This window comes from Rutilus rutilus, assembly GCF_951802725.1.
Source record: "Rutilus rutilus genome assembly, chromosome: 12".
Classification (NCBI taxonomy): domain Eukaryota; kingdom Metazoa; phylum Chordata; class Actinopteri; order Cypriniformes; family Leuciscidae; genus Rutilus; species Rutilus rutilus.
In genome coordinates, this window is record NC_140217.1 from 10,336,252 (window position 1) to 10,479,573 (window position 143,322).

A 143,322-nucleotide genomic window follows, 5' to 3' on the forward strand; every position below is an offset into this window, starting at 1 on the left:
GGTAGGTGTGTAACAGGTTTTTCAGCAAAGTTTTGCAAACATGTTGATAATTTAGAAGCCATACAAAGTTACGTATCAAATATAAGGCAGGCTTTATAAGGGTTAATATTGGGTATAATCAAGAATACAATTTTCTGTAAAAAATAAAAAAAGAAGGTTGCAACAAGCTCTGACTATTAAGTAGGGGAGTAACGGATTGTACTTGATCCGTGATCCGTACGGAAAAGGCCCCACGGTTCAGATGGCATGCGATTTGCAAATTAATTGCAAAGTTTAACCATCATAGAGTAGTGAAAGTTTATCATTTGCAGAGGTTTTGTCTTGCCAGTTTACAATTTCAAGCAATTTTAAAACATTCCAGCACAAGAAGAAGCGAAAGAGAACTCAATTCGGTACTTGCGCGTTTTTATCTGTGTGCACAGATGCACAATTGATTCCTCTTTCGCCCTGATCTCCTTGCGCTTAAACGGACATACACACAAAATGATGTCAAAATACCCGTCTCGGCAAGTATCCTCGTAAACACAGTCGGTTATGTCTGAAGAGAACTAACAGTTGAGAAATAAATGTAGTGTGTATCAGTATATTGTAGGGCTGTTGGAAGGAATTCCGAAATTCGAATATAATTCGAATATTAAAAAAATTAATACTATTCGAATGCTGAAGTTCCTATTCGAATATTGCTTTTTTATGTATATATATATTTTTTTAATGCAATCTTGCCTTTCTCGCCGCCTTGGCACACACATGTGAAAATTAAATGCTTTTGTTTCGTATAATAAACAATAAAGTTTTTGAATCGTAACACAATTGTGCACGTTATCCACGGTGTATCATCATAACAACTGTCAAAAGTCGCGGAGAGGAATGTCTCCACGGTAACGGAGATCAACAATTTGATTCTCAGTCCACGTTACAACGTGAAAACGGCGTCTTCAAATATATCCACTTTGGAGTGCGTTTTCATTAATAAAAACGCTGTCTCATTGTGGACGGAAGGCCAAAACGGAGAGGAAAATATACGTTATTTTTTTTTATGACAAGCTAGGCGATCTGTCCGAGGAACCTGCCTCTCTCTCTCTCTCCTCATCACGGGGCTCAACTGCTACCAGCTGTCCGCCAAAAGGCAATAACAGACAAACTGACGGTTTATCTGTGAAGATATGAGACCGATCAACATCACGCATTGGCGATCCATAAGACTGTGTAATGTCGTAAATATTAATAATAGGATGAATTTGAGCATTTAATATTCGAATATTATTCGAATATTAAATAAAATAAGGAATGGAATTCGAATAGTATTATAGAGGAAGATTGACAGCCCTAGTATATTGGATCCGTGCATTCAGTCTTAAAGTGACAGCAGCCTATAAATACATGCTGCTGTCTGTCTTTAAGGTTAATCACACAAAAAAACAGCTAAACAAATATTTATCTATATTTAATTTACACAGTGAACACTATAGTGTTATTTTACATTTAATTATTACATTCCTGAACCTGAATACTACTGTTAGATCCTTTATTTGTAACTTAGTTATATTGTATCTATCTATCTATGCTTGTAATTAGTGTAGTGTTTTTACTGACTGTTCACTTGTCTTTAGTAATGTTTGAACTTTAGTTAATCTGTTAGTTTTGGCTGTGGTATCGAAGTACTTGAAGTGTGCTTGAATGAAAAGCAAAGTTACATTGCCCCCCGACCCCCATTTCATTTTTTCCTGATCCGAAAAATTATCCGATTTGTAACTCAAAAACTGTAACGATCCGAAATATGTGTTTTGTGATCCGTTACTACTATTAAGATGTGGTTATATAACAGTTCTATATAAAATTGCTTTCTGGCTTTTTAGAGGCTCATTATGCAGAATGCATGGAAGCAGACTCTCTCACCTGATCACATATCAGCTCCCATTTTTTTTCATTGTCATACTGTCTAAGAAGCCTCACTTTATCCGGAGGAAGGTTCATAGAGTTCTGAGGAAGAAAGAGAGAAGAGTTAACATTCTTCTTTATCATGCATGGAAAGTTATTCTTCGCATACCATGTTCATCAAAAACACAAGTGATGAAAAGCTAACAGCTAGTTTTGAAATTCCTGAGACATCATGGATTGTTCTTTACAATTTTGTCCAATCAGTCTAAACAGTTAATATCTCCAGAACAGCAACATTCTTCCCTGCAACTTCATACAGAATATCATGAGCATAAAAAAGGAAAGAATTTAATCAAAAAGCCAGTGCCTCCTTCAGACATGTAGATTTTTGAAAAGGACACCCAGTATGAGAGGGTCTTTCACACTAGGTAGTCATAGGAGCTCAGTTATAGAAACTAGCCACTAGGTCAGTCCCCCGAGAACTAAATTTTCCCGGTTGCATTTGCACCGCCAGTAGAATCTCTGAAGTGATGTAAACCGCCAGACAGCGACGTTATTTAAGCGCGGCATTCAACAACGTCAACATCTGGTGGACAGTGGACTCCATGATCAGTTGAGATGTGCCTGGACTTTGGGGTTGGTTCAACTATCGCCGATTTCCATGTTTGTGGAGTAAGCATATGTAAACTAAGTGTTTACGCGGCTTTTAAAATTGTATGGCACGCGTTTGGACCATAAACGTACACTTACATCACTGGCAGTTCCTATTGTGCTGGGTTATACTCTCGAGTAGGAGCTAATTTAGTCTCCCTAAAAGACATTCCTATAACTAAAATCGTTCCCAGTTCCTGCTAAACACTCCAATGGCTGGTACATCTGCAATAGTTATGGGAACTATAAACATCCCTATATTTTCTATCCACCATAACATTTTGAGAAAAATGTCTCTTTAGTGGTTTATACACGCATGTTACACACTTGGTCCATACACTTATTTTTTACAAATATTAAGTAATATAATGGATAGATAGCATCAGTTTAATTAATTGGATGAACTTAAATTACATTTAAATTAATTGAATTGAGTCCATCAAAGATAACCAACTGAAACATACTGTAAGTCCATTGTGCCTTTTTTTTTCTTTTTACATTCTGTTCTTCTATTTGGGGAAAAATGGACAAAGTTCGATTTATCGATTATGAGAGAATAGCTCTGATTCCAGTGGAAATCAAAGAGTCTGAGCATCAAATGAAAACACAAGAGCAATGGATGAGGGTGAAGAGACTTGGGCGGCAAAAGTCAACTCTATTGGGACAGAATTTGTGATGCAAATCTGTGAAAACGAGGCAGCATTAACCGATTTGCATTCACTCCCCCCGCTCCATTTCTCCTCTCACAGACACGCCTACACACATGCACGATGCACACATTGCAAGAAGCAGTTATGCTGATTTGCAGACTTTTGACTTGATTAGATCTGGACTGTTCTGAGGGAAGGTCTCTAATGTAAGTAAATGACATGTGTCTGTTTGGAAGACAATGAGTAAATCAAATCAGGGAGAAAAGTAACAGATGACCAATTCTAAGTGCATTGATTAAAGACCCTTGAGAACCTCACATGTAAAGCTTGTCAAAAGAATGTGGTTTTGAGTAGTCACATTAATCAGATCACTGTAGTTAAAGACATGAACTGGACCAGCTAATATTAATGGGAAAACAGGTATGATCAAAGTCAAGGTACACTTTATTGATCTCAGAGGGGAAATGTAGGGGTCTCTGAGGGGAAATTTGTACCACTCCAAATGTTATTTTAATAGACTGCATGCTGGATTCTGATGAGAGAATTATATCACATAATAGATCGCGTAGGCTATGTCCCTGGAGACATTATCTTGAAGAGCCATTCATGACAAACTGGTGTATTTCAAACCCCACCACAGACAACGATCAGACAGGTTGTGCCAATGGATAAAATACCATGAAAACACTGTAGCTCTATCTGTATGTAAATAAGTGCGAGTAGGCCACTTTTCATTCCACACGGGTTCTTGGTCCTGTTAAGTCCAGCACCTAAAAACAATCCTATTTAAAAGCAAATGCAGGGAATACGGTGGCCTACAGAGCACGCTGCGATGACTGGATTAAGGGCAGACTCCTTGAAGCATAATCACAGCAATATGAAAGAATGAGTCCAAGCTCACAATTCTGATGACGCTAAAACAGACTAAAAACCCAAAGGATTCCACAATAAAGGGCCGCGCGCGCCTGCAATTAGTAGCTATCATGCACGCGCAAACAGCATCAAAGCATTGCACACTGCCAACCGCACACAATAGAGGCGTGTGTGCTGGCGTGAGCTGCCAGCTTCCATACTAGTTGTGCACATGACACAATTACATCGATATGCCTTTTCTCAATTTCAGGATAGGAAAGAATATTACCAGTGCGATTGCAAATCTCTCCTCCAGTTCGGCCGGGTCCGGCATGGGCAGTTTAGGGGGTTTGTTGCCCCTCGCCCTGAAATCTGTGAGCTGAGCATCCATACTTTCAGCGTTCCCCATGTTTTTTTTTTTTGTTTGTTTTTTGTCTGATGCCCAGCGACGGTAAAACCGTTCGAAAAACGTATTCAGCTCCAAAATGTAATAAAGCAACCAAAAAGATAAGCAGGCTTTTATAGGTGACTAGACACACTCTCCATCGATGTAAACACGCAGAGCTCAGTATCAGATGAGAGACTTCGACAATAGCATCCCTACATTGTTAATCCGTATTTGTCGGGCCCTCTGCTCATTTTTTTTGGAGCTGTTGAGCATCGTTCACTCAACGGCAGCGGGTCTGAAGCTGGGCGCATTTATCTGTATCATGCACAATAAATGCACCGCTGGAGGTTTGCGGCATGATAACGCGCATGGCTCGGACTCGGGCAGGCCAGTTAATCCGCGCTGTGTGGATGATAACAGACGGACTTCGACAAAACGCAAACTCCCCCATTCAATCCCCGACACAATGAAGCCTTTCAGCACCAATCCCCCGCTGGGGAGTGCCAAAAAGCCATGCTGAGGAGTCGAGGGGGAGGCAATGTTTTGTTCTGTTGCATGCTGGTAGTTGTAGTTTTGGACAGCGTTTGAATTCTCATGTATGTACAGCTGTGATATTGTGGATTTGTTGTAAAGCTCTAAAATACGACTCAGAAACTACACGTGTTTTTATTATGGTATGATCCTGTGCATTTTTCCATTTATTTTCTATTTTATTCTATTGGCCAACTATTTTTAGGAAAAACTTAAAAAAAGATATATGTTTAAAGTCCCTGTTACACAAATCATGCATCATGGCAAGCAATTAACTCTAAACCAAATGCTGTTAAAGCTGTTAACTAATAAATGTTGTTAACAGAGTAATATTACAAGAGCACCTTAAAATAAATTGTGTAACCTATTTTTATTTTACATTTTAGATTCTTCAAAATAGCCTCAATTTCCCTTCATAACAAATTTTCACATCCTGTAAGTAATGGTAAAGAATGAAAAAAATATTTTATAGTATGAATTTGCCTTTTAATTATTGATATGTTTTTTAAATTTTTCTTTATTAACTACTTACAGATTAATTACTAATATGTTTTTGTTTTATAAGTATGTTTCAATATGTAAATAGTCAATATGTATGCTTTTATAAGTGCACAAAATATCACCTATATTTGTTTCAATTTTATTAAAAAAGTTAGTTTTCTATTTTTGTTATCAGTCATGTACTTATGTTAAAGTTTACACCATTATTTTAATGTGGTGTTATTTTAATCACCATATGACCTTCCATTGTATCACCTATGTGATTTTATGGTAACGAACTGATTTTAATAGCTTAAATAATTTGGTATATACTGTTTATTGAAGTAAATTGCCTCTGTCGTCATCTGTTTTTTGAAGGAATCCTGATTCCTCTCCAATAATTATGTTCATTAAAAACCAGAAGTATGGACACCCCCTCGTAATTAATGGGTTTAACATTAAAAATTCCAGTGAAGACAAATTGTGGCAACAGTTTTGGGAGGGAATTGTGGGATGTGTCATACAACGGATATTTCCTAACAAACTAACCCCCGGTTTCACAGAAAAGGCTTAAGCTATCCATCCATCCATCCATCTTCTACCGCTTATCCGGGGCCGGGTCGCGGGGGCAGCAGTCTAAGCAGGGATGCCCAGACTTCCCTCTCCCTAGACACTTCCTCCAGCTCTTCCGGGGGGACACCGAGGCGTCCCCAGGCCAGCCGGGAGACATAGTCTCTCCAGCGTGTCCTAGGTCTTCCCCGGGGTCTCCTCCCGGTGGGACATGCCCGGAACGCCTTCCCGGGAAGGCGTCCAGGAGGCATCCGGAAAAGATGCCCGAGCCACCTCAACTGACCCCTCTCGATGTGGAGGAGCAGCGGCTCTACTCTGAGCTCCTCCCGAGTGACCGAGCTTCTCACCCTATCTCTAAGGGATCGCCCAGCCACCCTGCGGAGAAAGCTCATTTCGGCCGCTTGTATCCGGCTTAAGCTAGTCAGACTAAAATGCATGTTTGAGCTGTTATCTTAAAATTATATCTTAAAATATGTCAGTGCCATTGTTTTGTCTCAAGATGCACACCAGTAATGTTTATTTTCTAAGGAACGTTTATAAAAGCTACTTAAATGCCCTTATTGAACTAAGGCCTAATCCTGGCTTAATCTAAGCCCTGTCTGTGAAACCTTTAGTTGCTCTAAAGCACAAACATATCATGTTGTAGCTAATATTAGTCTTTTAACGGTAGCCAGTTTTACATGGTTTATTGTTGGACCATGCTGATCCTTCATTTACAAGCTGATGATACAGATGACCAGGACTATGATTTGAGCCAAGATTGTCCTAGAACTTGATCAAGAAACTACTTATACAGATAATAGACCACCTTGGAAAATAAATAGCAAAACTCCAGCAAATTGCTATAAATAAATATGCCAAAAAAAAGTTCATGTGACAACCAGTGTTTAACTTTAAAGGATAATTCCGGTATTTAGCACTTTCAGTCTCTTTTCTGGTTTGTTTTGGATGAACTAGAGTGGTGGACACAGAAATTTTGACGATGGGTCCTGTCTCGACTTTTTGACTCGTTTAGAATCGCCTTTGACCGCTTCAGAGTGGCTGGCTACGGGCATGCACGAACATGCCCTTTAAACAACCCTTAACGTTCGTTTTCAAAACTGTGCAACTCACCGAGTGGTTAGTGGTGTTCGTTGATGATTAAAAACAAATATATCGGCACAATGTATGATTTCAATCCGTGTTATTTGCTATAGTGGAACTATTTTTTCAGATACCTCACAGCCGCGTATAAACTTCCGCTCGATATTTGAGTCTGAAGCGCAGTAATATCAACGAGCAATGAGTCCTCCAACAGAAATCAATGGGATTTTACAAAATGCCAAATAAAACACGAAAGAAACTGTATTTCGCTACGCTACTTGTTTTTAATCATAACGAACATCACTAACCACTCGGTGAGTTGCACAGTTTTGAAAACGAACGTTAAGGGTTGTTTTAAGGACATGTTCGTGCATGCCCGTAGCCAGCCACTCTGAAGCGGTCAAAAGGCGATTCTAAACGAGTCAAAAAGTCGAGACAGGACCCATCGTCAAAATATCTGTGTCCACCACTCTAGTTCATCCAAAACAAACCAGAAAAGAGACTCAAAGTGCTAAATACCGGAATTATCCTTTAAGGTACACTATGAAACTTTTGGCCCTCTAGCAGTTGAAAAATTAAACTGGATGCTTTTAGTGGACTGTGCGGATGAATATGACCCTTCACAATATAGATAATGCTTTACAATGAGCAATATATCTCTTCAATAAAACACCTTACCAGTTAAGTAAAAATAAAAACAGAATCTCTGCTTTGCTTTTACAACATTTCAAATCAAAGTTCACGTCATCTGTGAAAAGCCAAGCCTATGTTGATTCTTGTTTTATTACGAGCTCTGTCGCATTCTCTTTCTGCCAGCAGACTCTCCTCTGTTCGGCATTTTTTTAAAGAAAAAACAAAAGGTGATTCCCCAGATGTTGGAGATTTAGCGTGCTCCATGTCATTCTCGCACGTTGTAACAACAAACCAATGTCACTCTCACTTCATACACACGTCAAAGTAGCCAGAGCAACTTTTCTCTATTGATATGACGAGACATGCACGGGCCAGTGACGTATGTACGCAACGTCCTGCGAAAACCACCCTGACATATCTCAAATATAAACACTTATAATAGGTTTACCATAGTGAATCAGGGTAAGACAAAAATACAATTTGGAAGAAGGATTAATGATGTATTAAAATTTAGTTAATTTTGAACAAAAAAAATTGACATAGTGTACCTTCAAATATTGTGCCGTGCCTGTATAGAAATTGCAGCATTCCATGTCATTAAACCAGTATTACATAACTAATTCTGACAAACAAACAAATATGAATGTCACAAAAGCACAGAGGGGAAACACTTTATTATGACCAGTGTTCAGATAATCACTGCCAGTTATGCTGAATAAACCTAAACTAACAAACAGGGCCACTTAGATTTGTTGATTTGTTTCAAGTTATGATATGCTACTTCTGATGTGATGGGAAATTTAAAGCATTATATGTTCAGTGAAAATAGAAAAAGGAGAGTCTTAATTCTATGATTAATTCATTCTCAGAGAATAGTGCAGACACTCAAAGGCAGCAGAAGCCTGTACAGGGTCATAAATATGTAATGAAGCTTTGTATTGCAGGTTGCAGCACAAAATTCACCTCATTGTTCTGTCATGCAAGTGAATTAGCTAAAAAAATGCTAAATGAACTCAAAGTGGAAACAGCACAGTCCTTTGTATTTGAGGAGTCTAATGCTAGTCACTTCCTTCTATCAACTACAGTTTCTAAACGACTGACTACATTTAATCATTTAGAAACAATAATTATTATAACTATTAAATAAAACAAAGTAATATAATCATTAGAAAAATGGCAAAAATAAAAAAGTGAATATCTTCATACAGTAAGGTCTCCAACAGGATTTAAATTGTCTTCATATTGATATTGACACCATATAGACTAGATATGTGTTATTTTAAAAGCACAGTCGTGTTTTTGCCACTAGATTGCACTGCAGTGCAGACTTAAAATGTGCACACAGTTGTATACTGACTCACAAAAAATGACTGACTTAGATGATATCAATGTAATGTGATCAGTCTGATAAAACAAGCAGGGTTTTTTGTCCAGTTGTCCCAACATCAAAGGGTTGCTAATGGTTGTCATATCTAATTTTGCAGTCCCTTTTGGTAAAACAGTTGGGATAATTTTCTGGACAGAAAAGGCACAAGCAGGAATGTCTTTGATCTCGACAAACAGTTTTACTCAAAAACAGTTTAGCTTTTTTCAAACTATTCTAGGCAGTAAGAAGAAACATGAAGATGGTGTAAAAAAGAAGAATTGAAATTGTATAAATGTTTAAGATATTCATAGTTTCTGGGGTATTAAGCCACTCTCCTCCTCTTTCTCACACCGTCTATCATTATACACTTCTGTTTCCATGTTTATTCAATCCTCCTCTCCTTCACCGTCTCCGTCTCCTTCCTCCTCCTGCATAAACTCCACCAACAGTTCAGCGGTGCAGGTAGCTTCTCCCAGGCTGTTGACGGCTTTGCAGGTGTACTTGGCATCGTCATCGGGGCAAACCTCTGAGATCACCAGGCTACAGTGGCCGTCCTCTTCATAGTCGATCTGGAAGTGACGCGTCTCCTTAATAGGCTGGTCATCCTTGTACCACACTATCTCGGGGTCTGGGTACCCTTTGAGTTCAGAAAATACAGTAAATCAACATTAAAATCATAAAAATGCTATCAAAGCCTTTGGCCTACCAATGGCATAGGTGGCCTTTGCAATTTAAAGAAACAGTTGAAGGCCCCATATGAGAAAAAAAGACAGACAAGCATGTCATGCAGTGCAACTGCAATTACTTTATTATCTATTATTATATTCAACAATGCTATCCCATATGTGACCCTGGACCACAAAACCAGTCACATGGGTCAATTTTCCTAAATTTCCACAATTGTGATTGTGAATAAATAAGCTTTACATTGATGTATGGTTTGTTAGGATAGGACAATATTTGGCTGTGATACAACTATCTGAAAATCTGTGCAAAAACATTTAAAAAAAAACGAGAAAATCTCCTTTAAAGTTGTCAAATTATGTTCGCGATTGTGCTGCATTCACTCACAAAAATAAATGTTTTATATATTTACGGTAGGAAAAGTACAAAATATCTTCATGGAACATGATCTTTACTTAATAGCCTAATGATTTTTGGCATAAAAGAAAAACCGATAATTTTGACCCATGCAATGTATTGTTGGCTATTGCCACAAATATACCTGTGCGACATGTGACTGGTTTTGTGATCCAGCGTCACATATTTCACTCGTAATAGTCTTCTTATAAATGCATTCTGTCTACCACTATCTACGCATTCTATCTTTTTTACCATAATGAAATTAAACTTTTAAAGGGGTGGTAAAATGCCCTTTTCACAAGATGTCAAATATATCTATGATGTCCCCAGAGTGTATACCCCAAAATATCCCACAGATATTTTTATATAGCAAGCTAAAGTTGTCACTTTTTGAGGGTTTGCAAAAACGCACCGTTTTGTGCCTGGCCCTTTAAATGCAAATGAGCTGCTGCAGAGGGCGGGGTTTCAAGAGCTCGTGTGTGTTAGCAGCTGCTATTACCTCACGCAGACACACTAAAATGACAGAAACTGTTCTGCCTTTAATGTTAAAACGGAGTCAGACAAAGATGGAGAGACTCAAGAAGAAGTGGCAACATGTAGAATGCAACAGGACGTCTCTGAATGGTTAGTTGATGAATTTATGTTGCTGATGTGGAGTTAACTATCTTCAATTAAGATATTCTGTCATGATAAATCTATAAATCGCTCATATAGGAACTGTTGTGAGATGCACACAGAGTGATTTTCTATTGCATGTGAAAAGATGGATGCTAAAGTTTGAGCTGACTCACAAATGTACTCTTATACAACAACTTTTCCTCTTCTCAACATGGACTGCTGTTCCCGGGGGTGGGGTTTATGTAAATTCTAGGGTTAGTGATGTCACTAACCCGGGAGGAATGTCGTGTCCTCCCAACCAGCCATTTGTTGTAGTCCTTTTCTTTAAAAGCAAATATCTTCCTTTGCTTTGAACTTTGAGCATTTTAACTTTGCAGATGTTGTTTATGCTCAAACAGCAACATTACACACTAACTAAAGTTAGAAAAGTGAAATCATAATCAACCACCCCTTTAAAAAATATGAAACTAAACCGCCAGTAGGTGGCGGCAACTCATTGTCTTAACGAGTGAGTCATTGAATCATTCATTCAAATGATTAGTTGTAAACCACAGATTCGTTCAGTAAGGAAACACCACTGTGTTGCTCGGAGACGCTCAATGGCTCTGTTGTGGATTTGTTTGGAATTATTCTCATAGGCGAAATGGAGCAAAAACAATATTCTGAGTCTAAAATGTCATCTAATATTAGCTTCTTGTTTATTGAACTGTTGTATAGACCTTATGCGCCAGAGAAACGAGGGCGCTGCCATCTTTAGAATATTGTCTTTTAACTTCAGTTTTTGCGGTCGCTCTGTATATTTCTAGCATTGCTGTTAAGGAGTAATTAGCTTTTGTAGTGGATTTACTTAATGTAAAGTTAACGAAAGTTATCATGAGGACTGTAATGTTTAAAGCAGATGTCTTAACAAATGTCAGTCAACCGGGAATATTTTAAAACGAGCCGTTCATTAATAAACACGCAGAATCGCTGTGAAAATACAGACCAGTCGGCGCCGCTGGCCTCGTGGTCAGCGCGCCGACATATAGCGCCGTTGCGCTCGGGCGGCCCGAGTTCGAGTCCCGGCTCGTGGACCTTTCCCAATCCCATCCCCCGTCTCTCTCCCACCTCGCTTCCTCTCAACTCTATACTGTCCTGTCATAATAAAAGGCAAAAATCACCAAAAAAAAAAAAAAAAAAAAAAAAAAAAAATACAGACCGGAAGTCAAAAGACAACGAGCGCAGGCAGCGCTGAAAAGGGGCGGGGCTACATAAGGTCTATAAAATCAATATGACATTTGCAAATGTACTGATATCCGGGAAAACAGCACTCTTGCTTATATGATATTGCTGAACTAGCTATATTCTTTATAAATATTAAAAACAAGAATTTATGTACTCAAGAATGGCGTGATGGCAGGGGGCAGGGCTCTTTTTCACGCACAAGATGAGGCCCCTTCTTTTGCAAGGCCCGTTTTAAGTGAAACATAGCAAAGGCCGCTACTGCGTAATGGAGCATTTAAGTATCAATACATGGAGTGGTGTAAACACTGTGAATCATACCCAACTCTGATTTGTTCATTTTCTGACTGATGATGATCATATCTCCACCCACATCTACAGCTTTCTCATTGTTTGTTTTCTTTTGAACTTCGTCATATTAAAGGGAGAGCAGAAGGTAAAAAGAATACTGACAATATTGATGATTAGGAAGTGGTAAGGTAGAGAAAGGGATATGACTATTATATATAACTATTTTCATTTTAGAAACCCTAAAACAGATTAAAATAGGTTTATAAAAATATACAAAACCCTGCTCAAACCAAATGGTTAATATTCCTTTGGAATTTAAACGCAATAGAGACCAATGATCATAACTGATAATGTTAGCACATACAAAAAAAGTTAGCACAAAATTTAAAAAAATGCTGCAGTCCCTAAAATGTTTAGACACTGGAAAGGCATTTCTTCTTCTTCGGCATTTGACCAAAACATTAAGATTTACCTTATATGGATATCTCTAAAGGCCAAATCATAACGCATATTAGGACGATTTCAGAAGGATCATGTGACACTGAAGACTGGAGTTATGGCTGCTGAAAATTCAGCTTTGCCATCACAGGAATAAATTACATTTTAAAATATATAATAGAAAATAGTTATTTTAAATTGCAATCATATTTGGCAATATTAAGGGTGAAGGGCAAAATAATTATAACTCAGCACTAAAAGCACAATAGCATTTGAGGTCAAAGGTCATTACCCTCAATCTTGCAGTCAAAGCGGGCGGCACTGCCTTCTACCACTTCCACATCCTGAATGACAGAGGAGAAGGTGGGAGCCTCTGGTGTGCGGTTTTCATCCTCCACACTCTCAAAGAATGGTGCAGGAGGCTCTTCTAAACACACAGGTTTTTATTACATTTATATGCAAAAAATATTTGTTACATATATGACACTTAATATGCAATAGAGCGCAACAGTCGGGTTCCGGAAGTAAAAACTCCATTCAGTTTCTCCAGAGAGAAATAGATTTTTAATCATTACTTGTAAAACTTTTAAAGACAACCTTACTGTGAGCTATGAGGTTGTGAATCGATGGTATTTGCTTCTGTTTAAGATGTCAGCCCACATTATTTCTGCTTAGTTTTATAATACTGTGTTTAGCAGCAGAACTTGTGGTGAAAAACTACATTACTCATGATGCTGTAAAGAAAATTCCACCAAATAGACAGTTGAAACATCTGTATAAAGACATATATATATATATATATATATATATATATATATATATATATATATATATATATATATATATATATATATAGTGATTGAAACAAGCTAAATGTGCTGATAGATCTTGTTAGCTCCGCCCACTCCCATGAAACACCCATGCAATCAAGTCAGTCTCCCTATGCTCTCAAAATACTTAAATATTTGAATATATATACATATTTTATATATAATAAACATTTTTAAATGAGTAGTTTTATATTACTCCATTGTTTTTATGCTGTTTGCAGTGCTTCATGGGATTGTATTTCTTTCTATCACTAAAGACTTTCCGTATACAGTTATACCTTAGTTTTTTTATCTGATTTTCATATACTTTTTTGCTTCAAATCAAAGTTTAGAATGTTATGATTCACCTTGTGGCTGGTTGGCTTGGTGCATGGCTTATAACAAAGACTCTTTTGAAATCCCTATGGGAGAAATTAATGGAAAAAAATACTTCCGGAACAAGCGCTGCTGAAAAAGTGGGCGGTCACTGTTGCACTCAAGCCTATGCTGCAACAATGTGAAAATTGGTTGCTGATTCAGTACCGTCAGTCGGAGAGCTTTTCTTTGGTCCTATGCCTCCTAACATTCCCATAGAGCTGAACCTAGAGATGGCTCGCACTGCATTCCCTGTTTTCTGCACAGACACACACAAACATAATATCTAAACTCTGCCATGCACTTCCACCAAGTCTTTTCTTTGAATCTCATTATTTGCTCAACGAATAAATCAAAATAAAATGCAGTGCTCTCACCTGCCAGCGGCGTCTCAGGATGTACTTTTTCATCCTCTCTTTGGACAGCTGTTTAGCCTCCATATTTCTGGTGTCCTGTTTGAGCCAGGAGTGCTCAAAACACTGAGCGCAGGTCAGCCTGGCCCTACAGTGTGGCATTTAACGGGTCTCAGAATTCAGATCAAATGCTCAAAATGCTCTTCTCAACATTCAGCGTGTATTAATAAATTTGAGTGATAATTAACTTTGACAATTACACCAATCATTTACAACAATGTAGATTTTACTGGGTCTATGCCAAGAGCTCAAGATGTGTCATTCAAGGAATGCGCTTCCTGTGCATCTACAGAGTGCTCTAAAAAGGCATTTGATTAACTTGGAACAATGTTGGTATTTCAATAAAAGTGATCTTTCTTCAACAGTGTCTTCTGTTAAGCTTGCATCTTACCTCATGTCCTTTTTTAGGAGACTGCTGATGAAGTCTTTGGCCTGATCTGAAATCTCATCAAAGGCCTCATCCTCAAAATCCCAGGTGGCTGAGGTGACATTGGCAAGGGTTTCATTGTCATTATCTCCCATGAATGGTGAGAGACCACTGACACTGAGGGTAAACAAGAGGAAGGGTATATCAGGCAATAATCTTTGATTCTGTTACAGCATTTTAAACCAAAATGTGATATAAGGTACAAGAGGACTAAAAGCATTTTCTGAAAGATCATGTGACACTGAATGATGCAGAAATGTCAGCTTTGCCATCACAGGAAGAAATTACATTTTTAAATATATTAAAATAGAAAACAGTTCTTTTAAAACGTAATAATATTTTACTGTATTTTTGATCAGATAAATGCAGCCTTGGTGAGCATATGAGACTTATTTTAAAAACATAAAAAAAATCAGACCAAGACCAAATTGTTGAATGGTATATTCCTTTTTATGACTATGGTGTAACATATTCAATGAAGTGTGTATTTTGTAAAAAGAAATGCCAAAGTCATATAGTTTAGAGCCAATAATATAGTGATATAGTTTATAAGCAATATTTATAGATTTATAGAGACAATATTTCATAGGTGGGGACTTCTTTTCACTTTTTCAACTGTATTGAAAAGTGATTTAATCACCTTCAATAAAACTGAAAATCGACAAAAAACAAGTCCATACTATTATCTTAAAAATATTTGATAGGTTCAGGCATTCTCATTTACAACATTTAAAAAAATATATTACATTTTTAATCAAATTACTTTGAGCTACGCAATGCCTTTATGAATCAGGACAATTATTGTAGCAAAAAATAGGTATTTACGAAAGTATTGAGGTAGTTTTTTTAAAAGCACACTCTGCAAGATTTGTACCTTAATTAATATAACAGCTTAGAAATCATTTCGATGGTAAACGAACTCGTAGTAGGGCGAATCCCGGGGTTGCAAGTTTGCAAGTTTGCAATGCCAGCAATGCAAGTTTGAGAGGTGGCGCCCCGCCAAACAAAAAAAACAGCAATGCAAGTTTGAGAGGTGGCTCCCCGCCAAATCTCGCGAGAATCACGACTTGCTTTACGGCAGGACGTCACTTACATCAACAACATGTGAAGTAGCCTCTATGGAAGACACTAGCACGCATTTCAGACGTGAATCATGGCAGAGTCGACGAAGAAAACGAAGAAAGTGCGGTTGGAAGAGTGCAGAGACGGCTCTGCGTGAGTGGTATTTACAACAGTAACGTTAAATACAAGTACTCCACAGGCGACTCTAGGGGTCGCTGTTTGAGAAAAACGGAAACTGCATAGTGTGCCTTTAATTATTGCAATTTAGTGTTTTGGAATTTTTTTTTTTTATCAAAAACTGCCTTTTACGACCGGGGCCATTAGCCCCGATAAAAGTAACTGACACAAGTCAGTTTAAATATTTATACTCTAGCTCCAAAGTATTAAAATTGTGTTTATATGATCAATTGAAAAAGCAAACTTGGAAAGCGAGTTGTCCAAAAACGTATAATGGCCTTAAAAGGAAATGTTTCCAGTCTTCAGCATTGATGTGCGACGGTTGGATGAGCTGAGATTTGTCACTTACAGAATGTAACAGATGACGCCAATACTCCACATGTCTGTTGGGTAGCTGATAGCCTCATAGTTGATCACCTCAGGAGCTACAAACTCAGGAGTTCCAAACAGTACCTTCAGAGAGCCAGAATCCTCTGAAAACAACAACAAAATGTCAACTCTGTCAAACAAAAACAGACTCTGTGCTTGTATCTGCAGTTGTTTACACTTGTTTACCTAGCCTTCGAGCGAGTCCAAAGTCAATAAGTTTGATCTTGCTTCCCGTCTTGTTGATGCACATGATGTTCTCAGGTTTGAGATCCAGGTGGACAATGCCCTGCTTGTGGATAAACTGCACTCCATCAATGATCTGCAGCATGTACTTGATCACCTCTCGCTCAGTCAGCTCGAAATCCTCGTCGACGATTCGCTCAAACAACTCACCTCCAGAGATCCTGCAGCCAATGGGGGACCACAATGACAACATCGTTTAGTGACGCTATAACCAATCACTGTCGGACTGCAGACTCACTGCATTAGAACTGTTTATGCACATTCCATTTAACAACCATATGAACAGTGTCTGAGCCTGCAGTGCTAAATAGTTCTCTTACAGGGAGATTTAAATCTGGCCTATTTTCCATCATGGCTGCCAAGCTAAGAAAGAGAGCATCCATGCTTTCTCCTCCCCACCTAGCTGTTTCTCCATCTCACTATATAAGGACATATGACACACACTTCTTCAATCACGGGGTGCTGGATTTTACATTCCACCTTCTCCATAAAAAGCTAAACTGGTGGAATGAAAAAAACAACTACCAAACATCACAGCTTGTTCAAAGACACCAGGGAACACAGGTTCACCAAAGTGACCTGATGTAATCACCGGCCCCAACATGGAACATGTTTTTATTTAGTCAACCTGTGTTATGATACCCTGCTGAAAAATCCAGCATAAATCAGCTTGAATTCCATGTTGGTCCAGGCTGGTTTATGCTTGTTAGAGCTGGTATAGTGCTGCTATGACTGGTGGACAAGGTATAGTCATGCTGTTCTCAAGCAAAACTGAGCTGGTGTAGCTGGTCCACCAGCAGGGTAGCCTACCTGGATGGGAAACAATAGTTTAGGGACTCACATCTCCAAGACCATGACCAAGTCAGACTTTCCCTCAAAGGCGTCCACACACTGCACCAGTTTGGGGTGGTGGAGGCTGTTCATGACACCAATCTCCTGCCTCACGTTCTCCTTGTCCTTTTGTGAGAATGCCTTGATGAACTTCCCTGCCCATACCTTCTTGGAGGACTTCTCCACTAATTTGAAGACTTGACCAAATTTACCCCTTGTAGAGACAACATAAAGACCATTAGAATTGGAAAAGGGAGAAAAGAGAAGAAAACTCTGGTAAATCTAAAATAGATATAACAGATGCATCTCTTACGTTCCTAAGCGGTCCTCTATATCATAGAAGTCCTTAACGCTGCAGTCTTTCTTAATGACCACATCTCTGTATTCTGGTTCTTTCTCCTCATCTGTGAAATGAACAGGATATGTATCAGATTGACCATGTGGGAGTCATGTGAGTAAACTTTGGATTCAGAAGGGGTGGATAATTGCTTGAACTTCATACCATCATCAGACACAGTGGCTCCAACTTCCCCCTCTTCTTTTTTCTCTGGAGAAGAATAGGAATGTTTTAAATCTTTATAGTGTTTTAAGTAGTGCATCAGATCATCACATTTTTGGAGTTCAATAGTCTGAGACCAAACTGAATATCGTTTTTTCAATCTAAACCTTTAGACTTTGAAAAATTTTTAACAATAATATCTTACATCTTTATAATTTAAATAGACCTAATATATGCTTCAATTGACATACACAAGATGCTCTCTACATTCTCACATCATGCTAAATAATGTGATCATTGAACATGTGGAGTTCATGCTCATGCTATTGCCATTAAAGCAAGAGAAATTTTGAAATTCATGGACATTTCTCAACTTTTCATTGAAATTGTTATGATGATAATATTATTTGTCATGAAAACGTTTGTATTAAAAAGTTTAGATTGCAAAATAAAGGCATTTTCTCTAGTGGCTTCAGATTTTTGGAGCCCACTGATTCTTTCTCGATCAATAAAAACAGAACGTATCTCACGATTAAGCAGATGCTCATTCTCACCTGTTATCTCCTCCACTCCCACTTTAATGGGCTCAGATTCTGCACTGGGCTCTCCAACTCCATACACATTAACAGCTCGAACACGGAACTTATACTGACGATCGCCGTGAAGGTTCTGGACATGGTATGAGGTGCTGTTACAAGAGGTCAGGTCATTCCATGTGTTGTCCATGGAGTTCCATATCTCCAGGTTGTATGACTGGACGATGCTGCCCCCATCGTAAGTGGGGCCGTACCAGGAGAGGGTGAGTGAAGACATGCGGATGTCGGAAGCAGCAGGGATGCCGGCTGGGGGATCTGGCTTATCTGGGACACAGATTTACATCGGAGAGGTCAGCAATAGTAAGAAAGCTTTGCATAGATTTATAGGGACTATAATTACTACTAGAACTACACATCTTCAACAATATTATTGATCTGCCTGCATTGATACCATTGTATGAGAACTGAACTGAGCTGGACGATGACATCTCTGTTTTCACCAGAGCTGCTATAGATAAATGAACTAAACTTTTTTAAAGAAATGAATTAACACTGAACTTACTTGAGCTGGACTATGACAATATTTTCTTCTAGAGTTGCTGTACAGCCAAAACAAACTTTGTTATCTCTGTAAAGCTGCTTTGAAACTATCTGTACTGTAAAAAGCTCTATATAAATAAAGGTGACTTCACTTTTCCAGTAAATGTGTTTTATGTCAATATGTTTTATCAAAATGCTAATGAACTGATACTGCTGATATTGATTGGAGACAGCCACAAATGAATATTTTTTTATTTTTCCAGAGCGATTCTATAAATAAGTAAGTGACTGAACCCGAAATAACATGTACACACGCACACACACCCTTACACTACCCCTAAACCTACCCATCACAAAAAAAAATCAGCATTTTTACATTTTCAAAAAACATCCCCTAGTATGATTTATAAGCTGTTTTCCTCATGGGGACAACACATTTCCCCACAGGGACAAGGATTTGGGATATTGCCATCTTTTTGTCACAAACACATGCACGCACACACACACACACACGCGCGCGCACACACATAGTGATGTGATAGTCAATCATAATCCCATCTGCTTCCTTCCCTTCTCTCATTATGTGTTACTTCCTGTTTTTGTTTACTCCCATACCTACGATGGTGAGATTGAGTGAGGCCTGCTTGGTGCCAAATTTATTCTGCAGTTCTAGAGTGTAGCAGCCACAGTGATCCTGGTCGCTCGCTGTGATTGTCAGCTGACTGCTGTTCTCTCTGGTCTCTATGGAAATGCCCCCACTTCCTGGCTGGATCTAAACAAGAGAAGAGTAGATCATGTATCCTAGTATGTATTATAGGCCTTCATTTTCAAATTAATTTGACCGCATTTTATATTAAAATTGGTATTTGCTGCTTTGATTCTTTTACCACTTTTATATCAAACTGATGCACCATTTCAAGTCATCAATGCAAAAATGCGACTAAAAGCCATGAAATGTATTTACTTAAAAATAAACAATTCAATATATACTTTTGATATATTACTATTAATAAAATGAATAGATATTTACAACTAACCCCTGGTTTCACAGACGAGGCTTAAACTAGTCCCAGACTAAATTGCATTGGTGAGTTGTTTTAACTGAAAGCAACTTGCACTGATATATCTTACATTTTGTCAGTCACGGCCATTGTTTTGTCTTAAGATGCACACCAGATTTTTTTTTTTTTTTTTTTTTTTAAATAATTCATTACATTTATATAGCGCTTTTCTCAGCACTCAAAGCGCTTTACATAGAAGGGGGGGATCTCCTCAACCACCACCAATGTGCAGCATCCACTTGGATGATGCAACGGCAGCCATATTGCGCCAGAACGCTCACCACACACCAGCTTACTGGTGGAGAGGAGACAGTGATGAAGCCAATCAGTATATGGGGATGATTAGGAGGCCATGATGGACAGAGGCCAAGGGGCAAATTTGGCCAGGATGCCGGGGTTACACCCCTACAGTATGTTTATAAAAGCTACTTAAATGCCCTTATATAACTAAGGCCTAATCCTGGCTTAATCTTAGCCCTGTCTGCGAAACCAGGCCTAAATGTAATATTTTTAAAGTTTATTTGAATATCAATTAATCAAACTACAGTACTTTGTGTCACTACTTTACATCAGTTCAGTTAACAATGACAGTAAACCAATACCGATCCCCATAAAAAAATGGTATCGGGATCTGTATCGGTTGATCAAGGTGTTAAGAAATCAGTGATTGATTTTTGGCTTGAGTGATTTGATTCAGAGCATTGTGTTGTGCTTTTAAATGGGTATTTACAATTTGTGCAGTCATTTTTAGCTAAAAGAGATGCTCATGTGGGAATTTTTTTTATTTCGTTTTTCAGGGTTTGGGCCGGGGCGCCGTCCAAAAATCACAATAAAATGGGGACTTTGTTTCAAAATGTTGGGGAACCACGGATCTGTCATGTTACAAACTCTCTTTCCTTCTCCAACTCTTCCTACCGGCTTTTTAAATTTGAGCCAGGTGCAAGTTATTGGTGCCGACCCTCCAAAGTTGCCCAACAGCTCCACCTTTTCTCCTGCCCTGATCTTCCGATCTCCAGAGAACTGCAGAAACTGAGGCGGAGAACCTGCATGGCATCATAGGCGAACATAAATTCACTTTCAACACTCTCATGGTAAATTGTTACTCTGTATTTTCTCTCTCTGCTTGTCTACTGTCAGAATTTTGCAAGACAGTATACATGGCCTTTAAATATTTCTCAGATTAGGATGATTATGTAAGTTTTAGTGGGAATATATTCTTACCCTGTTTGGCGGGAGCTGGTTTCTTCTTTATTCTGGCTTCATCTGCAGAAGATATAGAGCATGTATTGATGTAAGATAGATAAACAGTATATACTGTATATATTTAGAGAGACATATTTACATAATTATTGAAACAAACATTTGATAGTGAAAATTCTGTAACCGTTTACTCATCCTCATGCCGGTCCAAACCTGTATGATTGTTCTGAAGAATGTCGATATAACCAAACAGTTTTGGTTACCATTGCCTACCATTGTATGGATTAAAAAAAATGCAGAGACATCTCTCCTAATATCTTCTTTTTTGGTTCCACAGAAGAAAGAAAGTCATACAGTTTTGGAATAAATGATGACAGAATTTTCATTTTTGGGCGAACTGTCCATTTAAGGGGAGGTAACTAACATACTAACTACAAGCATAAATAATGATTTGTTAAGTAACAACTTTTTGACAGAAGGGTCTGAACATGACCAACCAGTCGGTATTGCTTTTGTTATTGGTCTAATAAAAATATTAGCATATTTTGAAAAATGGGTGAAGTCACAATACATCATATTTGTTTTATGTAATACCACAAAGTTTGCAGGAAAATGTAATTTTCTATTGCTCCCCTTAAAATGGATAAATGACTTACTCTCCATTCAGTAGCATAGAACAATCCACTAATCAATCATGTTGGCATTACTGACATATTGCACCGTGCAAAAGGAAATGACTAGTCAATATTCATCTGTGTGCGCATCTGAGAATTGACAGGAGTTCTAAGGAAACTGCCACTCCTGATCAGCATCCAGGGAAAGAGTGTCTGTGTGGACACTGTCTTGCTGGAATTCCCCTTACATGGGCATGCTAAATATAGGGTCTCCAAGATCCAGGAAGCAGTGTCTCTCTCTCTCTCTCCACTATTTATTTAAGGTTTGATCGCCGTCAAGAAACAATGCAACATGTAAACCCCACTAATACTCCAGCACAGTCCAAACAGAGAGAGAGAGAGTGGGAGAGAGGGAGAACAGGGGTAAGGAAGACAGAGAGGACAGTCAGATCTTAATGTGTTTCAGCTCTACCATTTTAGGCCTTCTCTTCTGTCTCCTATCTTTCATTACCTCTCTTATGCTTGGACACACCTGAGTTTTTTCCACAAGCACTGAATATGTACTCTCAGCTGCCTGTCCTGGTATTTGCCTGTTACATGCTTTTTGTTCCCTAAATTGTAAATCACTTTGACATTGTTTGTTAAGAACATAACTGTTCATAGCTACTTATGTCTTAAAGGCTGCTATGCTTATGAAATACTAGAAGAACAAATGCAGCACTAAAACTGGTTGCCTAATGTTCCAAAACACTATCGGCTGAGTTTATTTTTTACTCCTCCATAATCACATGGATTAAAACGCAGGATCTAGTGTGACAGTTGTGTTTAAAACTACAGTACAGGCAAACTGTTTGAGTACCACAGATTCAATCTGCCATCAGATACGAAAATCCTCCAGGGATAGAGTGTGCGTGATAACCATTGTCCTGGGGTCATCTTATCAAATTACAAATATTTTTGAAAGGGGAAATCTGGACTAAGGTTCATTTCACACAGAGAACACATTTTCCGAGAATACGGTTGAGGAAATGGACTTTAATGGTGAATTATTGTGGTTTCTGGAAGGTTACTGAAATATTCACTACATATGGTCATCCTCAAGAGGGTCAAAACAAACACAAGGCCTTTAGTATGCCAAGAACGGATAATTGTTGTTAATGTTTTTTGCAAACAAAATTTTGAAAAAAAGAAAAAGAAAAAAATTCCTATGCAACTATTCAAACCATGCATGAATATTCGTCCGCAACAGCAGATATATATATATTTTTCTATTGATGATTATGTACAGAGGTGTATTACTTTACAGGGATAGTTCACCCCAAAATGATACTGTTTAATAACCCAAACCTGCATGACGTTATTTCCTCTAACATGAAAGAAGATATTTTGAAGAATGTTTGTAAGCAAACAGTTTCAGTTCGCACTGACCTCCATTAAATGGACAAAAAATAAAAAATACAGTGGAAGTCAATGGGAACCAAAACAGACTTTCGTCAAAATATCTTATGTTCTGCAAAATAAAGAAATGCATTCAGGTTTGGAACAAGATGCGGTAAATGATGAATTTTCACCCCTCCCCCTAAATGAAAAGTTTACCCAAATATGAAAATGTTATCATTGTTTACTCGCCCTCATATTGAAATATGTATAACTTTCTTCAGTGGAACACAAGAGGAGATATTGATAACTGAATGTCCAAGATGCTCCTTTTCATACACTGATGTGATTGGTGACCATGAATATCTAGAAGTATGTCAATGTGTAATGTTTGGAGCTTGACAATTACTTTTCCTCATCCACTTTAATCATATGGAAGAGGGCAGCGTGAACATTCTTCAAAACATCTGTTTTTATGTTCCACAAATGGAACACAGTTTTTAAAATGATGTAACGGATGAGCAACTTTTCATTTTTGGATGACCTATCCCTTTAAATAACTAACAGACCAAGTAAACATGCCACAGGTGTCCTTACTCACTTTCTGTTGTGGGAGTTGCAGAAGGGCTCTTCCTGTTCTTCTTATCTGCTGAAGGGTCTGAAGGATCTAGAAGAATGCAACACAACAAATTAATCCTAATTATCAGTTTTGGGAGGAATTTGTTATTGTTGCACCCTCACTCAGTACTACTGTATATGTTTCCAATGACATGGATAAAGAGAAGTCTAGGAGACAGGACACTTACCATCAACAGTGACCATACAGGAACACTCTGCTTTACCACGTGCATTCTCTGCTCTGCATGTGTATCGTCCTTCATCCTCTGGTAGAGCCTTGTCAATTGTAAGTGAACACTTTTCACCTGATGTAAAAACAAGAGGTAGAATTGAATGACAAGTGTGTTTCGTCCTTGTAAACACGTAGCTGTTTACAACTAAATAGTTTTATGACTGAAGTTTTGTTTTCAAGTCAAATTTCTGCTTTTGAATTTAGCTCGGCTGTTTTCTAATTTATTCAAAAACTTAAAATTCTAAAGTCGTTCTCCATAAACAAATATGATTCCACTAGCACAAATGATTCATATGAATACTTCATCACAAATGTCTGATAAAAATGTAAGAAGATCAGGGGTTGGTCTTCTTAACTGACATTTTCTAACTTAAAGGGATAGTTCACCCAAATATAAAAATACTGTCATCATTTACTCACTGTCAAGTTGGTCCAAATTGTGAATTTCTTTCTTCTGCTGAACACAAAAGAAGATCATTTTAAGAATGTCAGTAACCAATCAGTGGATGGACCCCACTGACTTCCATAGTATGGGGGGAAAAAAATACTATGGAAGTCAATGGGGTCCCATCAACTGTTTGGTTACCGACATTCTTCAAAATATTTTCTTCTGTGTTCAGCAGCAGCATTTTTGGGTGAACTATCCCTAAAAATAAAGTTAATAATATTTTAGGTAACACATGGTCCATTTTAGACATTAACTATAAGTAACTCATGCCAACTAACTATAATTAGAGTATTAGTAGACTGTCTGCTAACTCTTTATTGTGATGGTTCTCCAACAGACATTCTACGGACTATAAAAGTCCGTATAAGTCCCTAACTCTTAACCTAAGAGTCTACTAACATTCTAATGAGAGTTCGTTGACATGTACAGCAGTTGCAAAGTTACTTATAGTTATTAAAGTGTCTAAAGTGGACCATCAAAATAAAATGTAACCATATTTGGTATTCCCAAAGACATCTCTTAATAAAGTTCTTACCTTTTTTCTTAAGACTGTTTGACAAAACTTATGAAAATATTGTTCTTAAAAACCATTGCAAATAACCTCTTAAAGCTATGATAACCTCCAACTTATCTTAAAGTGCCAAAGGTAAGATGTTCAATGAATTTGTTGGATTGTTATTGTCAAATATAAGGCTTGTAATTTTCTTCTTAAGAAAATATTTGAAAACTTCTTAAGAATTTCTCAAGAATTGCATTAAGGAACTTTCTTAAAAAAAGTGCTTACGGCCCCTGCTTTATAAACAAATTCCACCAGAACAACAGAGAGCTTAAAGTACTGGATAATGCATTAGTGTAGGGGACACCCATCACATCCCTGTTTGATTTAGACCCGGAGGGGATCCTCTATTGCTATTTCAGAACTTTCTAATTGTGACCAGATGATCATTCTGTCTCATGTCAGTGAAATGGGATAGAGAGACCTTAAACCCTCAGATCGAATAACCTAATGTGAATGAGCTCAAAGAGCCAAGATAACACTCACTGTGTGCTCCAGTTGGCCATGAATCAGCCTCAGCTTTAAGATCAAGCCTCTCAGTATGTGATTTACAACACAGCTCAGAACACTAAACTAGGGAATTTAGGAAGAGAGGGTTTAAGCTTCTCCACATCAATAAATACACTCTTTAAAATAAAACATTGATGGTTCCATGAAAAACCTTTAACATCCACGGAACCTTTCCATTGCAGGAAAGGTTCTTTATATTGGAAAAAAAAACGTTCTTTAGATTATTCAAATGCTCTTTAGACAAAAGGATTATTTTAAGAACTGTTCAATGAAAGGTTCTTTGGGGAACCCAAAATAGTTCTTCTATGGCATCTCTGTGAAATCCCCCTTTTGGAATCTTTGTTTTTAAAAGTGTAACTCTATACAGACCCAAGGTTACCGCATTACATTGGACTATTAATCAAGACATGTAGAACTGTTCAGAAAATACAAGATCAATAGTATTTTTGCATTGTAATTTTAAAATTGTGGGCAAATGTATCAACTTTTATACCTTCCTTTGATAAGATAATGAACTTGGATGGCTTGACCATTTTCCCATCAAGTATCCAGGTTATGACAGCTTGGGGGTCAGAGGTCACCTGACACTCTAACCTCAGCTTCTCTCCATCCACCACAGTGATGTCACCGAGAGTCTGTGTGAAAACAGGCGTCTTTCCAGCATCCTTCTCTCCTCCGTTCACAACTTTTGCCTTTTTATCGTTCGTCTCTTTTATTTGTCCATCATTTGTCTTGTTCTTGGGACTGGCTTTCTCCTTGGTTTCAGTTGTCCCTACATCATTGCTGCTGTTTTTTTTCTCTGTTGTTGCGTTTTCCTTTACATTAACCTTTTTATCCGTTTCGCCACCGTTTACGCCATTGACACCACTTTGCTTTTCCTTCTGGGGTGTCTTGAGTGTTGGTTTTGATGAATTCTGTTCGTTTTCCTCAGTCTTCTCTGGTTCTGGTGCTTGCTTTTTGTTCAGGACAGACCTGAAGCCTGAAGGTGCGCTGCTTGGGGGTGGTGTGGCAGCAGGTGCTTTGGATGAACCATCTTTCTTGTTGAGCAATGATCTGAAGTCAACCTTTGTTGGGGTGCTTGTCTTGATCTCAGACCCCGGCTTAGGCCCCGACCGGGGCTTTAGAGCTGCCCTAAAGTCTGTCATCTGTCTTCCTCTGCTAACCTCTAGAAAATAAAACTAATTTAAGAAAGTTCCTTTCGTCAGTCCCTCTCTGCTCCTTTGGTAGGAGTTCCTTGCGGTTCCACAAGCTGTAAATGGATATGGGTATCCAGTCGAATAAACGTTCCTTCAGGATCCCACTGATCCAGTGACTCTGTGGAGGTCCCGCTCTGTCTGTGGCTTCCAGTCACTGTGCAACTCTCTGTTCTCCCCACTCAAACTACTCTTGGGACAACCCCTCTGGACCAGAATGAAAGAGGGAGGAGAGAACAGAGAGGGAAGGAAAGAGATATGTGAGTGTGGGGAGTGTAATCGGATTGTTTAAGAGCTTAGACTCCATTCTATAATAGGTTAATTGGAGACAGGAACACATTTCATATCTGTGTGGCATCAAAGGGGGAAACGCCATTGCCTTATTAGGGAAACACTTCCAGTGCATGGGCACCAACATAGCAGAACAGAGCTAGGAGGTAAACAGATGGCAAGATAGCATCCGAAACTGATTCATTATGTTAAGGACAAAAACACATACAAATCTTCAGTCTATCATCATTGCCTGATTTGGAATTACATTCATTAAACAGAAAAAAAACTTGTCCTTGTTGAAAGCTTAATAATGAGAAAAGGAAAAGAATCTCAGGCTCATCCATGTTTTGACGCTGTAACTTTGGTGCTTGGACAGAAACCATAAAAGAAGTATTCTGATTATTACGTGGGTGTTTCTTTGGATGTGCCTAACTTTATGACCTCTCTATAAATGAAGGCCCTCATTGGGCCATTTTGAAGATGCATTTCACCAATCAGAGTTGAGTTGCATGTCTCCAACAGTTTATATTAAAATGTTACATGGGCAGCCTTATATGGATATGAAACTCACTGTTACTCTTCTAATCGTTGTGTGTGTGTGGAAGATGGACACAACATGGGAATGTCTCCTAGATAAAATAGCTTCCTGTGCTGTTTTGCTTCAGTGGTAAGTGAACTTTCCATTGCTGCTGCAGTCAAACTCACATCTTTAAATTGATCTCCCTTATATTCTGTGGGAGACTGAGAGTCCAATCCTCAATGGCAATACAAGTCTTAGAGATAACCATAATGATGAGATTGGATGTGTTGTCATGAGTCATGATGGATAGAGCATAATCTGACCGGGTGCAACCGCTGACATCTGATTAAAAAAAAAAAAAAGTCCCCCATTAGATGTCCACCAAGAGAAACATTTTCAAATAGTAAATTTAAAAACAAAGTCTCATTTTGTGTAGGCAAAAAGCTGACACTTTACTATTGCGTGGGTTTTAAACTCTGGTCAGCAAAATCCAGACTCTATTGTTAACAACCAAACAATGGTTCAAGCATACGTCATGAAAAGACCCTCACTTCTGCTTCTTTCCAGGAGTATATCTTTGGCTTTGCCGCACAACATTATCCAGACTTATTAGGAACAAACAAAAAGAGTGAGCATCTCATTTTTAACTGCCACCCATTTACGCATTATCCTCAGTTATTTCCACAGCTTTACTCTGCTGTAAACATCTCTCTTGGCTTGGAATCTGCTCACTTATCCTTTTTTACACTTTTAATGAAGTGTGTACATGGAGAAGACAAATACAGTGTGTAATTGTTTTTAAAAACTATCAAAAGTAAAGAAAGAGAACTTCACTAACATGAACATCACTTTAATTTACCTTTAAAAAGAATACCTAATTTATCCCCATAAGAAGTGCTAAGTTTATAGTCAACTTCTCACACATCCTTTCCAGTATTTATTTGCACAGGCCACAAACTGGTCAACTGTGACCTTAGCAGTATTTATTGTAATCAGTTTGGCTAAACTTTCAAAAAAGAAGAAAAAAATCCATCAATAATAATTCAAGAGCAAAGCAAAATGTCATGACTCTTTCCTTCAAGAATGCTTAGATTACTAACACATGACTTCATTTATCAGGCTAAAGATGAATAAACAAAGTCTTTCATTTTTTTCACAACATAAAATATTTTAGTTATTTCGATGCATGTTCTGATTACAAGGCAGCTGTTGCATTGGAGGAACAACTGGATGAAAACAACCGGAGAGAATATGATGGCAGGAATATTCCAGAATGAAGAACGGGTCGATATGAGAACCAGGTACCAGAACCAGTTGGGTCGATACCTTTTAAATATAACAGCAGTTCTTGGTTACACTTTATTTTATAGTGTCTGTGTTACAGTATAATTATTCATTTAAGTGCTGAGTAATAATACATGTACTTTTAGGGTTTAGTTTAGTGTAAGTTGCATGTAATTATGTATAATGTATAGTTATTACTACAGTAACTACATAATGCGTAATGTGGAGAAATAAGTTTTACCCAGTTCTCTAAGTATAAGTAGGAATATGTTCGGTATTAAAGACATTACAAACAATTTCACAGTACACATATGACCTTAGATCGAAACAGTTTAATATATATGTAATAAAATGTAATATATATTTATTTTTTATTTTTGAAATGTGCCAAAACCTATGATCAAATCCAGAATCTTAGTCAAGGCTTCGGTTATTAGAGCCTCAAGACTATTAGTGCTTACATGTAAATAGAAACTGCATTTTCTCCCAAGTGTTAACATGATAGGTAAGCAGTGGTGCCCTGGATGACCACATACGACACAATAAACAAGCCTAAACCGGAGTAGACAAGTCATACATATCTCATAACATTAATAAGCACGTTTTTTCATCTCCTCCTTGCATTTGAATTATGACAACACGCATAACACATTCTGAAACAGTAAAACAGCAGTGGGTGTGACAGAATAGAGGGGACATCCCTTCATATCCATGCATGCCCCAGAGTGGAGTGAAAGGAACACTATTATATGCTTTGTGTCTGAGAATGGAGAGGCTCTCATTTGGGGCAGACAAGCATGGGGACACTGTTTACAGAACAGCTTGTGTGGTCTTCTTCTTTTGAGACCAGAACCTTATATGTCCATGAAGACTTGAACCTCCAGATCAATCAGCACCTCTCATACCACTCACGAAGCAGGGCTTCTGCGTAGTTCAACAATGGTTCTTTTCATAGGGTGTAGTAATATATAGTGTTTCAGACTCGTCAAGCTTGACCATTTCACTTTGAAAGATGGTTGTTAGTAATATCATCAGTTCAAGATTCGTGGCTTTTACATGTCACAGCTGTAGTATACTGACAGTGACAGTTTAACTGTAAAGCTTGACTTATGAAATAAGTCTTTTTTAATGAAACAGTTTATTGAATCTATAGACAAAATCCTAAAACAAGTTTGCAAATGTGTTTTAGGATTTTGTCTAAAGGTTCAATAATCTGTTCTTGCATTCAAACCTCACACTTGCAGCTTATTGTAGGTTTCTAGAACTCTTTTTTTTCTTCTTTTTTTTTTTGAGGGAAGATTATGTTCCCTGATTTAGATTAATATTGTTAAATAAATATGTTTTCTAAAGACTGTTTTGAAAGATTGAATATTTACTTGTAAATACTCACCTCACGCTACTTAGCCTACCTGTTTTCTGTTTATTATTGAATAAACTCCTGCACAACATGTTTGATCATGCTGATAATTTAATAGGCCTTAGAAATTGAAGTATCAAATATGTTACAATAGGATTTTTAGAGTGAAATGTTTTTTTTTTTCAACTATCATTACAATGTAGACCTTAATGTAAATGAATTATTATTTAATGATTTTTAAATTATGTATAAGATATACTCACTTGTAGTGACAAGTGACTCACTCACATGGTCCAAGGAAAGTATTTTAGTAATTTCTGCATAATGGTTACACATTGATTTTTAGAGTATAAACCTAAACACATAAATGTAAAAACCCATAATGATTACATTAAATACAAATAAATAAATAAATTATTACATTTGTAAGAACTTGGTTTGTTTTAAACTTTTATTTTTTACAAGGTTTCTTCTTTTCATTATCTCAGACATCCTTTATTGTCACGGGAGGTGGCATAGAAATACGTGAAAGTTGTAAATAAGACTAGACGAAAAAAAAAGAAAAAAAGATTAGGTCTGCCATCTTGTGGTAGATCAGTTGAACCATCTTTCCTCAGGGGAAATGGGGGTAAGAGAAACAAATAAGAATGGTATCTGTCTGTATGTGAATCATGTGGCCGGATTTGTATTCTATATTTAATTCTGTTTAATGCTTGCTTGACCTAAATATGGAACAACTGCACCAATCTGTCCATAAGTTGACCCATATCTCCTCTAAACAGTATCAACCCAAACAGACGACCAGATTGGGCAGAGCAGCAGACACGTCACAATGGGCGGGGTTACAGTCGTACACTCACTTCCGCACTACTGTATTGAATGGATTTAATAAAACTGGTTTTGGAGTCAGTTTCGTGTTGTTAGAAAAACTTGACTTAGAAGCAGTTTTTTTATTTTTTATTTCATCAAACAAAATTTGTAACCATTCATTTTCATAAAAAGATTTACATTAAGTAATCATATTAAAAAAATCGACGTGATATAACCAGCGAATTAAATCAGTATTTCGTATTGAAGAGTGGACTGCATCATAACTGAAAGATGTTAAAAGCGATTATCCTAATTGGGGGACCTCAAAAAGGTGAGACTTTAGTTATTCTTTGAATGTTATGAATGAAAGATGAACGATACTGCTACAATATCACATTACGATGACGTGGCGCAATGGACGTGTGATAGCGTCCGGTATAGGATAACTGAAATCAGTTAACGTCTTAATATATAAGTAGCAAATACTAGTAAATGCGGAGATTTAAACTTTATAGATAACGCTTTTCATTAAAATGCCCTGCGTTCATGAAGGTACCAGGTTCCGCCCCCTGTCATTCGAGGTGCCCAAACCGCTGTTCCCTGTGGCAGGAGTTCCTATGTTACAGCACCACATAGAAGCCTGTGCACAAGTAAGACACCGTTGAATGTTGATTGTGTTTTTCACATGTAAAGTCTATTAAATTGACGTTACATTACTAAAAATAAAGGTTCTTATTGACATCTATGGTCCCATGAAAAACCTTTAGCATCTATGCATGGAACCTTTCCATTGCACAAAATGTGTTTTTTATATAGTGGAAAAAGGTTATTTTAAAATGCTCTTCACACTTCTTTTAAGAAACTGTTCAATTAAAAGTTATTTGGGGAACCCCAAATTTTTTCTTCTATAGCATCACTGCAAAACCCCCATTTTGAAACCTTGATTCTTAAGAGTGTATTTACAGTAATCAATATCTGTTTTTAAATCTGCCATGTTTTATTCTTACAGGTTCCTGATATGAAAGAGATCATACTAATAGGTTTTTATCAGCCCAATGATGAGCTAAACCGGTTCATTTCTTGTGCTCAGCAGGAGTTTAAAATCCCAATAAGGTAGATACGAGTTCAAATCAGTGGACATTTGAATTATATGATTGCTACTATAGTGATATTTTGTCTCACACATCTGATAATCTTGTATTTTTTTTTTGTTATAAATCTGAAGGTACCTGCAGGAGTTTACCGCCTTGGGGACAGGTGGTGGGATCTATCACTTTCGTGACCAGATCCTGTCTGGGGGTCCGGATGCATTTTTCCTCATGAATGCTGATGTATGCTCTGAGTTCCCCTTGCAGGAAATGCTCCGGTTCCACCGTCAACATGGCGAGGGTCATTGTGGAGTCTTACTTGGAACTACAGTAGGTTTAACTTTAGTAAATGAGAGAGAGGATAATATGACTTTGGGATTTTAATCCAAACGTCTTACTATGTCTCTTAGGCCAATAGAACACAATCTCTGAACTATGGCTGCATTGTGGAAAATCATGAGACAAATGAGGTACTATGAATAAAGATACAAGATTGCTTGCTTGTACAGTAATAATTAATATGAGGTGAAGGTCAAACATTCAGTTTAATAAATGCCATTAAGAAGATTCTTGCATTCACAGTATGCTAATTATCACTCATTTTCTTTCAGATGCTCCATTTTGTGGAGAAACCCAGTACTTTTGTAAGTGACATTATCAACTGTGGTGTCTATTTGTTCACACCAGATATATTTGGCCATATTGGGAAGGTTTTCCAGAGGAACCAGCAAGAGAGGATCCAGTGAGTGCCACTGACATAATTCAGCCCCTAAACCACATTGCACAATGTATAATAATAGGTCAGTCTGACCTGTTTGCACTGAAATTAGTTTTATTTTTTCCACAGAGAAGAGCTCACTAATGGCAAGCAGATGCCAGAGGTGATTCGGCTGGAACAGGACATCTTTACAACCCTAGCAGGACAGAAAAAACTCTTCGTCTACAAAACACAGCATTTCTGGAGTCAGATAAAGTCTGCAGGGTAAACCTGTCTTTCTTTCGATTATGTTCTTTCACCCCCCCCTTCTGCCACTGTTTCTTATATACAGTACATGATGTTTTATAATATAATACAGGTCAGCAATATACGCTAGTCGTTTGTACCTCAAGCAGTATCATCAGATACATCCTGAGAGACTGGCCACAAACCAAGACGGAACTCCCAAAATAATAGGTATGATGCATGAAGTATTCTCTCTGAACAAGCTTAGCTCTATAAAGCTGTAATTTTATTTAACATAACCTACACAAAGAAACAGAATTAAAGTAGAAAACTTTAATTATGTAAAGCTACAAAGTCACTGAAAATGATTGGTTTTCCACTTTCAGGAGATGTTTATATCCACCCTACAGCAAACATCGATCCCTCTGCTGTGGTGAGTATATGGATAACAGCTTATTTAAAGATACATTTCTATATTGTACTCAATTTGTTTCTCTTTCTTCAGCTCGGTCCTAACGTTTCTATTGGCAAAGGGGTGACGATTGGAGGAGGCGTAAGAGTGAGGGAGTCCATCATTTTACATGGAGCCGTGTTACAGGTTAAGCGGGTTACTGCTCACATTTGCAACGATGGCAATCAGAAATGAAAGGGAAATGAATGATTAAATATCTGATTCTCTGTTTCAGGACCACTGTTGTGTGTTGAACAGTATTGTTGGGTGGGACAGTACAGTGGGGAAGTGGGCAAGAGTAGAAGGAACGCCAAGTGACCCCAATCCCAACGATCCTTATGCCAAGATTGACAGCGAGACTCTGTTCAGGGATGGAGGTCTAACCCCATCCATCACCATCCTTGGTATGAAAATCTTGCCTCTATTACAAATAATTCCTGTGATGGCAAAGCTGAATTTTCAGTAGCTATTACTGCAGTCTTCAGTGTCACATGATCCTCCAGAAATCATTATAATATGCTGATTTGGTGCTCAAGAAAATATCTTATTATTATCAATTTTGAAAAAGCTCAAAAGAACAGTATTTAAAAATATTTTGTAACATTGTGAATGTCTTTACTGCCACTTTTGATCGATTTAATCCATCATTGCTGAATTTTTAAATAAGAGCTCGCTGATTATGATCTGAATAGTGTTTTAAACATGTGAATGAGATGTAATGGTAGGAGCAGTCCAGAAGGTGGAGCTGTACCTTAAGAAATTATAACAATGAATCCTCTTGCTACTGCATTTATGTGGCAACAGTTTCTCAACAACAGGAAGCTTGTCTGACCATCTATACTCTCTATGTTTTCCTGGTAGGCTGCAATGTGAATATTCCATCAGAGGTCATCATTCGAAACTCTATCGTCTTGCCTCATAAAGATCTCAACAGGAGCTTCAAAAACCAGATTATTCTATAGAAGACACTTTCCTCATTTGTCTTTCTGAATAAATACAGTACATTGGGTCATGTAGAAAGTATATAGCGTAAATTTTGCACAATGTTTGATGTTCATTGTTATATGTATTAGGTAGTTACTGTTACTGACAGAGAAAATGAGTCCACTTGTGATCAAATTGTATTGCAGTATATAGTATGAATAATATGGTTCAACAATGGGATATTTTCCTGATTATTTCAGGACTGGGAATTTTGTATTTAATGACTTACTCTATGCTGATGTACCAGCCTTATCCACGTACAGTAACATAACACTAGATTTTAATTGTATTATTCCTTAATTACAAATCGCATATACCTGTGTTGCCTTTTTAGCTAATTATGCTAATTAAGCGGAGTGAGCAGTGAAGTATTTTTATAGAAACTGACAGATTTGAAGGCACATAGTTTTGGCAGGAATGGAAATGGATGGAGATAAGGTTTAGGAGTTTTTGGTAATTATTCCTGTTTTCTGTCACAACCATTTATTAAAATCATTTCAACCACAGAAACATCAGAGCATGTCAAGATTTATTATGTCAAAGTAACAAGTCCACTGTGCACAGAATGAGCCTGATGCTTTTATATTTGAAATAAAAAACAATAGAATCAATCCTAAAGATTAAAACGTTACTGAAGTTTACATCATACATCATACAGTATCAAAGGAACAGATCAAAACTGATAGGGCCATATGAGCGACCCTTCTGACTGGAGGGAAACAGTGAGAAAAGACTGACATATCTGTGGTTACGTGTTTCTTTGCCATTTTCTTTTTTTGTGGTTTTCTGTCAGCTAACGTGAAATGCAGAATTGAAGGCTTATGCAACACATTTTTGCCATTTCGTTGTTTTTATTAAATGTATTTATTTATTTATGACCAAAGTAGTAATGCTGGAAAGGTGAGATTATCTGCACTGACATTTTCAAATAAAGTATTTAAAAAACATTTCTGTGTCCCAGATAACAAAAGAAAATTAAATGGCAAATGTCTTCTTACAGCACACATTTCACACAAGTTTTTATTTTTTTATTAATTTGTCTGGCAGAATGGCACATCATTTTGAAGAAACAAAGATAACTGACAGGGTATCCTACAACATTACTATATTAATAAAGCATTACTACTACATTAACATACATTTACCACAATATCTGCATTGTCATATCATATCATAAAACTGTCTTTATTAGGACGCATCTGCAGAGTATCACTGGGAGAAACGGTATAACATTATTTTTATAGAAATAAAGTACTTACAAATAATTTGCAAACTATCAGTTTATATTTAATTCATAGGTTATATATTGTAGTCTATTGTTAATCAATATACAAATAGTGAGTTATTCATTAATTGTCACTGTAATTAACTCATTTATTATTGTTTAATTAGCTCATAGAGTTAGATCATGGTTTTTTTTATGTTTTGTTAACTTATTAACTATAGTTCTCACTTTAGATTAGGTCACGGAAAATCTGAAAATGTAATTTATTAAGTGCTTTAACCCAACCATTACTGGACATTAATTGCATTAGTATTAAGTATTCCCTAAACACTTGTTTACAAATGTTTACAAACACATTATATACTGTATATGCCCAAAAATGAAAATTCTGTCACCATTTACTCACCTTCTTGTCATTCCAAACCCGTAAGACATTTGTTGATCTTCAACGGTAACACTTTATTTTACCCTGTTTACCCTGTTAAACATCTTACATGTACTTACTACAGCAATAGAAGTAGATAATGCATAATTACGAGCAACTAATCCTAAACCAAACCCTAATTGTAATTTTATAAAGTATATGTTGTTAATTATTATTTCTATTATTAATTTTCTTATTATTATTACAGTACTTATTTGTATGATTACACTGTAACAAGGGCACCTTAAAATAAAGTGAGTTCCAGTTCAAAAAGTAGAGAATTTCTGCCTTTTATCCACATAATAGCCTCCAAATTCTATGCAAATTTAAAGTTGCTCTGCCTCTAAGCGATGTTGGGTGAAGTCACTTCTTGTTGACGTTCGAAGAATTGTCAAACAAAACAGAGGCTAGCTCGACCCTCCCTCCTCCTCATCCCGTCCCCTCCCCCTCCCTTCCGTGCTTCCTGAAACAGTCATGAACCATTTAGAAAAACCAAACTGGATTTGCCCACCTGTCCAGCAAAGACAGAGCCAACTGAATGTCGGATTGGAAGCCCTTCTGCCGGCGGAGTTCTCGCCACCTTTTGAACGCTTTTCCGATGTAAATTCGGGACTTCGCGCGTTCCTTCTCCTTTTCCCTATTCTTTGTTCATCGGAACGTTGACTCTTTGGTCGTGTGTCGGCCATATCAAAATTCTCAAGAATATACGATTTTAACGTTAGTCGTTGTTAGGACATCTCTCCTCTAGCTAACTTCCCTCTTCATGCTTCTCTCTCCTCCACTCCCCACTCCCCCCTTCATGTGCACGCGAACTAACTTCCCATCCCCCACCCCCAAATCATTATTGTCGGTTATTGGCTGGAACACTGTTTGTTATGTTTCGTGGCCCAGGCTGGGCCAGTTTGTTTTTCCAGTTTGTGGAGCCTGGGCTGTCAGACCGTGTTTTTTTTACAGTGTGTTCAGGGGACAGGCAGCTAACGGATAGTGAGGAGATGTTTGCTGTATGTGACAAAAACATTTTTGGCCTAAAAAACGTGTGACATCGCTTAGAGCACCTTTAATAGTTAAATATAGTGGGATTTTCTATGGTTTAAAAATATTACATTTGCCCCCAACTAGGGTCTCCTATTGAATCCCAGCCATTTCCACCACTGGTTGTGGCAGTTCATATTATTGACCATTAGGCTAAGCCTGGATCCAAGGCTGATTTTTTGAGTAGTTCTGCACCAGAATTATGTTCAGTCAGGATATATGGAAATAATAACCAAGTATCAGAAGACCAATTCTTTTTACATAGGCTTGTTAGCTCTGACAGAAGACTGGATTCTGCAGTTTTTTCATCCTTTAGAATAAACCACAGAGTACCTTCTAAATTTGAAATAATGCTTCTTTGCTATACAGATAATATGTAATTCAGAAAGGTGACAACCTCCTCCTTCCTCCGTAAACATGTTGATTATTCACAGAGTGGATCGGGTCAGAGAAGGTTTAATGGCTCCTTTGTGAATGGATTCTTGCAGCTTTATCTTTACACTGACTCTCCTCAGACACAGTGCATAATTCCAGTTTAGAAATAGAGTTCTGTGTTCTTGTTCAAAGCCTTTTCATGTCAGATTATATATATAATAATAATAGCTTAGTGGTGGTGGTTATGTGTGCATGTTTGTTAAGAAAAAAAAAAAAAAGAGTAAAAAGAGTGGCTTTAAATGCATAACATCTCAGAGTTAAGTAGCCTATGTTGCAGAGCCAATGAATACCAGGGCGTATGTGTGCAGAGAGTAAATAAACAAATCAAAAACAAATCTATACTTCGACCAGAAGCACTTCTTATAACTTATATAAAAATATAATTTTGAGTCAAAACAGAAGATAACACTAATTGGTGTAAACTCAACTGTACAGGTATGTGTGATGCGACAATTGACATCATTACAGGTATATTAAATTATCTATAGTCAAAATGTATTTTCAGATGTAAATGATCCATCTCACTACTCAGATTTTAATTCTAGATATCACAAATTGTCATTCTACCACACTAGTCAAATGAAACTGTTGACAAGTGTAATTGTCTAAAATATAATTATACTGTAGTTGACTAAAGTATGCAAGCAAAGTCATTCATGTTGAAATTGCCTGCAGTGCACACACACAATACAGGCAACACACAATCTCAGAAACGTATTGTCCATGCATCAGCTGTTAACATGGTTTTGAATTTTGCAAGGTCATTTAGGTCACTTCTCTTCTACGTAGGGAAAGCTGCAATGGCCAAGTGCATAAAGAGTCTAACATTACACACTTCATTCAATGCATCATCCAGGTATTTAAAGTTCACATTTTCTTTTTTGGTATTTTCATTGTGAACACACTATTTATAATACAAAACGGCATAGAATAATGCAGATAATTCAATTGACAACCTACACAACTGCCACTTTCAAGCCCCAGAAAGGTAGTTAAGGAATTATAAAAGTAATCCATGTGTCTCCAGTATAGTTTCAGCTCAATTTTATGAAGCAAGCAAGTGCTTTGTTTGCGCAAGAAAACCCCCAAACTATTTATTTACAAAATATTAATCTTATTTTTATTTATTTTTTGGGTGCACATGGTCAATACAAAAAAGGACTCCTCGTGAAACAAAAATGCGTTAAACAGGCATATTTGAGGAAGAAACATGCATTTGAAACATTCATATTTGAAATTTTGTGATGCATGTAATGTGACAAGAGTTCTAAATTATTATACACTCTTAGAAGAAAAGGCCCTATAGAAACTTAAAGGGTTCTTCGGTCAGGCGCTTTATATAGAACCTTTTAGAGCTTCCCACAGGAATCATGGGATCATTTTATGGATTTAGCTTTACTGTTTATCTCGATTGCTCAAACACGTTTCTTGAAATGATGCATCCTTTTCTCGAAACTCTAAAAACAAATCCATAACTTCTCACGTTCCCCATACTTCCTATTTTGCAGGTCAAAATGAAGCTCTCCACTCAAAACCATTCAATCTTGCTGAAAAAAAAACGACCTTTTCCCTCAGACATGACACACAAGCCTTCAAAAACACACATAGTCTCACACACTAGTGAGATCAATTCATAACACTGTTACAAAAACCTCCTTTTGGCAATCAGGTGTCATTTTACAGTTCAATGTCTATTACAGTAAACAACATAAATAGAGGGGTGCAGATACAGTGAAATTCAACAATAATCTTTAAGAAAAGTTTATCTTCATTACACTAAAGAGATCTTTCAGTAGATGAAAAGCAGAAAAGAAAAGTTGAAATACCAAAGCGTTGAACATGAACTTGGAATTGCAATACAATACAGTATACTGTCAATTACAGTACAGTGAAAATAAATTGCAAAATTGCATTGCATTACTGAGAATGACTACATTTGCCATACTAGAGCAGTTTTTTATTCTTCTGACAAGACTTTCTCTCCCTCCCCTAGGCAGTCGTCTCTCAGTTCTGCAAAAATACATAATGTAAGAAGTACGTGGCTACAAATTGATTTGACAATTATGAGTTTGAGGGTGTACAACATGTGCTACAGTATTTACTGTACATAGAATAGTGAAAGTTATCTCATTTAATGTGCTGTTACTGTACTGTAATTATACTGTATGTGTGAGTAGTATAAAAACCATGGAGATGAGCCTGTAGACCAACTTCCCTCATGATCATTCCTGCAGAAGAACATCTGTAGTGCTTTGTATTTCATCAGGAACCCGTTCTCTTCATTTTTCTTTTCCTCTCCTTCTCCTGTGCCTCTTTCTCTTCCTCTTTGTAACCCAGCATATAGGATTCATTTTCCAGAGCACATAATCCCCCATGGCCCTATTTATATTATCCTGAGATTCTAATTGGTGTGTCATCAGTTTTGCCATTTAATATTTATAAATGTGTTCTATTTGAGTTCACAGTGTGACACTTGAGGTAATTATATTATGTGTTTGTGTTTTTTGAATTAGAACATTAAACCTGTGCAAAATGAGGGCATGTTTTGTGTGTAGAGTTTTGTAGAAAACGTTGAGAAAATTGAAATGTGTGTGAAAACCGGAAACATTTTGAGAAATGTGTCTTTGTTTCTAGAAATGAATGAATGATTTGGAAAATTGGGCCAACTGAACCAGTAATAGTGTGTTAGCAATTGAGAAAAACAGCAATTAATTAATTAATTAATTATGAATTAAACATACTTTAGTAAAAAAAAAAAAAAAAAAGTAAAAAATGAAAGTATCATTTAAGACATTTCTTCATATCCTGTAACCTTTATGGCATAAAGGGTTCTTTAAATTTGAGTCAAGAATCCTATTCTATATAGTACCCCACTGAACCTTTTTTTTCTAAGAGTGTTTCATGTCATATAAGGCAGATGTTAAAAAAATCGACCTTTTAAATGTTACGCTCATATGAGAATCAAGGTAATAAATCAATGTCATAATGCATTATACATAAGATCTTATAAGGTTAAATCTTAAAATGACTGCATGAATCTTGGGAGCTTGGTATGCACATTAAGTATCTCTGCGCTACTGTACGTAACATTAGCATTCTTCCCTTAGTTTCCCCTTGGAACCAAAAAAGATCTGCAACCCAAGTTTTGAGGTATCAGCACTCTTCATCATCCTTTTATTTTTATTTTTTTATATAAACTAAGTTCACACGAGCTAACATCCTAAGCCTGTGAACTTATTAGCATTTGGCTTAGTATAGTGGTCCTCATTTGGGTTCACTGTCCTCTTTTGATGAGATAGCTATTTCTGCCCTTCTTTTAAGCACTTTTCTTCACACTCACTTAATCTGACAGCTTCAGGGTGTGGGAAGTTGGGTGGAGAATCTTCCTTTATCAGGATATTTACAATCTCTTTCTCTTTGATTAGAGATCTGACGGTGTAAGGCGTGATTATCTTCTTTTCGGTGTAAATAACTTTAGTCTTTAGTGCTTAACTCATCCCACCCCCATCAGTGGTCCCTGTCAAAGTTCTGAGTTGTAAGGATTTTACTTTCCATGGCTCAGTCTGAATTTTAATTAGAGTCTCCCCGCTTTGTAAGTTCAATATGTTCTGATAATAGAAAGTAAATCCACCATGAGAGGAAATAAATGAAAAGAATACGGTTTGAAAGAGAATGTGGGGGGTATAACAGTATATTTATAAAGTTAAAGGTCAGTCATTTTTTATAAGAAATTGGTAACACTTTACAATAAGGTTCATTAGTAAACATTAGATAACCCGGTTAGTTAGCATGAACTAATAATGAACTGCACTTATACAGCATTTATTAATCTTTGTTAATGTTAATTTCAACATTTACTAATCTTTATTAAAATCTTGTTAACATTAGTTAATGCACTGTGAACTAACATGAACAAACAGTGAACAGCTTTATTTTTATTAACTAACATTAACACATTTACAAATACAGTAACACATGTATTGCTCATGGTTTGTTCATGTTAGTTAATACATTAGCTAATGTTAACTAATGAAGCTTATTGTAAAGTGTTACCAACAAATTAATACTTTTATTACGAAAGGATGAGTTAAATTGATCAAAGGTGACAGTAAAGTCATTTGTAATGTTGCGAAAGATTTCTATTTCTAACAAATGCTGTTCTTTTGAAATGTCTACTCATCAAAAAAAACTAAAACGTTTCTCAGTTTCCACAAGAATATTAATCAAAAACTGTTTTCATTGTAGATAATAATAAGAAATGTTTCTTGAGCACCACATTAGCATATTATAATGATTTCTTAAGGATCATGTGACACTGAAGACTGCAGTAATGGCTGCTAAAAAAGTTATTTAAAGTTGTTATTATATTTCAAAATATTTGATGCAGCCTTATATATTCTATCCCTTTTCCATTTTTATATTTTATGACGGTTCTGTGGGGTTCGATATTAACAAAATACACACGCAAAAATGTCTACTCCCTCATGTCGCTCCAAACCTTTTTTTCAGCAGAATACAAAAATAATATATTTTGAAAAATGTCTCAAGAATCTGATGTGAAAGATCTTAGACCTAGACCTGAACTGCACTGAACACCTTTGAATGATTTAGAACACTCTTTGCCCAACGCAAATGCCTGACCCTATGATCTTGCGTCTGAACATGTATTGGAAAGCCTCCCCAGAAGAAGCTGTATAGCAGCAAATGCAAGGCCAACTCTATATTAATGCCTGTGGTTGGGTGTGGTGTGTGAGTGTCCACATTTTGGCTATGTAGTGTATAATGAAACTTACAAAAATATAGTAAACAGTTTGAGCACTTGTTGAAATATCCTTATAGAGGCCTAAATATATTCAAGGGACAATATAAACATTTCTACGACAAGTAAGTGTTACCTACACAGTAAACATACAAAACACGTCACATCTCACCACTCTCATCCATTATCTTTTATATGATTTGTATTTAAAGAAAGAAAGAAAAACTGTTTTTCAAGTCAGTGCAATTGTTTTGGACATATTCCATTAATTGGAGTTTTATGTTAATAAGATGTTATCTGAGGACATTTCTGCAACGGTGAACACTTTAGTGAGGCTTTTATATTGTCCCACTGGCAGTTTGTTTATCCATCAGCTCTAATCCTGTATTCAGTGGTTCATTATGATTAGCAGAAACATAATATCCCTGCCACTGTGAGCATTTTGATTTAGGTCACAGGCATCATTTGCTTTATAAGTCACATACTCTGATAGCTACCACACATTTTTGTTACTGTGATGAGTCAGTGGGCTTTAATTGGTTAAAATACAGCTATAATTGAATCTAATGAGCCATACTATAACACCTTTGCATGGAAGCTTGCTTCTGCCACGAAATAAAACATTTTAAAAGATAATTGCGACTTTTTATCTCACAATTGCGAGTTTAAATCTCGCAATTCTGACTTTATTTCTCAGAAATGCGAGATATAAAGTCAGAATTGCATGATATAAAGTCACGATTGCGTGTTATGAAGTCAGAATTGCGAGATATAAACTCTCGAGATATAAACTATAAACTTGCTACTTAAGATTACGCAATTCTGAGATTTTTTGTGTGTTATAAAGTGTTATAAATGTGTTTTATAAAGGCAGAATTGCGAAATATAGCCTAAACATGCAGTTTTGAGAAACAAAGTCAGAATTTCGATTTTTTTTCGCAATTGCGACTTTATATCTCACAATTTTGACTTTGTAACTCGCGATTGCGACTTTCTATCACGCAATTCTGAGATAAAATTGTGAGATGTAAACTCGCATTTGCGAGAAAAAAAGTCAGAATTGTGAGATAAAAAGTCGCAATTACCTTTTTTTTTAATACTGTGGCGGACACAAGCTTCCATACCTTTGCCACTGTTTTGTCGGATTTCCCCACTATACAGCACTTGCTTTCTTTCTCTCAAACACAAACACATGCATACTTGTTGTGGCTCAATGGATGTAACAAGATAACTGACTATATGATCACATCCTTGAGACAAATCTTCAGCCATCACTTTTGTGTTTTACTTTTAATCAGAGGAATTAAAGCCTCTAATAAAGTACTTCAGCAGTAACCCTTAAGAAACTAGCAGGAGGGAAGAACAAAGGACTTGTCTTGACTGTTTCATAACACATAAGCTTTAAAAGATTTAAAATGGAGCATTAACTGTAGTTCCTGCCTCGCCCACTCACTGCCCTTCCTAATGGCTCGGTTGGAGGTAGATGGCGAAATATAAATTGTGTCAGTCTGTCTGCTGACGAGAAAATAATGTGTTTTTAAAGCGGTGACAGCACTTAAAGGGAGAGATAGAGAGAGTGAGTGAGCAGTGATGCATAAGGGCCTAACTTGCAGAGCATTGTCTGCTTTTCTACGGCAGGCAGGACAGCCTAAGGTTAAACTGGCTCATCTAATAGCTTGCATAACATAGAGATTTGCAAATTAGTGACATTCCCTCTACTTTTTGAGAACTGTGCTTATGGTTTATGAAATATTAAATAATCTCCCAATTTAAAGACTTAACCTATCAATAATACATTCATTAGCACTAAATACACACAACATGAGCATTACGTTTTTTCCATTTGAATGAGCAACGGAAGTAAAATTATATACGAAAGATTGCTGCGATGTTTCGTATTCATGCACGCATATCAACCAATTAGCCTCTAGACTTATCTTGCGTTATAGACTTATCTGACTGTTGCAGTCAGACTCAACGGCAATCCGTGTTAGTGTAAAGCCCCGAGAATCTGCACTCTCAATGCATTTTAACACCCCACTCTACAGACTTGGCATCTTCAGCATAATCTTCTACCCTAACGTTCTTTTCCACCACTCTAAAATCCTCTTAATGTACACTTAAAGCATTATTGAGAAGCAGAGAAATAATTCTTGAAATTCTGAAACATCTATTACTATTTAAAGACTGTCACTCTGCTAACATGTTATCTAACCCATCAGAAAACCTTTTAAGTCCAAAAAAAAAAGCGCATTATCTGAAATTCTTTTGGCAAGTTAAATTCTGAGTGCAGCCAGTGTTCATAAAGGTCTGCAGTCTTTAGTTTATCAGATGCTCCTCTGTTGGTGAGAGGGACGATGGGATTGGTGAAAACAGCATGTTATGTAAAATAAACAAATGTATACCCTATAATCGAATTTTTCATAAATGAGTATGCATTAAGTTTAAAGCTGGTAGAATAAGAGCAAATGTCTCTTCGTAAGATCTGAGAGAACAGGTCGGGTTGTTTAATTAATCCTCTAAGATTGAGATTCATACAATCTGTTTTTTCATGCCTCACCTGTCTTTGTACGCTCTGAGCTCTTAAACAAACCGAACGCTTTTAACAGACACAAGTCTGCCGACAGATTTGTTAAGGAAGTGCGTTTTACAACGTGCCTTGGGTGCACATATTAAAATCAGTGCAATTCTGTTCCTTACGTGTAACACAATTTCTTTCTCCTGTTCTTTGTGAAAGTAAAAGCTCTTATTCTTACAGGGGTCAAATCCTCAATAAAGCATTTCGTCTTCTTGTGGAACGATTTATATTCTATTATACCGTGGTCTAAATACTCGATTCTGATTGGCTAGAAGGTGTGCAATAAAACCGTTTAATGACGATAATCATGATAACAAATATCACGCTGCAAACATCAATAACAGCTTTGAGTTGTCAATGCTGGCAAATGACCATAGTATAAGTGGGATAATCCATGGCTACTGTGCATCAAATGATTTGAATGCGCTCCCCTTCGCGTCGTATGGTTCTTTGCCTCCTCCTCATGCATTAAAATCGTTTAATGCACAGCTAGCCGTGGATAATCCCTCACATGTCTGATATTCACACTGTGCCAAGAGCTTAGAACTTTTTTAGCCATGCTAGAACTTTAAGCCTTGTCTTTAGTTTGGAATGGGGCCAGTATCAGAGTCGTAGAGCTTTGTCCTGCCATCTTCTCATTGTTTGGCTGTTTTGCTTGCAAGTCTTGTTCCGGTGGGACTGCATCTGGCTTATCTCAGTGATGGTGTTTCCTTTTGCAATTTATCCCTTGATTATACTACCATATGTTGGTCTGGAGAAATTAATTTCCCTTATAATTACCTGACTGTGTACCAATATCTTATACAAATTGTCCTCCCTTTCAGAGCTCCAAAAACGATTACGGTAGCTCATTTACCAGACATACCGTGGCTAGCTTTGCCTTGACTGGACACAATTTACCCTGGGATCTTTCTGACCTTTCACATAATTTGCTCAGCTTCTACTACAGGCCACATGCAGATGCTCCCAAACCTGTCTTCAGCCTGTCTTCTAGTTCCTCATGAGACCTGACCTTTAACCTCAGTATTGTTTCTTGAGTGATCATGTTCACTCTGTGCATTCAATATTACTTTAATGACTTGAGTTGGATTCATCCTTTTCCCTTTGCATATGGAAGTTCTTCTATGAAAAGGAGGTCGCCTTTTTCATGGTATACTTCATTCATGGTGTGTAAAAGTCGCCAGTGCTCTGCTGATTCAATAGCTCAAATTTGCAATAAATCCAAATATATAGATACAAATTGTCTTGAGACTATGTTGGCCTTTTTCCACCTGTGTTGGTTGGGTCACACAGTGAAAAGCTGCAATTTAAATATTTCTCATTGCTGTTACTTAAATTTAGTATCAATTTTATGTATCAAGTTTTATGAAAATCCAATGAAAATTTAAATGTCTCTCTCATTCCTTTTTTTTTTGTACTCACCCTGCTTTTCTTCTCTTTTAAACTGCCATAGATACACACCAGTTAATGGAGTGTTCTGACTAAATCGACTGAAACCATTAGTCCTAACAATAAAGAATCTGCCCAAAAGACGTCCCCGCACCTCAAATGTTATTAGTACTGGAATAACATTTATTAATTATAAATATTGTTTGAAAGCTGACAGACCCAACCTGAAAAACAAAGGAAACGCATAAATTATATGATGAGGATGCTGAAAAACCACGTGATCTGATCTTAGTATTGAACTTTGACCTTTGGTGTTAGGTGACCGTTCAAAAACGACTCATGAGAATGCTCTGCAATGCATGCAAAGCATATTTTTAATGATGCATAATGAACCACCATTCAATCAGGGAGAAAAGCTATCCATTGCTAGTTCTGAATGCTGTGTTGGCTGAATATAATGCTGACAACATGCAAACTGACCCAAACTATTCAATAACATTCCCAAACCTACAGGAACTCACATGTAGGCAAAAAACTAACTGAAACATTTCTTCATTCTAAAAGAAAAAAACTGTGCACACAATGGCCAGTTCTCCCTCACAAAAAATAAATAAAAATACAACCTTACAAAATGCTGCATTTAATTCCAGTACATAATCAACACATTATTCAAAACCTTATCAAATTTAATTAACACAATTTCATTCTGATGTACATATTTTGTTGTTGTTGTTGTTATCTCTGTGTTTTTTTGTGAAACTCTCCCTTTGAGCAGTGCTGCAGGGCTCCTTGTGTTTTTCTGTAATTAGCTGCGGGTGTTTGGCCTTCTTCCCCCCTGCAATCATAATCACTAATTAAACGCCTGTGTTCATTTGTGCAATTTGCTGCTTATTGTGACATGATTAGGTTTTTTTTTTAATTGAATTGTACCAAGGTCATTTTAAGGTAGTTTCCTTTGCAAACTTCCCAAAGGCCTCCTTGAAAAAGGCCTCCGGCACTGATATATATAATAAAGTACATGGTCAGACTTTAGTTTGGGAACACATCTTCACTATTAACTATGACTGTTGCCTCAATAAACTCCTAATTTACTGCTTATTAATAGTTAGTAAGGTAGTTGTTGTAGAGGTTAAGCTTAAGTATGGGGTATGATTAAGGGATGTAGAATACGGTCATACAGAATAAGGCATTAATACTGTATATGCTTTATAATAAACAGTCAATATAATATGCAAGCCAATGAGCAACAAGTTAGTATAGTGAGAATTATATTATATATTAAATATATATTACAGGAATAATTAATATATATATATTAAGGGATGAACTATATATATATAGTCAAGTTGATTTGTCTTTTGTTTGTGGTCATGTCTTTGATTTCTGTAATTTAGTCCACTGAAGGCAAGTTGAAGAACCCAAGTGCAGTTTATTTAAATCCAAAAATGAACAGATACACAATAAACAAAGGCTTGGCTTGACTAAATTAAACTTGACCATGAACAGAAACATAAAACTCACTAAACAGTGGTTACACAAACAAAGCTAGACAAAATACAATGGAAACATGAGGGATATTTATACAAGACTAATATGACTAACAAGAAACACCTGTGAACAATCAAGATAATCAACCAATCAGCACATGACACTTCAGACAAGGGAAGCACAAGACATGATCACATGAGGGCGAGAAAGTCACATGACAAGAAACCCGGAAACATGCTATGAGCAAAACCCAAATCAAGTTTTTTTTTTTCGTTTTTTTATCTCTAATTCCTGTATATTACTTAAATAGATAGCAAACAAACAAATTCTCAGAAATTGACAGAAATTGAAGTCTTTTGTATATACATTTACACTTGCAATTTTGAAGGCATTATGACATAAGAACGAAAGGAGAAGCTGATGCATTGCTTCGCATTCTGAGAATTTCTATAGGGGGTGAACATTTCTGTAGCCTGGAATAATTCTGACATAGTAATGTACTAAATGGCTCCCTAGCCAGTGCAGTGACAACTATACTAAGGAGCTGGTTGAGACAAACCCTCAGCCTCTAAAGTATCCAGTTTTAGAGCAAAAATCAATCCCCCAAAAACCATGTAGAAGATGTTGTTAAAGCAAAACACCTGATAGTGAGCTTACTAAGTATTTGCCTTGGGTCTAGTGTACAACTTGTTATTGGATTAGGAGGATTTCCCACTAGTATCTTTACTGGCTTTTTAAATGTTTGGGAAGGTGTGGGAGAACGGCAGCCAAGCAAGGAAAGCAAAATGAAGATAAGGGATTTTTGGGTTAGCAAAAGCACTGATGTGAACAAACTTAATATAACTCTTGAGAGGACTCCTCAAAAACCTGAAATCTGACCTTTTGCATAAAGGAGTTCCATCAGTGTGATATATATATCATTTTGAAAAGGAACACACACACACGCACACACACGTCTGGTTCACTATCTTTGTGGGGACTCTCCATAGACTTAATGTTTTTTATACTGTACAAACTGTATATTCTATCTCCTTACACTTACACTAACCCTACCCCTAAACCTATCCATCACAGAAAACTTTCTGCATTTTTACATTTCCAAAAAAACTCATTCTGTATGATTTACAAGCTTGTGTACCCATGGGGACCTCAGTTTAGGTCTCCACTGTGACACGAGTCCCCATGAGTCTGTGTGCATTCAGGTTAAAGTCCCCACCGGGATAGAAAAACAGGTACACACACACACACACACACACACACACACACACACACACACACACACACACACACACACACACACACACACACACACACACACACACACACACACACACACACACACACACACACACACACACAAACACACATTGTTGCCTTTGCCCATAGGCATAATTTATGAAGGTAATTGCAAGTTATAAAGTGTTTTAACAACCTCTAATTTGCTTGTGGCTTGAAGCCCTGCATTATCATCTTGGGTGAAGATCAGTTTTATTCATGAGAAAATTAATTGAATCTACAGTTGCATTGATATGGATGGTCTGGCTGTGCCCATGTTTGCGTAACATTTCATGGCAAATGTCAATATAGATCAGTTTGCATCGCAGGCATAAAATGTCAAATTATCATATGTTTGGTGTTTCAGGAGTTTTTAGTAGACAAAAGATTCCTCCTCTAGACACAGTTTGCAGTAACAGGAGAAAATGGTAAATCAGATATCATAATAGTGTGGGTGGGGTGGGGGGGGGCAATGACTGAGAAGTTTTACACATCCATTCCTGTGTACCTTTGCGTATGCGTACATACAGGTGTATATGATTCTGCACACCAGCCTCCGGGCACTCAGAGCATCCATCAGTCATCAGGGCGTTGAGATGATGCTGTTTGTGTGTTTCTGTGACAGAAAATCAATGGCTTTCTCCCTACAGTGACTGTTTAACAGTCAGAGCAGCATGCTGTGAAAACTGGGTGTCTGTTTTAGTCAATGACCCAGCACTGAAGCCCAGCCGCTGAGAATGGAAATACACATAGAGAAGAGGTCAAACCCGTTAGATCAAGAGTTTGTGAAAAATAAGGAATAAACTAGCATGGATTCCACGTTGGTTGCAAAACTGACTTCCCACTTACTTTACCATAATGGTGACCAGCAAATGAGCATCCTATGCTGGTCCCTGCATGCAAAACATACCTTAAACTGGTGACCAGCTGGATTATTCAGCAGGGTTATCCATTAAAACATCAACATCTATTGAGAAAGTGAAGTCCATTGTGGTATAACAAGGCTTTAGCAGTTTGCTAACGGCAATGTGCTTGAATTTTTCAAAGACTCATGAAAGTTTCACATTTCAAACAAGTAGAAACAGAACAGAACAGTCTGTTCTAAAATGGAGCACAAAGTGCTTTGAGTACAAATTGACCATAAACAAGTTTAGTTGATTCTGGTCGATAAACGCAGCAGCTTAATGACATCTTCCACAGGTGTATATTTATGCTGTGCTCTCTACCTCCTTCCAACCTGTCCCTCACTCCTTCTTTTTTTTTATCTTAATAACAGGTCAAGACTATAGCTGCTTTTCTCTGAAAATGATTTAAGGGTCTAACAGAGGCATGTTTGAGAAGACGTTTAACAGTGACAGATATTGTTGTTCAAGAGCGTTTCAAAACACAGCACTCTGTGTGCTTGATTTAGCATTTGTTTGATTTTCTTGCTTCTGTAACCATTGTAGAACTAGTGGACTATACTGTTTATTGTCTTGGTTTCACAACCGCTGCGATTGGTTTGGCTTCATAGGTGTTTGACGGAGATGAAGTGCTTGCGCTTGTGTTATGCAATGTCTGCTTTGTGTCTTTGAACCCAGTGTCAAAGCCATTACCAGAGAGGACGCTGGGAGAATCTGGGGGCTTGCAGCCAGAATCTCTCCCTTAGAGGTTACAGATCTTCCTGTGCATATGCTTTCCTCATCATGACCATAGACTGACTTTATGTCAGTGAGATCAGAGCAGGCAGATGACTCACTTAATAACTTACAATTTACAGCACAAGGTGCCTGCAGAAGTGTGGATGGACTGCGAATGGGAATGGATTGTCAGAAGATGTAAGAAGCTGCACCTGGGTGCCTGTTAGTGTGCAGGTATGTGTCATTATGTTCTCCATTGCCCTCTATTGCTTGTTTTGAGTCCTGGTAGTGCTAAGAACAGCTTTGTTTGAGAAGCAGATTTACTAGGAAGCTATTTTGTATTCATGCCAAAGCCACACATATAGAGAAACCTATATTTGGTATTTAGTTATATGATCAGAAAGTTACCGGTTTAACTACACATTTTTGAACAACAGACATTTTAAGGTACCAGGGGTTGATTTTTTAATTAAAACTAACATATTTTCCCACATTATTTTTTCTTCTTATGTTTCATTTTTGTTACTTTTTTATGAAGGTCAGATTAAAATTGCCTTGGAAACTTGGTTTTTATTTTATTTACTTTTCAAGGGCATGTTACACTCTCAGAAAAAAAGGTACAAAAGCTGTCACTGTGGCGGTACCTTTTCAAAAGGTACACCTTTGTACCTAAAGAGTGCATTTAAGTCCCTCAAAGGTACATATTGGTACCAAACGTGTACATATTAGTACCTAAATGGTACATATTAGAACCCTTTTGAAGGGTACTGTCCCAGTGACAGCTTTTGTACCTTTTTTCTGAGAGTGTATATATATATATATTATTGTTTGACCCTTGACATTTAATTTTAAAATAGGAAAATCCATCATAAAAAAAATGTAAATTATTACATTTTAAAACTATATTCTAAACAAAGAGTAAAATAAGCATGAAACATTTAAATATTTAAAGAGTGAAAATGATTTTTACACAAATTATGGCTGTCCTTCAGGCCTCATTTCCATCATGGCCAACAATCATGCCACTAGTAAAGTTTTATCAGAAGTTAGTGTTGGCTATCAAGGACAAAAAGTGTCAGCAAAGAGCATGCTTGAGATGAAATGTGCTGTCAAACTCAATACATAATTTAAAATGTGGTGGAAATGTTCATGAAAGAATTCTCCGGTATAGCTATGCAATCTGAGAGTTTTGAATTTGGATCTGTATCTGTACCGATACTGAATATCGGATCGGTGCATCCATAATTGTTATTGGACGAATGTGAGACTGTGAAAGTGTTTAAAAAAAATGTATTTTCTAAAAGTCTACAAAAGTGGACATAGTTGAAACACCCCAATACATGCAAACACAGTGAGGTAAAACTGCAGAGATGTGTGTAGTAAATAGCAAAATGATATTGTCGCTTCTTGCACATTTTGCGATACTTTGAAAGTGAAATAAAAGTGTGTTCAGTTTCATCTGAAACGTGAATCTGAATCTGGCAATGTGAAATAAAATAGCATTAAAAGGTTAATGCTCTACCACAGCGGTTCCCAATTCCAGTCCTCGTGACCCACTGCTCTGCACATTTTGTATGTCTCTCTTATCTGACACACTCAGTTCAGTTCATGGAGTCTCACCTAATGAGCTGATGATCTGGTTTAGGTGTGTCAAATAAGGGAGACATACAAAATGTTCAGAGCAGTGGGTCACGAGGACTGGAATTGGGAACCACTGCTCTACCACATTTGAAAATAACCATGCCATTCCAGCTCGCTTTGAGTCTTTGAGCTCTTTTATTGAGACTTGTGTTTCATGGGACTCTGCTGCAATCCTAGGTGAGCTACTGTGCAAGTTTACATTTGAGAATTGTGATACAAATGTGAAATGTATTACTTGACAAAAATCATGCGCTATGTCAAAAGCATTTTGAAGTAATAACATATCGATTGATTATAAATAATCTCCCCCCTGTAATCATAATTTGTGTGAAAAGAAATACAAGTCATTGGTGTTTTACTGCTTCTAGTGTTCACTTAAGCTGGAAATGGCAGTGAATTGTATGTATAGGTACGTTTTTGGAGGTATTTAATTTTTTTAATGTAGGTAGAGGCACATATTTCCAATGAGCCTACGTTGCAAATAGGATAAATTTAGGGATTAATAACTTTTGAACAGTATATTTATCTAGGTCATTGTTTCCCTGAAATGCCAAATGTATTTTTTTTTTTTCACTTAATAGGTTAGTTCACCCAAAAATGAAAATGATCCCATATCCCATCCCCTCAAGCCATCCTCTGTGTACATGACTATCTTCGGGTCAGAGGTCACTCTTCAACCCGGAACTATAGACTCAAGTACAGCCGTTAACGGAGATTATAGTTTTTGAAGTTATACATATGGATATTTTTCTTACAAAACTGCATCGCTTCGCTTCAGAAGGCCTTTACTAACCCCCTGGAGCCGTATAGATTACTTTTATGATGGATGATAGGCTTTTTGGGGCTTCACAGTCTCAGGTACTATTCACTCCCATTATAAAGCTTGGAAGAGCCAGTATATTTTTTTAATATAACTCCGATTGTGTTTTGCTGAAAGAAGAATGTCATATACACCTAAGATAACTGGAAGGTGAGTAAATTATGGGATAATTTTCATTTTTGGGTAAACTAACCCTTTAAGGCTACATTTACATGACAATAATTATGGAACATTATTTAAATATCTTAAAGGTATAGTGGAGGATTTTCCCGAATTTTAGAAGAGAACCGCCCTCTCCACTTTTTGAAAAAATGCACATGCGCAACACTCTACCTTCTCCCGAGAGGGAACGCCTATTAAACGTGTGCACGAGAGAGCATGCATGAGCCTAGTTCTCCTCGTGCACGCTCTGTTTACAAGTTGCTGTCGGCATGGCTCATACAAGCCTACTTTATACAAATGTTAGTTGTTTGTTCTAACAAAGTACAAGCATAAAACATCTTTTATATTTTAGTGCACAGATATGCATCAAAGTAGATTGTTTGGAAGGGCATCCAAATTTGGCTAGTCACGTTTGGTGGCACAATTATGTTGCAAATTATAAACTAACTCAAAAACATTCATGCAAGACAAAATGTCAAATGCCCTTCCGTGTTTTATTTACTTATTATACTGATCGATTGAGTGAGGACTCAAGACATGATCTGCAATGGAGAGGTAGCTTGTTGCATTTGTGTAATAAATACTATGGTGAACACATTGGAATTATCAAAAATGAACACACAAGGTTTTAGAACATTTCAGCGTGATACCTTTTACCATTTGGTTATAAGGCTACTTTAGACAAATTGAGATTTTTACCGTGTCTGCGCGATGCGTGACTTGTGCCAGGGCTAGCATCGCTAATCATAGCTTACATTAACTTTTACTAGCAGTGATTTTAAATGGATTTCTCCAAATAGCATGCCAAACTTTACCTGTCGAGTAGAAACTTCGCGACTGAGGCATCAGTGGGAAGCCCAACCTGTGCTTTTAGCGCACGCCAGCGTGTGAAATATTCTGTGTTTCTTTCTTCAGAGGCCTTTCTCTTCTTGTCATACAATTCGTAGACACTTTGAAAAAACCCGGTGAGAACGGCGAGCTTCAATGAATGGCTGAAACCGTAGCTCACCACACATATACACCTGAAAGTGCGCATGCGCAGAAAGCGAAAATTACCTAGGGACGAGCACGTATGACGGCCTTACGTAAACATATCACCAGAATGATTGACAACTAGGAGGACCAATATTCTTGATGATCCACTTGGAAAAAGAAAATCCTCCACTATACCTTTAAAAGATTTTTTTTTAAACTTTTTAAGGTACATTATAGAAAAGAAGCAAACATTTTCTGAGAGTGCACAGAACATAAATTATGCATTGGACTGTGTATTGTTGTTATCTCTCAAAGGTCATTGGTCGGGTTAATTAAATTTTATTCACTTGTTTCGCATCAACATGAATGATACACACTCTGCTATTTTCCTAAAAAAAACCAAGATTCTCAACATTGTTAGATATGGAAGACAAACAATAAGATTGATTCAATAAGTAGAACAGCTTTTCACACAGCCCAATTCATTCAAATGATTTAAAATTCTGTAAGGCCAGAAAATATTGCAGTTCAACAGACCACTGCAAAATACCATTTCATCATCAACTTTGTCCAAAGTCAAATATCCTCTCTATGCCTGTCGTGTCCACACAAATTAACTTTGGAGAGACTATGCGCAGGTTGAAAGAGGAGATAGACAGATATGGACAGATAGATGGAGAGAGGAATACATTTTAACTGACAGTATACCCCAGGGAAAAGCTTTAGGCCAGCCCTGCACAGACTTGTATAAATCAAAATGGTTCTGTGCGGCCAAATCATCTTACTCATCTTCTTCTGTAACCTAAAAGATGATGTGATGGTCCCCCCAAGGTGCAGAAAGATGTAGGCTACAGATGCGGTTCCAAAAAAAAACCCCCCACAGAACTACAGTATTTTGATGAGTGTGAGCAAACATTGCACAATATATACTCATGGCATGTTCAGTCAACTGTCCTCCCGGGTTCTCTCTATCAGAGTATTACTATTTTCAAATGAAAACAGGCAGGAACATAAATTCTGGTTTTAACAATTCTTAATCATCTCAATTACAGAGTGAGAAAAGATGAACACTAATCACAATAGCTATTGTTCTAGAATCACAAACTTCTCATCATATTCCAGAGCGCTCTGTCACTCTGACAGGGAAAGGCTAGAAGTGTGTTTAGAGCTAAAGGATTTTTTTCTAGTTAATATATTCATGTGTTTTCAGCACCTCTTTATTTTTCCTGCATTGCGAGCATCAATAATGGCATTCATCTTCTCATTTAGACACGGTGCCTGAGGCAGTCCGATAAACAGAAATCATTTGCATAAATATGAAACACCTCAGTTTTGGAGTGGCATGGGGTGATCTAATGAACCCTCTTTCTCCTGTGTGAGGAAAGAAGGAGATTGATTCCTAAATTAGACAGACAGGTTGTTTTCTATTGCTTTGACTGAGGCGGTCGTATAGAGCGTTTCTTAAGTGTGAGAAATATATTGATTTTGCCTGAGCAGAGATGCGTCTTTATCATGAAAGCATTCCAAAACAGTGGTCAGACTAGAAAATGCCTTCTTAATCAAACATGCAGTGTATTAGTCTTGATAACAAACAAATAAAAGCTGCAAGATATTAAACACCAACACTTTAACTTACCTCAAGATGAATGAACTCTTCTTGGTGATAAATTTGTAAAGTGCTCTTGCTGTACACCCTGTACTGCAGTTCCCTACTCTAGTATTCAGGGAGACCAGCAAGCGCTAGACATCCTTCAGCTCACTGCATTTGATGTCTTCGATCTCACACCTAGACACCTGGAAATGAGCAGGGAGCAGTTACAGATCACAAGTACATATAAATCCAGTATCTTTCCCTATGGCTGCTTTGTAGTATGTCTCAGATGGAATTGTAACTGAAATTCTCTCCCAGGAGACATGAATATCTACTTTCTTAGCCTAGAATTGCACATTCCCTGATCAAAGAATTGGCCAAAGCCCCGATACATTTACTATGCGAGCCGTCTCAAGTGATCAAAGTGATTACAACGCCCCCCAAATTACCCAGATGATGCAAAAAGGAAGTCAGGTTCTTTCTTACAGCAAAGACATCTGCGTAACTGCTCTATAGCCTATTCATGTGTTTTGTAAATGACGTTTAATATATAGGGCCACAATCCACTCAAGCACTCAGCAGGACACACCATTCTGCTTTCCCCAACACTCATTCATTGCTTTCATAATCCACTCCTTTATTCCCTCTGCCACTCATCTCTTTACTGTTGCTACTTCCCTCTGAGTCATCTCGCTGTTCTTCATGACGGAAAAAGCAAAGTACCAAAAAGAGAGCAACGACTGAGATCACTTGTCATTCAGATTATCGATAATGATAGGTTGTGGGTATGATGGTTTCAGATATGCACCTCTTTAGAAAATAGCTCTGAAAATGCTCTGAATTTCTATTTGATTTAAAATTTTATTCAACAGTATCACAAGCAAGCATTGGATCCACACATGCACATACTTGTATCAATCGCATTACTATACCTACAGTACGGTCCACAAATACACAAACGGTGTATCTGTAATCTAATGCACAAACAAATTCTGAGCCGTTTCTGTTGTTATTCAAAAGTGTCTTTAACTTCTGACGACACCTGTGCAATGACCAATTCGTTATTTGCTGGGGGTGTGGTTTAGCATGGCTGGCAGCAAATGCTGTATGTATGGACTGTCAATACACAACATCCATTCATAAGGGGGAAAAGCTTAAATATATATATATATATATATATATTCATAATATTTGTTTTGACCAGAAATGTTCATTTCAGTGCATCACTACTGAGACTATGTTGAAAGCCATTATTTAACTGTATTTACTGTGTTTCACCAAAGACTATAGATATAGAAAGACAGTTCACTCCTATTACTTTTGAATGGTAGAAACTGCAACGCGCGGAATACATCCCGCCTTCTAAGTAAAAGAGCCAATCGTTGATTGGTAAACTCACGTTTAGGACTGCACATGCCCATTGGCCTGTCTTATGGCCACTTATGGCCTGCCCATTGGTATTTGAGCATAAGGAACAACATTCATGGGACAGTTCAGGTCAGATTTATATGTATGCTGATTTGAGTTCGGCAAGCAGTTTTTGAGATTTCAGGATTTGGTCTTGAATGCCCGCAGGCATTGCAAATATGGCATACTTTCCTTGAAATGGACTTTGGTTTCACTAGGCTATTATAAATACAGGCCCTATTAGAAGCGACATGAAACATAAATAAGTGTAATGTGGTTATAGAAAGTGTATGTGCATGTAGCATAAGTGCATGAATTTTTCAACCCATCAATTTTCATGGAAAGCATGCTGTGAACTAAAGCCACGTCCTAGATTCAGTTAATGCTGACAAAAATGATTCATGCAGTTCCAGCACAAATGGTTAAAATAAACTTTTTATTATTATTTTAAAATTATAAAGTGGATTACTCAATATGCAATGAAGTTGTGACAAAGTGATCAATAATACTGGTTATTATAATAAAGTAAATTGCAAATTTTCTTTGAGTGTACACTCCTAAAAGATTAAGTTTGAGCTCATCCACATGCCACAGCCATATATATATACAAAATGTAACAATCACAAGTGTAATTGTTGTTACTCGCTTGAACCCCTAATAATAATAATAATAATAATAATAATAATAATAATTATTATTATTATTATTAGGGGTTCAAGTGCGTAGGGTTTAAAACAAAAACATTTAAATTTAAATCAACACACCTACAGTATGTAAGAGCTCATTCTGTGATCGCGTTGAAAAGGATGCGGCGACTAGCCACTTGGTGGTGCTATAACAGGAAAAAAACATGAAAACGGCTACAACTACTTTACCATTAGTCCGATTGACTTTGCGTACATTAATGTATCTCATAAAACATGTCCGCCATCGGCCAATAAAGTTTGAGCAGCTATCAGACAAGGTTAACGGAGGCCGATAGGAACACAACTCGCTGGGCCGGTTTGACTCACGGCCCTAGAGGCCTGTGAGAAATTCGAAAGAAATCGGCCACCGGGGGGCGCCTTCACGTTTTTCACGTGCGTAAAGGATTGTGTATTGCACGATTTTTCGCACACGCCCACGACATTCATACCGCATGGTAGAACTCAATCTGAGCTACTTTGCCTCTAGGACCGCCACTGTCTACCGAATCGTTCGTTGAATATTGGAGATTATTTAAAAAAACAACTTTGGCGAACTGTGCCAAAAAAAACAAAAAATCTGCAGCGATTCACCACTTGGTGGTGCTATAATATGGAAAAAACAAGCTAAACTAAAAGCAGCTATGCACCTGTTAGTCTGATTGACTTGAAAATGGTCACGCAGTGTCTTTGTCCATTGACATATCCGCCATCGGCTAATAAATTACTGTTAACTGTTAAAAACTTGAAATCCATATATTTCCTATGGTAAATTTGTATTGGCTGTAAATGGTCATTTCCATCTGTATGATTGAGATGATAACAGGCTTGCTAAATAAAACATAATATCTTTTTACGCATGTGCTTAAAGGCCTTTAACCGTTTGAACCCTAATTGCTGCTCGCAGCTATATTTCTTTTGTTGTTTTCTTGTTAGGACAGGAAGTACAGGTACAGTACAAGGACAAAGATCAGACTACACTCCAGAGCTGATGTTTTTTCACTCCGTATTTACTAAATATATTTGAGAACAGCTGTTCAGGGAGAGTCATTGCAGAGTAAATCAAGTGTGAGAGTCATTTAAAACTTCTCCTCTGTCACTCTGAGTGGCTTAGAGTGGTTGATGCGTGGAAAGAAGTCAGAAGTGGGGCACTATCAGAAGGAGAAGTGAAGCAGCACTTATTTTCACCTTAAATCTTTCTCAAGCTGTGATTGTGTGTTTGTTGCGGGAGGAGGCGTGGATCACTGTCAGTGATGCTACCTGGGGGGAGATTAATAATTCATGAGACTGTTGGTGAGACTCAAAGATTCGCCTGGTGTGTCAAGACTTCATTACATGACTTTGAATGTTTCAGTACCGCAGTGCAACACGTAACATTCCCTCACATAGGGATAAATGATAGACCACTTCTCTTTTGCTCTCAGATGTCTTCATAAATATGAGATGGACTTTCTGACTTCAGGTCCTTCACCACTGAAGTTTTGGAATGTCTCGAATGATTTAGTGGCCAGAGTAGACAGGCTACTCAGTTTTTTTTTTCTTCAAAGAAAAAGTCGACAAGAGTAGTTTTATTGTTCAAACTAAACAAAATTGGGACAAGGTCAAAATGTACTCAGAAATTGACCTCCAAGACCCACCTCATTGCTTTTCTTTGAATGAAATTCTGTCAGACTAAATTACTTTATGATTCACAGTACCAATTGTGTTCAAAACGCATACCTGCTTTTGAAAGACCGGTCATCAGAGAGCAGACCCCAGCGCCCTCTATTTTTCTAATGCTTTCTCTGTTGAGATAGATAGGCAGTTCTGTTGAGTACAGAACTGTATATAATACACATTACACATTTTTCAAAGTATTTTCTTTTAGATGACGGATGACGAGGCCAACTCGTTATTACTCCTTTTTCTCTCTCTCACATGACATTTCATATTTGAGTTTAAGGGTGTGTTTTGCAGGTTTGGTTCAATTAAAACTAACTCTGGTGCGATTGCTCTTTTAGAGTGCTTTCACACTTGGTTTCTATTGTCTGGTCCGAACACGAGTATTGCTTGCTCCCCCCTCCCCCTGCGCCCGCTGGACTGTGTTCACATTATATTATTTGGTTCCTAACCGTGGTGCGTTTGCATCATCAAAGCAGCAGCTGTTTACCCTTGTTCTGGTACCGACGATGCAGGAGAAGGGGGTAAAATGCATAGCGTTGCTCACATTTATTTTGGGTTTTGAACCTTTGGTTTTGTTTTCAAAGCATCAGAACTTGCGTCTATCTGTCGTGAATGTTCTGAAAATATTCTAAATAATGCAGGAGTCCATTTCTGCTGAAAGCGAGCTGAAATTAGATATACATTCTCTCTGCCTGCAGTGCGTTAGTCACACTTGTCAGGAAAGTGAGTGAGAATCACATAGTTTTATGGAATCATACCTCATCAATAGCTGTTCACTTCTGCGCTTTAGTATGATTGTGTACCTAAGTTCACATGAATCGTACCCCAGACCACTCTTTTTATGCATACTCGGTTACGGTTTATGAGTGTGCCCCCCAAGTTCGAGAAAACAGCATTCACATCCATCCAAACAAACCGAACTCTGAATCAATCCATTGAACCCAGATGCATACCAAAATCACTAGTGTGAAAGCACCCTTTTGTGCGGTTCATTTGAAAAAGTGTGCCATACGAACATTGGTGTGCATCAAACAAGCGGACTGAGATCCCTGAAAAGGTGGTCCAAACAAACTCTGGTGTGGTTTGACTGAAATATGAACGCAACACGGACTGGAGAACACACCCTAAAAGAATATTGCAATTATCCTTGTGGTAGGGATGTTATCTAATGTGCTTCAGTTCAAAAAGTGATGAAGAACATATTACACTAACTGCTTATGAACACTTTTTCCAAAGGGACTAAGTATCTGCTGCTGAGTTTGGTTGGTGTGTGCGCATGTGTTTGTTTGTGTGTGGTCACACTACTCCTTAATCACTTGTTCTCGCATCTATCTAATCAATTCTCTGTCATTCTCTTTTCCGGCAGGGAGGGAGATTGATCTTCAGGAGTCGCCCCACACTCGTTACAGTGTTCTCAGTCTTCATTAACACCACCATTAGTCTCACATTGTTACACTTTAACACAACAACACAAACAACACTTCGGCTGCATCACGTATGGAGTGGAATAGACTATAGTATGCCACTTGGGAAGACTGACTCACATGTGCATATGCAAACAAAAATACAGATATATATATATATATATGCATATAAAAACAGATGGCGTATTTGATACGTTTATTAATTTTTTTTTTTTCATTTAGCAGACAACTTACAAATGAGGAACATCAAAAGCAATTTGTCATAAGAAGCAAAATTATTTATAGTACACAATGCAAAGTACAAATAAATTAATTAGTACACAAGCAAGAGCGGAACTGAACAAGATTGATCTTTTTTTTTTTTTTTTTTGTCTGGGATTTAAAATCTAATTTGTAAAAGTTATGACCTACAATGCTCTATTCCAGTGTGATATCATTAGTAATCATAGGTATTCACGTGTAAAGTGTGCAAATCACTTGGATTTATGGAATTAATAGGTTTTCACTACCACACCACAACAATGATGAGAATGGGTTTATTATGATAAGTACAGGTTGGATGAAATATGGGGGGGGGGGGGGAGTGAATGTTGAGGTTCTTGACCGTGGAAACTCAGAGTGAGGGCTTCGTCTGGGGAGGTAGTAAGCCGTGTGGTTTGAAACCCCCCCGATGCAGCCTGTGGAGTAAAGAGGGGATATTTCAAGATAGAAAGTGGGGGAAGGGGTTGAAGGGATGAGTTATGAGGGCAGGGTGGGTGGTTTCAAATATCTAAGACAAACAGTGTTGTGCAGGTTGGTTTAGTATAAATATGTAGTAAGCTGATTGGTTGAGGCGTGGCCTTGCTCCTGAACTTTAGTTAACTTGTTAAAGGGTTAGTTCACCCAAAAATGAAAATGATGTCATTAATGACTCACCCTCATGTCGTTCCAAGCCCGTAAGACCTTCGTTCATCTTATTCATCTCATATTTTAGATTTAGTCCGAGAGCTTTCTGTCCCTCCATTGAAAATGTATGTACGGTATACTGTCCATGTCCAGAAAAGGTAATACAGACATCATCAAAGTAGTCCAAGTGACTACAGTGGCTCAATCTTAAGTTTATAAAGCGACGAGAATACTTTTTGTGCGCAAAAAACAACAAAAATAACGACTTTATTCCACTATTCATTTCCTTCTCTCTGGGCCTGGAGTGAGTTCACGTAGTGTAATAGCGTAGCGCTTCTGGGTTGTACGTCACACGCATCACACACATGACCAGCGTCGACCAATGGTGAGCCTACGTGTGATGCACAACACAGATGCGCTACGCAGTTATACTACTTGAAAAAACTCGAGGCCCAGAGATAAGGAAATGAATAGTGGAATAAAGTCGTTATTTATTTTATTTTTTTCGCACAAAAAGTATTCTTGTCGCTTTATAAACTTAAGATCGAGCCACTGTAGTCACTTGGACTACTTTGATGATGTCTGTATTACCTTTTCTGGACACGGACAGTATACCGTACATACATTTTCAATGAAGGGACAGAAAGCTCTTGGACTAAATCTAAAATATCTTAAACTGTGTTCCGAAGATGAATGGAGGTCTTAAGGGCTTGGAACGACATGAGGGTGAGTCATTAATGACATAATTTTCATTTTTGGGTGAACTAACCCTTTAACTAACTGCATAAAATATGTATATGTATCCACAAAACTTGTGGAGTGTACAGACCAGCTGAAAAGCAATCTCAGATCCTACTTACCTACAGTATAGTCACATTTACACCTGCTGAGTAGAAGGTAAAGTAAGAACAAAGAGAGGTAGAAAGAGATTGTTGGTGGAGGAGACAGTGAGTGACCACTGTAAGTGGATGTAACAACCTGCTGCTGTGAGAGAAATAAAAGCTGGTGTGGGTTGGGACTGCTCTTCTCCACTGAAGGGGAAATAACCCCTGCCTTCTCAGCTCATGTAATATTAAATATCTCTCCTTTCACTTCTCTCTTTCCCCTCCTCTTTCTTGTAGGGCATATAGAGAGGGCAGCATTCATACAGCCTGTCTTTCATTTCAGCTCTCTCTCCGGTTCCCTCACTCTCTCCATCGCTCTCTCGCTCTCTTTCCCTGAGTGTGCGAGAGGAGTTCAGGCAGCAGCTACGTCAGCCGCCAGCGAGCAGCTGAGGAGAGCTGTGGAACTCGCATGTATGTGTGTGTGTGTGTGTCTCTCTCTCTCTCTCTCTCTCTCTCTCATACTTCTCTCATAGTCTCCAGCTCATGCCTCTACTCTCTCTGGAGTCTACGGCTGTGGCACATCCTGGGGCACTGACACGGCGAACGAAGCACCTCCTCTCACCATCTGCACTCTGATCCTCAAACAGCAGCAGACCACAGCACAACCAAGGAGAAAATAAGGAGAAAGTGGAAGCAAAGGATGGAAGAGACGAAGAGAGAGATGAGAATCTGAGGGAAAAGTGCAGAGGTAGGAGAGACTGACTGAGAGTAGATGGACAGAGTAGAAAAAGTGCGTAAAGAAACAGTATTGGAAGCAAGAAACAGAGATGAAGTGAGGAAAGCAGAGCTGATTGAGAAAAAGATCAGAGGTGAGACTGATAAGAGTAATATTTGTTATAAATAGGACGCGGAATAACAACCTTAGAGAAAGACGATTTAGGGAAAAATGTACTAACAGCCACGTTGCGGTAGAATAGCTGGCGAAACGGAAAAGAGCAAAGGCTCAGGGAAAGATCAGCAGGGGGGATCAGAGTAATTTGCAAAGGACTCTTCACACGCCGCCCTGGCCAACCACATGCCCATCGAATTTGTTTGTAAAATCAAGTTTGCTGAGGGCGACGAAGCCAAGGTGGCCTCGACAGACGGAGGCGGAACCGGCATGCTAGATGAAGGCCTACGGCGGCGAAAAGGAGGCATGGCTGACCTGTCGTCCTTTGCTAGCTCCTCTTCGCTACACGGTCTGGCTCGGGTATTGGGGACGTCAGGACGCTTGGGCTTCAGACAGACCCTCTGGGGACTGGCACTGTTGGTCTCGCTCTGCCTCTTCCTGTACCAGGCGACATGGAGCGCGGCAGCTTATCTGGAGCATCCCCACCTCGCATCACTGAGGGAAGAAACCCACCGTGAGCTCACCTTCCCGGCCATCACACTCTGTAACGTCAACCGATTCCGCTTCTCTGCCCTCACAGATGCGGATATCTACCACTTGACTAACCTCACCGGCCTGCCGCCCAAGAGCCGTAAAGGACACCGGCCAAGTGAGCTCCAGTACCCACCCCCAGACATGCTAGACATTTTCCAGCGCACTGGCCACCAGTTGGAAGACATGCTGAAGAGCTGCAATTTCAGCGGGCAGAACTGCTCAAGTGAAGACTTCAGTGTGGTGAGTAGCACAAGCTATGTATGGCTACAAGATGCAAAAAAGATATAATTGTGATGGGATAAGGACATTTGTTTGGCTTGAAAGTCTTCTCTTTGCGTGGCTTTCTTTGTTTGGTGACTTTGAGGAATTTTTCACAATGCCTCCTTTAGTCTTTTCAGTATGAGAGACAGCTAACATCACTGGTTTGTGTGGAAAGAGGAAATTAATCCCCATCAATCTGTGTCTAACCTCCATGCTGGGGCAACAGACTGTAGAACGATGCAGTTATTTGCCATCTCAATTTGAGATCTGCCACATTTCTCTCCCACTTTCTAGATCCCTTTCTTTTCCTGTTACATCATAGTCTGTCCCATCTGATGCTGAGTCTTATTTTGGCCAGAGAATGGATGAAAAATTCAGGAGAGGGACAAGCGACATGATTCCTGCATTAGTCAGCCTCGAGGAGACACACGCTCAACTCTCAAAAGAAAGTTCCCTTGCTTACTTTGACATTTTTTGTTTGTCAAGATGGCGTGATTCTTTTCAGTTTTGCTGTTGTTGCTGTAATTTCAGTCAGTAATTTCCTCTTAGGGCTTCTTTTATCATTCTACACAGGATCAGATAAGAGAGATTTTCCGTGATATAGACCATGAGACTTCTGTCAAGGATATCAGCTCTCTCTGAGTTCGAGCTCTCCTCGTATAGCTAATTTACTCCTTTTCTCTGTTAACTCCTTCACTTTTTTAGTCTTGGTTTCTTGTGCATAGTTTTGAAATATAATAATTTACTATCTGATTGTATGCCAGTTTTATTCAGTAGTGAAGGCTTAGGCAGGTGATTTACTGCATTATCCTGTTCACAAATTAGTTTGCCATGTATAATGTATAATGGTTGTGTGCATTCAAATGGCTGCATTTTTGTGCTTATTGCTGACAGACAACGTAACCTGCCCTTATAAAAATATTTTCCCATTTGCATTTAGGAGAGCTAGAAACATCCTACAAATCTAAAACAGTTTTTCAAATAAAGTGCACATTTAGCGAAACTCTAAATCTTCTAAAACCTTCTGATCTAAAAGTGTATTTTAATTTTAGATGGTTAATTTTTATTATCTTTATGTTTTAGTTTTAAAAATAGTAGTATTATAACTAGCATATTATTATAAGAAAATTATTATATATGTAGTATATTAATATTGCCACAAGGATAATGGAAAAAAAGATTTATGTCTTGAATGTGAGACAGTTACATTCCATATGTATTTCTTTGGCTTGATTTGCGCATGTAGATAAAATAATGCAATGGTCATCAGTTCCTACAGTAATGCACTTCTGAAGTCATAATTTTGAGCTTGTATTTTGAACCAGATTTGTTCTTGGGGGAAAATGATTAAAGCCAGACTGTACTGAAGATATCTGAATTAAATAATAAAATATACTTTATTGTTCCCAGTAGGGAAATTTGGTGTTGACTTAGTATTCAACATTTCTACATCACCTGTACTACAACACCCCCCTCCCCCCTCCCCCCTCTCCCCTCTCCCCTCTCTCCCCCTATTCTGTTGACATTCTATTTAGTTAAACGTTTCATGCTCTTTGATCTATAAGAAGTCACTAGCGGCTGTGATCTCTCTCTGTGATTTCTTCAGATCTTGAACCATACTTTTTAGGCTCCTTTGTTGCTCAGTTATGATTTCCTGTTTTGTCAAGGCTGTGCAGCAGTGCCAAAATACATTTAGTACAGTACCTATGAGTTTAACACATCATAGCTTTGACATAAAGCCCTTGTTATGTACTGACATTGCAACAGGATGTTATAGAAGTCTTAAAGTCTGTGGAATTTGAGGTTGCTTGAAGCAATAATGCACCTGTAGACATCTTACGTTATTTAAAAATATGTATGCATGCTAAATTAATAGTGTCTGTAAATTAGTGCTTTAAATGGAAGGAAGCAACATGTAAAATGAGAAAGATGGAACATAAGAATATTCTGTTGTCAATACAGCTTACGTTGTTGTGCCATTATTGGAATGAGTTATGCCAGCCAGTCTATTTTAAAATGTACCTGCCTGTCATGTAAAACATGAACAGTGACTTATGGTTTTGATGCAGTATTGGATCAGCCTTTTCCTGTCGAAGTGGACAGTTCTTGGTGAGAATTCTTTGTTGGTTACACTTTATTTTGATGGTCCACTTTAGACACTGCACTAATGTAACCCCTCCGATTCTACTCACACCGCTCCGAGCGGGATTCGAACCGGCTCTTTCTAGCTGTCCTCTGTTACACTTAACCCACTAAACCTCACTCTCATCCGGGTCACGGTTAAAATATAACCCCAGCCACACACAAGTTACAAGTTGATCTATCTGTTCTCCTTTCTCCAGGGATCATAATGGCCCTTTTATGGCTCTAACACAACAATTGAGCCTGTCTAGTTGTCCATCTGAAGCGATTAGAGAACCTTCAAAACATTATTTTGTTTCAGTACCAAAAATAGGCTGCTACATATATAGGCTTAAGGGCCACAGGCTGTGTTTTGACTCCCTCACCAATCAATAAAAGATTGTGTTTAATCAATCCTTCTGCAATTCATCTGGCACAGCTAAAGCACAACCATTACATCAATAGAATCAATGAAAAGCTAATAACTATGCGAGTTCAAACAGGATCAGTCTTTATCTTTTTCTTGATTCTATGATATTCATTTTAAAATGCATCTTAATCTTAAACATTACATTACAACTGAACAACCAGAAATCTACAGTACATCCCTTATTGTAGACGTGTTTACATGGACCCTAATAATCAGTTTGTAATCAGACTAGTAGCCCATTCAGAATAAAAAAGTCAAATGTAACCATGCCAGTCAGAACGAATTGGTCTAATCTGATTGAAATTTTATTTGCATTGGGAAGGGTGGTGGTTAAACCTTTTATAATACATTCGATAGGACATGCAAAAACTTGGACTGAAAACTGAAACTGGAAAGTTCTTAGCGTGTAGAAATGGCGAAATGAAATATGACATGGAACGAGCTGTTGTTGTTGTTGAACGTACACTCACCTAAAAGATTATTAGGAACACCTGTTCAATTTCTCATTAATGCAATTATCTAATCAACCAATCACATGGCAGTTGCTTCAATGCATTTAGGGGTGTGGTCCTGGTCAAGACAATCTCCTGAACTCCAAACTGAATGTCAGAATGGGAAAGAAAGGTGATTTAAGCAATTTTGAGCGTGGCATGGTTGTTGGTGCCAGACGGGCCGGTCTGAGTATTTCACAATCTGCTCAGTTACTGGGATTTTCACGCACAACCATTTCTAGGGTTTACAAAGAATGGTGTGAAAAGGGAAAAACATCCAGTATGCGGCAGTCCTGTGGGCGAAAATGCCTTGTTGATGGGCCGACTGATTCAAGCTGATAGAAGAGCAACTTTGACTGAAATAACCACTCGTTACAACCGAGGTATGCAGCAAAGCATTTGTGAAGCCACAACACGCACAACCTTGAGGCGGATGGGCTACAACAGCAGAAGACCCCACCGGGTACCACTCATCTCCACTACAAATAGGAAAAAGAGGCTACAATTTGCACGAGCTCACCAAAATTGGACAGTTGAAGACTGGAAAAATGTTGCCTGGTCTGATGAGTCTCGATTTCTGTTGAGACATTCAGATGGTAGAGTCAGAATTTGGCGTAAACAGAATGAGAACATGGATCCATCATGCCTTGTTACCACTGTGCAGGCTGGTGGTGGTGGTGTAATGGTGTGGGGGATGTTTTCTTGGCACACTTTAGGCCCCTTGGTGCCAATTGGGCATCGTTTAAATGCCACGGCCTACCTGAGCATTGTTTCTGACCATGTCCATCCCTTTATGACCACCATGTACCCATCCTCTGATGGCTACTTCCAGCAGGATAATGCACCGTGTCACAAAGCTCGAATCATTTCAAATTGGTTTCTTGAACATGACAATGAGTTCACTGTACTAAAATGGCCCCCACAGTCACCAGATCTCAACCCAATAGAGCATCTTTGGGATGTGGTGGAATGGGAGCTTCGTGCCCTGGATGTGCATCCCACAAATCTCCATCAACTGCAAGATGCTATCCTATCAATATGGGCCAACATTTCTAAAGAATGCTTTCAGCACCTTGTTGAATCAATGCCACGTAGAATTAAGGCAGTTCTGAAGGCGAAAGGGGGTCAAACACAGTATTAGTATGGTGTTCCTAATAATCCTTTAGGTGAGTGTATGTAATTATCAGAAAATCGCATACTTTATAGTAAGTACTACATTTGGTTTTAAACTTACTTTGCGACCTTGTTCTACATATAGTATGAATTTGTGTATAATCCAGATGTACTACATCCCAGCCAACATTTGTATATGGGTATGAAATTGGCTGAAAAATGGGCCCCATATAGGATTGTCCGTGGGTTCCATAATGGCCCCATGTTAATTGCCCAGATGGATTTCATGCAGGATTGCACCTGCCACTAGGTGGGACCCAAGTGGGCAATGTTACGTCCACATATAAATTTGCCATCTAGAGGTTATGGGACGTAACACACACAAAATAAAATGAGAATAAATCCAGTAGAATGTTGTTTAATGTAAGATACTTTATTGAGGAAATGTGATGTGTGAAATTAAGAAACAGGCAGAGACCAAAACTGAATTCGTACTTGCTTTTAGTAGAGGTCGACCGATATGGTTTTTTTCAGGCCGATGCCGATGCCGATCTTTTGAAATCCGGGTCGGCCGATGGCCGATAAATGCTGCCGATTTATTTTGGCCGATTATGTGCTTGTTTTTAACCTCTATTTGAAAGATAAAATGTAACACAAATAAATACTTAAGATAGACAAGATTTCTCAACAAAAACATTTATTGAACACTTTACCAATCTGCACTTGTACAAAAGACAAAAAGAACTTGAGATATGTTTGGTAATTGTACCTGAATGAATTGAAAATTAATTTGCTACATTTCAGATTTGTTTTCCTTAACATTTGAATTAACAGTACCTTAAACACTTTGCAGTTTGAATGATGTCCTGATAAACAAAATGACGGAGTATGTTTTTATGTTTCCACTGTTCGATCGCGCCCGCGCCTCACACACACACACACACGTGCGCGCGTTTGCACACAAATATAAGTAAACACTTTGCGACTTTAAACACACACGACTTTTCGATCTCGATCGCGCCCGCGCCTGCCTGCCTGCCTGCCTGCCTCTCCCTCTCCCTCTCTCTCCCCCTCTCTCTCTCTCTCTCTCTCTCTCTCTCTCTCTCTCTCTCTCTCACACACACACACAACGCATTGCAATCTTTACATCGCAGCCGGAGCTAAAGCGGAGCTACAGATTAGGTGTCCCTAAAGAACCCGCGTATCTAACAGTAGTTCCGCATTACTTTGCACGCGAGTTTTATTTATTTTTATAGCGTGTATTCTCCGTGGTAATTTATACACCGAACCGTGACGCCTGTACCGTTTCGGTTCAATACGGATACATGTACCGTTCCACCCCTAGTCTACAGTGAAATACAGTCACACATTACACTACTGTTTGGCCAGCATTTTAACCGTGTTTAATCCAGCTAACGGAATGCTAAAGTTAACTGCTGACTAGTGTCAAGTGCAGCGAAGCGATGTTTCTGTTATTCTAACGTCCGTTTTCAGAGCATCCAATAGAAGCACAGACATAACAGTAGCACTGATATGAAGCACAGAAATGCGCGTTGATATTCGGTCCGGTAAATAACGGTCGTTAAGGCACCAGTGCCGTATTAGCACTGGGTCTGTCTGTAGCTACCCAACCCTAGCAAAGCAAAGCCAGTCCTTCACTAGCATTTTTTTATTACTTACTTCTCTGCATTGAGTGACAACCCTCTCAAATATAAGACACACAAACAGAACAAATAAAAGTCTCAGATTCACTGTCTGTAAATTCTTGCTTACTTATTGTGACATGATCGCAACCCTTCTGCTGTGCTAATGCAACCTCAACTACGCTATCAAGTAGCCGAACGTCATGTCGCCTATTCATGTTTTTTCTCTAAGTTGGCAGTAACATATCAAAAGTTTTTAATTAAATATAAAGGAGTTTTCTCCAAGGAACTTAGCTCCTTCCTTAAGCACTGGATGAGGTCTGCTCACTCTGCTGGAGAATGACTCTAGGCGCAGCATGCGTCGAACGCGTGTTCCACAACAACAACACTAGGCTGCCCACAGATGCGCCTGCCTAATAATCGGCTTGATACACTTGGATATTGGCCGATGCCGATTATGTTAAAAATGCAAAAAATCGGCCGATCAATCGGCCGACCGATGAATCGGTCGACCTCTAGCTTTTAGTAAGAAAAATAGTTTGATGCAACAAAACACCCAATAATACAATAAACAGTGAACCAAATATACTTCCAAAACAATGAACATCTATTTACAAATGATATACAACATAAAAGATTAACGATTACAAAGTGAGGGACAAGAGCAGTGCTAAAGAAAATAAATAAATAAAACAAACACGTTAACTAAACCCCATAACCGTAACAGGCAACATGCACAAGACCCATCTCGGTCCCAGCTTTTCCGCCATGTTGTCACTGTTATGTGACCTATGGTGTCAACTGTGTCGCTTCACTGCTATTCTCCTGTTCTCCTGTCTCCGGAGATCATAATGGCCCTTTTATGGCTCTAACAAAAAAATTGTGCCTATCTAGTTGTCCATCTCAAAGGATGAAGCTATTAGAGAGCCTTAAAAATAATTATTTTGTTTCAGTACCAAAAACAGGCTGCTACATAAGCTTAAGGGCCACAAGCTGTGTATTGACACCCTCACCAACCAATAAAAGAGTGCGTTTGGCCTCGTGGGATTGTAAAGTGTCAAATTTGAGAATCTCGGCAGAAGTAGCATAGGTCATCTGGGTACATTTTACACTTTTTTTCGAATATGTATTCGGACATACAGTACTACTCTGATGGTGTACTGTTTTTCTTGACATATATTAAAAAATATGTCAGTGCTATTATTTTGTCTCAAGATGCACACCAGTAATGTTTTTTTTTTAAGGCATGTTTATAAAAGCTACTTAAATGTCCTAATTGACCTAAGGCCTAATCCTGGCTTAATCTAAGTCCTGTCTGTGAAACCAGGCCATTAGGCCATAAAAAAATAATAAAAAAAGAACCAGGAGGATGGCTAGTGTGCACATCTTGAAACAGTGTGAAACTCTGTATATTTGCACATCAATCTGATCTCTTTATTCAGAAATAATTCAGACTGATGAATCTGAACATAGTGTTTACATGAACAAAATGTGTCTAAATGTAGCTACTGATGCTCCTGAAATACTATATCACTAAATGTCACCATTGTGTTTTCATGTAGCTCTGTACATGGTTGTTGAGAGATGAAAACTTATTACATAATTTCCCCATACAGATACAAATCTCATTTTCATGCACTCAACAATAATTTGATGCTTTATAATGGTATAATATTATTCATCCAATAGTCAAAATGCATTATATGCAAACCATTTTGCTTATACAGTGTCACTCAGAAAACAATTCTAATTTGCATTTCCATTCTATTTCCATTCAAATCAGACTGGTTGACATTTTTAAGAAGCCAGTGGTTCAGGTGCGAAGGTTGCAACATCCCGGTTGTCAGAGATAAATGTAATTACTATTTTTAGCATACAAGAAAGTCAGCAGTAATCATTTCTGTAAATAATGACCACACAGCGACCTTGGAGGAACGGGAATAAACAAGCTCAGTGGAGGTCAATGGATCAGTTCTCACTTTCCCCTCCATCCTTTAGCTCGGTAATGATTTTGCATGCTTGATTTTCCACAATAGAGAGGCAAAGATTAGTGAAACTCACATGAAACATTCATCAGACCTCCCTGCCACTGAGATGGCAATGGATGGGTCCTTCCTGCATGCCACTCACTGGATTTGGCTAATCACTCACACACACACACCCGACACTGAAATGCTTCTGCTCACCATCAATTTAAAGCAAGATTCTCACACATTCAAGACAAATCTCAATGCATGCATGCACAAAAATGTAAACACAAAAACAAATAACTTATAGATGTGATATACCACAAACTCAAGTTATATTCTTCTCAAATATATTACTTTATCTCTAATGTAGTTTTTTTAAAAAAAAGATGAAAACAAAATCTCCCAGCAGCAGATATGTCAGCTGTAGTCTCAGACTGCGGATGACTAATGTTTACGCAGTGGGTGATGTTAACAAACTCTTTGGCTTTCACTGAGCTTTTACAGTTCAGTTAGTTCAAACATGAGACATCAAACTGAGATGTTGTTGTTTTTTTTCTTAATTTTCTCACCCAAGAAACAGATTTGACTTAAATTCAAAAACAGGTTTTACATGGAGGAGTAATTGAGGGCTTCTGGTCTAAGTCCAGGGAATGTGAATCATTTCTTCCGATTATCGTCACGAAAGTGAACTGTGTTGGACCGCTTATCTCTCGGACTTTAATTCTCTTCTCTTTATTTGTTTTTATTTGGCAGAGGAGGTTTAGCAAAATGTTCTGTGATGTTTTGATTTTGAATACTTATGAGTTTCACATAGCAAGATTACTTCTTGCTTCTTTATATGAAAAAAAAAAAGGGGCACTCTTGATATTTTTTACACCACATATGCAATTTGAGATTTAAATATCCATTGTTAACAAACTAAAATGCTACACAGCCATGGTACATTTGCCGGAAATATGTGTATAAAACAACTGATTTGATTAAGTGAAATGTAATTTTATTACATGATTCTGGATTATTGACATATGACATACTTTATTGCATTAATTTACTGTTGTTAAAGTAAATTATTTTATTTGTCATTCTAAAGTGTCACCGTCATACATTCATATACATTTCTATCTAGGCTAATTATAACACCAAAAAGTGACCATTTTAAGATGATCAGATGAAATATTTTAAGATCTTTAATTATCATATGTGTTAACAGCAACATAGCAATCTAGTGGAAAATGTGAGCCAAAGAAATGCACAAGAAACTAAAAGAAAAAGACTGATTGTCTTTACAGCTCACCATGTATAAAACAATTAATTCTGGTCCTCGAGCCTGATTGCTCCAACAGCACTGCTGTTTTACTGTTTGTATCACAAGTAATCAGGTTACGTCATTACGCCAGTAGGTGGCGGCAAGAGTGAGTCACTGAATCATACATTCAACCAATTCATTTAAAATACTGATTCGTTAAAAAATAAAACAGGTGATTGTGGAAACCCGCATCCTTCGCTGGGCGAATTTGGAAGGATGCATCAAGTGTATCCTTTGTGTCTTCCAATCACCCACAATCCTTTCCACACTTTCCAATTCATGAAAAAGAATGACTGCATTGCATTAATAGAAAGTCAGATTTGAATCTATCTATAAATTACAGAAACGTCTGTCTGTCTGTCTGTCTGTCTGTCTGTGTGTGTGTGTGTCTGTTCCTCGCATATCTCTCGAACCGTTAGTCCGATTGATTTCAAACTCGACAGGTGTCTCGCCACGGGCACGAGTAAGTGCAGTGCCAAGTTTGACATTGTTTGGATTAGTCCGATTGATTTCAAACTCGACAGGTGTCTCGCCACGGGCACGAGTAAGTGCAGTGCCAAGTTTGACATTGTTTGGATGAGAAATGCAAAAGATATCGTTAAATATATCATTTTTAAAAGGTTGTGGTTTAAAAATAAACATTCTGACACTAGAGAGTTGTATCGGTCAAAGAAGCCCCAAGAAGGTTGTGGTTTAAAAATAAACATTCTGACAATCTGTCAGCTACACTGTTTACTTCTGAATATTATAGTTTGGTTCCAAAACGTGATAAATCCATTTTGATTAATTTGAGTAAAAATGTGTTTTCTTTACCAAGAATGTGGCAAGATGAAAACCACTATTTTCTGTTTCAAACTTTCACATAGCATCTTTAGGTTATAATATCATAAAAAAATTCAAATCCAGATTTGGATTTTCAACGATTTATTATAAAAACTGATTATTTTTCCCCAAAAATGCAATAAATTCATGACACTTTTTTCTTCAAAATGCTATCATATTGAAACTGTTGAAATCAGCCGTCGCTAAGAAATATCTCCTGAACTTTTTTGACGGCGATCAGCTCACAAAAACTGATTTTGCACGGGCACTTTGCACTGCTCCCTGAATCGCGACGTGCTTATTCATTTGTGGATGTTAACTGAATCTATATGTCAGCTATGCTGTTTACTTCTGAATATTATATTTCATTCTGGTGCGCTTAACGTTATCGCTACTGTGTAATAGTAGCCTATGCTATTCACCAACTAAACATATCCTATTCAATGCGTTCACAGTCTCTTTCACGGGCATCACTTGTAGTAGCCTATTCACAAACTGTTTGCTCAAAAATAGCGTTTTCTCGGAGTTCACTGTGTGCTTTCTACCATACACAAATAAAAATGTCACTGCTCATTGTTACAATTACACAGCAAAAGTTCATTCAATCACACCAAACCAACAATTACTAAAAACACACACAAGAACTGATTTTGCACGGGTATTTTGCACTAGTATTTTTAATATCAAGGGCCCTATTTTAACGATCTGAAACGCAAGTATCAAGCGCAAAACGCAAGTAACTTTGTGGGCGGGTCTTGGCCGCTGTTGCTATTATACCGGCGGGATAAATGACTCTTGCGCCCGACGCAAATCTAAAATGGGTTGGTCTGAAGTAGCTTCATTATTCATAGGTGTGGTTTGGGCGTAACGTGAAATAAACCAATCAGAGCGTCATCTCACATTCCCTTTAAGAGCAGGCGCGCTTGTTCTATAGCGGATTCCTATTATAACGGCGGATTTGACAGGCGCGCGCCAGGAGCGGTTCACAGCCGAGGAGACCGACGTTCTCGTCAGGGACGTTGGGGATGAGAAACACACCCAAATTAACTTCGGTTAAACAGGCGTATGATAATTTGGGTAAATGTGTAAGCTAGATGTATGCTTTTATAATAAACTATCTATCGTAATAATGTATGATTTGCAAAAATTGTATGCGCGTTGTGCACATGCTACATTGATTAAGGCCAAGCATGCGCCCTTAAAATAGCATATGAATAACATGCACCACTGACTTTAAACTGTTTTTTTTCGGTCAGTGGCGGAATTGTTTTCTAAACCTGTAAAATAGCATGAGGGAACGTTTGCGCCGGAACACGCCTCCTCTTTGCGCTGAACCACCCCGGAGAGCGCAAGTGTATTTCTTAGTTAACCGACGTGCGTCTGTGGAGCAGTAGAGGGAAAAGTCCGCTGTGCGCAGGTGCAAAATAGGAATGATACATGCGTCGGTGTACAAAGTCAATTGCGCTGGGTGCAAGATAGGGCCCCAAGTATTTTTTCCAAACTAATTTTTAACAGTATTTTCATAGGCATTGCATTTGGATTTACTAGATTGTCTCATTAGCGTTTAGTACTGAGGAGCTTTCTAGCCTAGAAGCCTCGGAAGGACCGGTCTAGGAAGGACGCAGCTTCAGTGCAGCCTTCCGATTGAGAAATTACTCATAAAATCATTCATTCAAATGATCTATTCAAAAATCATTCAGGAGCAAAACAAGTGTCTTTATGAATGAGTCACTGAATCACTCACTCAAACGATTTGTTAAAAACTCTGAATGTGTTGCAACACAACAGTTCTTGACTTTGTTTGGAACTATTTTCGTTGGCGGAGAAAACCCCCCTGAAAATGGTAGGTTACTAAATTATAAATTCTTCAGTTTTGCTTGAGAACAGCATGACTATGCTGGTCCACCAGGCAGACCAGCACTATACCAGCACTTAATGGAATTCATGCTGGTTTTTGCTGGATTTTAACAGGACTGACACACCTTTGAATTTCATGTTGTTTTCAGAATCTAATCACTGATGTGGTAAATGTTTGGTGTTTTGACTCATTGTGTCTCTGATTGGTTTAGCAGGATCTATGATAGCATTAAATCCCTGAGACAGGCTTATTGAATTACAGAGTTAATTTTGCATTACACCTGTGAGGGAGACACTGATCTCCCCTGGTTTTCAGACCCACTTCTTTCCTTTCTCGATTGAGCACTGTGGCAATTTTGTGGGGTGGGGGGTGGGGGTTCTGCATGCAATGGGTTCTTCATAAAAAGTGATTTAAATTTGAGATAGAGATGATAAATATAAACTGATCTAGAGAGATAAAGCAATAAAGAGCAATAAAGCCCAAATTCTCAAGAGGTTAAATACAGGTCAGTTTTGCAAAATGCATGCCGTATGACTTTAATAATATAATTGAGATCACACAGCGGTCATTTCATCTCATGATAGTTGTGGAAATATATCATGGCAAAAAACACAAGAGTACTTATGATAATAGCATAGGGCTAAATTCACATAATGTATCTGTTTGGCTTTTTTAGTCGCTGTATGAGTCAGGGCAACAGGGCAGCAGTGAATCCCCAATCCCATCCTTTCCATCTCAGACTTAAAGGTATTATGATGATTTCTGCTAGATTTTCTTCGTTCGTGACAGCTTAAAAGGCAAACTCGGTATAGCAACAGGATTTAGAGATTACATTCTGGGCTTGCACTGAAATCAATTGCGTGTTTGAAGTTGCTTTAGTATGAATACAACATTTCCCATTACTCAGCAACATGCAAATTGCGGGGCATCAAGAGGATGAGAGAGAAAGAGATGGATAGATAGATACTAAGCGAGTGTGTGAGAGAGAGATCTGATGAACTCTACCACTGCCTTTAGATGATTTAAAACACTAATCACATCTCCATCAAAGACTGCTTGAGATAAAAGGAAATCACTTCATTTGTATTAACACAATCACTTTCAAATGGCATCTCATTAACATCTAATCATGTTCAATTATGTGAGGTGTCCAGAGATTTTATTCTGTAATGCAATGTTCAAGGCTTTTTTTGGTACATTGATATTTTTTATGGAATATTGACGAAAATGATGTGTGTTTTTTTCCAAGACTCATCAGTGGATTGTTTTTGTGTGTCATCTAAAGTGGTTTATTGACATTCTCTGTGTAAACAGTCTGAATGCGCAAACTAACTGCCTGAACAAATTTTCTGCTCCTCAATTCTGATTGCTTGTTTGATGAAGCATGTGCAAGCATTTAAACCACACACTCGAAAATAAATGTAATGACAGCAAGATGTGTCAGACTTATTAGATAAATATCACACAAACATGCTCATCTGGTTGTGCACCAAAGCTGTCAACATCACAAATATCAGAGAAGATATGTAACCACCAAGAACAAAGCAGTAAATGTAATTTGCTTAAATATTAACTTGATTTATTAGCATGCAAAACTAACATCCTATAATTTCATGAAAAGGACAATTATAGATTAACTTAAAGACTGTCCTTCAAATTCCAAAAAACAACAACATTTTAATTATATTATCGGTCTAACCATATTTGTTTAGTGTGATAAGCTTGAAAAAAACACTATATGTTTGACTTAGAATAATTAATTAGTGATAATTGATATGGCAGGTTTGCTTCAGTTTATTTTTTTGTACTCTTAGGTACATGATGATTATTAGAACTAGTAAATAATGCTAATAAAATAACTAAAGATTTATTACTGATATTCATGAAGCATGATATTACTGATATTTTTGCTTTCTTTCTTTTTTCTCTCGGTTGAACCAACAGGCATATTAGGTTAGTTGGAGTCTCTTCTGTCTTTTAAATTACCATTCAAAAGTTTGAAAGAAATTAAGACTTATTATTCAGTAAGGGTGCCTTAAATTAATCAAAAGTATCAGCAAAGACATTTATAGGCCTAATGTTACAAATTATTTTACTTAAAATAAATGCTGTTCTTTTGAACGGTTTATTCATCAAAGAATCAATAAGAAAATTGTATTAGTTTCCCCAAAAGAAATGTGTTAAGCAGCACAACTGTTTTCAACATTGAAAATAATAGTAAATGTTTCTTCGTAGCCCTCGTCAGTCGTCAACAGCACTACACACTGGCTATATCCAAAATCGCATACTTCCCTACAATATAGTAGGCGAAAAAGAGTATGCGACAAAAGTAGTATGAATTCACAGTAGCGACTCATAAAAGAGTAGACAAAAAGTACTAAGATGACCTACTGCTTTCGGCGAGATTCTGAAGTGTGCATAAGATGGACACTTTACTATCCCATGAGGCCACGGGTGAGGACTTATGAATGGCAGCGAAGCAATGTAACTGACGCTGCATAGGTCACATGATGATGACAACATGGCGAATAGTGTGAAGGATACATCTATGCCGCCTTTAAAAATCAATCAGATGAAGGTATCTCAGGAGACAGGAAGTGAAGCTAACATTGGATTCGGACGTGCCTAAAAAGCCCAAATTTTGTCCACCTGCCCAATCTGGCAACACTGGTTCCCTTGTGTGTGTGTGTGTGTGTGTGTGTGTGCTCCAACAGTTCTGTAAGCCAAAAGCGCAAATTTAACAATTCAAGTCTATCTCATCTGCTAACAATCTCAAGAATCACCACTTACCTGTTGATCCATTGTGTTCCTGTTATATCTGTTACTAAACCTACATGTTTTGGGGGGTGTTTCCCATACAACGACGTAGCCGACTGTAACTCGCTGCTTAACTACCGTAGTCGTTGAAGAAACCAACTAGCTAGTCAAGTCACGACTGTTTCCCGAAACCGTACTGTAAATTACGGACATGGCATCTGAGGACTATCTCTTATTTTTCTCAGTTATTTTGCTTTATTTCCAGATTCAATCATATGTTCTTACATAAGCCTACTACATCGAGCACGTTCGCACATGCGCACCCTTCAAAAACGGTGTTTTAAATCTCTTGACAAACTAAAAGATGTAAATTACATTAGTATGTATTCTAAATACAAGATATAGATTGTACTGAATGTTAGCTTGCTCATTTGGCTCAAAAGGATTTATGTCCACATGACATGCAAACTAGAAACTATGCTTCCAACCACAGGTCGAGAGCTGTCGTTCCACACGACTTTGCGATGCTGTTTGCGAATGTTCGTTCGAACTATGGTTTCTGGAAACACCGACTCGCTGAACTACGCTGACGGAACGACGGAACTTGCGACCATAGTTGGCTAAATGCTTTTGGGAAACGCACCCCTGGTCATTTGCGTCTCAGCCTGAGTGTCACAATTAAAATAGAAAACAGCTATTTTAAATTGTAATAATCTTTCCCAATATTACTGTTTTACTGTATTTTTGATCATCTGCACCCTTGGTGAGCATAAGAGACTTCTTTCAAAAACATTGTAATGACCCCAAACTTTTGAATGGTAGTGAGGGAATTTTTTTTTAAAATAATTAATGGTTGATGAAGTAGATAAATACAACCAAAAAGCCAGTTCAGTTAAGTTCGATGAGCATCTTATCTTTTAAAATGTGTACTTAAACAGTGTGCTTTCTTTCCCTTTACTTTGTTTTATCTGTTTTCTTCTTTCTCTGCTTCTCATCATCTTTTTTTTATCTCCCCCTCTAAGATATCAGTGTAAATAACCCATTATATCACAGATGTGACAGTTCGGGTGCAATGGTATGCTGGCACCCTCTGTCACCCAAATGGCTGTAATCAACCACAGCTGTCATAATTACACAGAAATGACCTGTCACCAAGCAGACGCATTATGCACGACACAAACACAAAAGATTCCACACTGTCATTGGATGCTTTGATCTGTTTCCTGATATGTGGTGGAAAACACTCTTGTTCAGACAGGTTTTAAATTGCCGAAGGAAATCATTTTTAGACTAAAACAAATTCAGACAGTTTTAGTGTTCAGAGCTCTGCAACACAAGACGGACGTGAGCATGTGATTCACTTCAAGGGGTCTAAGCAATACAGAGCTCTCTTTTTTGTTATCTTCTACACGTACAGCTGTAGATGTGGAGATTTTATGGTCCTATATGTAAGTCCCGATGTGATTCATGCGCTCACTCCATATCTCATTCCCTCTTCTCCCAGCAACAGGACAGAAGTGCTGACATTTCTTTTGACTCTAGGCTGATTCTCTGTGATGTCAGTGCAGTGTCCCGAATGGTTGCTCCCAACAGACAGGACAATAAAAGATTTTTTATTTTCTTTGCTGTTTCTGGTCTGCACTACAGCATGTGTGTGCAGTAAACATTGAGATGTAACTGACACAATGTTAGGTCTAACCTTTACATCAATCGATGAGGTATTATCTCTTCAATGAAAGGTTTGAGGGCTAAGACTGACAGATGAGATGATTGCTGATCTTTGTGGCCAGGAACATGACCAATAAAAAGAAGAAGAAAAAAAGAAGCAAATTCACAGACAAAAAATAGACATGGATAAATGTGTAATGGCAAGCTGTCCCAGTGAGAGGTCATTATAAGGACAGAGAGAGAGAGAGAGAGAGAGAGAGAGGGTAAAAGGAAGAGAATGAGATCCAGGTGCAGGTGGTTTCAAAGTGGGACACTGAGGTGTTTTTGTACATCTCACCATCTTTCCAACTGCAGAATTAATAAAGCCTACTGTGAATACAACAAAACAGGACAAACATGTATCCAAACCTCTGATGTTAGACAAACAATTTGGTCAGTACCTGCCTGTTTTTGAGTGGTAAAAATGAGCCAAAGACAAGCCCTCCAGCTCTGATGCAACATTTGCCTATGAGGTCCAGGATGTCTTACATTGCCCAAGGCAAGAGGAGAGCACACTTTCAAAACATTCAGCTCTAGGACAGGGGCATGCAGGGAAATTCAGACCCACCATGAGATGAAGAAACTACACACACACACACACACACACACACACACACACGCTCGCAAACTCATTAACAATCAGACAAGTATAATCACATGTTGATTATTAGGTGTTTAGACTCAGTTTGAGACATTTGTTGTTATTAAGTTGTGATAATCCATCAGTGTTTTGCATAGTCTCATTATGGTTTTTCAATGGGAGTTCATGATTGTCAATAAGCACAAAAGCACATGCTGTTTGTGTTGTCCAGATGACAAGTTGAAATTAAAGTGATATCTTTCCTTTAAGCCGGGCTACAATTGTGAAATCTCGTTGCATCACGCACAAACGGAGAATCTTCACATATTTTCTTCTTTCAAATCTCAAACTTGCATACATAAGATTTGGAAATCATGGTGCATCTACACACTACAAGATATTCTTAAAGTCCCCCTGTGGTGAAAATAAAGATTTTAATGTTGTTTATGTCTATGTGGTGTTTTTAATATGATTTAAGACAAACCATGTACAAATTCAAGTCAACACCATCGCTGAGTATTTTCTCTTTAAAATTGCAGTGAACCAAAGACGGTCTCAAAAACACGGTTTGGAATCGCTGGTGTTTCTGACGTCACAAACTACCTTGTAACCAATCACGTCAACGTTTGATCATCAACAAGTGGATCTCTGAGCTGGTGTGAGTCAGTGGAGGCGGTGCTAATTTGCATATTAATAGAACCTTGTATACTAAATGAGGCAAGGGTGTAGAGTTACATTCAAGCTATTTTAAGGCATGAAGACGTTTTTTTTTTTTTTTTTTTTTAAGGAAAAAATGTTTAAATATTATGTCATTTTGCCCCGATGCAGATCGGGATGTTTAAAGCTTGATCTGTAAACACCTCACATTACCAGATAATCTGGGCTGAACAAAATATTACTCAGCACAGCTGTTTTCAACATTGATAAAAATGCTAAATGTTATCTGAGCACCAAATCAGCATATTAGAATTATTTCGGAAGGATCATGTGACTCTGAAGACTGAAATAGTGGTTGCTGAAAATTCAGCTTTGTCATCACAGGAATGAATTTGATTTTTAAAATATATTATAATAGAAACCAATCTTACCAACCCTAAACTTTTGAATGGTAGTACAATTATAAAAATATAAAATGTCTTTGTTTTAGACAAAACAACCTCCAGCATCATTAGGAGAATTTTCTGTAGTTGTATTATAATTCATAAAGCGCATACTAAGGCAAGCAGATGCGGTGCTAAACACAGCGTGATGTGTGAGTCAGGATGGCAGAGAGACAGAGAGGTTTTAACCTCAGCAGGGGATCAATCAAGCGATCATTAAGTGTGATGTTGTGCATTGATTAACCCCAGCATGAGGTCGAGAAAGCGATGGAACAGATTCCATATAACCTTCAGCTTTAAACGTATACACACAGGTGGAAAATGAAGCAGGTCAATGTTAGCTAACCTGAAGCAATGCAAACGCACATATACATATACAGATTCTCAGGCACATACATACTTTACAGATGGTGTGTGTGATGGACAGACATGATTGACAGCTAGCCCACTCAAGAAGAATGAGGCCATGCAGAAGGCTTGTGCTGCAGTTGTGTGCTGAAATTGATTACTGGTTTGCTTTGAAGAATTGGCTTTAAAAAAAAGATCTAATGAATTGTACAAAGAAAGGAAATGTGAGTGTACACTTCCCTGAAAAAGTTGATTCCTCAACTCTGAATAGCCCTAGAGCTGGGGTCAATTCTAGCACAGGAATCGACTCTCGTTGCTGACTTTGTTGCTGTTTCCGAAATTGCTTAGGATCAGATGTAGATTGCACAGGTTAGGTGAAGATTACAGCAGAATAGCACGGAACACAGAATCAGCAAGAAGTGAACAAAATGAAGCAAAGAATTCAGACACTGACGTATTGCCATGCATCAGAGAGCATGAGATGTCGTAGAGACAACGTTGCCATGTGCGTTTAGCACCATTACAATGATTCGACCATGGCTGTTTCTTCTTTATTTTTACCTCTGTAGAATTAGGTATTGTCAACAACTAGGTAACAACGTTGATAGCTACTCATCATTTCAATGTATGTCATCACTAATTTGGACAGTCGCGCTAAAAGAATTTGGAATTTAAGGCTTTGGGCCCTATTTTAAAGATCTGAAACGCGCGAAACGCAAGTAACTTTGTGGGCGGGTCTTGGGCGCTGTTGCTATTATACTGGCGGGATAAATGACTCTTGCGCCCGACGCAAATCTAAAATGGGTTGGTCTGAAGTAGCTTCATTATTCATAGGTGTGGTTTGGGCGTAACGTGAAATAAACCAATCAGAGCGTCATCTCACATTCCCTTTAAGAGCAGGCGTGCTTGTTCTATAGCGGATTCCTATTATAACGGCGGATTTGCCAGGCGCACGACAGGAGCGGTTCACAGCCGAGGAGACCGACGTTCTCGTCAGGGCCGTAAAACACGTTGGGGATGGAGAAACACAGACAAATTAACTTCGGTTAAACAGGCGTATGATAATTTGGGTAAATGTGTAAGCTAGATGTATGCTTATATAATAAACTATCTATCTATCTATCTATCTATCTATCTATCTATCTATCTATCTATCTATCTATCTATCTATCGTAATAATGTATGCAAAAATTAAAACTGCTGCTTCTGTGTAGATGAGAAAATCAAAGTGTATGCGCGTTGTGCACACGCTATATTGATTATGGCCAAGCATGCGCCCTTAAAATAGCATATGAATAACATGCGCAACGCGCCACTGACTTTAAACTAGGTTTTTTGGGTCAGTGGCGGAATTGTTTTCTAAACCTGCAAAATAGCATGAGGGAACGTTTGCACCGGAACACGCCTCCTCTTTGCACTGAACCGCCCCGGAGAGCGCAAGTGTATTTCTTAGTTAACCGACGTGCGTCTGTGGAGGGAAAAGTCCGCTGTGCGCGGGTGCAAAATAGGAATGATACATGCGTCGGTGTACAAAGTCAATTGCGCTGGGTGCAAGATAGGGCCCATAGTGTCAAGGAGCAAATATAGCGTGTAATGTATTATTCCTGACCCTGTTCACATGTAAAGTAAATGGAGTCGAAGAAACGATTCCGTCGACTCCTACGGTGCGAGTCGGAGTAAACTCCGAAAAACCTGGAATTGAACACTCTGAGCGATATCATCGCAAGGTTGTTCACCTCCAGTCTACTGTATGTTGCTCTCCTCAGCTTTTCCATCAGAGAGACATTCAAGCTTTAAGCCTAAAGGTGTTCATTAATTAATCAGATATAAATAAATAGACATTTACTTTTACATTTACATTTACCCGACTCTGCTTACACTACAAAACTACTGCATGGCCGTGAACATTCACAAATCTAAACTTTAATTGCACATCCACATTCATTTCCATCATGGTACATTGGGTCTGTACCTTAGTGTGCATCCAATTGAGGCTGTGAATGGTGATGAATGCTTTTGTTTGGGTGCCTTCTGGCATCCTCGTGACTCGTATACGTTAGCAGGGGAAAGAGAGAAAGATAGAAGTTCTTTTAGAATCACAGGGCTTAATAACGTGTCTCTCTCCACAAATTTGTGGGCAGTCAAGCAGTTGGCGAACATATCTCTGTCTGTTGAGGGTTTCAGAGAACATGGAACGGAACTACCATTTCATTACAGTTGTTCAGATCACTGGAGCAGAAAACCTGAGGCAAGACCGCATGGCTGTGGATATGTGTACATGTGTACTTCCCTGCGGTTGTTTGTTTAACTGTTTTAGGAGGATATGTGGACCAAGGCTATTTGAAATTGGCATTTCTTCGTTTTCTAGCTTTCTTAGTTAGTTTCATGACGTGATGAATAAAGGAATGTAATATTTCTTTTATTAAACCTGAGAGATTTTTGAAAGTCCATTCCACCAAAAATTTGACTATTCAAAAAGTTTATAAAGACACTGTAAAAGCAATCCACATGAATCTAGCTGTTTAATTCAAGTCTTCTGAAGAAAAACAGTCACTTTATATGATGAACATTTAATGTAGGCTTTTATTCACATGTAAACACTGATCACTGCACATATATTGTGCACATCAAATATGGTACATGGAAGCTCAGCCATACTTGCTTGAACAAACCTTTTTTTTCCATATGGATTTCTTTTACGATATTTTATGCATCAACGGTTTGGACTTTTAATGGAGTGACAGATATTTCTCATGTTTCATTAAAAATATCTTCATTTGTGTTTTGAAGATGAACAAAAGTCTAAGGGGTTTGGAACAGAATGAGAGTGAGTCAATGATTGCTGAGAATTTTCATTTTTGGATGAACTCCTGCCCTACATCATGTCCCAAGAAAATAAAAGACTAAAATGAACTAATGATGCCTACTGGCAATGTTAGTGCCCTGTGAATCCATGTCTCCTGTGTTCCCTTTCACCTTCTTTTATTTAGCCAATTGGGTAAAACTTTAGAATACCATTCCATCATTAATGAATAACTACATAGGGACAAATGAGTGCCGCAATATTAACATTCTATGTACTATTATTAACTAACAAGAAACTCTGATCAATTAGCTAATCAATTATACGTTTTATCATACCTCCAAGAGGACTACTAAGAACTACTTCAGGTTAATAATTCATGCAAATAATGCACTTATGTATAATTAATTCTAAAGTAAACAGCATGATAACTCTCTAGTAATGACTGAAGTCATTGTAAAGCTTGAGGTTTTTGTAAGGTTTTGGATACTAGCTAATTCCTTCTGAAGGATTTGGTATCACTTCAGTCATCGGGGTTACCATGATCTTCACTTTTGAATGAATTACACACTATGCATTATTTGCATTTAATTATGAAGTGGATATAGTAGTTCTTATAATAGTTAAATAATAGTTACTGATTAGCTTATACCTTATTCAACTTATATTACTTACTAATTTATTAATCAGAGTTTTTTGTTAGTTAATAGTAGTTACTAGTTTATTTGTTTCTGTGTGGTTATTCATTGATAGCAGCACACAAGTTGTCATGAAAACAGGACAAAACTTTATTAATAAAAAATTATCTACAGTACATAACAGTAATAGATAATACAGCATAGTAAAAGGTACCAAATAAGATTATAGTTACGTTGATGTTGTGCTTTGGATTTGGATATCTTGTCTTACTTGTTTTAATTAAGTATGGCTGACAAATACTGTATGCATAACATTAAGTTTATTATAGCCTGGTGGATGGAATGGTTGGAACATGCAATTCGATTACATAAATCTTAAATTTAGATCTAGATATTTGTGTTGTTAGGACTCAAAAAACAAGGCAGACTAGGCTTGGCAGTGTGTAGTGACATGTTTGTGTTGTGATATATAGTAGTTATCGTCAACAACACCTTTACAAACACCCGAAAGGAAAATCACTCAGGAACAATAACAAGCGTTGCCACAGGCACAATTAAAGTCTACACGTAAGTATGCTGTCAGAAAGAATTAATGTAAGAACATACACACATACACACACACCCTGTCACGCTCTCTTTCTTAATCTCTCTAGTTTTATTTCTTCTTTTCTTTGAACATGAACTTTTGGCATACATGTTACCTCTATCCACTTAGCAGATTACTCATGAAATATGCATCTCACATTCATCTGTGCATAACTAAGAGAGAGAGGGGATAGCATTTATATAAGGTTTATTTTTTATTGAATTTTTTTTTTAGTACAGAGGCTCTTTTCCTGACCTTTAGAATAAACCTTAGGTTAAGTTTCTCTTTCCTGTCCTTTAAATAACCCTGAAGAAGAACTGTTTATAATGAAAATCAGCTGCAGTTTGACTGAAACAAGTTTCAGGGAAATGGGAGATGACAGCTACATATCAAAACTGATGGACAGATAAAACTGATAAAAGACATAACTTTAGATACATATCACATATTCAACTCTGTATTTTGGGCCGCAGAAAAAGCATATAATATTTCCTTGTTTGAGAAAAGGCTGATACAAGGGTACAAGATTAATGTAGCTTTAGGTTCCCAGCGAACAGGGAGCATTCTCAGAACTTTAGCTAACGTTGTGGCAAGGTTCTCTCAAAGTTATCAACATTCTTCCAGTAACGTTAATAAAACATTTGTTCAATAAAACAAGTTATCTTGTGTTAAATAATGTTCTCAGAACATTATTTATCATTAATGGACCGTTTTCACCTGAAAGGTTTATTTGGAAGTTCACCTAACGTTTTTTTTTTTATGTTACATGTTTCAGAAAGTTCAGGGAACATTCAAAAGTAACGTTCCCATTATGTTTGATAAAATATAACCAAGAAGTCTTTAAAACATTAAAAAAACTGCGACTTCCTTCAGCCTATCAGAAGCTGATGCTGTTTGGTTCAGGTGTGTTTTATAGTTTCCTGGTCGATGACGTCACATGGCATTCCGTCACGCCATTGGACTGGTTTCATACGTGTTTCATGATGCAATCATGCAGAGGCATCTTTCCTGTAGCTCAAACAGTAGAGCGTTGGTGCTTGCAGCGCCAAGGTCATGGGTTCAATTCCCAGGGAAAGCAAGAATTGATAAGAATGTAAATGTGTACCTTGAAATTCAATGCAAGTCGCTTTGGATAAAAGCGCCTGCCAAATGCATAAATGTAAATCATGTCCCAGAGGCGTTCCCATAGCGTTTCAACGCAGCGTCTCGTTCCCTCTTCAGGGAACTAGGGTTACATACTTAACCGAGATGATTTTTCTTAGCTGGGTCAATATTCTGTCTTCCTGCTTCCTGCTTTAATCCCCACTGTTTTACTCTGGATTACAACAGATGGCCATAATTATCTGCCTAGACACATGCAGGTCACACAAAAACATATGTTACTCATACACACAGGTCATTGACATACACAAACACGGGTCACCCACAAGAGACTATTAGCTATGTACAGAGAGCAAAAGTATAAATACTTTTTTGTACACATTTCACATGTACTGACCAAGGAAGTCTGTAGTGCCTGAAGAAAGCTTTACATTAACATTCCCGTTAATCTTAAAGGCAGTTGCCCAGCCAATCGCAGGGGGCCTCAGAGGTATGTGACCTGGATTCCATCTTGGCTCCTGGGCACTTAGTTCAAGGTTCCATTTGTCATGTGGCTGATTACGCGTTAAAGTTTATTTTTATTTTTTTCAGTGGTCCCCGCGTGCCCTTAATAAGTCTTAAAATGTCATCTGTGACACATTTAAGGTCATAAAAAGTCTTAATATCTTAAATGGTATAACAACAAGGGCCAGATTTACTAACAGAACTTGAACGTGGACACAATCATTTTTGTGGCTGACCTTATTGCATTTGCATTTGTAGGAGTTTCCCTTTCAGGAGCAAATTTTATGGGAGGAGAGTATTTAAATTAATCTTGCAAGGTGATTTACTAAAGTTTGCGCTCGTCAATGTACTGGTTTTTGCGCCATTATTTACCGCCCAAAAAAAGCACGTCTTAAATAGTAAGAATAGTAAGATCGCACCATAGGCCCCGTCCACTGGCATTCAGTCGCTTAATGGCTGACATTTGCCTGATGTATGTGAGCATCACGTCGTGTCAAAAGCAAATAGGTCTCATTATAATCACAGAGGGCCGGTTCACAGAATGCATTTTGACTGTTAAAACTGAGAGACGCAGGTCAGTGGAACAAAAAAAGCGCAAGGTACACAGACACATTTTTTAAAAAGTTGTACCTCTTTTAACTTGAGCACAGCATTTTTAGAATGTTGCAATAGAACTGACCAATGGAAAAGTAACACAGTGGAATGGAAAACGCGTTCTGTGTGGACATCCCAACTGTAGGCTACTACAAAAAAAAACTCATATAAATGCTATCCTCTCTCTTTCTGTGTTTAACAAAATGTTAACCTAATCACAAACTGCAAGTAAATGATTTAATAATGCTTTGTCTGTAAATTATGGTTTTATACGGATAAAGTTTTCAAAACACTTACTCACATGCAATATAGAGTGGGCGTTGATACTGTTTCATATACAAAGATGTTAGCCAGTCATAACAGTGGCTGTTTACTGACAAGCCTTAAAGGAGCCATCCCTTAAAAACGGATCATTTAAGAAGGAGGGTCAGAACGAAGGTTGTTTTAAAATTCGATGTTATCTATCTAGCTGTCTAGCTGTCTGTATTATCTAAGGGGTTCACATTTGTACTGCATTTGGTCTTACTGGTCTGTTAGTCATGTTCTCTACACAATATTTGCGTACATAATAGTGTCTCCTCGATCCACAACATCTGTTCTGTAAATAGTCTCTGGTCATATCAGACTTTTCCACCTCCATGTCTGTTATCAGGATGATTTGTGGGAAGGCTTCTGATTTGTTTTTCTGATTTATTTTCTCTAAGGGAGAGGTTTCATGCACTGAAAAAAACAACAACAACAAAAAAAAACATTAACCAGCATGGCAAAATTGCTGCAACACTAGGTAGATATAACATAATTGATGTCTTGCGAGTTTGTTTATCTGAAAATCTGTGCTTGAGTGACAATTTTGTACAACGTTAAAGCCATTTCAAGAGACTTAAGTGGTCTTTTGAAGAAGGAAAGGTGTTCTCTTACATTTACATTCAAAGCATTTAGCAGATGCTGTTTTCCAGGGCAACTAACAATATTGCTTTTACATCTCGTACAAGACCATTGTTATCAACACATGCAATGCATGGGATTTGGAATGCTATCTGTTAGAAAAGAAGTGCTTCCTATACAAATAAAAAAGAATAAAAAAAACAAGATAAAAGTTGAGTTGCAGGTCTGCATGGATTGGCTAAACGAAGGAGCTTGACCTTTGACTTGAGGTTGTGCACTGCCTTGTTTTGAACTTGATTCTAGCCGTTATAGGGAGCCAGTGAAGGAAGTCTAGCAGCGTTGTATTGTGGGAGTACTTGGAAGTTCACAATTTATTTTTGTCATCAAGAGAGAGAGAGAAAAGCGTAGGTGGAGGGTTGAGTAAAAGGCGCTGGAGAGTTTCCTTGGGGCAGCAGCATCAAGCTTGGCTTCATAGCTCTTCTTCAAGTTCAGAATATGAGGCGCAGTAATCTGGAGTTCCCTTATGTGCTATCTGAGCCCTGCTGGTTATCCGGTTTCATTTGAAATCGCATCCTTTTCTATATATTTGGCCTTCCGTTCACATTGAGATGCCGTTTTTGTCCAGCGTTTTGAAGACGCACTCCCAAGTGAATGAATGTGAAGTTTTCGCATTGTAGTGTGGACTGTGAAAACAGAGGTGACGCATGTTTGGTCATATGACACATACTGCACAGATATCTATGTTTATACCGTGTGCCTGCTGAGTGCTATTCACTTTCACAGTGTTGCTGATGTAACTTTGTAAAACCTTAATACATTCCTGCAAAGATGACAGAAAATTTACTTGCAATTGCTGCCCTGCAGCAAAACATGAGGGAAATTGCGTTTTAGACCATACATAGAATAGTGATTGAGTGCAAGCTTGACTCCACAGTAAGTGGTAAAATATTTTGCTAATAAAATGACTATGGCAAAAGAATAGCTGGTCTCTTCTCAGGGTGCTCATGCGCAGTAAGTTGATTTTAGCGTTTTTCCGACATTTCAGTGTGAATGAGGAACTTTTGGAAAACACTTGAAAATGCAAGTGTGGCTGGAGAGGGCTTTGAAATGAAAAATGCTGTTTTCAAATGTATCAGGATTAATGTAGACATACTGTATAGCCTCTGTTAGCCATTATGATGGAAATGTGGACCAGGCTTGGTGGAAACAGGACTGAGAGTCTAAACAAGAGAAAAATGCAACAGTTGATGCTGCTGCTTCGATAATGGATCCATCATTAGGTGTTGGTATGGTTAGGAAATCTGAAGAAGATTTTAGTAGCACTTTCGAATGAAGATCTTGGTGGGTGTAAAGAGGGCTAGGCTGAGGAGTGCAAGTGTTGAAATGAAATTTCAGTAGTGCAGACATGTTTAATACATGTTTGTGTTTTGTGATCTACAGGTTTATACACGGTATGGGAAATGTTACACGTTTAATGGAAACAAGACGTCACCCAAGCGGGTGAGGCAAGGCGGCACTGGAAACGGCCTGGAGCTGATGCTGGATATTCAACAGGACGAGTATCTGCCCATCTGGAGAGAAACCAGTGAGTGATTAATGCAACTGCTGCTATTTTGCGTCTCAGTTATAGATTGCAGTGTAAATGACCTTGAATGACATTAGTATTTATGCTACTGTAATATTGTTGCAAAGGAGATTGGTTTGTATGATGCATTATTCTTCTTCTTCATACAGTTTGGGGTTGGTAAGATTTGTTTCTTATGCTCAAGAAGGCTACATTTGTTTGATCAAAAATACAGTAATATTGTGAAATATTACAATTTAAACTTACTGTTTTCTATTTTAATCTTAAAATGTAATTTATTCCTGTGACGACAATGCTGAATTTTCAGCAGCCATTACTGCAGTTACATGATCCTTCAGAAATCATTCTAATATGCTGATTTGATACTCAAGAAACAGTTGTTTCATTATTCTTTAATGAATAGAAAGTTCATAAGAACAGCAATTTTTTTGTAACATAATAAATTCCTTTACTGGCACTTTTGATCAATTTAACCCTTAAATGCATGAATGTGTAAGGCCCGCTATATTGGCCCAATTGCCGGTTCGCCAATACACGAGGAAGGAATCACGTGCTCTGTCCTCACTCATGCGAAGTATTGGTTGGTTAAATGTAATATATTAATCATATGTATTTACTCGTTAATTCATCTGACTCCATAAATGAAAGGATTAATAATATCTGTGCCTCACTGAAAGTGAGCGAATGTTTGACTATTCCGTTTAACTCTTCAATGAAAATAATATCAAAGTCAGTTAGAATAATCAAATGTAACAATTTATTATGTCAGGTAAATGTATCATGCCAATTTCATAATCAATTCAAAGATAATCGATACAAAACATCAAATGCTCTGGAATAGAGAGAAGATGCAAACCCAACATTAAAAAATACGTTAGGCTGAGAGATCTATATCTCCCAGCCTAACGGACCGATCTGAAGTACAGAAAAGGCCCCGATCTCCCTGCTGCACCTCCTTAAATAGACAAACCTTTTCACCTGGAACCATGTGCTAACAATAGAAATTTGCATTCAGAGGTACACTGTAGCACCTCTTGGGGGTGTGTGACCATTTGCTTGAGAGACCAACCCCTCCTTGTATGCTAGTTATCCATAAACCTTCAAAAACCTTATTACCTTGTGTTTTACTTATTCTGGAAATAGGACATTTGTACCAGTCGCACTGTGACATTTTAAATGATACCAAACATGAAAATACTCTGTGATAATCATTCACATTAAACTATACATTTTCTTGGGTGATCTTCAGGTGATCATCTGAGAGAGAGAGGGGGTGAGGGGAGAGGGAAAGAGATGTAGATTAGATGACTCGGAGGTGAGACTTTCGTCTCGATGGTGCATGAGAGCCAGTTCAAATGCTAATCTCCAGAGAGGTCCTTTTGTCCTCTCAGGGCCTGGTCACCCCAAAACAGACTGTCTGGAATCTCCTAATTTATCAATTCTTACAAATGTTTAGCCAATCATTATTACATATTTGGGTCTTTAGCGACCCTTATCTGTACCTAACACGGATGGATCTCTACCGATCGCGATAATATAAAACTCTCCTGATATCAGAGTAACAATTACAGAAGAATAAAATAAAGCACATTTTGTTACATTTTGGAGCTTGGATTTATACCATCAACCCTGTCCTCATCAGAGCTCATTTCCCAGTACATTCAGCACCAGGCTCATATTCGCGATCTCAAACATATTCTCAAAACTATAATTTTCAACATCTTCAAAATCAATATTTTGATCACTGACAGCTTCTTCACCAGATCCACCATCAAGTGACAGTGACACTAATATTTGATTGCGTTCAGTACTTGCTCTTCAGTAAATCACTCTGAGCCATTTCAAGTTTTGCTGATGATACTTCCTATTCATTTGTTGTCTGCCTGCGGAGTGAAACGTCACTTCATCTTTGTGTATCAGACCTTGCCACCTTGAGGAATAAAGGTGAATTGCACCTATTCAGTCATTAAAAATTCAATTATTGTTGTGCAAAAAAAAAAAAAAAAAAAAAAAAATTTTAATTTAAAGGTCCCATTCCATGGATTATTTTATAATGTTTCCAGGGGTGCCCTTATAATGTTAGTATGTTTTTTAGATCAAAAATTGTTATAATTTAGAAATAAAAGGCATATTTCCTAGCCTGATTTCATTCCCTGGTTTGAACACTCTGTTTGAAGGGGCGTGTCTGCTGTGAGACTTCAGTGTAAACGCCCTCTGCTGTGATTGGCTGACATGCTTGCATATGAAATATCTGGCATTACATGTGGAACTATCTGAAAAACTTTTACTATTACAGCTATTATACGTTTTTACTATTACAGCTATCTGGATTAACGAATCGTGAGAAGTTTTTTAAGTATTTAGATCTATTACCATCACATAAAAGGTTGCAGTGATGAGCACTGAGCAGATGACAGTCTGTTGATCGCGTGAAAGATCTTATCATTGCAACGCAGTTTCTGCACTCTCACTAATGATTTCACCAATGCAAACATGAGGCATATAAATACAGTAAGAGCTTCGTTGTGCAGTGTAACAGCGTCATTGATTTCATAACGAGTTTTGGCAAGTGTCCAGATAAACTCGCGCTGTGTGATTGATAGCTTGGGCGATTGGAAAGGGATTGTTCTTTGATCGCTTTCTGTATATTAATCACAGTTTAAGTTAGATTATTTTCATCCTACTAAGAGAAACGAACGATGTGAAGAGTGATCGCTACTTCCATATTAAATCACTATACCGCTTGCTGGAATATAGTTGAAATAGTCCCCTTCGTCAGTATGAAACGCTGAGAGAAGTCTGCTTGATATTATTCCAGGTTAGAAAAACAGTCCGTGGTGAAATGGACAGAGCAAACTAACAACTTCGAATTAAACTTTTGCGGTATCCGATTATAGATAAACATCAACCACGTCTGTTGACATTTCGCCCTCAATACGCCTGTGTTCCTGTGGGCGGAGGTTACGGTTCTAGTGACATCACTAAAGCAGGATGTAGAGGGGTGTAGTCCAATCCAGCCGTTTTTTGTAGTCAACTTCTGTTAAATAAAATATCTCGCTTGGCATTGAACTTTGAGCTTTATAATTTTACAGATATTATTTATACTCTAACAACAACATTACACACTAACTAAAGTTTGAAACATGGGATCACATAGAACGGGACCTTTACATTTTTTTTTCTTGTTATATTGTTCGTAATGAATTGAAATACTAAGAAGGTTGATTTCTATCTTTAAAAAATGTATGAGGAGGAGGGTAGTGAATGACATCCCAGGTCACTTAAGACCCGAGGTATGCGTTTAAGGCTTAATGCATCGTTTAATGCTTGCTGAATAATTTCTTTAAAACCTTCAAACTTTTGAACGGTAATTTTTAAAATTAGAGGTAAAATAATTACGATTATTTGGTGAGTAGTCATGCAATAAGTGGGATAATGTCCAGCTAGCTGGTCTTTATCGCAAAATAAACCCCAACAGGGTGAACGGGACCCCAAAACAGAGCGGATTTGCATAAATTCACCTTCAAAATAACAAATAAATACAGTCTCTGTCAAATGTAATTTTTTACCCATACAATCTGTCCATCTTCAGATGAGACGACGCTGGAGGCAGGTATTCGGGTTCAGATTCATAGTCAGAACGAACCCCCTTACATCCACCAGCTGGGCTTTGGGGTCTCTCCAGGATTCCAGACATTTGTTTCCTGTCAGGAACAGAGGGTAAGTTTAACTGGAGTAAAAAAGCCACACTCCTGTTGCTTGGCACAAAAAAAATTTAAAATTAAAATTGTAATAGGTCTGAATTCAATACCAGGCTGTTCTAAACTCTTGAATTCCAGACATTTTTTAATTAGGAGCTAATTTACAAAAAGTCACAAAGATTTCAAGGCTGACTGGGATGTTTTCTATTGAGACTGCATGTGTCAAGTATTCCACAGCTATAGGGTGCACTCAAGCTGACAAAGAAGCAGAGACAGAGACCTTTTCTCGAAATGTCTGCTATTTTTCTAGCTAACGTACCTGCCACAGCCGTGGGGAAACTGCCGGGCTTCATCTGAGCCTGTGATCCCAGGATACGACACCTACAGCGTCAGTGCTTGCAGACTGCACTGTGAGAGCACGCAGGTGCAGAGAGAGTGCAACTGCAGGATGGTGCATATGCCAGGTGCGTGTTGTATTTAAGTGGGAGAGTTGTCATAAAATCTGTCTGTATCAGTAAGAACAAATGTGGCGTGTTGGTACTTATCACGCCACCACACAGTTCATCTGTATAATTCTTCTTAATGCTGCTGACAGATTGGCAGCTGCATCCCAATATTTCTAGTTTCACTGTTGAGACAGTGGCTTTTATAAAGCAGACTTATGTAAATAATAAACAAGCCCTCTTACTGATATTTTGGTTATGGAAGCTTGTTTCTTCCACTGAATAAAAAATAAAAAAGTGACATTTTTGTCTCACAATTCAGACTTTATAACTCACAATTGTGAGAAAAAAGTGAGGATTACAAATATAAAAGGTAATTTTGACTTTTTATCAAAATTGCGAATTTGTATCTCACGATTCTGACTTTATAATGCGCAATTGCGAGTTTATATCAGCTACAATTAGGACTTTTTTTCTCAGAATTGCATATCTGGAAATTTCCCTTTCGGACTTTCCTTTTCGCCTGCTCATAGAGATCAATTTATGTTATGAGGCTCGTTTTGAGGAAAATTAGGTTGTAGCTCGTTGTCTTTGTTACTATGATTGGAAATAGGTGTAATTTGTGTTATAACAACGTTTAGCTCACGAGTTATTGATTCGGGAAGTTCGAATCTGTGAATATATTGCCAGCTTTACTGAACAGTAAAGCTGGCAATATATTCACAGATTCGAACTTCCTGGATCAATAACTCGTGAGCTAACTTTGTTAAAACACAAATGACACCTATATCCAAACATCCAAACATAGTAAGACAACAAGCTACAACCCAATTTTTATCAAAACTAGCTTTATAATATGAATTGATCTCGAGCAGGCGGCTGAGAGAGACAAGTCCGAAGGGACTAAAAGTTTTGCGAGGGAAGATATTTCCGTCCTCTCGCATAACCTGTTGTGAAATATTATCTCACAATTCTGAATTGTTTTCTCACAAATTCCAAGTTTAAATATAAACTCCCTGTTGCGAGAAAAAAAAGTCAGAATTGCAAGTTTTAAAGGTGCAGTGTGTCATTTTTAGCGGCATCTAGTGGTGAGGTTTGCGAATTGCAAACAGCCAGTCACTCACGGCCTATCCCTCAAATTGCAAACTCGAAGGAGAAGCTATGGTGGCCGACGTAGGATCGGAAGATGTTGTCGTCTGAGTCTGAGTCAGCAGAGAGTAGCAAGTCAAGCAATGAGGTTTCTTTATATTATATTTTATATTAAATTATATTTACTTAATTATTCAGTAAAACCACATGTTATTGCGATTGTTATTTTTACTTGTTCATCATTGTGTTAGTCTTTTATTCACTGACTTTACCATAGCTTGATTCCATGCTAGTTAGTATAAGATAAGAGCTATGGATAAGAGCATCAAAGCAGCTAGGTAAGGGGAAATAGCTAACGTTACGATGCCCGAGGCGTCGTTCAGACAGCATGTTTTTCTCCACGTTTGCAGAGTCAGGGACAACCTGAGTATTCTGCTGCGTCTTTTTCTGCTGCTTCTCATTCAAGTTAGTGACGAAACGCGCTCTGTAGCGCTGTTTGTTCACTGTCGGCTACGGTAGAAACATGACGTCACAATATGTCGACCTTCATAGAAGGGGGGTGCCCACAGTTATGTAGATATAAATGACTCATTCTAAGGTAATAAAAACATAACGGTTCATTAAGTAAGGTCTTTATACACCACTGAAAACACAGTTATGGATCTTATATTGCATTTCTGTCAATAGATCCTCAGAAATATTACACATTGCACCTTTAAACGTCACAATTGACTGTTCGCAAAGACCCGCCCCCTATAGTTACTGTTGCTATGTCCGACAAGCCATGCCGCTCTCACGCCCCACTATGTTCTCACACAGTGAAAAATAGAGGACACTGACAACGCGCTGACAGACAGGACAGACCAGGTTACTTTTGATATGAAACAAAGTCTCAACTTTCAAATGTTGTCATTTTTTTAAGAAATTTAAACAATAAATACCGTTTTGTGGCTCTTTAATGTATCGTGACAGATCGCTGCGGCGCCTCGGTTAAAGCTTCTCGTGAACCGATCATCTTTTCCTTGTAGTTAAAGGAACACGCCAACTTTTTGGGACTTTAGCTTATTCACCGTATCCCCCAGAGTTAGATAAGTCCATACATACCATTTTCATCTCCGTGCGTGCCGTAACTCTGTCTGACGCACCCACCGCTAGCCTAGCTTAGCACAAAGACTGGAGGTAAACGGCTCCAGCTAGCATACTGCCTAGAGCCCTGCACGGGGCAAAACATCCAGCCCTAACCGAGACCTGGCCCGTGGTGTTCAAGCCCTAATCCGGCCCCAGCCCGAAAACGTCTGCAATTTTTCAGCCCGAACCCGACCGAGACCAACATCAATATCCCTTTAAAGCTCTCTCTGATGCGCGCTGTCTCTGCTAGATGCACACACATACACACACGCTACTAGGTAAATTTGTAGGCTATTATAGGCCTCAAACATAACTACCACCACCTACAATTATGCCCACAAATATTAATACAGACTGTCCATTACAGAGAAGCATAAGCAGTAGAGAATATTATATAGCCAAATGTGATCCAGCAGTAAATAAAGATTTACGGCCTACCTTTTTTTGATGTCAAGTAACTTTACTGAAGAACGTTTCAAAGAACTCTTCGCCAACTGGCTAACGTTAAACAATAATAAAAATATAATAAAAAAAATACCGTTGAACTGAGTTGGCTCATTCACTGTTTATTCGCGAGTGTTGTGAAGAAAAAGAATAGCATCCACTGTTGAAGGCGTCAGGCTCATTGTTTGTTGTGGTAATCAAATCAAAACTCTTTCAAAATGCAGCATTTCCTGAAGTATTGGGAACTTTTAGTAACTCCCCACGCTCCAACTTCTCCCTGATGCTCTGCATGGTCAACTGTCACCTAATGCATTGCACACGCGTCGTGTTACGCGCATAATCGCATATTGCGTTGCATATTTATAATATTATCAATATAACAATACTTCATACAGTAGCCTGCGCTCTGCACGTATATTATGCACAATGAAAGGAGAAAAGCTAAATGAGTCCGAGTCCGACCAAAGCCCCATCTGTAAAAATAAATAAATAAAAAATAATTACCCAACTGCTCCCAATAAGTGACAAAATAACGCCAACATTTTCCTGTTTAGAAGATGGTTGTGTCTCATGTGACCAGAGGTGGGTAGAGTACCCAAAAACTGTACTCAAGTAAAAGTACAAGTACTTATAGAAATATTTACTCAAAGTAAAAGTAATAATCTTAATAGTTACTTGAGTAAGAGTAAAAAAGTATCCAATGAAAAAACTACTCAAGTAGCGAGTAACTTACTTCGGATTTTATATATATATATATATATATATATATATATATATATACATATACATATATATGAAGAAGACTTCAGATGCAAAAGCCTCTGAGTGCCATCTGAAACTTTCTTCTAAAACAAGCATTTTTATCAAGCTTGTATATTTAAGTTCAGTAATTTCACTTTAATGACAATTAATAGGTACTTTTCATTGCCATTTAAGTGAAATAACTGAACATAAACGTACAAGCTTGATAAAAATGCTCTTTTAGAAGAAAATTTCAGATGGTACTTAGAGGCTTTTGCATTTGAAGTCGTCATATATATAAAATTATATTATTTCGATTATTTATTTTTATTTAAATGACTAGGCTATTATTTTCATAAGTAGATTGGCTCTCTTTGCAACAAAAAGCATTTTCTCCCATCTGTAGCCCGAAAAAGAAAATCATTGCCTGTCCTTTGGTTTGTATAATAGTAATATAACTTATACAACTACATTTGGATTATTAGACAATGTCGAAATAAAGTGAATCTGCAGAGTGTTGCATTCAAAGGCATGCAATTGACACAGAGAAGAAAGAGTTAAAACTCTTCACATGTGCTCGCGCTCATGACTGCTACTGAATATCTGAACACAAAAAAAAAAAAAAAAAAAAAAGTACATCGACGAATCTTCTTCTGTCGGTTCTCCAAAATATATTAATCAAATGTATATTTCTGCAAGCATGTTTAAACTGGTTAACTGTGTCTACGGCAGGCAATTAAAGGCATTCGTTTTCAAGTCGAGTTCGCACGCCACTGCGCAACAATACACACAAACTACCGCGGGATGGCGGGTGTTCATAAACGGTGGGCAATGGTAGCTTATTTAATGTATAAATTAATGTATATGTCCAAAAAACGGGTAGCCTAATGTCATACTTTCTAGTAGTGCTATCATGGCGTAATAATCTGTTTGGTTGTAAAATGTATTACCTGAGTGAAATGAAATCGAATATATCGTCCTGTGGAATCATTCATTCACAGACAGCTTACGAAGATGTTCAACTAATAAAGATCTTCATCGCTGGCAAATATATGATGCATTTGCAGATTTGCTCTCACTTGACTGTACTGTTGGTCCACGGCCACTTCATCCAACGCTCTTGATGTCCTTAAATCTTCCTGTTACGACTCAGAGTCGAGTGTGAATTGAAATCGCTTCAGACGATTCAGTGCGTGCAGGAACTGAACAGTTCATTCAAACTGATTCGCGAACCGATTTAGACAGATCTGCCAACTTGTTTGATGAAGTCTTTGAACAGAATCGACTCAAAAGAGTGATTCATTTGTGAATTGAGCATCGCTCAAGCCCAGAAAAAAGATACATCGCACTTACGCATTTAACAACACATATTGCATTAAAATAAAGTAACGAGAGGAACGTCGCCCAACGTAACGAAGTAAAAGTACAGTTTTTTCATTAGAAATGTACTCGAGTAAAAGTAATAAGTACCCACATTCAAATCTACTCTTAAAAGTACAATTTTTCCAAAAAACTACTCAAGTAAATGTAACGAAGTAAATGTACTTCGTTACTACCCACCTCTGCATGTGACCTTGTTATTCGTACACGCTGTGACTATACAAATCACAACATGTAAATAGGAAAATGTTGGCGTTATTTTGTCACTTATTGGGAGCAGTATGCTAGCTGAAGCCGTTTACCTCCAGTCTTTGTGCTAAGCTAGGCTAGCGGTGGGTGCCTCAGACAGAGTTACAGCACGCACGGAGATGAAGAAGGTATGTATGGACTTATCTAACTCTGTGGGATACAGTGAATAAGCTAAACTCCCAAAAAGTCGGCGTGTTCCTTTAATTTATAGCATCAAATAAACATGAATTAACATAAGAAGGAATGTTGTTTTAACCGCGAAAAGACGTCAGTATATTCCGTTTTTCAGGTTCAAATTCTCCAACGTTAATCTAGTAACTCTCCTGACTGATTTGTCGGACATAAATGGCGAATGGCGGATTATGATTGGTCAGATCGCCTGTCAATCAAACTCCCTGCGAAGGGTAAATTGTGAAATAAAAGGTCGCAATTACTGTTTGAATTTTTTTTTATTCCTTGGTGGAAACAAGCTTTCATACTGTTGTTGGTTACATTTTTACACATCAAATATTTCTCTACAGGTGATGCTGTTATCTGCACACCGAGTAAATTCAAGTGTGTTGACAAGGCATTAGGTAAGTTAGGTAAAATACTGATGCTAATTGATCAACTCAATTAATATGCTTTCTTTTTTATTCCCTCATTTCTTTTTTTTTTTTTTTTCTCATGGTCCTTACAAACCTGTATCATTTTCTTTCGTTTGCATAAGATATTTCGAAGAACTGTTTTTTCCAAACTATGAAAGTCGTTGAGGTCCAAAACGACACTGGACCCCATTGACCCATGGACCTTTCATTGTATGGACAAAAAAAATGATACTAAGTCAGAGACATTTTTTCAATATATCTTATGCATTACAGGCTTGAAGCGACATGAGACTGAGTGATTAATGAATGCATTCACATGCACTTTCTTTCACCGATTATCAGGGACGGATTGACAATCTGTGCGTTCTGGAAAAGTCCAGAACGGCCGTCCAACCAAGGGCCGTCGGCAGAAAAAAAAAAAAGTCTAATAAAGCAATATTAACAGCCAACAGCAGGGGCACTAATATGATCACTTATGCTACGTGTAAAAAACAACAACTGAGGAAGAAGAGTCGGCCTATTTCCACTGACATAACGTTAGTTTTATAAGGCTGCACTTTTAAATTTGCTTACATTATATTTGAATAGCAGTGGTCTCCAGCGTGGTGCCTGTGAGTTGCCTGCTAAACACATTTTATAAATAGCCCCAACTTGTCGTCGGGGTTCCAGACTTCGAATAAATGGTATAATTTTGCGACCTTTTCAACTAAACGTTTCAATTTGAATTTTTGCCAAAATTACCCAACTCTCTTTGATTATACGCTGTCATTCGCGTTTCGTATGAGAAACATCAAATGGCACACGCTTAAAAAGCGGAACAAAACTTGTTTGATCTGAGCAGTGCATTATCAGCTCGGCCTAAAAAACAGCGATCGCGGACAAAACAGCTGTGCGGGCTGATCTCGATCACGCGAACATTATTACACAGAGCTGCGCGATCCACTGAGAAGCATTTCAATTCAGCGCAGAATTCTCTCTCTATTATAAACCCACAGATGACTATGTGATTTAAGCTTGTAAAAAGCCAGATGAAACAGCGCTGATATTCTCAACATATTGACAAAAAAACAAAAAAAAAAACAGGGGAAACATTGTTCCAAGAACAAACCATTTCACACCACAACTTATGAATTAACTTTAGTAAAACAAACTTTTTTGGCAGAAATGTGCCTGTGTTCATATTAAAAATGCTGTTATATTAATATAGTCATGTATAAATGTATTAAATGTAATGCAGTAATGTTTTTGTTTAGAAGTTATGGCAGTTTATTTATTTATTTTTTCATTTATATTTATACTAAATGTTTGGGCTAATGTTTTTGATAACACATACAATAGGTTTATAGAAAATCAACAAAAAAATCTATAAATTTTCATAATTTTTGTCTGAACCAGAATATCAAGATATTTTATTATTTCCCATATGATGGTGAAAAGTAAAAAAGCTTCACCATGTTATGTATAATAAATATTGGAGTATAACAAATAAAAATTCCTTCTAGATTATTTTATCCCTTGAGGTAGCCCTCGCACACAAAAAGGTTGGAGACCCCTGGTATATAGTAACTATATGTTTTATAATTACAAGTTTGTGTAATTTGGGGTTACTGTAGCCAGTAACATTTCATTATTTGTATTTTATGGCATTGTACATTTTTTGTTTTTATTTGAAGGCTGAGGCTTCATTAATAAACACAACCCCAATTATCATCATTGGTTTTGAGATGTTACTTGCTGTGAATACCTTGTCTGATAGGCTACAGTATTGTGGCATAGTATCAGGACATCCTGGCTAGTGTCTGTCGCACACGGCTAGAGGCGAATGGCCGGATGATGGGCCTATTTGGGAGAAAGTCCAGGGCTGTTTTTTAGCCCCAGTCCGTCCCTGCCGATTATGCTAAATAAACCGGCAAGGCTGATAAAGAAAAGCGGTTTACATGACCACAATTAAGGTCAAACCCACCTTAAGAATAAACTGATCGACACAGCTCGATTTTTGCCCATTACCCCGATGTCACCTGGCATGAAAACACTCTAACTTGCATACTGCAGATTTAAGGGCATGCAACCAGAGCGAGTGTTTCGCTAGCCTATATGGGAAGAGCAAATATATAATTTACTCCGACTCTTTCTTGACCAAGAAATTATAAAAATGTGATCTCATCTCCAAAGGCGAAGTGGTATAGTCATAGAAACTGAAATTATGAGAGGAGAATATGAGTCTGTACAAGTTTCCCACTGACATTTCAGAAAACTATGGGGTTTTTAATGTTTTACTTAGCATCACAACTCGCATAATAGACTACTCTGAGTCGAATTGTAACGATCACCAGTGAGAGTGCCCGGGATAACCATGAGAGGGCACTCCAACCCAGACAATCACCACACATCCACAAACTACATTTCCCATAATCCTTTGCCCAGACTAATCAGCCATGTTCACATTCACCTGTATGTCATTATCTCGTTTAGCTCACCCCATATAAACCTGGTTTTCACATTCATTCCCTGCAAACTAAGTCTTATTTAGTATCTCTACTGTAATTCCGAGTATTCTCTCTGTTCTTCCCGTGTTCTTGGATTTCCCTTTTTGCCTGTGTCCCCTGCCTTACTTTGTGTTTATGACCTATTGCCTGTTATTTGGATTACGTTTTTGGATTACCCTTTCTGATACCCTCGGAGCAGATCGTGACAGGAATACACGGATGCTTACGTTTTAATGTCGCCACCGGGAAATAACCTGATTTTTTTTTTTTTTTTAAGTCTTATAAATGCAGTTGTCTTGTGTTGCTGGGTCATTGGTCTGCATGTAAACTGGATTCTTTTTTTTTTCAATAAACTGCTTATTGGTGTGCATGTAATCATGCTCAATGACAAGTTCTAAACAGTGATCACTGACAACTCTAATGATTTCACTTAATTGAGGATTTAAAAGCACCCTAATGCATTTAAAACTATTGAACAACACAGAGAGCTCGATTATTGATGATGACTACTGCACCATTCATTATAGTAGCCCACTTGTCCGCACCAAGTATTCATCAATGTTTCCTGTACACTTCTCCAGCTTTACTCCAGAAGAGCACGGGTGACTCATGTTCCTGTGAGACACCCTGTAATTTGACTCGGTATGGAAAAGAGCTCTCTATGGTTAAAATCCCCAGCAGGGGCTCTGCTCGCTACCTTTCTCGCAAATACCGGAAATCAGAGGAATACATTAGGTGAGTCCAATGCAATTGTCCACACACACACACAATCTCAGAGGTAGTTTTTATTCTGCTGCTGAACATATTTCTACATTAACCCTCAGACAGACCAAAGAGGAAACATACCCAGCATTTTTTGCATAGAAAACCAAATATGCTTCTGCTAGGATACCTGCTCAGCATTTTTGAAAAATGTATTTATTTGCAAAACATGCTTCTTCCACAAATTATATCAGCCTTTTCTAATAACTAGCCTATAGCAGGATTTCTATTGTCCAAACTTCAGGCTTGTTTCTGTCAGTTATATAATGGGATGAAAAATGTAATTGTGGTCCTCCATTCACTGGCTTAATAATAGAAAAAACGATTTAATAGACTGCTCTAAAATGACATTCTGTGGTTTCCACTAATTATTTTTTTAACCATTTTTGTGGCTAATCCTTTTCTTTCCATAATACAAATCATAATGGGCTAGTTTCCATTCTGTTTCCCTGCAGGGAATTAAACTTTTTTTTATTTATTTTTATTGTGCAGAGACAACTTTCTCATCTTGGATATTTTCTTTGAGGCCCTTAACTATGAGACAATAGAACAGAAGAAAGCATACGACATTGCTGGTCTGTTAGGTATGTTTGCAATCCCCACACACTACAACAATTTGTACTATAACTATTGATGATCATAATAGTCTGGCTTTTCAAAAAGTGTGTTGCTTTTTTTCTCAGTCGCTTTGGTTCATTTCTCAGATCACAACTGAAATTCTCAAAACTACAAAACTATCATTTTCCATTGCTTTGGCGCAAAATGACCTTCGATGACTACGTCTTTCAAATAGCATGAATTATATTTTTCTCTTAGATTCCACAACCAAAATGTACCTACAGGCCAATTTGTATGTTGACATACTTTCAAAACTGTTAAGCTTAATTTCAAAATCTATACAAAACTGAATAAGACGATTTCTACAGTAATACCGTATTGAAATATATTCCTAATCTAAAAAATATGAAATAAATCAAAACAATTATCAATTTCATTACCATCTATACAAAAGGAGACAACTAAGGTATAATTGTCTACTGCAATGTAAACATTGACCATGTAAACTGCAGTGAATTTTAAACAGTAGAGAGGTGTCATTTTGGTTTTGTACAGTTTATTTGGTCATTGTTTTATGAGTGAGAAACTGCATTTGTTGGGTGATTACCTCTGCTTGTGTTATAGAAGCGTGACTTGAGACATGATTGAAGTGTTTCGGTATTTTTAGTGCATTTTGGATGCAAAATTGACTGCTGTGCCAAGCTGAAAATTGGTAAGGAGAACAGTATTAAGAGTTTTGAAAATGTGACCTAAGTATTGAGAAATGGGTCCTAGCGGAAAAACAAAAAACAAAGCAAATCAATCTCTAATTTATATCATTGCTGTTTGGTTTTCATTTCCAGGAGACATTGGTGGACAAATGGGGCTCTTCATTGGAGCCAGTATTCTTACTATCCTGGAAATACTTGACTATATCTATGAGGTATGTATCTTCACTTCATTGTGAGAGGATAGGACAGTCCCCTGACATTGACATAAACACACAAACATCTCTTGTCCTTTCAGTCTGCTTTTAATCTTTATATCTATAGGTGGCCAAACACAAAATCAAGCAACTCCTGAAACCAAAGAAGAGTCAGAAACAACAGAACCAACAGAACTTAATTCAAGAGCAGATCCAGAGAACAAAGAACCTGCGAGAACAGAACCTGCAAGCTCAGCTGGCTGCCGGAACTATAGCTACAGTCAGATTTGAAGAAGTCAAAGTCAAGGTGAGTCAGAGAGATTTTTGAAATGGCTTCTAAACTTTGCACCTAATATCTGAAGAACTGCATCATGCGATACGTTTGTCAACAGGCAGCAAATGACGTGGCTCAACCGCACAGTGCACATCCAACTTCAATGTTACCAAATCATCACAACGCACAACCGGTCGTACAGCAGGACTTTGCTTTTTAAGGGACGCCTCTTCTTCTCTCTATTTATTTTTTCATATCACTGAACTTAAAATTGGGATCCTGAATGGACCCTGCACTGAATTATACATTTCGGGTTTTTTTTTTTTTTTTTTACTTATAAAAGCTACAGCCAAAGCCTAATCCAGGACCTCATCATGTGAAATCGGCTCAAACCAGTCACACTGCTCACTCTCTTTCAATGCAATATCAGATGAAGAAACCACATGTGCTTTTGTTGGTTATGTGTTTTTTTCCCCCTTCTGGATGGAACTATCATGGGCCTAAAAGGAAATATTAATTCACACATAAATATCCTATTCGACTGGACAAACAGGAACTTACTGAAAGTTATAAGGGAAACAGAGTTAAAGCAAACAAGCACCTTTTGCTAAGTGCAGAAAAAGATTTCTGCGTGGTTCTTCTTGCGGTAATGTACAGTGCTTGTGCCATTTCACCTTTTCACGTTTCTTAATAACATAATGAGACTTCTCAGTAGGAGAAAAGCTAAAATATACCACTCGTTTTTCTGTGAGTAGGTGTTATGCTGTTTTTCAGTCTTATGTAATTTTTCCACTGTGCTAGGTTTGAAACATGGAAAACACCACTAGAGCACAGTTTGTTGAGATCATCTCTAGTAAAATAACTGTAAACACTATTAAATAATCTCCTTTGTATGAAAATAGGTGATAGAGTTTTTATTTTGTATTCAAATACAAGCACATTCAAATACAATATACACATTTAAAATTGTAGTAACATTTAGCTGAATATCCATCATTTCCATCTGGTCTAAAAAGGTGTGGAAAGGACTAAAACACAATAATACTCACTGCAGCTAAAACAGAAATGTCAGAGTATAACCTTAAAACCACCATGAGCTCTTCTTTATTTTATTCCTTATATTTTTATGTCTTGAATAATGTATTGGAGACTGGTCACAAACCAGAGCCTTCTGATTAAATATGTGTAATTCTGCATTTCCACAGATTAACCTTGTACATGAGGACAGCATTTCAAGGAGAGAAAAAAACTGCTTTTACTGCCACCTAGTGGGCTTAATACTAAAACACCAACACCTATCACGTTTCATCAACACCACCTTGTATGAACTTAGTAACACCCGCTCAAGTCTGGTGGCTCCATAATGAGGGACATTCAAGGGTAGAGATGTTATATGGAATAATGCAATTCTGCAAATTACTGTGGAAATATTTGGTGAATAAAGGTTGTTTTTAACAGAATTTCATATGGATATGATGATTTGTTGTGAGCAAATGGGTTGTGATTACACAATAATAATAATAATAATGACAATTTACCCTTATTTATATTGACACACTTTCTACAAATAGAACCATTTCACACTTTCTACTTCATCCGAAACCATTTCTGTTAGCAGCAGCACAGTAAATATCTGCAGTGTGATGCATTAACTCTATAATCTCATTATAACATGTCAGTTCCACAGAGCCTGGTACTCTGCTCACAAACATCTTTTTGATAGAGGAAATATGGAAAGGAAAACAAACAAACAAACCACCAAAACATAATTCTGACATTATAAATATACTTAAATATTAGGTTCATGTGCAAAACAAAACAAAAAAAGTGTTTTTGTGTTCATTTGTTGGTTGGTTGCATAGTTGAGAAGCATTCCACTGTGAAGGAACAGATTTAAAGGCACAGATTTTCACATGGACAATATAGTTAGGTTGCCCCAGACAGCCAAAGCTAACGGGAAAAGGAAGTGTGGGTGGAATACTGGAATGCATTTCTAGCATGGGCGGATTCAGAAATCTGGAATAATACAAAATACATTGTTATACATTCGCCCTTTCAGAACTGTCCATTTTTGTTGTGAACATTTTTCATCCTCTCTTCCCTCAGCTGCAGTCACAATAAAAAATACACTATAATCACTGAAAAAATTCTATTCACATTCTCTTTCCCAGCTCCGTCACTAGCCAAAAGTATACTTAGTTTTTTTACATGTATGCTAGTTTATGCGTATGCATGATTTTATTTAAATTTTTTCTAAACCAGTTAAGCTGATTTCATTGGTCAACTCAGTCACATGGTCAATTGTAAAGAAAAATTAAAACTTCATGGATTCAGTCGAGAGGTCAGAATATCATCCAATCCTATCACAGCAAACAGTAATTAAAAAAAAGAAGCTATTTATCAGGATGTGCTACCAACGCTTTGCTAAGGTTATGTTATGTAGGGGTTAGTATTTGTTTCAGCGTTAAGGGGTGGTCACACTACACTTTTTGTTCCATAGACTTCCATATGTGCATGCGAATTATATTAAAACTACTACAGTGTCCAAACAAAAATGCAATGCACAGGTCTAGTGACCGCGGCTTTATGTAGGCAATCAGCACTGTGATTGACATGACCAATGAAAACTTTAGAATCTGCTGTGGGACAAAAAATGTAAGAACAATGCATGTGACACGTTTCATCATTAGAATAGCATGCATACACTGTACGTACAGTACACAGCCATATTTTTTAACTGCATACTCTGCATGCTTGTGCCTTGATTTTTGTTGCAGTAATTAGTTTGTCCACAAGGTGTACAAGGAAACAGGTGAAATGTACTTTGAAAGGCTATAACTGCATCCGAAATCTCATGCTTCCCTACTATATAGTAGACAAAAAACAGTACGTGACAAGAGTAGTATGTTTGAATTCACAGTACCCATAAAAGAGTAGGCAAAAAGTACACAGATGATACAATAAACGCTTTACTATCCCATGAGGCCATGGGAGAGGATTTGTGAATGGCAGTGAAGTGACGCAATTGATGCTGGTCGGTCACATGACAGTGGCAACTTGGCGAATGTACTACCTCCGGATTACATTCATACTACACACATACTATATAGAGCATGTATTTTTTAGCGGCCGCAAAGTAACTACTCAAAATAAGTACCTACTCAGAGAGTATGCGATTTCGGACGCAGCCTATGAGTTTGGCGGTATGCATATGCTAGCATTTGTGTCAAAACTAAAGTATACATTGGGTTAAACTACACCAGTCTGTAAGGTAAATAACATTTACAAATGAGGAATACAACATTAAAAACAATCCATCCTAACCAGGCAGCAACATGTGACGTGCTGCAATACAAAATTGTAAAATTGTTCAGAAAAGCACAGTGAAAGAACAGTATCATTTTTTTGTAGTGCATTAACAGTTGCGAGTCAAGTACTCGCAGAAAGATGTCTCTAAATATTTCTTGTTAAATGTCTTAAAATATTCCTTTCAGAACACTTCTCTTTGAATTCAGTAAGATAATCAAATAGCTTTTACTAGAGACAGATGTTAGGAGAAGGAGGAGTGTTGCTAGCGGTTAGCCAGTCTACAGTTACCCCACTGTTGCTTCTTTGGAAGCTCCTCAGGTGCTGTTTCCCTGCTCTTGTTCAAATATTAGCATGGCGAGCTGGGAACGTGACCCCTGGCCCTCCAGAGAGCTCTGGAGACAGCGGTGGAACACGTCCTCACTTAGCCGAGGATCGCAGGTTTGGTTGCGGAAAGCCTGGCGCAAAGCAGGCTCGACGGCACGGAACACGTGCAGTCCCGAGTACTGCACAAACATGTCATAAAGATCCAGGCTCTCCAGCAGGTCTTCACTCTCCTGCAAATCCCTGGACATCCGTGTGCGCGAGGACATGTAGTCAGAGTTGTAGAAACACGCCTCCTCGAAGGTGTTGCGGTCAAAGTGGCCTGCTTCCCGGACCAGGTCGTGTGAGGCAGGGGGAACCTGGTCTGGATAAGCCACAGTGGGGTCAAAGTCTTGGAAATGGATGGGAAAGAAAGCCTGCCAGCCACTGATGGTGTTCATGCGGCAGCGATTCAAGAACTCGGAGTTGAGTACTGTGTCAGCTGTGACCAGGAGGAAGAGTGTTTCTACCGGGTGCTTCCTAGAAACAATGTCCAGGATCCGCAGGACACCAGGATTTTCTGTCTTTATGCTGATCCAAGACACCTTGACGCTGGGATATCTGCGCTCAACTGCGGTGACCTTAGCCTTGACCTCTGAAAAGACATCATTTGTACTCACTTTTTGGGCCTCAGTGGGTTCGTAAGTGAACAGGAAATTAAGAACTGCATTCTCACCAGTCTCAAACAAATTGAATGAAATGTGATCTAAGAAGTGCAGTGCTACTTGGGACTCATAACTAGTGAGGGGCAGGAGGACGTGAACTTGTGTAGCCTCGGTGACATAAGGCATGGGGATAATCTCTACCTGGCTGAGGGGTCTCACAAGGTGTACACGGCGTGCAATAGATTTTTGGTGACCAGACTCAGTCGTGGCCTGGACCTGCAGGTCCAAGGTGTACTCCATCCCTCGTGTCTGGTCCAAGCGCCTGTAACCGTTCACCAGCCGTGGAGAGCTCAACTGTACAAAAGGGTTGTATTTTTTATTGAGCTCTTCAACAGCAACCCTGATGACGTCAGTCACGTCATCGCGATCAGCGCCATTGAGCTGGCATTTAGGGGCACCGTCCACACAGGAGAAAAGGTTATCTTCGGTAAAGTAGTCCCAACGCAGTACCTCAAAGCGGCTTTTGGGCTCAAAGGGAGGTGTGATGCCAATGGGCCATAGAGCACTCTTGTTTCCATCCGCTGCTACTTCACTGACATTCTTAATCTCAGACTGAGGGTGAAAAGTAAGGTGCATGAAAAGTTGAAAAAGCCATTACACTTAAAAAAAATACAATCAAAATACAATACACTGTATTGTGTGTCACTTTCATCTTGAAGGGTTCACATTAGCACCTTAAGGGTAGGGGAGACCGGGGACAGTTGCAACAAGTCTTATTCATACTGCACATGCACAGTTAGACCCTCCCCCCACCAAGAAGAAAGAAGACATATTCAACATCTGCTGCTGCATTTATTGAACAAAACTTGTTTTGGAGGTATGCAAGTCAATTTTTTTCATGAGATGTATTTTTGCCATACTGTCCTGACATTTTGTATGAATTAATCAAAACTTACTTAGTTTAAATTATTGTTTTGTTGACTTCTAAGTGACATGGTAAGCAAGTGTCAAAGTCAGTGTGTCTAGCAGGCATATGATGTTCCGTCATGGCTGATAGGGTTGGGGATGGTTGCAACAAGTTATAAATTGCATGTTTAATAAAAGTTTGTTGCATTACAAATTGTTCAATTCTTCCTGTCTGACACTGAAATATGGAGAGATTGAATAGCATCTGTAATTCCTGCACACTGAATCTATGTAGGCCTATGTTCTACACATAAACAGACAAAACTCAATAACTGTTATTTGATAAATATGACTAAATAAATAATAGGCTACAATAATATTATTGTATAAATAAATAAAACTACAATATTATAGTAGGCCTAAAACAGTTCATATTTTCAGAATTCTATGCTCATTGAGACAAAAAGCTAAAGTTAATTAGTGAAATTTAAGGTATTTTTAACATGTTGCAACCGTCCCTGGTTGTGTTGTAACTGTCCCCTGGGTTGGGGTCAGTTGCAACATCTGGCTTCTTCCATTCAAATAAATACTGTGAACGATATGTCATATGTAGTCATCTTTAAATGGTATGGGTAATTAGCAGACAGATGGTCTAATCCAAATAGTCTCTGAGTAACTGAGAGAAATGCAAAAAGTGTTGTAACTGTCCCCGGTCTCCCCTACATATTAATATTGTAAGGTATAGTATCCCTGCTGAAAAATACAGCATAAACCAGCATGAATTCCATGTTGGTCCAGGTAGGTTTATGCTGGTTAGAGCTGATATAGTGCTAGTATAGCTGGAGGACCAGCATTATCATGCTTTTCTCAAACAAAATTGACCTGATGTAGTTGGTCTCAGTTGGTGTAGTTGGTGCAGCACTCCAGCTTCCCATTATGGGGATCAGCAAACCAGCAACCAGCATCCCATCCCAAGCATGCAAAACATACCTTATGCTGGTGACCAGCAATTCTGGATTTTTCAGCAGTGATAGTACCTTATGCGGCGTTCAGACTGCACAATATTTTTGTCTGACATTTTTGACTAGATGTTACGTGATGCCATCGAGAAGGTGGAACTAGCGACTGACTTCCGGAAACAAGAGCGTAAACAAATAATGGCTACCGAAGCGGCACGTTAGCTTAATGCTAATTCCAGTACTCACCACTATAGTTCACCAGCATTTATCTTTTTTCACTCTGTTGTGGTAGTCCTTTGAGGAAACATCATAAAGGTAGGAGTATAGTTTCCATAGCTCCACAAACCTTCCTCCATTGCATAATTTTACCTAGCAGCACCAATACCATTGTCTCTCTTTCGTTTCGTCATGTTTGAAAGCTGTGTACGGAAGAGCTTCTGTGCTCCTATTGGTCAACATCACAAATGTGACAACCCATTGTAGAGGACAGAAAAAAATAAAAAATGCTAGTCTTTATGTCGTGACATGAAGTGTCAGACACGGCATCGGTTAAAACGGCACTTTACGAGATAAAACGGTCGATTCTTGTGTCCCGATGCCATTGTCGTTTATGACTCACCATGACACCATACGTCAAAACAAAATCGAGCTGATATGTAGTCTGAACTCAGCATTAGGGTACCTATATGCACCCTTTACGGCAGTGTTTATCAACTCCACTCCTGGCGAACCCCCATATCAGAATGTTTTGATGCTTCACTAATTAACACCTGATTAAACTTATTACCTTTTTAGTTTGTTGAATAGGGAGACATCTAAAACATTCTGGTAGGTGGGTCCTGAGGACTGGAGTTGAGAAACATTGCTTCAGGGCAAAAAAGATGAGAACCACTTATTTAGGGGTAGATTCATTAGAAAGGTGTACCTTTGAGGGTACTGCCCCATGCAGTGACAAGGTAAAGGTATAATGTAGCATGCATGCTTTCAAAAAAATTATGAATTAACAAAAAAAGTACTGATGCTGGATTTGATTGCCTTTTGTAAGCAATATTAAAGCAATGTCATGCATGATTAAAGTATACAAAATAAAGAGCTAAATAAAACACACACATATATGCATGCATTTGTTAAGTTGTAAAGAATTCAGCACAATCTAACCTGCAGTTTTTCAATCTCCTCATAGGTCCTCTGCAGTTCTATTTCTGTGAAATGTTTGTGCAGACGATACATAAGCTCTGCACTGGTCACTGGATGAACAGTAAGAGCATTCTGGAATCCATCATTCCCCACTCTGGGAAGGTCCATATGGTTTTCCATAGTAAAATATTTATAATTCAGCCCCTAAAGTAAAGCAAGATTGAAATTAGATCAGAATAATATATACAATATAAATGACATGTATTGTGGGAGTTTTTAGGCTTCAACACTTGGCACAATAACAAGAATGTGGTCATAGTTGCATAGACGGCACCTCTAGGTTAATTCTGGTCAGCTCTAGTCAGCAGACCCTTGCAATTTGCAGTAAAGCCGTTTAATGTCTTGTTGTAACCATGCTAATTAACTGCACAAATCTCAGCATGTCTGCAGCTGGCCTGCCGAGAACAGGAAGAAGTACATCATTCCATTCAAGTAATCCTAGTGTCTGGACACTCACTTATTTTATGCTGGATCCAAACAGCATGTTCAGGTCTGTGTGAATTACTGATGCTTTATGGTCAGGTCACTGCTTTTATGTCATTGTTCAAAAGGTCCAAACTTAACTAGACTGTCCTAAACCTATGATATGTTGCCCCTGCATGAGACTGATAGCTCACCTAATGAAAGCCAGTGAGTTTGTTTCTCTGTGGATCACAGGAGAAATCATTATTTCTACTATTTCCAGCAACAGAAATTATTATTTGTTTCTTTGATTTTAATGTTCATACAGTTTACAGTGATAATAATTTAGCTTTATCTGCTTCCAGCATCTATTTTTTCCCCTAAACCAGTTAAGTGCAAACCGTTCTGATTGCCTGCTGAAACAAATACTAACCCCTAACCTTGGTAGCACATCCTGATAGATACCCTTACTGCTTGTCAATGAAACAAACCTCATTTAATAATTTATGACTGCTTTTGCAGTAGAATTAAAGTATGGTCATATTTTTGTGTCCCTGTAACATACACCCTGTCTCGGTTATAGATTTATTTTGCAAGAGACATTGGGTTACTCTGACCAAAGCTGCAAAATGCAGTAAAAACAGAAAATATCATTAAATATTATTACAATTTAAAGTAGCTGTTTTCTACTTTAATATATATTAAATGCAATTTTTTCCTGTGATTGCAAAGCTGATTTTTACTCCAGTCTTGCTGTCACACAATCCTTCAGGATTCATCTTAATATGATAACTTTGGTGCTCAAGAATTTTTTTTTACTATCAATGTTGAAAACAGTAGTATTGCAACTGTGATGCAGTTTTTTTCTTCAGGATTTTTGTTATAAATCGAAAGTTCAAAAGAACAGCCTTTATTTAAAATATAAGTGCATTTGAATTATAAAAATAATACTTAACATATATTCACTGTCACTTCTGATTTAATTTAATGCATCTTTGCTAAATAAAAGCATTAATTTCTTTAAAAAAAAAAAAAACAGACAGCAAACTTTTGACCGTTAGTTTAAGTCATGCAGAAACCTGAATCTAATCAGGCTATTAAGAGTGTGAAGGTCTTCCTTCAACTCTATGCCAAATCATTGAAATGGGCATAATCCACTAAGGAGCCAGCAGCCAGCACCCATGTCCAATCCCATTTAACACACCAACTCACAAACCATTGCTTATCACACTTATGGGGCCCTATCATACACCCGGTGCAAGTGTTTTTTGCTAGTTTCAGCCCGACGCAGTTATCATTTTCACGTCCTGCAAAATAGCACATGCATTTGCACCCATTTGTGCGCCCATGCTGGTCTGAAAACGAGGTGTGTTCAGGCGCATTGTTGGCACGTTGCTATTTGGAGGCATTTGAAATAGACTGCTCCATTGACCAACTGAAAACTGGTCTAAAGTCAATGGTGCAATATATATATATTTTGCTATTTAAAGGGCGTATTAGTAATATTCGCCTATAGGCGGGTCACAACGCGCGTACACTCTGCTTATTACACAAACAGGGACGCGCAGCAGCACACAAATATGCCAAATATTAAAAATAAAAGGATTACAATGTAAAAGATTAATGTTGTGTACATAAAGATATGGTGGAATCCAGCTTGTCCCATAGATGGTCTGCTCACGCGCTTAAGCAGATCCGTTTGCGCTCTGGAGACGCGTTCAGTCTTTCTGCTTACAAATTTCCGCCATGTAAATAGCGAATCCGCCATGATGCGAGCGCAACTGGATTTTAAAGGGAATGGGAGACGAGACACGTTATTGCACGTTACACCCAAAACACTCCCAATTACTTATTAAGAGAATAGAGACAACCCTTTTAGACCATGCGCCAGGCACACCGACCATTTTTCCCGCCGTTAAACTGGAATCGGACACACCCTAAGTGAACTTGCGCCGTGCGCTTCAGACCATGTGCATAGATCGTTAAAATAGGGCCCATGACGTTTTACTAAATATATTATATATATATATATATATATATATATATATATATATATATACACTGTTCTATACTGCCTTCGGTGCTGATTACGTGAAATAAATGTTTTGAACATATGCCGAGCATTTTCACATGACTGTGAGCTTGTTTGAGTATATCAATGTACCTGCCTCAGAATTTGAAAAATACTGTGAACTATTGAATATTTGGCCTCCCTGGTGCATTGAGCCTCTCAATATATAACAGCGCACCCTCTCAATAAAGCATGGGCCCTTGGGTAATGTGGTTTCCTGTCGAAACTAGAGACCCAAGGTGGAAAATGTAGTCATTTGTGACAAGCATAAACATTGCCAACTAAGGAAACCCAGCTACATGAAAAGTCTACTTTATCAACACAGGCCTGTTTTTAGAGTTTGCCAGGATGATCTGTACATAGTTCAGGCTCTGAGCCCCCCAATCCCCCCGCCCCTTCCCTTCCTTCAGCTCATTTCGGCTCTCTCAGCCACATTTGCCCTGGGATAGATACTATTTTAGCTCGTGATTAATTGGAATCTCATGATGTGAGAAAAGTAACTGCCTTTGTGATTACAGGGGAAAAGCAGATGCTGTCATGAGATTGCATTGCAACAAAATAGAAACAAAGCTAATGAAATGGAAAGTTACTGGAATATAAACAATGAAAAGAGAATGCAATTTTGATTGTTTTGCTCTGGATACCATTTTTGTCCTCACGCTAGATTTAAAGGCATGGTTCATCCAAAAAATTAAATTCTGTCATAATTTACTCACCCTCATGTGGTCACCAGGGTTATTATAGTTAACTTAAACTAAAACCACACAAAAAAATAACATTTTGTTACTTGAAATAAAATAAACTAACTGAAATAAAATAAAATACAAAACAACTTTTTTTTCATTTTATTTGAGCTACAAGCAACATTCTTCAATTTAATTTAGTTTAACTTGATGTACTAAAATAACTAAAACTTAAATAAAAAATAATAAAAGCTATATATACATGTTTTTTACCTAATAAAAATGACAAAAACACAACAAAATTATTAAAATGTAAAGGAAAAATATAAATTAATTCAAAATATGAATATAAATTATTCAATGATGATATATCAAAATGATACAAAAATAACACTGATTGTTACAACCTTGTTTGGCTTTTTCTTCTGGGGAATGAAACTTCAATCTGGTCTTTCACAAAATGGATAAAAACAACAGAAATATTCTTTACAAATTTGCCTTTGTGTTCCGCAGAAGAAAGCAAGCCAATTCGAGCTTGGAAAGACATGATTGTGAGTAAACAATGACAGACTTTCATTTCAATGCATATATCAATCTTGCATAGAAGTCATAAAGCATATTTGAGTCCCAGTTAACTCTTACCTCATATTCTTCCACACAGTTCATGCCTACATAATCAATGATACAGCGACCGAGCCACTCATCAGGTCTGACGCTTATGATGTCAGTCCTGCATTGCTCCAAGAAAGGCTGGAGCTTCAGAAGTAGTGCACGGGATAGTAGAAATCCTGGTCCACTGTGACAGTACCTTCCCTGGGTTTCACCTCCAATGAACTCTCCTGGGTGGCCCATGTAAAGCTGAAGGTCAATGCTGAGGTGGCTTACTAAAGTCTTCAGCCTTTCGGGCTGGGTATAGGTATCATCCTGGACAAGGTAGAACCAATCATACTCAGCAATGCGATGTTCTAGAAGATATCGGACAGACTGGTACATGTTTGGGACTGGACGCTCGTCACCGTGGACGACCACAAACATTCCATTAGGGAGTTTACGACTGCGAGTGCCTGTAAAGAAGATGAGCCGGCCATCCAGGTGGTGGTTGAGGGTCCGGTTGATGGCCACGGCTAACGTGTTTATGGTGGTTTTGGAGGTAAATACTGAAACAAAGAGACGTTCACGAATTCCAAGCTCTGTGCTGGCATACTTGGATCTAAAAAGAAAAAGATGAAGGATGAATTACTAACATGAAGAGTTAAAAAATTTGAATCACAGCACAGTTACATTAGGAACTCACAAGCACAGCTGGGTTGGTCAAATAAACCAACCCAACCATTTATAACATACCACACACAGAAGTCCAAAATAGGCAGCAGTTGGGTCATTATTTACTCACCCCGGTGACAACCTAAACTTGTCTGCTGCTGTCATTTTTTCCCATGAAACACAAAATAATTTTGTGAATGATATTCATGCAACTCTTTGTATATATAAGGACAGTTAAAAGCAAAAAAAAGCTTTGTGTGAGGAAAATTTAGGCCAAAGCCCTATGGTCTCAAACCTCCTTCTTTCCACACATTTGAACAAGCATGTCACGTTCAGTTACGAGGCATATGAGAAATAAAGATGTTTTCCACACAAAATGTATTTTTTCGGACTTCTCAAACAGCAGATACCATGTCCCTGTGATGGACAGGCCATCCATCCAGGGTGTTTCCTTGCCTATGGTCCGAGATGCTGGTAAAGACTCCAGCATTTCCACGATCCTACATAGGACAAGCAGTTTGGAAAAAGGATGGATGGATGCAGATGCCATCCTATCTGATATATTCATGCTCAAACACTTTATACTGTGTATGATACTAAATATTACCTGGAAAAGGGGGAAAGTTGTGGCCTAATGGTTAGGGAGCCAGACTGGTAACCCGAAGGTTGCAGGTTCGATGGCATGAAATGACTAATGTGCCATTCAGCAAAGGCATCTTAACCCCCAATCGCTCCCTGGGTGCCACAGCAAAATAGCTGCCCACTGCTCTGGGTGTGTGTCCTCTGTTTGCAGTGTGTGTGTGTTCACTACTCCTAATGGGTGTGGATGGGTTAAATGCAGAGGACAAATTCTGTGTATAGGGTTACCATACTTGGGCTTCACACATCACTTTTGACAATCCTTAAAATGTTACTCTCGAAGTTACTAAAATAAGACTGTGGTAACTTTATTAGCAATCACTTTAAATACAAAAATAAATATTATTGAAGCTTCTTACACGATTTACTAAAAACTATTTTTAACAGTGGCCAAACAATATTTGTCATTTTAGCACAAACTATAATAAACTTATTAAAAAAAAAAAGTTTTCTACAATGTGTTGACATCATGAATGTTATGTTTATGTGTCTTTAAGAACACTGTTGAGTTGTTGAAGCTGTCATAGTAGTTCAGATTACTGAACTGCTGATCCTTGACTGACAGCACACTTTATGTGACCTGATGACATAATTAGGCCGCATCCGCTTCCAGAGGCCAAGGGGCAAGATCAGGAGCCTTTACTCTATAAATAAACAGAGTCCTAGTCCAGTTCCCCATTCACAAATGTGCACAGGCTTCTTTAGTTTAGCAGCAAACTTCTCGCAGAAAAGCTCTACAGCTACAAAGAGAAAAAAAGTGCTCTGGATGCTGTTTTATTTTAATAGTGTTTCTGTCTTAATCATAAGGTCTTGTTTCCTTTTTTAATTTTTTAATTACTACCTTTCATGCATGCATGCTCTAAATAGACCGAACAGGCTCCATTCAGGCTGGCCACTGTATAGCATCACTGGTGGAGCTACACCTACCTGAAAACCTTTTTGGGAGGACCTTCCTGAGCAGGCTTGTTATAAGGCACTATTCTGGGCTCAAAATCCTCTTCGACATTTCCGTTGTCAGTTGTGCCAGTGGATATCGAACTAGGTTTACGGGCCCCTTTCGAGCTCCCAGGCTGCCCTATGAGCATCTCTTCGGCGGGTCCCATCCAGTCAGAGTCGCAGGACTCATCCACCCAGGTGACGCTCAGAAGGCTCAGAGTGAATCCCAGAGAGATGCCCACAATAATCGGCCCGGTCGGCCTGATGAGAGAAACTAACATTGAAACTCTCATGCTTTCTGTCGTCGGCAGTAAAAAAGTGGACTGTCCGCTCCTCAGCACAACGAGGAGATGCTTTTAGGAGAACGAGGCTGAGGAACTGCGTCGCTCTCTCTTCACACCTATAAAGAGAGACGTGACTGTTGCCTTCTGACGTGTCATCGCTCCGGACTCCGCCCCTTTAGTAACCAGACGTCAGTCAATGCAAATACTGAAGCGCTTGATGACTGCCATTCGACAGAGGCATGGACGGGGGAGGAGACCGCAGCAAACCTATCATTAACTACTGCAGCTATAATTTAGGAGTAAAAGCGAATTTGGTCGTTTGCCCTGGGATAATGCGAGGAAACCGCGTTTGACCTGGAAAGTTTATGCTCTTTCTTTATTTCACTAGAGGGCGATCATTCTGTTTCAGACTATAACTGTAATCCTACATGTGGGCGCATAAAGAAAGAAGGGGCACTCACCAACAGATAATTCATCAAATAAATAAATGCTTCTTAAGTTTTATTTTAAACATTTTAATTTCTAAAATACAAAACAAGTTAAACAGCACTGAGCATATGACAAATACAGAAAACATTGGCTAATACTACTACTACAAATAATAATACACAATGCATGTAAATCACTTGTCAAATGTTGGCTTATAGGCTACAATAATTTTGTGTGATATTTGTGGGTCCAGATTATTTTTACATTTAGGGGAAAGTTTTGAGTAAATAGAAATTTTAACAGTTAAACAGTTTAAACTCAAATTAAACAGTGATGTTCCTGTTCTGTCATCTAACATGCATTAACCTGATCATGTGAATCATATTTTAACCAATTAGTGAAATAATTGGTTTCATTTTGATTTTATTTTGAGATTCATCAGATTTTATTTTGAGATTCTTTATTTTTATGCCTTGAAATTGCTATTTTTGCAACAAAATTGTATATGTGTGTGTGTGTGTGTGTGTGTGTGTGTGTGTGTGTGTGTGTGTGTGTGTGTGTGTGTGTGTGTGTGTGTGTGTGTGTGTGTGTGTGTGTGTGTGTGTGTGTGTGTGTGTGTGTGCCTGTTTTTCTATCCCGGTGGGGACTTCAACCTGAATGCACACAGACTCATGGGGACTCGTGTCACAGTGGCCTAAATAGAGGTCCCCATGGGTAAACAAACTTATTAATCATACAGAATGAGATTTTTTGGAAGTTTTCTGTGATGGGTAGGTTTAGGGGTAGGGTTAGTGTAAGGAGATCAGGGACGGACTGGGGCTAAAAAACAGCCCTGGACTTTCTCCCAAATAGGCCCATCATCCGGCCATTCGCCTCTAGCCGTGTGCGACAGACACTAGCCAGGATGTCCTGATACTATGCCACAATACTGTAGCCTATCAGACAAGGTATTCACAGCAAGTAACATCTCAAAACCAATGATGATAATTGGGGTTGTGTTTATTAATGAAGCCTCAGCCTTCAAATAAAAACAAAAAATGTACAATGCCATAAAATACAAATAATGAAATGTTACTGGCTACAGTAACCCCAAATTACACAAACTTGTAATTATAAAACATATAGTTACTATATACCAGGGGTCTCCAACCTTTTTGTGTGCGAGGGCTACCTCAAGGGATAAAATAATCTAGAAGGAATTTTTATTTGTTATACTCCAATATTTATTATACATAACATGGTGAAGCTTTTTTACTTTTCACCATCATATGGGAAATAATAAAATATCTTGATATTCTGGTTCAGACAAAAATTATGAAAATTTATAGATTTTTTTGTTGATTTTCTATAAACCTATTGTATGTGTTATCAAAAACATTAGCCCAAACATTTAGTATAAATATAAATGAAAAAATAAATAAATAAACTGCCATAACTTCTAAACAAAAACATTACTGCATTACATTTAATACATTTATACATGACTATATTAATATAACAGCATTTTTAATATGAACACAGGCACATTTCTGCCAAAAAAGTTTGTTTTACTAAAGTTAATTCATAAGTTGTGGTGTGAAATGGTTTGTTCTTGGAACAATGTTTCCCCTGTTTTTTTTTTTGTTTTTTTGTCAATATGTTGAGAATATCAGCGCTGTTTCATCTGGCTTTTTACAAGCTTAAATCACATAGTCATCTGTGGGTTTATAATAGAGAGAGAATTCTGCGCTGAATTGAAATGCTTCTCAGTGGATCGCGCAGCTCTGTGTAATAATGTTCGCGTGATCGAGATCAGCCCGCACAGCTGTTTTGTCCGCGATCGCTGTTTTTTAGGCCGAGCTGATAATGCACTGCTCAGATCAAACAAGTTTTGTTCCGCTTTTTAAGCGTGTGCCATTTGATGTTTCTCATACGAAACGCGAATGACAGCGTATAATCAAAGAGAGTTGGGTAATTTTGGCAAAAATTCAAATTGAAACGTTTAGTTGAAAAGGTCGCAAAATTATACCATTTATTCGAAGTCTGGAACCCCGACGACAAGTTGGGGCTATTTATAAAATGTGTTTAGCAGGCAACTCACAGGCACCACGCTGGAGACCACTGCTATTCAAATATAATGTAAGCAAATTTAAAAGTGCAGCCTTATAAAACTAACGTTATGTCAGTGGAAATAGGCCGACTCTTCTTCCTCAGTTGTTGTTTTTTACACGTAGCATAAGTGATCATATTAGTGCCCCTGCTGTTGGCTGTTAATATTGCTTTATTAGACTTTTTTTTTTTTCTGCCGACGGCCCTTGGTTGGACGGCCGTTCTGGACTTTTCCAGAACGCACAGATTGTCAATCCGTCCCTGAAGGAGATAGAATATACAGTTTGTACAGTATAAAAACCATTAAGTCTATGAAGAGTCCCCACAAAGATAGTAAACCAGACATGAGTGTGTGTGTGTGTGTGTGTACTTGTTTTCATGACAACTGAGGACATTTTTATGATAACACACCTGCAAATGAGGACACTTGGGAAAATACGTGATTTATGAGGACATTTTGGGGGTCCTCATTTTTCAAATGGCTTTAAAAACATACTAAGCAGTGTTTTTTTAAAAATGTAAAAATGCAGAATGTTTCCTGTGATGGGTAGGTTTAGGGATAGGGGCAGTGTAAGGGGATAGAATATACAGTTTGTACAGTATAAAAACCATTACGCCTATGGAATGTCCTCACAAATCACATAAACATGTGTGTGTGTGTGTACATGGTTTCAGGGAACCTAAATTGAGGTTCCCATGGGGAAACAAGCTTATAAATCATACAGAATTATTATTATTTTTTGAACATGTAAAAATGCACAAAGCATTTTGTGTGTGTGTGTGTGTGTGTGGGTGGGTGGGTGTATACATATTGCATTTTGTATTTTGTATTTTGTATTTGTAAGGAGCAGCTATCAATCACATTAATTCCTAATACAAGGTATCTTCTTTGGACACACACACACACACACAGACACACACACAAACACACAATCATAATCATGTTATGCCTTGCACACACACCAATTGTAACCAAAAATCAGATACATATAGGCAAATAACTGTACTCTCAGACTTAAAATGTGCACAGACATGGCAATATACACAAAAACACAACTCAGATCTTTCTTCCTCTGTCATTCTCGCCTACCCTCAAGCATTACATCTGTTCTTTATACTGCATGCCTGCAGCTACAACTGAAGAACACATTGGACTCTCTAGAGCTGTGCTGCATGTGATGTCTTTCTGTCCCACGCTTGTTGCAGAAAAAAACTTTTTCTCTCTGTATGTGGTTGTTGAAACAGACAATTGGTTTTACTTTCTGTAGATGAAGCAGAGCATGATGTGTTCTCCCAGGGGTTATCATTCCCTGGTGAAAAAAAAAAAATGCTAAGTATACTTGCAGCCAGTCTAATTTAGTATGCTTCAAGTTAATGATTAGTTAACTTGAAGAGTGCTATTTTGAAACTACTAATTTTGTTCTATTTTAGTTGTAATTAAATTGTAGTAAAGCATAACTTTTAGTGTTTTTACTGTACTTTTGTGTACTAAATTGGAATAACTTAAAGTATACTTATACTTTAAGTATATGCCTCTGTAGGGAGTAATCACATGCTTGATTAGTGATATTAAAGTAAACTTTATTTGTGTGACAGTTACATTTGAGTACATTTCAAATTCATTACAAGTGTCTTTGAAACATACAAGCAATATACCCTAAATGTATATATATATATATATATATATATATATACGAGGCACAAGGCTATCGGCACCGACCATAAGTGTACACTACAAATTGCACACTTTGTCTTCAATAACAAATGCACATTAATAGACAAATTATACTTAGCTATACTTTGTACAAAATACTATTGTATACTATAATGTGTTTTGAAAGAATACTTTCAATGCATTGTTACAATGATCATTTCCAGCACACAATTAAAATATACCAAAAATATAATATAATATAAAATATATTTTTAATAAAGTGCAAATAAATACACTTTTAAAAATGAAATTTAATTTTCACTTCAAGTATATTTTTAGAAAATATATTTTTAGAAAATATATTAAAGTACAATTATTTTAAAGTGTGTTAAAAGTTGTATTGTGAAAATAGGTAAAAGCACGATATATATTTAAAGATAGTATAATTTTTGTTATATATTGCAATGTACTATTGAAAAAGGGAATATATTTCAAATACAATAAAGTATAAAAAAAAATTTCACTAGGGTTACTTTGGGAGTATAATACTTGTTTCCCAAAGTGCCTTTACACTTTTGGAAATATTACATTTGATCTGATTCTGTGTGCGTACTTACCTGCTTTGCCTTAAATATGATAAACTAGTAAAGCTCTTACAAATCCTGCAAACTCAAGGGATACATTTGATCTACTGTAGCTGTTTAGGTGAAACTAACATCATCAGACACTATTAATTAAAAAATGGACAAGTACAATAGAACTATAAAACATTTTTTTTGAAGTATATGTAATATTTTTTTCTTCCACTGAGTGGCAGTAATTCGTTAAATTGAGTGCCTTCAAATGGCCCCAGGAATTACTCCTAGGAGATGTGCTCATGTTTTGCAACATAGTTGTTAACCGTAATATGAACACAGACACGTGCTGAAATTCAGCTAATAAAAATATATTCCATTTTAAAAATGTTGTAAAATGATAAAATGGTGAAATGTTGAAATAAATGTGAGATCTATAGATTCCACCTTGAGGTTTAGTGGACCAACTGAAAAACTATATAACTGCAAAGATACTTTATGAATCTTTTATTCAGTTTCCCCCAAATACCCACTTGTTTATCCAAAAAAAAGTACAATGAATAAAGCCATATGGGTTGATTTGAAGGTCAAAGGCCTTTCAGATTGTCCAGGCCCACAGTTGTGGTATTCACAGTAAGCCATCGTAGTGTATGGGGCCCTGAGCCAGGCATTGTTCATTCACAGATCACAGTTTTCATCTGAACACTGAGGCTGTTTACTGTCTCTGGGATAAACGCAAGGAATGTATGGCAGAGTTTACTAAATAATGTCGCTATGCCACTGCCTCCCTCGGAAAGCCCAGATCACATGATCGCAGAGGCTTCTGTCTCTTCAACGCACCCAGTGTTATATGCAGGAAAAGCCATCCTGACATAGAGCCTTTTATTATGGGTTTCCTTCCTTATATTAAGGAAGAGCGAGCTGTCCAAATAGTATAGAATTGTTATAATTAAATGGAATAAAGGTATGTTACATTTTATGTAAATGCATCATAAACAAGAAATGTACAATAAAGTTGGTTATTGCTACTGAAAATGTGCAAAAAACTTTGTATTTTGACATATTGTATAATATTTGATCAATATTTAGCAGAACATTTTTATGAGTAGGTTAAGCGGTAGGGAATGGAATATACAGTACAGTCTGTGCAGTATAAAAATGGAAAGTCTCCATAAACATGAAAACCCATGTGTGTGTGTGTGTATGTGTGTGTGTGCATGTGGGTGTGCGCGTGTGTGTGTTTGTGTGATGTATCACAGTCTGCCAATTTATGAACTCACTATGCTGTCATTTTCATCTAGCAGAAAAAAGATGCAAGACAATATCAATGGCCATAAAAGACTTCTCAGTCCATCCCAATATTGCCCTGAGAGAAAGATTAGAACTTTTCTAAGAATTTTGATATTTCAAACAAGAAGACGATAAAGCAACGAATTTTGAAATTTGATGGGAAGATTATTGGCATGGACATTTAAAATCCATTCTGTTTGGCCTGAAAATGTTCTAACAGACAAATTCTGGCTGATAACACATACTGATATAGCTGTAGGGCCAAGAAGACTGCCAAGGTCAACACAGGCGAGAGAACACTTTATGAAAAACATATCAAAAACGACAGCTGGACATCATAACACTAATTTAAATTTAAGGCCTGATGAAAACGAGAAACAAAACGAAAACATAATGAGACGAGTTTTCTGCTTGACATAAATCCATGGGAATCATTTCTGTTTCCAAAACAAATAAGGGCTGTGCGAGTTTACATCAACTCAATGAGTGTCATGTAGGGTTTCTGCGCCGTTTGTTTACAAACTCTTGAACTTTTTGACTTGACAGGGATTTTTCTGACGCTACGTCAACGGAGGTGGAATGCGCGCGTGCCAATAGATGTTAATAAGATACGATAGACGCGCTGTTCAGAAGTGAGTCGCGCGCTAGTCGGTCGGTTGCTTATGTGATGCCAGTTGTTTTGTCCCACTAAAGAGGAGGAATATTTTTTTTATTGAGTTAACAGTTATTTGTCCTCGTGCCCCTACTTTTGCGCATCACAGGGTCTAAACTTAGTTTTAATCGTGTCTCAGCGGTGCATTTAAAAGTTTTCATGCTTTTCTCGATCATTGCTGGATATGATGCCAGTTCAAAGATTCGCCGACAAACCAAGGACACGTCGTTGGGACAGTTTCAGGTAGATTTGACCCGTTTGTGGATCTAAATCCCTGGATGATGCTCTCAATGCAAAAACACGTCCTCTTGTTCATTTTTATCCTCAATACGACTCCCATACCTCTGCAACTAAGGTAAGCTGTGGCTTTATTCCTGCCTGCTAATGTTATTTTTCTGTTTGTCTCATTTAGCTGCTTGATTAAGTTCTGTGAAGACGAATGCAACAAGCAGCTTCTTGTTTTCTTGTTCGTTTAGAATCAATTTGATCAAGTTATTTACACCTGTAAACGTAAGAATCTATGACTTTGCATTCAGGTTCAACAGGCCTTTTTAAATAACAAGAGGCAATGAACGATGTGAAAAAACTGGTTTGTTAATGGCATATAACTTTGTGTGGGTCATGACAGAAAGGATGAAAGGAGGGAGGAGAGAAAAGTGTGTCAAGTGAAAGAGAAATAATGCTATTGAGTGAATAAGAATCACCTTAAAAAAAATTTGTATAAAAAAAAAACAACAACAGAAAAACATTCAAGAATTTTTCTTAATTTCTTAGTTGGGGAAGACACTCAAATACTATCAGGAGAAATTGGAAATATGTATTTTGTCTGGATGTGTGTCTGTGTGGAAATTGATATATATATATATATATTTTTGCATGTGCTCTAGCTATTCCCATTTCTTTTGCACCACAGGGTGGATGGCAACCCTTTAGTCATGGATCCCAACAGTATCTGCCGTAAGACTAGAACTTTGGGAAGCAGACATGCCGACCTGTGCCAGTCTCAGCCTGAGATCATTCAAGAAGTGGCAAAAGGTGCCCAGTTGGGCATACGAGAATGCCAACATCAGTTCCAAAATCGTCGCTGGAACTGCACCAGCCAGAGCAGAAACCTGGCCAAGATCCTGCAACAAGGTGAGGAACATAGGTGGAGCGTGTGGTTATGGCCTTCCATGGCCTTGTCACTGAACACTGAACATCACTGAACTTACTTAAGCTGGACTATGACGCTATTTTCTTCTGGAAACTTCTTCTTTTTTGCATTATTTTCCTGTTATCTCTGTAAAGCTGCTTTGAAACAATCTGTATTGTAAAAAGCGCTATATAAATAAATGTGACTTGACTTGACTTCCCCTGGCCACGGGTCAAAAATGAACAGGGGCTTTGGCCAAAATGCACCAGCACATTTAAACTAATATAGTAATAAAGTGAAAATGAAAATGAAATGAAAAGTGTTGATTGCAGCCTTAAATTTAGATCTGCTCAACGTTGCGCACTATAACCAATCACACACGACTCTGATGAGTTTATGAATGCAATGGCCAATCAGAGGCGTTAAGATTAGTAATGAATTAAGATGAGTGACAGCTTAGTGATTAAGGGAGCGCTTTTATGCACACTATCCGATTATCCATTCAGAATTAGAAGAAAACGTTTGTTTTGATGCATTAGGTATGGATAAGGCAGGCTATTTATTATTCGAACTGGCTGCCACGCCAAATCACGCATATGCTTGCCTGTTCAAATTATAATGGTTTGTGAACATAACCACTTTAATAACAAGAGCGTTTATGTTGCGATGTGTAGGTTGTTGATAGGCGACACGTAACTATTTCATGACATTCTATTTAAATGTTTTTAAGGAGGAATCACATTTAGTCTTTCCTTAGAGTTGGTTCACCATGCAATGGTGAAGAACAAAATAAAAAAAGCTTCTCATGATATATATGTATACATTAGGAACTCAAAAATGAAGATAAAATTGATGCAGCCAGCCCTCTTAACTGATTAGCAATGACCTTGTTCAACAAAACATGTTGCAGATCTAGTGCTCCAATTGGCTTCTATTTGTCATTTGCTTAATAGGAATTCCTTTTTTTTCCCCTCCTATGTTTAATTCATATGGGTCATAATTCCCCAGAACATCATTTCGATTCCCCATTGGATTGAAAATGTAGTTTTGAGCAAAAAGCACACTAATTTCCCAGTAATCAAATACTTTTTTCCCAGAAAGACAGTTGTTGTTGTTTTTTGGCTGGGACTTTTTGACATGTCAAACGATGCTTGTGCAGAGTTAGTTGATTGCTTAGTCATTGCTGAGTTCTATTTGGCATGTTTGTACATTTGAAAGGAATTTTCTGGCAATGATGGCTCTAAGCGTAAAGGAATGCTTCATTAACACATGTAGTGAGCCACATTGCCAATAGAGGGCATGATTGTATGTCAATTTGAACATGAAAATGGTTAGGCCTACTTGACGCATAACATAATTGAAGAAAAAAGCAGCAGAGCTAATGCTTTTATTAGTAGCTTGGACCTTGTAGTGCATATGTCTAAATGAGACTGAGATGAGGATTACTCTTTTTTTAATCCAAACATGACATGCCGATTGCCAAAGCTCAGCAATTTATAAGTTTGACTTGTTTACATGTAAATTTGATACCAAGAGGGAGTGTGTCTTGGAGGAATCCTTTACACTGAGGGGGAAAAGCTTAAAAAAGGAAAAACTCTTTTGGCAGTTCGTGGTGTATTGAGGCAGGTCTAGACAACGGAGATGTGTGAGGAATGTGAATCTTCTAAATGAGTTATTGTTAATGTGGCAATTCCTTAGAAGTGATCTTAGAAGTGGGATGGGCTGTTACTCTGAAACAAGAGTTTAGATAGAGATCATAATCAAACGCATAGCATGATCCACACGGCACAATGCACTTTTTCAGATGTAAGGTTTTGTATTTGGACAAACTGTAGATTTTTCCTCATTGAGTTAAGGTTCTATGAACTGTTCTCTAGATATCCGGGAAACTGCATTTTTGTATGCCATCACAGCTGCTGGGGTGATGCATGCAGTAACACAAGCCTGCAGCCAGGGGGCGCTGCCACCGTGCGGCTGTGTGACCCTTCAGAGTTCCTCTCAAACTCACCATGACTTCCAGGCAGAGGAGGTACTTATCCAGGCTTCACCTGTCCAAAATGGGCGCTGGGAATGGGGGGGCTGTGGAGATGATGTGGACTTTGGCAACGAGAAGTCTCGTCAGTTCATGGACACCAGGCAGAGAAAAGGCCAGAGTGACATCAGGACCCTTATTGACCTGCACAACAATGAGGCAGGAAGACTGGTACGTTTACATTTCTGGGTTTGGAATACGGATGGCATGGTACATAGGAGATCGTAGTAAATATAATTTTTGTATTCCCTTGCTTTAATAGAAAAAAAAAAAAAAAAAAAACACTATTGGGTGTATTACTTTCTAAAAGAGTAAAAAAAAAAAAAAAAAACTACAGGTAGATATGTGGACTACAGCAGTCAGAAGAGAGAAAGTTGTTATTTAATGTCACCATGAATTCAAAATTTAAAATTCTTTTTGATGCAATATTGCAATATTTATTGTAAATGATTTATCCTTGCACATCATTATTTTATTTTATTTATATACTTTAATCAAAGTAAACATTTCTTCTCTTCTCTGATGATGTTTACAGGCGCAAGAACGGGACGACCTGTCACTTTTTAAGATATGCATCATATACACTCACCTAAAGGATTATTAGGAACACCATACTAATACTGTGTTTGCCATTCTACGTGGCATTGATTCAACAAGGTGCTGAAAGCATTCTTTAGAAATGTTGGCCCATATTGATAGGATAGCATCTTGCAGTTGATGGAGATTTGTGGGATGCACATCCAGGGCACGAAGCTCCTGTTCCACCACATCCCAAAAATGCTCTATTGGGTTGAGATCTGGTGACTGTGGGGGCCATTTTAGTACAGTGAACTCATTGTCATGTTCAAGAAACCAATTTGAAATGATTCGAGCTTTGTGACATGGTGCATTATCCTGCTGGAAGTAGCCATCAGAGGATGGGTACATGGTGGTCATAAAGGGATGGACATGTTCAGAAACAATGCTCAGGTAGGCTGTGGCATTTAAACGATGCCCAATTGGCACTAAGGGGCCTAAAGTGTGCCAAGAAAACATCCCCCACACCATTACACCACCACCACCAGCCTGCACAGTGGTAACAAGGCATGATGGATCCATGTTCTCATTCTGTTTATGCCAAATTCTGACTCTACCATCTGAATGTCTCAACAGAAATCGAGACTCATCAGACCAGGCAACATTTTTCCAGTCTTCAACTGTCCAATTTTGGTGAGCTCGTGCAAATTGTAGCCTCTTTTTCCTATTTGTAGTGGAGATGAGTGGTACCCGGTGGGGTCTTCTGCTGTTGTAGCCCATCCGCCTCAAGGTTGTGCGTGTTGTGGCTTCACAAATGCTTTGCTGCATACCTCGGTTGTAACGAGTGGTTATTTCAGTCAAAGTTGCTCTTCTATCAGCTTGAATCAGTCGGCCCATTCTCCTCTGACCTCTAGCATCAACAAGGCATTTTCGCCCACAGGACTGCCGCATACTGGATGTTTTTCCCTTTTCACACCATTCTTTGTAAACCCTAGAAATGGTTGTGCGTGAAAATCCCAGTAACTGAGCAGATTGTGAAATACTCAGACCGGCCCGTCTGGCACCAACAACCATGCCACGCTCAAAATTGCTTAAATCACCTTTCTTTCCCATTCTGACATTCAGTTTGGAGTTCAGGAGATTGTCTTGACCAGGACCACACCCCTAAATGCATTGAAGCAACTGCCATGTGATTGGTTGATTAGATAATTGCATTAATGAGAAATTGAACAGGTGTTCCTAATAATCCTTTAGGTGAGTGTAAAACATCATATGTTTTGTACAACAAAATAATTAAACCCACAAACATTTCTGCAGCTGGTAATGTGTTCTGCACATCAACACTGTCAAGCAAAAGTACTTTTTAAACATTAAAATAAAATTTATTTCTTTTACTGTAATATTTTTCTATGGGGAGTGTTATTTGCGTTTAGATAAACTGAACGAACCAGGTTTAAAGCAGAAACCACGATTTTCGATTAGACAAATATAAAAATACATGTTTCACTTTTTCTTGAACTAAATTAAATCAGGATTAAACTCAATTCAGCTAAATAATGACACTATTGTCTTTCGTTGAGCTGCTTTACAGTTGAAATTGAATTTGTTTAATAATTGAGGAATTTTGCAACGTAAATTTTTTTCTGTTTATTACTGTGAATCTGCTTTTGAAACAATCTGTATTGTATAAAGCGCTATAACACTCTCAGAAAAAAAGGTACAAAAGCTGTCACTGGGACAGTACCCTTCAAAAGGGTTCTAATATGTACCATTTAGGTACTAATATGTACACGTTTGGTACCAATATGTACCTTTGAGGGACTAATATGCACTCTTTAGGTACAAAGGTGTACCTTTTGAAAAGGTACCGCCACAGTGACAGCTTTTGTACCTTTTTTTCTGAGAGAGTATAAATAAATGTGTCTTGAATCGACCATTAACTAAACATGTCTAATCATACTCTGGCATGAAACAGAAGTTGCCATAGTATTTTCTGATCTATTGTGATGTATATCGGCTGCTTGAACAAGAAAAACATTCAGGGCGGGACTTGATTTTGTCCATCGGGAGTTGATTGGATGGTTGTGATATGCTATTGCTGTGATGTCATGTGAGTGACAGGTTGCCCCGCCCTCACGCCAATAAACACGTCATCAGAGAAGAGAAGAGAAGAGAAGAGAAGAGAAGAGAAGAGAAGAGAAGAGAGGAGAAGAGGGAGGGGAAGTTATTTTGATTAAAGATTACAAGGGCACATGAATAAAAAAGATGTCCACGGATAAATCATTTATTATAAATACTGCAATATTCCATACAAAACAAATAATTGTCAGTTTTGATTTTATGGTGACTTTAACTTAAGAGACTGCATGAAATGCAGTACAGATGCACGTATGAAGAAAGAAATCACTTTATCACTTTTCTGTCTTGTCATGTGTGTGCACAGGCCATACAGATACAGATGCGAACAGAGTGTAAATGTCACGGCCTTTCTGGTTCCTGCACTCTTCGCAGCTGCTGGAGGAAGATGCCTCTCTTCCGTCAGGTCGGCGACTATCTCATGCAGAGCTTCCATGCGGCCGTTCGCGTGATGGGTGGGAATGACGGGAAATCACTTGTCCCCATCGATCCGGATAACCCTCCCCTAGATGCAAACGTCCTCATCTATTCAGCTGAGTCACCTGATTTCTGTCAGGCCAATCAAAGGACCGGTACAGAAGGCACACAGGGCCGTGTGTGTAACAGCACAGAGACAGGCCCGGGAGGCTGTGACAGCCTGTGCTGTGGTAAAGGATTTGCAGATTACACACTGGAACACGAGGAAAACTGTCTGTGTCGGTTTCACTGGTGCTGTGAGGTTCAGTGCCAGAGATGTTCCGTGAGACAGGACGTCAGCGTCTGCTTGTGAAGTCCACTCGAGGAGATAAAAAGCAGAATTGCATCTGCGATACTTTTACTTAGGGCACATTTGTTTTCTCTCCTATGCAGAGGAGCATCCTCAGTGCAGAAGGAAGCAGTGACGTGTTAAAACAAGTCCGCTGGTTATTGCAAAAAAGACTGAGCATTATCTAAAAGTCAGGTGGGAGTCTGGGATTGTGTGTCTGCTTTCGAAAACAAGCACGTCATGCTGCCACCTGCTGGTCCTTTATTAAGAGAAATAAGTGTATACAGAAATAATTGATTTTCTCCAGTGTTTTCAGAACAATACCTGGGAATAGACTGAGCTTGAGACTTGAGACAAAAACATCCTCTGATAAACTTTGGCCACATCAGATATCCTTGGCTTTTGGTCATTTTCTTGGTATTTGAAAATGAACCAATTTCAGCACTGTCCAAGGTGCTGAATCCCTGACTGATTTGCTGTCTGGCAAACCTAAAGATACAGTCAGTACCCAACTGATTTAGAACATTTGTTGGTTTAATTATGAATCGTTTATAATTTTACAATTTCCAGCTATTTTTCCTGTCCATGCTTTTAAATACCTGCATTTGTTTGTCGCAAGACACTGACAAAAAATAACATCTAAATTAATTAATTTTATTCCCATCAAAATGTTATTTAACATTAGTGAATCAACCTAAATATATTAGGTTACACCAACAAAACTAAATTTAAGGTTATGATCAATGAAATATCGTTCCTTGTTATAGTCGCTCTGACATGCATGTTTGTAGAGCCGTCTATAAGGATGCCAGTTGACGTAGATGTAAGAACACTTTTCCAACTTTATTTACGCCTCATATTCTCATACAGGTGACTCACACACGTACAATGTGACGTCATCACAGAATAAATGAAATGCTTATACAATCAGGTAGCTTTATATGGTAACATTTGCAGGTTTACCATATTTTATGGTAGCAACTCTAAACATAATACACACCACTAATGCTATAGACTGTGTTTTATGTTTGTCTACAAATGAATGTCCACAAGGTGGAGCATAAGAATCAGTGCTGCTCAAATGTCTGAGGCTACTGTAATGCACCTGTACCACAAGGGGTTTAAATGACCATTTATTTGTTATGGTATCTATACCTATTTAAAAAGTATGAATGATCTAAATCATTGAAATTGTTTGTTTGAAGTGACAGTCTCTAATACAATTATAAATACACAATTAAGAAAAACTTGCTACCATCTGTTTTCCCCCATTTTCTTGTTTTAGCTTTCTCTTTGGTTGGCCGTTCTACCAGCTGTGAGGTAATTTTGGGAATTGATTGTGTCTGTCAGAGAGATGTACCTTGCTAGCTGACAGGTTGAACACATGCATGTAATTATGAGGTACACTTTTTTTTCTATTGCTGGCAAAAATCCAGGAATACTCTCTGTACCCCTTGTATAAAAATAGAAATCTGAAAGAGACTGTCTAACCCACATACAGACTCATATAAGATGTGAGCAGATGTATTTCAAGCTTCTCTGGTTGGTGAAAACAGACATCAGTCGTTTCACTTCGCATTAGGATTGGCAGATGGGGGAGGCTTATCCCGGTTTACAGGTCTGTACCTTTAGTTTTTTTTTGCCCGGCTACACAAGTCCTGCCCATTGCTCCCTCTGTCTGAGGCTGCGCGCGCAGTGGGATGCAGAAGGAGTGGCGGAGCGCGCGCGTGTGACTGAGGCTAGCATCGATTATTACATAGGTATCGTAACCTGATCAACTCAACAGCTGTTTTCCCCACTGTATACCCAGTGGTCACGCGAAACGTAAATGGACGTGAACCTGTGACTCTGAATTCGCACCTCCCCGAGGCACTCAACGGGACGAAAGGCGAGACAGCGCATTCCGAAGGGCCGGTGGGTGTTGGTCGACAGTTGAAAAGATGGGCACGGTGCTCTCTATTTCTCCCACATCCAGAAAAGGAGGGATTCTGGATGAGAAGACGGATGGAGCCAGCGGTAAGACGGAGAAGAGCCTCAAGCGCCATTCGGTGCTAATATCGGCTCTGACGTGGAAGCGGTTAGTCGCTGCCTCGGCCAAGAAGAAGAGTGCCAAGAAAGTGAACCCGAACCCACCCGTTTCTCAAATCAGTAACCCCGTAGACCAGCTAAACACCGAAAATCTTAAGAAATCTCAATCAGGCTCCGAGCGCAAGACGAAATCTGGGCCACTTGCAGTGCCAGTCCCTACTGTACCGGATAAAAGCCTTCGATCCAATCAAACCCAGAATGCATCCCAGAACGGAAAGCAGCTCCTTTCGGTCCAACGGCAACCGAGCAGTCGCTCCATCATCTCCCCTAGACGAGTCATCGTGCAAGCCTCCACAGGAGAGCTCCTTCGCTGCCTGAGCGAGTTCATGTGCAGGAGGTGCTACAAACTCAAAGAGCTGAGCCAAAACGAGATCATCCTGTGGTTCCGAAACGTCGACCGATCACTGCTCATCCAAGGTTGGCAAGACCAGGGATTCATCACTCCTGCCAACTTGGTGTTCGTCTACCTGCTCTGCCGGGAGGCGGTGACCGAGGATATTTCCAGCGAGTATGAGCTGCAGGCCACCTTTCTCACCTGCCTGTACCTGGCTTACTCTTACATGGGCAACGAGATCTCGTACCCGCTCAAGCCCTTCCTGGTGGAGACCAACAAGGAGGTGTTCTGGGAGCGCTCCCTGCGGATCATTGATAAAATGAGTGCCAAAATGCTGCAGATCAACTCCGACCCGCATTTCTTCACCGAGGTCTTCCAAGACCTCAAGAACGAGGGTGGCTCGAGCGATACGAACGGAAGATGGAATAATAATCTGGACCGCTAAATTTGGCTTGTGTTAAAAGGAGAGAGAAGCTCTCTGATACCTCTCCACACCCTTCCTTCAAGGGTGAAATGAATGTAAGGCCCGACTGCTGAAGGTGCAAAGAGTGTTTCACTCTATTGCTGGTTTGTGGAAACGGACAGGGGGATTTCGCCTCACCTCCATGAGAGGGGGTTTACGTTATCACATGTGTAAAATAGGCTACAACCTTCACGACCCAGTGAATGTCACGAGCGCGATCTGGGGTTTCTTCATAGTTTACTTAATGCATGCTTAAAGAATTCTACTCGTATCATCATTGTGGTTTTTGAAGAAAAAAATAATAATAATAACGAGCTGTTGGTGCCGAGCTAAAAACGAGAGATGTAAATTATTAGCTTGTGCGTCAACGCTGGGGTCTTATTTTTCTATTAGTTTCAGAAACGATGTTGTCACCGACGCTGAGCTGTCCGGGGTGCTGGCCTGCAACAGACACTCTCCTCCTGTCTCCTGTGGCGCCTGATGCTGTCTATCTGAACGTTGAATGTACTGTTTTACAACAAAACGATTCTCTACAGTCAATGTGCCAATTGTCATAGTATAAAACGTAATGTTTTATATTGTATATTTGAAAATATATGAATACAAATACCCCCAGACTCTCTGCCGCTTCTTTATTGTTTTGATGATGAAAAGGGGACAGTTGATGCATTGGTTCGTGATTGAAGTGTCCTTTTTGAGGCGTTTTTAATGTGAGCATAAATGATCAAGGTTTTACTGACATTGACAGGCGCTGGCGTAATATCGCATGTAGATAAAGATGATTTCTCTTTGAATCAATTCTCTTAAATCAATTCATTTGATTTAATTGAAAATGATTTGCATTTCCTTTTTTTAACATTTAAAAAATTTCTCGACCATTGGTAAAAGTTGAATTTCAATCATGCACGAGAGCGAGCAACAGTGTAGGGTTTACGTCATTCCTGTGCAGGCAAATGACTGCATATGCTTGAGCAAGATAATCAGTCGGATAAGGAGCGCGTGCTGTAACAACATAAATCCATACAGTCCCTGAATTCACCGGAGGCTTTTCAGTATATATAGCTGCTAAATCGTTTTATTTTGAGTCTGGACAGCAAACACTTACATTTAATCAATTGTTCGTGACTAAGTTCTGTGTATAAATATGTATCGGGCCCTTTTTTATTTAAGAGGGGTCGCTAGCCGTGGTGCTGAAACCCGCCTTAAGTTTCCGCATTAGTTTCGTTAATAGGCCTATTGGTTATATGTTATATATGTAAACTACTTACATATCTATTAAATATGGGGCACCTTGAACTTGGTCGTTTATCTTACAAACGACTCACAGATCACGTTTCAGAAGTTACAGTAAATTAAAAATCAATATTCTATTCTACTTGGTCGTACAATTGGCTGTCACCTGAAAACACCAGACACCCAGACGTCATATGATCTGATTACCTCAGTAATAAAATAATTAGTTTAAAATTCATTCATATGCGCGCGCGTGTGTGTGTGTATGTGTGTGTGTGTGTGTGTGTGTTTTGGTCCCCATGAGGAAAACAGCTTATAAATCAGTTTTAATAAATCAAGTTATGTTTTTTGAAAATCTAAAAAGTTTTCTGTGATGGTAGGTTTATGGGTATGGTTTAAGGGGATATGATATACAGTTTGTACAGAAAAGCATTATGTCAATGGAAAGTCCACTCAAAACAGAAAATGTGTGTGTGTGTGTGTGTGTGTGTGTGTGTGTGTGTGTGTGTATTATTATGTATGTGAGTGTGTGTGTGTGTGTGTGTGTGTGTGTGTGTGTGTGTGTGTGTGTGTGTAAATATATTTATATATAATTATTATTATGTTTGTGTGTGTGTGTGTGTGTGTGTGTGTGTGTGTGTGTGGCGGCTGGACATGGTGCACTGACATTGCTCACTTTCTCCTGTACAGGTAGTCCTCAAGAGAAACGTCTTCATTGTGAAATTGGTCTCAGGGGTGCATGAGTCATGGAGAGAGTAAGAAGCAGCTGGTTTGAAACGAGAGAACCCCCAGAATTTGTGAATAAAGCACGTGGTTCGGGAGTTCGAACATTTGATTGGCTGGATTTTGGTGCAGTCTGATAGAAGTGTCATTGTGACGGAAGGCTGCAGAACCGGCCGCGTGTCGGCCATAGGAATTCTGCGGGCGCATTCCGCTCCGTCTCTATGGCAACGGCTATATTAGCAAAGGGTCTGATGATCCAGATCGAGCGTGGGATGAAAAAAGCTATATCTCGAACAATATCTGTCTGTATACAGTATGAAACCGGACGCCCAGAGTTAAATGATTAGATACAATATAGTGTCAGTAAACGTATAACACCTTATTACTAATGTGCACGGATGTGCATAAATGCCCCAATTTTCAATCAATGTTCTTGAGAGTGAAACAGGAGAGGTTGCAGAGTCAGACGTGAATGCTAATGTGCTGGAAGAGCCGTATAGCCCTTAAAGCGATATGCAATGAAGAAATGCACCAGCAAAGCATGCATTAGGCACTGTTCTTGAATGAACCTTCATTGTGAGGATCATTCTTGTTAAATAAGCCGTTTATGTAAGTGTATATTCTTGTCTGCTGGATACGGATGCAGCCGTAGGAATGAGGTTGCCGTGGAAACACCAGCAGCTGGAAGCGAGATCCAGGGACCACAGAAAGGATGAAGCAGGCAATTAATAATTTACAATATTTCTTTCGGCTTTCTATTTTTACTGGAGATGACTGTCAAACCTTTAGTGGGAATGTGGGATTAGTCCCTGGCGAATGCCATAGGCTATATCCTCTCAGTACTAAATTTAGTTATTTCTTTTGGTACTTATTGGTACTTAAACAGCCAAATACACACAAAATAATGTCAAAATGCCTCTCTTGGCGAGTATTCAAGTAAACACAGTCAGTCGTTTTAAGACAAGTGAATCGTCTTAAAGAGGCAGAAGCCTAATTTACCTGCTGCCAAATTATGGGATACTTTTAAAAATATATGGAAAATTTTCCCCATGGTATCGATATCAAAAATGGGGCCAGTGAAATGCTAAGTGGCTAGTAACTTTGGAAAACCACAAACCACAGTGGCTGGTGAGCAAAAAAGTTAATGTCAAGCTCTGCTTTCAACCATTCACGATTTCACTGAAACACAAAATAAATGGATGCAGTTCAGACTACTTACCTGTAAGTTATTATATCAAAAGTATGATACAGTTTTTGTCAGAGAGATTTTATTAAACTAAAGGTTAAAAACGCTTATTAATTTTGGGTTAAAGTTCTTCACCTCAATATTCAGCCAATAAAGCACATTAAATGGTACAATGGTATATTAGTCAAAGTATGGATTGATAACTGCTGAAGCAACTCATTTAAAATAGAAGCAACTTCAAACTGAATTTTTCTGGATTTATGATGTTGTTTTTATTTTGTAAAGAGGTCAGGACGGTCTTTCTCTTTCTGTCAAGTAAACATTTAAAATTGAGATATAAACACACTGACAAAATGTATTCATTACACATTGATCTAAGTTTCATATATACATGTCATATAACCAATATCAGTTTATTTCATAGGTAATCAACACTAGCGATAGTCTGTTTATATTTGTACTTTATCCACAAGGGGGCTTATGTCTTTCAGGTTATATTGGTATGGGCTAATCTTGGTTATGAGATTATTTTATTCTCCCTGTGCATGCAGTTATGGCCCCTCTGAGAAACTCAGCTGAATTCAGAAGACATAATCCACAGCTAGTATGAAAATAACAAAGGGGCCAAGACATAAACAGTCACAAAAAAGAAAACAAAACAAAAAAAGAACAGAACAAATGCCATCAAATTGTATGTGAAATTGTACACTTTATTTTGATGGTCCCTTCAACGCATTCTGTTGACTCTAAGCAATGTTGCACCATCATGTCTACTAACTCTCATTAGAGTGTTAGTAGAGTATTAGTAGTTAGGGTTAGAATAAGTTTATTTGTAGTTGCAAAGTTATTTATAGTCAATAGAATGTTCAAAAGGGACCATCAAAATAAAGCTTTACAACAAAATATGTTCAAGCTATTCAGATAACCCAAAATTCTGAGATGGTCCTCACTGCAGAACACGAAATCCAGGGGGAGGAGTTGGATCCAGATCCAACTCCTCCCACCTTACATATACCTAAACATACCCATCTCCGCCCCTTGATCCCTAAACCTACCAATCTCCACCCCTTAGATGTGGATCCAACCCCGCCCCCTGGATCTTGTGGACTGCATTGAAGTGCTACTGAATATTCTTGCATTTAAACATTTTGTATAACTATATGTTTAAATGCAAGAGCTACTTATAAATTTGGAGTCAGTAAGAGATTTGGCAAACACTTTATTTCAATAGTCCACTTTACACATTCTTCTAACTTTGCAACTACATGTCAACTTAGAGTAGACTGTCTGCAACACGGTCCCCAACAGACATTCTACTTCAACTTATTCTACTAACCATAACCATAACCTAACATAACAATCTACTAATAATGAGAGTTAGTTGACATGTAGTTGCAAATGAATGAGAGTTAGTTGACATGTAGCTGCAAAGTTATTTATAGTTAGTGGAATGTCTAAAGTGGACTATTAAAATAAAGTGTAATCAGAGATTTTTTAATGCTTTTGAAAGAAATGCTCACCCAGACTGCATTAATGCAGTGTCAAAATGTTAAAATGTCAAAATGCAGTAAAAACAGTAATATTGTGAAATATTATTAAAATTTATTATTGATAGCAAATCGAAATTTGCTGTTACATTTGAATAATTTAATGTGCCCTTGCTAAATAAAAATATACATTTCTTTGTGTGTGTGTGTGTGTGTGTGTGTGTGTGTGTGTGTGTTTATTTAATTAAACCCTTAGTCCCTTATATTTAAATAGACCGTTGTACAGTATATTTTTGAGTATTTAGTTGAGTTCAGTTGTGCTGTGATCTATCCATCTTTTTGACAGTGGTTTATTTGCAAGCTTTTATTAACAACCTATTGTTATGATACAATGGTTCATGCTAAATAAGCATTGATGCAATTATGTATTTTCTTTGCAACAGTAATTTTCGTCCCTTGACACAACATTCATGAAACTTTGCCAAGGACTTCCAACGAAAACAACTCGCCCACACAATGGTTAGATAATGTGAACGAGGGGGAGTCATCAATGAAGCTTTTGATGATTTCATACAAACATGAGTGATGAGAAAGATTGGATCAGAAGACTGACTTGAATCAATAGTTATCATTACAGATCAACTTTGGAAACTTTTTGGTAGGGGTATTATAGTGGCATTGATCATGTCAGTGATACCGAAGGATGCTCTCATCTTACATTGCACATTTTTCACTTCAAATCTGCAATGACAGTTTGTTGTCTCTTACCTGGCTGGCACACCTGTTCTCTTATTTATTGCACCAAATTATGTTCTCTTTCCCCTTTACACTATCCATGCATTTTGTTCTTCCTTGTGGCCTTTCGGATCCCAGGAGAACATTCCTGATGAGACTCAATAGGGATTAAGCTTGTTCCACCCACCTGGCACAATCATGAATAAAGTCTCAGAGCTGAGAGATATATTTATATAAGCCCTGAATATAAGCTCATTCAGCACCTTCAGGATTCAGCTTGCACAGGGCAAGTCAGTGCAAGTCGTGTTACGTGTGTGTGTACGTTTTCACTGGAGATGAGCTTATCAGAAGGTTTCATAAGGTTACAACACTATTTAACCCTAAAGCCTACTGCATCACATTTGATACACACATTTCTAAGGCCTCTAAATTATCAACATGATCAAAACCCATTGTACTCAATCTACTACACGCCTTCTGCTGTCTGATGGATAGTTCATACTTTTTTTAGAAGGTAAAAGGCAGTATGCCTTATAATTCTAAAAAGACCCCCTTCAGGTTGAGGTACATTTCTTTTTGTTGTGAAATCTTTACATAATTTTATAAAGTAAATATTCAAATAACTTGTATATTGTTAGTAATATAGATTAATACTTACTGGACTGAAGCAACTTAGGTTTACTTGATTGTCCAGACATCATTATTTAGAAAAATAATGATAAAATGTAAGTATCAGGTATGATCAGGCTTTTTGAAGATCATTTGTTTGTACATCTCTCAATCGTCATTGCATTGCATTATGTTTTGCCCCCACAATAAAAACTACAGAGATTTGATAATGAAACGAAGCATCTAAATATCATCTTACTAAGACATTACTGGAAGATATAGAGCAAAAACTGATATTTAGAAGACTGCAATACTGGTATAAAGATCTCATTAATCTATATTACAAGCAATCAGAATGTTAGGTCGTATAAATTTCAGCAACTGCACCAAATGCTCAGTTTGGGCCTCTGAACTGTTCCATTAAAAATGGTTTTGACTACTATTTCATATGATTGCATATCAGGATTTACAGGGTTATGTAAGAAGCTGTACCATGAGGCTTTATGTTTTGAAATAAGAAGGGAAAACAGGTATTTCATACCTTCTTATCTATTTTGGACCACTACTTTTGGGAGAGATATAAAAAGGATGCACTTATCAATTATATTATATTATATTATATTATATTATATTATATTATATTATATTATATTATATTATATTATATTATATTATATTATATTATATTATATTATTTCAGATTATATTATTTCAGATTATTTCATTTTATACTATGTTATAGTGTATTGTATTATATTATATTATATTATATTATTTCAGATTATTTTTTATAGTATGTTATAGTGTATTATATTATATTATATTATATTATATTATATTATATTATATTATATTATATTATATTATATTATATTATATTATATTATATTATATTATATTATTATAAATATTGCTGCATTGCTCAATGTCAATTGGTTTGTGAGTGACAGACTGACACAATCACAACAAGGACTGATTTGTGTGGGGTCTTCACTTCCTGTACCTTCTAGAACATCATCGCCAGAGTGTTGCCATGGTAGCCAGCAGTGGCAGTAACAGCAGAGTCAGAAAAAAAGAGTGAGAGATGCTGGCAGCTGGAAAGGAGTGAGAAGAAGGAGGAACGTCTGGTACTGTTCAGAACACCGAATAGAACAGAAAGTAAAATGAGAACATAAATGGGGACAGTATAATGATGGGTGCAAATCTGAAAAAAAAAAAAAAAAAACTGTTTACTATTGTAATATATTTTAAAATGTATTATTGATGGCAAAGCTGAATTTTCAACATCATTACTCCAGTCATCAGAGTCACATGATCCTTCAGAAATCATTCTAATATGCTGATTTTGTGCTCAAGAAACATTTCTTATCATTATCACTGTTGAAACCATTGAAAACA

General features: G+C 38.0%; 7 protein-coding genes across 8 annotated transcripts in view; 4 read left to right on the forward strand and 3 right to left on the reverse strand.

The window, feature by feature from the left end:
• fmnl2b (formin-like 2b) overlaps positions 1 to 4,925 on the reverse strand; it is a 27,098-nt gene extending 22,173 nt beyond the window's left edge. Inside the window, exons 1-2 of the mRNA XM_084426248.1 lie at positions 4,321 to 4,925; positions 1,897 to 1,980 (exon numbers count right to left, since the gene is read on the reverse strand). Of these exons, the coding sequence (XP_084282374.1) occupies positions 1,897 to 1,980; positions 4,321 to 4,440 (204 nt within the window). The 5' untranslated portion in view covers positions 4,441 to 4,925. The remainder of the gene's footprint in view (positions 1 to 1,896; positions 1,981 to 4,320) is intronic.
• A 3,446-nt stretch (positions 4,926 to 8,371) lies between these two features.
• On the reverse strand, positions 8,372 to 26,998 carry mylkb (myosin light chain kinase b). The gene is made up of 17 exons (XM_084425923.1): positions 26,124 to 26,998; positions 24,073 to 24,189; positions 23,868 to 23,933; positions 21,297 to 21,338; positions 20,991 to 21,118; positions 19,630 to 19,786; positions 18,493 to 18,798; positions 17,942 to 17,986; positions 17,753 to 17,843; positions 17,450 to 17,653; positions 16,552 to 16,769; positions 16,346 to 16,469; positions 14,722 to 14,874; positions 14,295 to 14,418; positions 14,086 to 14,176; positions 13,026 to 13,160; positions 8,372 to 9,719 (listed from the first exon to the last, which is right to left on the reverse strand). The coding sequence occupies exons 1-17, from the start codon at positions 26,773 to 26,775 to the stop codon at positions 9,469 to 9,471; spliced, it is 2,904 nt and encodes a 967-aa protein (XP_084282049.1). The 5' UTR covers positions 26,776 to 26,998; the 3' UTR covers positions 8,372 to 9,468.
• A 4,061-nt stretch (positions 26,999 to 31,059) lies between these two features.
• On the forward strand, positions 31,060 to 35,047 carry gmppab (GDP-mannose pyrophosphorylase Ab). Its single transcript, XM_084426439.1, has 12 exons — positions 31,060 to 31,398; positions 31,620 to 31,717; positions 32,077 to 32,180; positions 32,293 to 32,485; positions 32,566 to 32,625; positions 32,767 to 32,897; positions 33,003 to 33,137; positions 33,232 to 33,329; positions 33,485 to 33,531; positions 33,604 to 33,696; positions 33,785 to 33,953; positions 34,411 to 35,047. Exons 1-12 carry the CDS (start codon positions 31,359 to 31,361, stop codon positions 34,509 to 34,511), a joined length of 1,269 nt encoding a protein of 422 aa, XP_084282565.1. The 5' UTR covers positions 31,060 to 31,358; the 3' UTR covers positions 34,512 to 35,047.
• Positions 35,048 to 63,133: 28,086 nt separating this feature from the next.
• On the forward strand, positions 63,134 to 107,663 carry asic4b (acid-sensing (proton-gated) ion channel family member 4b). Of its 2 annotated transcripts, XM_084424826.1 has the most exons (11): positions 63,778 to 64,494; positions 91,313 to 91,457; positions 95,050 to 95,177; positions 95,469 to 95,622; positions 101,154 to 101,207; positions 104,287 to 104,440; positions 104,960 to 105,051; positions 105,693 to 105,737; positions 105,868 to 105,947; positions 106,057 to 106,236; positions 106,322 to 107,663. In XM_084424826.1, exons 1-11 carry the CDS (start codon positions 63,907 to 63,909, stop codon positions 106,421 to 106,423), a joined length of 1,722 nt encoding a protein of 573 aa, XP_084280952.1. In that variant the 5' UTR covers positions 63,778 to 63,906; the 3' UTR covers positions 106,424 to 107,663. The 2 variants fall into 2 exon arrangements, with proteins under 2 accessions (XP_084280953.1, XP_084280952.1); XM_084424827.1 differs by lacking the exon at positions 105,693 to 105,737 and having other exon boundaries at positions 63,134 to 64,494.
• Positions 107,664 to 109,610: 1,947 nt separating this feature from the next.
• On the reverse strand, positions 109,611 to 119,944 carry chpfb (chondroitin polymerizing factor b). The gene is made up of 4 exons (XM_084424825.1): positions 119,525 to 119,944; positions 117,338 to 117,905; positions 113,501 to 113,683; positions 109,611 to 111,089 (listed from the first exon to the last, which is right to left on the reverse strand). The coding sequence occupies exons 1-4, from the start codon at positions 119,824 to 119,826 to the stop codon at positions 109,827 to 109,829; spliced, it is 2,316 nt and encodes a 771-aa protein (XP_084280951.1). The 5' UTR covers positions 119,827 to 119,944; the 3' UTR covers positions 109,611 to 109,826.
• Positions 119,945 to 126,477: 6,533 nt separating this feature from the next.
• On the forward strand, positions 126,478 to 133,912 carry wnt6a (wingless-type MMTV integration site family, member 6a). The gene is made up of 4 exons (XM_084425218.1): positions 126,478 to 126,860; positions 127,419 to 127,639; positions 129,515 to 129,840; positions 132,629 to 133,912. The coding sequence occupies exons 1-4, from the start codon at positions 126,784 to 126,786 to the stop codon at positions 133,088 to 133,090; spliced, it is 1,086 nt and encodes a 361-aa protein (XP_084281344.1). The 5' UTR covers positions 126,478 to 126,783; the 3' UTR covers positions 133,091 to 133,912.
• Positions 133,898 to 136,565, forward strand: cdk5r2a (cyclin dependent kinase 5, regulatory subunit 2a (p39)). Its single transcript, XM_084425219.1, has one exon. It carries the CDS (start codon positions 135,007 to 135,009, stop codon positions 135,931 to 135,933), a length of 927 nt encoding a protein of 308 aa, XP_084281345.1. The 5' UTR covers positions 133,898 to 135,006; the 3' UTR covers positions 135,934 to 136,565.
• Positions 136,566 to 143,322: the final 6,757 nt, after the last annotated feature.

Coding starts and splice junctions, on each gene's coding strand:
- mylkb (XM_084425923.1), bottom strand. CDS start 26,775: ATGACAGACTTTAGGGCAGCTCTAAAGCCCCGGTCGGGGCCTAAGCCG. Junction 14,875..16,345: donor GGCGTCATCTGTTACATTCT/GTAAGTGACAAA, acceptor GTTTACCCTCAG/TGTCAGTGGTCTCTCACCAT. Junction 14,419..14,721: donor CTCCTAAAAAAGGACATGAG/GTAAGATGCAAG, acceptor GCCACACTGTAG/GGCCAGGCTGACCTGCGCTC.
- gmppab (XM_084426439.1), top strand. CDS start 31,359: ATGTTAAAAGCGATTATCCTAATTGGGGGACCTCAAAAAG. Junction 31,399..31,619: donor AATTGGGGGACCTCAAAAAG/GTGAGACTTTAG, acceptor GCGTTCATGAAG/GTACCAGGTTCCGCCCCCTG. Junction 33,532..33,603: donor ACATCGATCCCTCTGCTGTG/GTGAGTATATGG, acceptor CTCTTTCTTCAG/CTCGGTCCTAACGTTTCTAT.
- asic4b (XM_084424826.1), top strand. CDS start 63,907: ATGCCCATCGAATTTGTTTGTAAAATCAAGTTTGCTGAGGGCGACGAA. Junction 95,178..95,468: donor TTTCCTGTCAGGAACAGAGG/GTAAGTTTAACT, acceptor CTATTTTTCTAG/CTAACGTACCTGCCACAGCC. Junction 95,623..101,153: donor CAGGATGGTGCATATGCCAG/GTGCGTGTTGTA, acceptor ATTTCTCTACAG/GTGATGCTGTTATCTGCACA.
- chpfb (XM_084424825.1), bottom strand. CDS start 119,826: ATGAGAGTTTCAATGTTAGTTTCTCTCATCAGGCCGACCGGGCCGATT. Junction 117,906..119,524: donor CCTCCCAAAAAGGTTTTCAG/GTAGGTGTAGCT, acceptor TTTTCTTTTTAG/ATCCAAGTATGCCAGCACAG. Junction 111,090..113,500: donor AGGAGATTGAAAAACTGCAG/GTTAGATTGTGC, acceptor TTTCACCCTCAG/TCTGAGATTAAGAATGTCAG.
- wnt6a (XM_084425218.1), top strand. CDS start 126,784: ATGATGCTCTCAATGCAAAAACACGTCCTCTTGTTCATTTTTATCCTC. Junction 126,861..127,418: donor CCCATACCTCTGCAACTAAG/GTAAGCTGTGGC, acceptor TTTGCACCACAG/GGTGGATGGCAACCCTTTAG. Junction 129,841..132,628: donor ACAATGAGGCAGGAAGACTG/GTACGTTTACAT, acceptor GTGTGTGCACAG/GCCATACAGATACAGATGCG.
- cdk5r2a (XM_084425219.1), top strand. CDS start 135,007: ATGGGCACGGTGCTCTCTATTTCTCCCACATCCAGAAAAGGAGGGATT.